The following is a 144,179-nucleotide window of genomic DNA, read 5'->3' on the forward strand; positions in this document are numbered from 1 at the left end:
CTGGGAATTTTGAGGCAATGTTACAACTGTCTCATGTACACGGACAACCCTCTCCTCTTCCAAACAGGTTCAAATATATGTGAGAGATGCAACTATTTAGCCAAACTGGAGGCTGAGCTCTCTCATCTCAAAACTGGTGTAACCAGTCAGGAGGAGAAGGTAACCTCACACAACACAATTCCAGTATCACATAGTCCCACCACATCAGCGAACCAAACACATAAATACACAAAAACATACTCGGAGGCTCTAAATAAAAATCTACCTAAGCAACAGAGACCTCCAAAGCAGACATCCAAGCAAACGCTACCTCAAAACAAAACACATACAACACATAACCCACAAAGTCAGTGTGCCAAGCAGCCACAGCCCTTAAGGCTGAATAACACACCTGATACTCTTGTTATAGATGACTCTATTGTCAGACACACTGACATCCCGCTCACCAGGCTGAATAAAGAGAAGGTCACAGTGAGCTGCCTGTCGGGCGCTAGGATCCGCCACATAACGCAAGCACTCAGGTCACTCCAAAGCAAATACAAATATGACTCAGTCATTGTACATGCTGGTGTGAATGACCTGAGACGTACCTCCCTGGACTACATGAAAAGGGACATAGAGGAGCTCTCTGATCATGTAGCCCAGGCTGGTATGACCCTGACCTTGAGCAGCATCTTACCCTCACCTAGAATGATGCCACAGTACAAAGACAAAATGATCAATTTTAACAATTGGCTAAAATTTTGGTGTCATTCAAAGGGGATCCAGTGTCTGTCAGCCTGGGATGACATGCTCGACAAGCCACGTTGTTTCGCTAGGAAGGCTTGCACCTGTCACCACTGGGCTTTTGGATATTGGCAAAGGCTCTTGCCACCCCATAGTGCCTTTTTAGGCAAGGCTCAAAAGTCAAACCCACCCCATAGAGAGCACAAGGAACAAGAAACTAAGGGTAATGCTGCTAAACGCCAGAAGTCTTAACCTCAAGATGCACACACTCAAGCTCTCCTCAGTATGGAGAACATCAATATCTGTGCAGTGACAGAAACCTGGTTCAAGGCTCCAGAGAGCACCCCAGCACTACCAGGATATACCTCATATCATGCTTTTCGCCCCAAAACCCGGACCGAACCACAAAAGGGAGGGGAGTTTCCATATTTATCAAGGATATCCACACCTCCAGGTTAGTGGCATTGCATGAAGTATCGGAGACCATCCATGTGCAACTAACAGTGGGCAAGACTGCTTTTCAGTTTATAGCATCCTACAGACCACCCTCTCAAAGTCAGGAATCCCATTCGGCTTTCCTGAAAACATTGGAGAACATGAAGATCTCTCCGAACACCATTATATTGGGTGACTTCAACTACCCAAACATTGACTGGAAGCACTACTCAAGCCCCAGCACCTTAGCCCAAAGATTCCTGGAAATTATAAACTCAAATGCTATGGAACAACTAGTCACCACTCCCACAAGAGGGGACAACATACTAGACCTGATCATTACCAACAAGGGGACTCTATGCTCCACACCAGAAGTATATCCCTCATTGGTAAGATCAGACCATAAATTAATTTCACTGGATGTCCACATCCCGACTCCACCCCCAGCCCAGAAAACCACAGTGAAAAACTTCTCAAAAGCGAACTTCTCACTTCTCAAAACCGAAGTGGAATCCTTCAAGGCCACAGGGCCAGTGGAAACTACAGCCCAAACTGCAGAATCCTATATTAATGCATTCTACAGACATCTCCAGGAATGCATGGATCATGCTATCCCAAACAAAACCAAGACCCAATCATCCAAAGGCAGGCGTCCAGTCTGGTGGACCCCAGCCATAAATAAACTGTACAACAGAAGAAGGAAGCTACTACATGATAGAGCAAAATCCCTAATAGGGAAGGCATCTCTGATCAGTACTAGCAAAAAATTACAATCCCTCATAAAATCCTCCAAGGCCAGCTTCGAGAGAAAAATTGCACAGGACACCAAAAACAATCATAAGGCCTTTTCAGTTATGTTAGAAACTTGGGATGCAACTCCCAGACTTGTTCTGAGTTGATTCTAAATGACAAAAAATACACTGAACCCACAGACATCGCCAATATCCTGGCAGACAGGTTCAGTGCGAACTTCTCCACCCCCCCCCCAAAAGAGCAAATATCTATCCCGGCAGAGGGCTGCCTCCCAAACATCTCAGATGCTCAGGTGAAAGCTGCCCTCTCCAAAGCAAAAAACACTGCTTCCATGGGACCAGATGGCGTCCCAGGTTGCGCCCTACATGAACTACAAGAGGAACTAATCCCTCAAATAAAACAGCTATACAATCTCAGCCTCACTACAGGATATGTGCCCACAGAATGGCGTACAGCAACAGTGGTCCCACTCCACAAAGGTGGAGCATCTACGGACCCTGGAAACTATCGCCCCATAAGCCTGACTAGCTTAGTCTGCAAGGCTATGGAGAGGATCATCATGGAGCTCATAAACAAAGACATTGGGGACCTACAGACACTAGATCCTACCCAGTTCGGCTTTGTCAAGGGCAGATCCTGCCTTTTGAACCTGGTTGACTTCTTTGAAACAGTCACCAAAGCCATAGATGAAGGAAAGGTAGTCCACACAGCCTATCTGGACCTTGCAAAGGCATTTGACACAATACCCCACTGGCATCATAGATAAGCTATCCAGCTTAAATATAAACCCCTATGTCACAAGATGGGTCGCAAACTGGCTCAAAGACAGAACCCACAGAGTGAGAGTTGCTGGAGCCATGTCAGACTCAAAACCGCCACAAGTGGCGTCCCACAGGGTTCTGTCCTGGGACCACTCTTGTTCGGTATATACTTTTCCGAGGTACAGGCAACGTGGGAGGACTATGGCTCACCAAGTTCGCAGACGACTGCAAACTGGGCGCCATAATCAACTCTCCAGCTGACACAAACATCCTTCAAAAAGGTCTCACAGAGACAGATAACTGGTGCCAGCGCCATGGTTTAAAGCTAAATGCCAAAAATGTATAGTCATACCCTTTGGCAAAAACAATGTGCCCACAAATTACCACATAGGCGGAAACCCATTAAGTACAGAGAAAGTTATTAGAGACCTGGGGACCCAAGTTGATAGCAATCTCTCCTTTGAAACCACATTGCCAAAGTGGTTAGAAAGACCTTCTACATAGCCCACCTCATCACGAAGAGTTTCACGCCTAGATCAAGAGAGGTAATCGTGCCCTTTATTCATCCCTCATCAGGCCCATCATAGAATACAATGCCCCTTTTGGGATGTTCCTTACCCGACACCTGCAGCAATTAGAAAGACCCCAAAAGTATCTCACCAAGAGGATCAAGGGTCTCAAACAGATGCCATACACTGCTCGGTTAAAAAAACTCCAGCTCTACTCAGTTGCATACAGCCTACTTCGAGGCGATCTATGCCTGACATACAAAGCTATGTCAAATCCAGAATTAATGGACATGCTCCACCTCAGTAAATCTAGATCCCTTAGAGCCACACGCTCGAGGGACTTGAACCTCAGCACAGAAATAAATAGAACTTGCTGGAGGGACAGGTTCATAACCCAGAGGCTCCCTTCACTCTGGAATAGAATTCCAGTTCATGTGAGGCAGAGCACCTCACTGAATCTCTTCAAGAGGAATCTCGATAAGTGGATGGGGGATCGTAGGTTTGTCCCAGGGATTACTCCTGTGTCACTATTAGACAGAGGCACAGTAAACTAAACCTTAAAAAAGGGCACAGTAAACTCAAATCAAGGGGTGGCGTAAGCCATACAGAATCGGGCTAGGCTTATAATTGCCCCAGGGCAGATAGCCTAGTATGAACCTATGAACCTATGAACCTATGAACAAATACAAAGGTTCATGCAATAAGCATGTTATTTGCTTGTACAAAGATGATGATGATAGTCATCCATACCTCACATAACTTTAAGGGTAAAATGGTATTGTTTTGATCAGTACAGATATCTGCATATAACCTGCATGTATACAATTGTCTGTTTTCCTTTTGCTTGTTTTGTTACATCAACCTTCTGAGCAGCTAAGTTAAATGTCTGGCTTTCTCTCCCCTCTTCCTTGTTTTGCAGTCTGGCAGGTATTACTGACATTAGGATTTGATTTTGCTTTAGTTCTGGCCATAGACATTGCAAAACATGCCATATGTTAGTAAATCATTTCTCCTTGGTCTCAGCTAGACTATAAAAGAGCTTTGCCCAGCTGTATTACATATTAATGTAATAGAAATTAACCAACATACAGGTTTCCGTTATACCTATCCAAAATACCAGTCTCTGTAACTGGTGCAGGGCTTTTCCTGACACCACAAATCTCTCTGCAGAGATACTTGCCTAAATGAATTTCGAAGAAACTTTAAGTTATTTGTAACAACAGATATTTTTTCTCTCAAGGGACCAACTCACCCAGCATACCTAATTCCTAAATTAGCCAACTAGTATTTAGTATTTGTTCAAGGTCTGTGTGACATTAGGGCAGTGCTGGTCAGGCTTTCCCTTATAGCATTAGGAACAGGAAAGGAGTGCTGATTTCAAAGGTTAAAAACACATTTCAGAAATGGATCTTTTCAACAGGAGGAGCAGAGATTCAGATGCTCATACAACAGAAGCAGCATGGGCAAGGATGTTGGCTTCCAACCAGTCTGGGTCTGAAGACTCCCAAAGATTGTAAGACGTCTCAATGCCAGACATTAGTTTCTGCAAATCTGAAATGTAGTATAATTGCAAACAACTACAGTAATATAAATTATGCCATTTGCTCATAGAAAACAGCATTTAAAAATTATAAGCAGACAGTGTTCATATAAAACCCACATGAAGCATAGAGCACTGAGGGTCCCAAAAATCTTATACATAAGCTCTTTACATAGCCACTGACCGCACTGTTACCAAAAATCACAGTGTGGAGCAGAAATTGAGATTTAATGCTTTGGCACCTGTCTACTGCTACACCCTACAGTGTGTCCCATGGACAGTACCCAGTCATCATACTAAAGCAGATCTGAAGGTGGCCAGGTCTGTATCTGGACAGTTCAAGCATGCCATTATGTTCCACCTGCATACATATATCAGATAATGTGGCTTAAGATGCATGTCTCAGACATGGTATTTCAGCAGGTTGTTTATGGTACCAACATCTGTGACATGATCATTCTGTCTTTGATATACTGTGCTGTGAATACATTGCCCTTCACTGTCCAGTCACTTCAATGACATATACCATGCAAGTGCTATCATAGCTTTTCCAATGGATGTGGATTTTGTGTGTGTGTGTGTGTGTGTGTGTGTGTGTGTGTGTGTGTGTGTGTGTGTGTGTGTGTGTGTGTGTGTGTGTGTGTGTGTGCATGCATTTTATAGTTAATTTGCCTTACTTTAATATTAATCATAAATTCTGAAGGCAGGCTGTGTAAGATAGCATTTTCAGTGCTCCTGTTATAAGAAGTGTCATTACACTCGCTGAGTAATGCCATATGAACAGGATGGAGCTAAGTAGTGTATCACTGGTATGAATGATGTTAAGACAGAATGTGTTTTGTGAAAATAGAGACATAATGCTAGGCCCTTCATTAAAATATATACCCTGTAGCACAAGTGACAATGACGTTTTTTGTAGGTAGCTGTGTGACTTGGCCTCTATACAACCCACAGAAAATATTTCCTCCAAATAGGGTATTCTAATGACATATTTGCCTTATTTCTATGTTTGATCAACCCAGAGCTGATTTAAAATAGTAGCAGGAGTGCAAGAGTCTCAGCTCATTGCATAGTGGGGTGGCTTTGTACGCCAACAAAAAATGCATTGCTTGAATGCAGTTTTAATAATGTTGCTGTCTATTAAAACTGCATTCATTTGGAGTGTTTTCGGTTGCTAATGTAGGACCCTTCTAGGTCAGACATTTACCTTAACTTGTCTCTTTTCAGTGAGCTGATGTAGCCCCTACTGAGTCAAACAGTTATATTCATATATGTCTCTGTACGTGCTACATTACACTGTTCACACTAAGCTTCACTCTAACCTTGCTGATTTCAACATGGTATATACTCCTATGTTGATCTTGTAGGAATGTTAATAAAGGTATAGTGTCAAAATGCTGGAAATGTGAAAACTTGCAAACTGACAATCTCAGCTTTGGAATTCTGAATGGTATTATCACAGTAAAGTGCATTAATTTTAAATTATCCCAGATTTATTTCTGTGTTAGACATCAAAAACTGATCTGATAATCAGGAAGTGGGAATGGATAGAGTATTTCACAAGCAGAAGAACAGATTCAAGAGCTCAGTACTGGAGCTTGGTGGAGCCATTGGTAATTTTCCATACTAACAGTCCTTTGCTGTCAGGAATTAAAATGTAGCCTGTAGATGGGGCCTTCATGAATTTAACTGGGTAGCTCAGTATTGTGAGCAAAGTTGTGTTGTGACCTAGTGGAGCATGTTCTCCAGTGAGCACCATATTTTCCTGTCACATACTATGTCAGTGATGGCAACTGAAGAATGAGCCCTCCTCTAATGTATTCTACTCTTATTTGAAATCAGAAGCCAGTAGTGAGTGTTACCTGCATTTTGCTGTGGCTACACTGAATAACTATAGCAAGTGACTGCATTTGTTTTAATTGCACAGAGTGTAAAAAAATATTACTGCTGCACTGATATTGTCAAGAATTCAACTGTAGTCAAAAACGTGTTACAGAAGTGAAGAGAAGAGCTTCTTCCCCACATCTGGCAAATTACCAAAGTCTGTTATGAAGCACAAGCACCTTGCAGTGAATCATAAGTTTTCATTAAACCAATAGCTATTTAAAAAGGAATTGATATGTTTGTGTGCACGTAGCTGCAGCACCCCTTGTATTTCTGAATAAATGCAGCTGTATAGTCAAGCCTTACCACAGTAGGTGTGGTAGTTTAGGCAGGCTGACTTGCAGACTAGGACAGCATTCATAGAAGAAATATAAAGCAGAGAGTGCATTTAGTGTGTTGGAACACAAACAGCACAGATAAGTATTTGATGTCAAATGTACTGGATATTTGTTCTGAATTAAATCAGATCATTAAACATATTTTTCTTTTAATCATCAGCTTGTAGGAACAGCTAAGGCAGCATCTTTTGCCCCTCGTATGCTAATCTGATAGGATTGCTTGAGATCAATTATATTTATAATTCAAACTTTTTTCAGAAATGTGGTTAAATATTATCTTTATATAGATGATATCATATTTATATGTAAAGGGGGCAAAGTGGAAGCCCCTAGTTTTATTTCTTGGTTAAATAATAATTACAACTTTAAGTTTGAAGGGCAGATACAAAATATGTGTTCATTATTCCATGTCACTAATAACCACAAAGACAAAACATTTCAAAACTTCACTCTAAAATGGTGATATAAATTGACTTGTTCAGTTAATGGAATGAACAATGCATTTTTTGTAGCTGAGAATAAGATTCATCCTAAATTATATTGCAAAGCTATAGGAGTAAATGGGCAATATTTTACTAATAGTTTCGGGATGAGCATGATTTGCTCCCATATGGGGAGATGTTAAAAGTGAGAAGAGTTTGTAGTAGAAGACAAGATATTTTTTATTGCAAGCTCAAATATTATAGGTATCCTTGTGTAATTATTATTTCTTTATTTTTATTTTGAATTTTTTAACCGGGGTAGAGTATTGATCCCATTGGACCCATAACAGTCTAATCCTAAGGAAAGCACAACAGATACATTGCATTATATACAGAGTAAATGACACACTTCAGTATATACATACATTATATACAAAGTGAATATCATAGCTGGCTTGAGGGTATGGAGGTACTTGATAAATGACATATACAGAATGACTGAAAAACAATATATATGTGCATTATATAGAGAGTGGCGTCAGAGTTGGCATGTTGAAAGAATCACAATCTGAAATAGTCAGTGCAAGGTATGTAGACAAAAGAATGCAAAGAAGAGGTTAGGTTACATGACCATAGAGAAAGTAGTTGCATTTTCCTAGAGTCTTAAAATGTGTTTGTTTGTTTGTGAATGGAAAATGGGGTAAGAAGAATGATTATGAAAAGAAGGAAGATATTTCCACAGTTTGGGATCAAGGACTAGGAAAGCATGGCCTGTGCAATGAAGCCTAGTCTGGGGGGTTTGGAGGAGGGACATGAGTGGTTGAGATATATAAGATTGTACGTTGGTGATCTCTGAATAGTCTGAAATTAGAGGAAGGAAGGTGCCATTCTTAAGATTAAATGGTTGAGGGGCAAGTAGAAAGTTTGCACTTTGTTTCACAAGTAGCCAGTTAGCTTTTTCAGTGGTTTTTCAGGAATGGTCATTTCTTGGAGAAAGAGTGATGAATTTGCAAATGGCATTTCAAATGGACTGAATGGTGGATAGATTTCTTTTAGAAGCTACAGCTAGCAGGAGACAATATTCTAGATGAGCCAGTAAGCTATCTTCACCTGTGGCATTTGTACAGGGTCTGGATGGAAAAGGGGTGATCCTTTCAGCCTAGAAGAGGAAAGAGTGATTTTTTTTATGTGTAAAGTCCATGTGGAGTTGGAAATTTAGGAAGGGGTCCAGCCCACCCCCTAAGTATTTGAATGACATGACATTTAGTCTTAAGATAATCAAGGATTTTTAGATGCCTGGAGATAGTGAGCTTTTGCCTAGTGCCAAAATGCATTTGTTTCAGATGAGTTTAGTAGTAATGGTTTATCATTGACTCATTGAATATGGGCATTAAAACCTGTAGTTCAAGTTTAAGAGAAGAGACAGCATGATTGGAGTGGAATTAGGACCATGTCATCTGTATAAAGCAGAAGAGGAAAGGTGTCAGAATAGGTCCTTTACGGACATCTCTCTGCAGATGTAGAGGCTAATGAATTCAAATTAAAGGAAAACTCCACCTTAGAACTCAACATTTTTTTTTCATTGTATGTTTGTTTTTGGAGATATCGTAATGCCTCAAAATCACTCTAAGTGCTTCTTTTACAATTTTAATGTGTTTCCCTCAAAATGGCGGATGATGAAACAACATGATATTGTTTTCTTGCTTTCATTCCTTCTTCCCAGAATACATTTCAAGTCCTCTTTATTTTACTCATGCTAGACATAGATGGTGGTTTCTCATGCAACTAAGATAGAATGGCAGGACTGTGAAGCACTGTCATCTACACACACACCTTCTCACCTTCTGAAACAGAGTTACTTCTATGTTTCCTCTGACTGAACCTCATGTATGTGTCTGTTAGAGCTTGTTTTATGCTATAAATAGCTGTTGGCTACTTCTAACAAAAGAAAGTAGATAAATAGCAGGCTTTTGTAATGGGATTTTTTTGTAATTCTAAAAGAAATGACAGACCTTTCCCCACACACTCATACTGAGGTGTGAAAACTCTCACTGCAGTAAATGATCTTTGCTGTACATTTATAAGTGACAAGTAGCAGGACACCAAACTAAGTGTGTCTGCTACTTTCCAATCCTTTCAGTGGAAAGTTTTTTCTCTCTCATGAATTATGCAGAATTAAAATGTGTTTTACTAGTTCATTAATTATTTCTGTCATGCTGACCCTCCTTTTTTTCTATTTCATACTTATTTATACTTTGGTAACCAGAAAGGTGAACTAATCCCAGGACCCTTTTCAGCCACAACTTGTGCTACACTGGCAAAGATAACAAGTATTAAATGCACTTAGCAATACAAAGAAAAAATACTGACATAAAGACATTGACCAAGATTGCATGTGCAACACATAGCCAATTTGTGACAGCGATCAAGTAAAACATTAAGCAACATTTACTAGAATGTATACATTCAAAATGCTTAAATACACTATGTTGTTTATTATAAATAACGAATTGTATGCACCCATATTGCACAAATATGTATATCTTGTGTATGTGTATGCGTTTGTATATATATGTATAAAGTACGTGTACAAAAACTTGTGTGTAACAGAGAACTAGATTATATGCCTGTGCGTGTACTTCGTGTCCTTTCAACAAAATCAAACCAAAATGGAAAGTCTGTGTAACTGTATGTCTGTGTGTACAAATAAACACAGACACTCACATATACATATATGTGTATAAAAATGTATGTAGCATGTAGAATACTATATTTGGGATGTAGTACTGTGTTTAAATGCACATCTGACTTTTTGTGTGTGTGCATTTAAACACAGTTAAGTACTTCTGATTTCCATTTTTTAATATTTTTAATGCAAAAGCACATAGTAAATATACATTAAAGTAAATTCAGCTGTATATTATGGCTGCCATCAATGGTCACATTTCCTTTGTGGACTACAAAATGCTCATGCACTCTAACAATGTAAGGACTGACTCAAAGTCAGTGAGAATCTCTTACCATGGATCTGTGTGTACCAGATATGCATCCATCTCTGGAAGAATGTCACAAAAAAGTATAAAAGCCCTTTTTATGAACACTATCAATGCACCTACTTGATAGGGTTGCCACTTGTCTCTTCATACGTTAGTACTAGGCTAACTGCCCTTGTGAGCCATTTTAAATCTAGCCAATTATCCCTTGTGAGACTTGAATGCTGCACCTTGTGCTTGCAAGGCAAACACCTTAACGATTAGGCCACCCTCCCAACCCCTTTCCTGGAGGGTTGAAAATGGTAAATGGGTTGATACTTTACAAGAAAAAATATTTTCTGACTTTTCTCTAAGTGTAACATATACTGCATTTAAGTTATCTTAATATATAAACTATTATAAATAACAAACATTTAAAGCTTGGCATTTCAATACTGTGTTGCTGTTTATGTACATTTGTCAGAGAGATGACAATTGCCTTTAAACTCCTAACTTAACTGTGTCTATGATATGTCATGCATGTGGAAATGAATTCCTCTACATAGTATATAAGCAATTAAGCTTAAAAAAAGTAGGTGGCATTTCCCTTCCTTTGATTCCAATGCAAGGTAATAAAAGTTTTAAAAAGTACAGGCAGGTTTCTGGTACCTATGCAATGCTGGAACTATACTGTCGGGAGAAAAGAAACCTAAAGACTGAGTTAAACTGCAGGAGAGGGCAGAGTTTTCCATTAACTAAGAGGTGGCGATTAGGTAGTTTTTGAACCAGGGCAGTGTGTCATCATTAATGCCTGTTTCAGTGAGATGATATAGAAGAAGTGAGTGATCAAAAAGATCAAGGGCTCTGATTATGTCAATAAAATGGCTGTAGTAATTAGGCCTCCGTCCATTCTAAGAAAATTGTTGTCACTCGGTGTCCAGATAGCTGTAGATGTACTGCAACCAGACCAAAAAACACGCTGCTTCTGAGAGAGAAGGTGGTATTGGTTTATGTATTGAGTGAATTGCAAATCAAGTAATTTTTCCAGACTCATCGCTAGGGTAGGGAGACTTGAACTGGGCTAAAAGTCTAATAGAGTGGAGGGACTGGGTTTCTTATGGAGAGGTTTTACAATGACATTCTTCCAGATAATAGGCATAATAGTAAGTGTAATACACTGATTGTATATGTGTTTCAATAGGGTTGTGATATCTCTACAGTGATAAAACATGAATGAATGTTGCTAGTACCGGGGGGGGGGGGGGGGGGCTATCAAAGTGAATCTGTTCAAGCAGAGAGTAAATGTCCTTGGATCTGAAATTGTAGTACATCTGGTATACAAGAATCATAGGAGGTTACTAGGTTATCAACCTGGTGGTCATTTCAAGCCTAGCTGTTTCATCACAATGTAATACCAATGATAGTCTAGTCAATACCCAGGATTGTATTTAGTAATGACTGCCCATGTCCAGGAGGGTTGTGGGCACTATTCCCAGTAAGAATTTACAGTGCTCCATCCACTCGTCCAGGTTCCTTTTGAACAGGGTCATAGAGATGCGCTGCTTCACATGAATTGGCAGCCTATTCCAATGATACAGCAGTCACTGGGAGACAAATCTGTCCCTCCAGCATGTCCTATTCAAGGCACAGGTCATATTTAGGTCCCTGGAATGGGAAGGTCTAGTGCCATTTAATTTACAGATGTGCAGCAAATTCATTAGGTTTGGGTCAGTGCCAGGCATAAGTCTCCCCTAACTCTATACAATACTTAGTATAGTGACAAGGACTTTAGTCAGTCTGTGTAAGGCACTTGCTGGAGTCCCTTGATCATCTTAGTTAGAAACCTCTGAGGTGTTTCCAATTGTTGCAGGTGCTTTGTATGGTACATGCTGAAAGGGGCATTATACTCCATTATGGTACTGATTAGTGAAGAGTATAGAAGGGTTATAGCCTCCTTTGTTATAGAGGCAATGCCTTTGCTAATCAAGTATGCTACACAGAAAGCCTTCCTTACTACAGTAGACAAATGGTGGTCAAAGTTAAGGTTGTAGTCTACTTGTGATCCCACATCTCTTACCACTTTATATGTACAAAGGGTATTGTTAATTTGATAGTGTGAAGGGACATTGTTTTTCCCAAAAGGTATGATGATGCATTTGTTTGCATTCAGTCTGAGACTATGGCTAAGACACCAGTCACTGGTCTGTGTAAGACCGTCCTGAAGTACAGTATACTGATATAATTTGGGGATTCAGTAATTGCATCCAGTTTGCAGTCGTCCACAAACTTGGTCAACCACAGTCCCTTCATTTTGGCCTGAACTTCTAAGAAGTATATGCCAAACAATAGGGGCCCCAGCACTGATCCTTGTGGCAACCCACTGGTGACAGATCTGCTGACTGATATAGAGTCACCCACTTTGATAGTGTGTGACCTGTTTGTGAGCCAGCTGGCAACCCATCTTACAACAAAGGGATTTACATTCCGTTTGCTAAGTTTATTGGTAATGACTGAGTGTGGGATTGTGTCAAAGGCCTTTGCCAAGTTGAGGCATGCTGTGTGCACATTTTTCCTTCAAAAAATGGCCCTGGTCACATTTTCAAAGAAATCCACCAGGTTTAACAGGCAGGAGCTGTGCCTGACGAAGCCACATTGGGTCAGTTCCGGTGTTTGGAGGTCAGCTATGTCTTTATTTATGAGGTCCATAGGTTCATAGGTAAGTACTGGGCTATCTGCCTGAGGGCATCTATAAGCCTAGCCAGAATGTGATGGCTTTCGCCACCCCCTTAGATTAGTTCCCTGTGCCTCTGTCTAGCAGAGCCATTAGTTCCCTGCACATCTGTCCAACAGTGCCACTGCAGTGATCCCCAGGCTAAATTTTCTGTTTCCCATCCACTCGTCAAGGTTTCTCTTGAAGAGTGTTAGTGAGGGGCTCTGCCTAATGTAGATTGGAATCCTGTTCCAAAGCATGGGGAGTCTATGGGACAGGAATCTATCCCTCCAGCACATCCTATCATTGTGGTGAGGTTTAGATCCCTAGAGCGTGTGGCTTTCGGGGATTTGTTTTTTTTTAGGTGGAGCATGTCCATCAATTCTGGGTTGGACATAGCCTTGTATGTCAGGCAGAGATCACCTCTGAGTAAGCTGTATGCAACCGAGTACAGCTGGAGTTTCTTTAGTCGGGTTGCATAGGGCATCTGTTTGAGGCCAGTAATCCTCTTGGTGAGGTACTTCTGTGGTCTTTCCAGCTGTTGCAGGTGTCTTGTAAGGTACATCCCAAATGGGGCCTTGTACTCTATGATGGGTCTCATGAGTGATGAGTAGAGGGGCACAATAATCTCTTTTGTTCTAGATGCGAACCCTTTTGTGATTAGGTGAGCCACATAGAAGGATTTTCTAACCACCTTGGCAATATGATTATTGAAGGAGAGATTAGTGTCTACTTGGGTCCCCAGATCCCTTATAACATTTTCTGTATTTAGGGGACTACCACTTATGTGGTAGTTCACGGGTACTTTGTTTTTTCCAAAGGGGATGACTATGCACTTTTTGGCATTTAGCTTGAGGTCATGATTTTGACACCAGGTATCCATCTCAGTGAGACCCTTCTGGAGGATGTCTGTATCAGTTGGAGAGTCAGTTATGGCCCCCAGTTTGCAGTCGTCTGTGAACTTGGTCAGCCATAGTCCTCCTGTGCTTGCCTGAACCTCTGAGAAGTATATACCGAACAGGAGGGGTCCCAGGACTGAGCCCTGGGGGATGCCACTTGTAACCGGTTTAGAGCTGGATCTCAGAGCCTGCAACTCTAACTGTGTGAGCTCTATCCATGAGCCAACTGGCAACCCATCTTGTGACATAAGGGTTTATGTTCAAGCTGGTGAGCTTGTCTATAATACCAGAATGGTGCCGAAAGCCTTTGCAAGGTCTGAGTAGGCTTTGTGGACCACCTTTCCCTCGTCTAAATCCTTGGTAACTGTCTCAAAGAAGTCCACCAGCTTTAGGAGGCATGATCTGCCCTTAGCAAAGCCAAACTGGGTAGGGTCCAATGTTTAGAGGTTCCCAATGTCTCTGTTAATTAGTTCCATGATGATGTGCTCCATAGCCTTGCAGACCAGGTAGTCAGGCTTATAGGGCGATAGTTCCCAGGGTCCGTTGTGGCTCCACCTTTGTGGAGTGGGATAACTGTTGCTGTGCACCACTCTATGGGTACGTAGCCTGTAGAGAGGCTGAGTTTCAACAGTGTGTTTAGGTGAGGGGGTTAGTTCATTTTGGAGCTCGTGTAAGACACAGCCTGGGACACCATCCAGTCCCACTGAAGCTGTATTTCTGGCTTTGGATAAGGCCGTTTTAACCTGTGTGTCAGTAATTGTTAGGGATCTACATTCTTCTGGTATGGTTATGGGCCCTTTAGGGGGTGAGGGGGGGGGTGAAGTTTGCACTAAACCTGTCTGTCAGAATGTTGGCAATATCAGTCGGTTCAGTGTAATTTGTGCCATTCTGCACTAACTCAGAGCAGATCTGAGAGCTTTCACTTAGGTTCTTGACATAGCTAAAGAATGCTTTGTGGCTATCTTTGGAGTCCTTGGCAAATTTTCTTTCGAAGCTAGCCTTGGATGATTTTATGAGGGATCATAGTTTCTTGCTGATACTGATCAGGGATGTCTTTCCTTCTTGGGATTTTACTCTTTTCTGTACTAGTGTCCTCTTTCTATTGTATAGCTTGTTTATGGCAGGGGTCCACCAGACTGGTTTCCTTTTCTTGGAGGAGTGAGTCTTGGTTTTGCTTGGGATAGCACAATCCATGCATTCTTGCAGGTGTTCATAGAGTGCCTTTGTAGGGGATTCAGCAGCTTGGACAGCATTGTCCTTTAGCATGGGGGCTGTGAACCTTTCCACCTCGGTCTTAAGTAATGTGAAGTTTGCTTTTGAAAAGTTTTTCATGGTGGTTTCCTTGATTGGGGGTGGGGTGGAATGTGGATATCCAGAGTGATTAGTCTATGGTCTGATCTAACCAGCGAGGGGTTGACGGTGTGGAACACCGGTCGCCCATGTTGGTGATGACCAAGTCCAATATGTTGTCACCTCTTGTGGGGGTGTTGACCAGTTGATCTAGGGCATTCATGTTTATAAATTCTAGTAAACGTGTGGCAAGGGAGTTAGTACCTGAGTAGTTCTCCCAGTTAATGTTTGGGTAATTGAAATCACCCAATATTACGGCGCTTGGTAGGACCTTCATATTTTCCAGTGTCTCCAGAAACACAGAATGGGGGTTCTGGGTCATGGTGGGTGATCTATAGCAAGGTACAATTTGAATTTCAGTTTTGCCCATTGTTAGTTGCACATGGATGATCTCTGAGGCATTGTGCTGTGCCACTAACTTGGAGGTGTGGGTATCCTTGATGAATATGGATACAACCCCACCTTTTGTGTTTCAGTCCAGGTTCTGTGGCCGAAAAGTATGGTATGAGTTATAGCCTGGTAGTGCTGGGGTGCTCTCTGGAGCCTTAAAACCAGATTTCTGTTACTGCACAGATATTGATGTTCTCCATACTGAGGAGTGCCTCGAGTGCATGCATTTTGAGGTTTAGACTTCTGGCATTGAGTAGCATTACCCTCAGTTTTTGGTTACTTGTGCTATTTATGGTGGTGGGTTTGTCTTTTGAGCCTTGCCTAAAAAAGGCACTATGGGGGTGGCAAAAGCCTTAGCCGGTATTCGAATGCCTAAGGGTGACAGGTGCAAGCCATCTCTTGCGAAGCAACGTGGCTTGTCGAGCATGTCATCCCAGGCTGACAGATACTGGATCCCCTTTGAATGACACCAGAAACTTAGCCAGTTGTTGAAATTGATAATTTTTTCTTTATACTGTGGCATTGTTCTTGGTGAGGGCAGGATGCTACTCAGGGTCAGGGTCATACCGACCTGGGCTACATGATCATAGAGCTCTTCCATGTCTCTTTTCATGTAGTCCAGGGAGGTACATCTCAGGTTATTCACACCAACATGGACAATAACAGAGTCATATTTGTACTTGTTCTGGAGCGGCCTGAGTGCTTGTGTTATGTGACGGATCTTGGTGCCCGACAGGCAGCTAACTCTAACCTTCTCCTTGTCCAACCTAGTTAGTGGGACATCAGTGTACCTGACTATAGAGTCACCTATTACTAGTGTGTTGGGTATGTTATTTTGCCTTAAGGGCTGTGTTTGCATGGCACACTGATCATGTGAAGTATGTGTTTCATGGTTTGTGATGGGATGTGGAGGTTGCTTGGGTGTCTGCTTTGGAGGTCTCTGTTGCTGTTACAGATTTTTGTTTAGAGCCTCCAAGTATGTTTTCATGTATTTATGTGTGTTATTTGTCGGTGTTGGTTTATTATGTCTGTGTGAGACTGGTGGTGTGTTGCAAGTATTTCCCTTCTCCTCTTGACTGTCATTTCCAGTCTTGGGTTGAGAGAGCTTTGCCTCCAGTTTGGCTGTATAATTGCATCTCTTGCATATATTTGTGTTTGGTGGTAGAAGGAGAGGGTTGTCTGTGTACAACAGGCAGTTATAACATTGCCTCAAAAAGCCCAGATTCACCAGTTGGAGTGGAGAGTACACCTGAAACTGCCCTTTGGACATGCCTGGATAGGTAAAGTGAACTGTTTTACTGATTGGCTAGTAGGGACGAATAGAGAGCCTTGTCCTTCTGGACAGTATAGGGAGGGGTCTAGTGTTAGGGTTAATTAGTGCCTGCTATGGGTTTTGAGTAAGCCATGATGATACATTTCATGGCTTTACAGAAGAGGCTGGTCAGACATATGGGTCTATAATTCCCTGGGTCTGTTGCTAAATCACCTTTGTGGAGGGGAATAACTGATGCTGTTCTCGATTCTGCAACAACAAAGCCTGTGGTTAGGCTGTGATTAAAGAGTACTTAATGGTGATACTAGTTCATGTTTTAATTTGTTTAGAAGACAGCCTGAAATGCTATCTGGTCCCACAGAGGCTGCATTTCTTGCCTTAGATAATGCTTTAATGACTTGCTCTTAGGATATGTACAGGGAGAGGGGGAGTTGGAGACAAGGTTTGTGATAAGTTTGAATGGAATAAGGGAGCGAAAATTATCACCAAATCTGTCCACTAGCAGGTTTGCTATCTCTGCAGGATTAGTGTGTGAGATACCGTTAGTCACTAGTTCGGTGCATGCTTGGGTCCTACCTTTTAGGCTACGTACATAACTGTAATAGGCCTTATCATTATCTTTGGCTGTGATTGCTAAATTTTCTCAAAGTTACCCTTGGAGGATTTGACATGTCCTATTTGCCTGCTGAGGCTGAGGAGGGCACTTTTCCATTGTTGGGGCCTTGCCTTAGTTTTCTTAGATAGCAACGTTTTGAATTTATTATAGTTTGTTGATGCTGGATTTCTACCAGGGCAGCTTGTTTTTACTTGGGGCTCTGGCTTTGATTCTCCCTGGAACAGCTGAGTCTATACACTTATACAAGTGATTGTACAGGGCTTTAGTGTAAGCTTTGGTGTAGTTACCACTTCCAGCTGGGGGAGGGGCTGGAAATGGTAACTACACCAAAGCTTATAATAGTGTTATAGCCACTGCATTGGCTCTGAGAGAAGCACTGAAAAGTGTCACATGGATTTGTCAAATAAAAAATCCTTCTTTGACCTTAGCGGGGAGAACAGAAAAGGCAGATATGTTTTGCGACCTAATGTAATATGTTGTCTAATAGTATAGTACAGTACATGTAGTGAAAAAAGCATTGCTTATTCTATCACAGAATGAACTCTTAGCACACCAAATATACAAAACACCTGCTATTTCATATAAGACAGGCAGAAATGTATCTGATATTTACATATATAATTATTTTCTATACATTCATGCAGCCACAAAGCTGAGGAATAGTCTCTGCAGATCTTTTAGGTTTTGCAAATGAACAAGAGATTTTGCACTTATTAATTGTATTCCCTTTGTTTCTTTTACATGTAATTCTACTCAGGTAATACATGCTTGGAAATACCCATGTGAGTTATTTCATACTGGGGAAACAAAAGAAATTTAGCAACAGGCTAAAGAAGCACTTGGAGAAATATAAGCTGAGCTAAATTAATGCAGTTGGTGAACATTTTTTAAAGACTTTTGACTAGCATAAACTTATAAGGAAAGTGTGTGCATTTTAAAATGTGGGAGAAATTAACTGGACATAAGTAAATGGATTTGTTTTTAATGGATTAGTTGTTTATGTAGGCAGTATACCATATAAAACCAATTAATGTGCACAATGTTGCTTCCTTTTATAGGCTTTTTAGCTAAGGCACTAGACGTGATCATTTGTATTAATAAAGAACATTTGTATTTGTATGTACTGTCTCTTTTTTTGGTATGTGGAGCTTTTCTCCCCCGGCCTCCGCTGTAAATGGACATATATCCAGTCAGACTATCCCGGTCAACAAATGTAAAATAAAATAACTAAAATAAATATTTTGTTGTAGTGTTTGATTTCTTTGTTATTAAACAAAATACATAAAACAATTAGGGGCAGCAAATATGAAGTCAGCAGAATGGTAGTGATGATGTAAAATGCAACACTGGTTCTCAAGCAGATTGGTGAGGATGGTTAAAAAATTATAGAAATATAAGGAACAAAGGGAAGTAGTATAGGAAACATTGCAAATCAAAACTGAAAAAAAATGGAAGGCAATATGAATGGCAAAGATATAAGCTAAAGAAAAATATCTGGAAGTTGGATAAAACACTGTGCTGGTACAAATGAGATTTTTTTTTTTATTTTAAATTTCATTAACCTGCGTAGTGCACTGACCACAAATGTACGTTTTCAGTGTGTAGGGGAATAGAAATGTATGTTTCAGCAAAAAAACAAAAAGATTGTAAAGAGATTACCTAGTCATTTTATAAAATAATTATTAGTAAAATAGAACTGAAGTAATATACACATTAGTATTGTACAGCATTTACAATAAGATCAAAATAAGGCGAGTAATATGACACTGGAAATATAAGAGAATTACAAGCGTATAGATTTAGCAGCATGTTTACAAGTATCACTGACTGGTAGATAAGATGAAGTGGTGTGAGAATTGCAAAGGAGATTTGAGTATAGTTTAGTGAAGATAGTTGGAAAAAGGATGAAGTTAGCTGTGGTTAGAAGAGAAGCACTGGCATTTGATGACAATAAAGCATAAATAGACAAGAATATGGAGAATAATACACCGAAAAGGCAGAGATAATTACGTCATTTCTTTTAGGAATTCACAAAAGTGGATAGAGGACTCACCCAAGATAGATAAGATTTGTACTATTGACTGGGTCATTAACAGCAATCCAGTCACCAGATAAATCTAATTTTTTGTTGTATCTTTCGGCTTTTCCCGGTTAGGGGTCGCCACAACGGAACTCCGGTCCGCTAATGACTGGCAGTAGATTTCTACGTACCAACTTGCCAGGCCTGATGCACAACCTTCAACGAAGGTACGCCCATTCACGCATGTCTCCATGCAGAAGACGCTTTAGCTGAGAATCGAACAGGGCAACATCTTACTGTGAGGCGACAACGCTACCGCAGCACCACCACCGCAGCTACACGATAATTGAATTCTTAAAATTAAAAAATGTATTAAACAGCAGACTGACCCATAAGCATACATTCTGAGACTCAGATTAAGACACAAACTTTGCATATAATGTAACAGTCATATAACATAATTGTATTTTAACAAACACTAACAAATACATAGTACATTGTTGTAGAACAATGCTCATCTCTAATAGCAATAAATGCAAATGTACATTAAATGCAAATGTAATCTATAGTGGTTTACCAAGACTACACTAGAATTCTCAAATGCAGAGCTAGTCACAATTTTTCTCTAAACATTCCCTTCAACAAATCATTATAGGATGATCTAATACCCAAGGAATAAAACAAACAGATGTGATTCAATTTACTGAGTGATTCCACATTGTTGATACAGTAATTCTAACTGTACAGTGCTATCTTCACTGGATACCAGGGAAGACAAGTTCACAATGAAAATATTCAGCAGTATCTTATCTAGGATAATACACATTGCCAGAAATTTCTACACAGTGCAGATACTGTTTCTGAAACACAGCACTGGACATAAGAGATGTATTTTGTTTTTTTGTGACAATGGTACTGTGTAATACAATTCAAAGTTCATAAAGCAGTCAAGAAAACACAGTGTACAAGCTGCATGAAATACAAAACACAGTGATAAGTTGCATGAGCACCTGGCAGCAATCCTAAGGAGTAGACAAAGGACTTAACAAAGAAGGAATTCAGAATAATGTGCTGCTTCAGTCTGATATTTCATAATACTAGAGAGATGACTAATGTTTCTGTGTCAAGGCCTTTTGTCTTTTTCAAAATCCTTTTCTAAATGTAGTGCTTGGCATTTTTATACTTATAAACATTTTTCTTCAAAGTTCGGCTAAGATGTAAATGCATCACAAACTGCAGTATTTGGAAGCTCAGAAAAGCTTGCCCCCTTGTAACTCTATTCACTTTGCTGACCTCTGGGGAAAATAGCATTTCACCTACAAACTGTTATAAGTATATTATACTTATCAATAAGTCTTTCACATTCCACCCAGCATCTCCAAAGCACTTAAACGTAATGTTATACATGTTCTGGATAACTTACCTTTTATGCTTGATATTCTAAAAATAAATCACCTGGTTTCATAACTACATACTAGGCCTTTCATCTGTGAGGATCTGTGGTAATTATTAGCCCTTATATTTTGTAGTACAAATATCCAAAGGCAGAAAAGACAAGTATGTGTTGGGAGTAATTGCATGTTTTCCCTATCCATGGGGGTCAGGGTGAATTTGTGGTTACCCATCTATTTATCCAAATTACATTTGAACAGAGAAAGATACATACTTTGCTTTTATATGAAGTGAAAGAAAGTGGCATTCTCTGCGATATATACTTATCTTTCCTGCAGGTTCTGTTAATTTTGCAAAAGAGATTGAGGTCTGTTCAGAAGCTGTTTGATACCACTGAACTTGTGAATATGAAATAGGCTTCTTAGAATAGGGTCTGCTGAGACTCTCTATACAAGACAGAGGTAATTTCTCAATAACTGATATGATACCAAGAAGAGAGAGAAGGTTGTGAGTTGCAGTTAGTGAGAAGTGTTATGGTCATTACAGTTGCAACAACTGTTTTGACAGGTATATACCAAAAGGGGCATTATACTCCAGTTTCTGGCCTAATGAGCCCGTAGTATAGTGGAACAATTAAATTCCTATTTCTGGATGCCATACCCTTATATATAATCATGTGTGATGACAAAGGATTGTGCTACAATAGTGGATAGATGTTGATCAAAGGATAGTTAATTGCCAACAAATGTTCTCCACTCTCTAATTACAGCATCAGTTTTCAGGTGGAGAGGTGCTTGCAGTGTGATAGTTACAAGGGCAGTCATGCCTGCTTAAGGATTCATTTATTCATTTCTTGTCATTTAGTTTTATTTCATGGTTTTAACATCTATTTGATTGGCACAAGACCTTTTGCAGAATCCCAGTGCCCTCTGTGGAGTTTGATGGCAATATGTTTGTAATCATCTACAAACGTAGTCACAAACCTTTAACATTAGCTTTGACCTCTGAGAAGTAAATGCCAAAGAGAGTGACCCAAGGATTAAACTCTATGGCCCTCTGCTAGTCATGGGTCTTTTGATGAGGTAGAAGCACCTACCCTTACTTCGCGGATTCTGTTTCTAGGTCAGTTTGCTATCTGGTGAGTTACATATCATTAACATTTAGCAGAGAGAGTTCTCTGTGTGTGGCTTTGTGTCATGTGCCTTTGCAAGATCCACATATGCAGTCTCAACTGTTTTGTTCTTTTCTCTTGCTTCTGACTTTTTTAAAAGTCGCCGAAGAGATTAAGTAAGCAGAACCTGCCTCTGACTAATCTGAACTGGGTTGGATCAAGAGCATATAAGTTATCTATAGGTTCATAGGTTCATAGGTTGGTACTAGGCTATCAGCCCTAGGGCCTATACAAGCCTAGCCGTAACAATTCCCTGGCTATTTCTTCCCACACTATTTACTTCCCTGTTAGTTCCAGAATGATCCTCTCAATAGCCTTACAGAAGAGACTGGTAAGGCTTATGGGTCTATAGTTACTTTAAAGAGCCTCACATTTGTAGGTATGTGCTTGGTCTGAGCTGTGTGTGATTGGTTTAGAATGGTATTCTGTGGTGCCAACTACCCACTTGTGATTTGTAATAGTTCCATGTGAGAGTTTTGCCTTGGCACTTCAAGGTTGTACAGCAACCAGAAACCTAGAACTGGATAGGTTCTGCTTCTACTCTCACTAGAGATTAAACCAAAGCAATTCTAACTCAATTTTCAATAAATGTCAAAAATAAGTCAGAGCTGTCACAGCGTCTCAGTAAGAATTTAAAACGTATTTGTCCTAGGAGTTTCCACGATGGTAGTTTGATTGTTTTACACTAGATTTGATGATCAGTAGCATGGTTATTTAGTGCTGAGCAGATCTGAGCGAATGTGCACAAGTTTGTATAAATGCAGACAACTTCTAATAGCACAGAAAAGGAAACATTATTCAAATGAACTGACTTGGCAATAACAAAATGGCACACTTCAAGGTTATATAGCAATCATCATATCTTTCCTAGAATATACCCTCCACTCACCTCCTCCTGAAACTTATATACCACCATTGTTTTACAAAAGACAAAAACAATGTTTGCAGATTTATTTACTTTTCTGACCTTTGCATCCCTTATTATTTATTCCTTTGTTCTGCTAAATCACTCCCAGTTACCAAACAGTCTCCTTTCCTCTTTGCTACCACCCTTCGCAAGTTACCACACTTAGACTTTTGCCTACTGCTTACCTGAAACATGAGTGTTATAGTCTCACTACTCATGTTGATGGGTCCTTTTTGAGTGTACGATATTACCTAGCCCTCATTTTTTTGAATAATAGCAAGAGGTCCTTTTTAAAAATGTTCCCTTTAGTCTAGAAATCTGGGGAGATTGCAAATATTCCTTAGTTATTTAAGAATCCCTGATTGTTTTAATTCTTTCTGTATGAAAAAAGCCTTTCTTTATGATTACATTTTGTATATCGCACAACTTCACTATATGACGCCATCTTTGTTTCTGTATATTATAGCTATCATATTGCCTGTTGTAGTAATGGTTAATACTGCTTTTAATTCTTGTGTACTGCTTGTAGCCTTGTTTATGGCTGAAATGGTTACAGCAAGCAGCCCACACATGCAGTTAAATTCAGAATAAACAAAGAAAAAACATACATCAGTATAGCAACGAACAACACTCAACAAAGTAAGAGCATGAAGAGAGGGAAATGGAAACATAATGTAGAAAGAGACTCCTATAGTGCTTCTAAGGGTTAGTGAAAAACTATAAAATATACACATGAAATGCGAACAAGTAGTTGTTAAAAGTACCGATTTTATAAATTGCTCTAATGTTTATTACCAAAAAGACATTTTCAGAGTCATGAACAACACAACAAAAGTTGCAGAGAATGAATCATATTCATATGGTTGTCATTTTATTTTGCCTGTTAAATAATTAACTTAATTACTGACAGGGAATAGGACTCATCCAATATAGTTCGTAAAATTAGAAGAGAGAAAGAGGGTGCTGCTGGCCCTTTCTCAACAAAAAAAAAAAAAAAAAAAAGGTAGATGAGATAATTGTCCTGATGGAACCCATTCTACAGTTCTTAAAATGTTAATGGCATGACTGACCTGTCAGTATGACAGGTGTAATCTCAGCTGTAGGTAAAATCATGGGATCATTCCTCAAGAACACATTTTTGATGTATTATATTTCTTTTAATTCATCACCCTTGAGTTGTAGCTACCATTGCATCATAGCTACTTAAGAAGAAGAGAAAATAATTAAATAAAAGCCAACTTCGCTCTCAAACTGTGACTTCTAAATGGCATAGAAATGTTTTGCTGTGACAATAACATCACAAGAATATTTGCATGACTAGTCAGAACAAGGATGCACAGTATAAAAAGCACAAGAAGCTACTGCTTTCAAGTTCTTGCCTTCACCAGTAGTAATAGGGCATTATACAGCTAGAAATGAAAGAGGGATATATTATTTCCATTTAGCATGTTCTGCAGTTCTGATTAAATAAGGGATAGTTGTTTGAGTAGCATAGTGTCTCCTGTAATAGCACTGTAAAGTGGAAGCAGTTTAATGATGATAGCTTACGATGCTGTTATCATAGATATAAAATGCTGAGCACTGCAATTTTAACAGGTAGGAGAAGGCAACTACTGGGCCCCACTTTCATTCACAACCTTGTTACAGAAATTAGACTGAAAACATTATACACAATGGTGACATGCAAGAAGTTCCAAAGAAGATTCACACATCAGTAAATCAGTAAATCTTTGCAGAACAAGTACTTGTCTTGCAGTTAGCACAGAGGAGTAAACCTGTGGTCTGTTATTAAACTGCTTCCTATGTCCAGGGTACACAATTTGATTCCTTCCACATTCATTTGTCTACTGTGCAACTCCGATCAAGTCATGTAACCAGACTGTGTTGTGGGGTTGCACCTGAAAAGGGACAGTTATGTCCAGTGAGCTTACCTGGTCAACAAATAGGTACAAACAGAAGGTATGATACTTAAGCAATAACCCATGTTTTGGTGTGGGTTATGTTGGATTTACCCATGGTTGGTCTGGTTTGGTCACAAGGGTCAAGCCTGAGTGACCAAACAAAGCCAACTGTGGGCAAATCCAGCATTGCCCACACCCAAATGTGGGTTATTGCTATTATACAATGAGTTCTGAAGAATCTGCCCTGCAAGTGGTCTGAAAAACATTTTAGGAAAATAGAAATTAATCACAGAATGAGAGTTCTTTGATAAGAAGGACGTTCAACAAGGTTAAAGAGCTTGGACAGACCAAAGAATATGGCCCTGCCAATGTCCGCTGCTCAGTAAAATGTATATATTAGATAGAGAAGAGCATTATTGATCTCATGTTCATTTTTGAATCCACATTGATGGCTTGCTAGTAGGCCATATGCTTCAATATAGGCCCATAATTAAAAAGCTTATACCTTCTGTTAAGAAGAGACAAAAGTACAGTCAACCTATAGTAGCATGGATACAGCTGTGGACATATTTTTATATTGGTATAATCAAGAAACACCTGGTTTCATTTCTTAGGTGCTACAATAGTGCTATTTGTAAATTCATATTGTCTGTAATCTGATTTTTGTTGGAGTCTATTCTTGGTAGTAGGGCCTGTTCTAGAAAAGGTTTTCCCTCTTTGCTAGTTTTGAATCAAGGTTATGCTAGGGTCAGATATAGTCTCCATGGCTTCTCCTTAAGGAGCAGATATGTTCTTTCAGAGGTAGTGTTTGCCAAAGGGTCGGCAGTAGCCTAGCATATTAATTTTAAATAGAACCTCTCTCTTCCTTAGTACCCTTCTATCTGTGATCAGTAGCCATTTTAGTTCCTTTATTATATCACAGTGGTGTGCACGCAAGTGTGATAGTAGTGCAAATCTGAATATTTAGTGTTCAGTAATCTAGAGTCTTGTAGTGGTATGACTGTATGGTTAGTCACAGTAAACAGTACCATATTTTGGAAACTGAACATTATTGGTATGGTTATTCCAGCTATGGCGACAGCAGGTGTTAAGTTTACAACATAGCTTAAAATGTTTTACATAATATTGTCTCTGGATAGAACATATTGGTATCTTGTAACGTGGAAAATTACCTTGTATACCTGCTGTTGAGAAGGTCAGAAGGAGTTGCATTGTGTCTTTGTGGATTTAGAGAAAGCATATGACAGGGTGCCTAGAGAGAAGTTGTGGTATTGTATGAGGAAGTCGGGAGTGTCAGAGAAGTATGTAAAAGTGGTACAGGATATGTACGAGGGTAGTGTGACAGCGGTGAGGTCTGCGGTGGGAGTGACAGATGCATTTAAGGTGGAGGTGGGATTACATCAAGGATAAGCTCTGAGCCCTTTCTTATTTGCAATGGTGATGGACAGGTTGACAGATGAGATCAGACAGGAGTCCCCATGGACTATGATGTTTGCAGATGACATTGTGATCTGTAGTGAGAGTAGGGAACAGGTGGAGGAGACCCTGGAGAGGTGGAGATATGCTCTAGAGTGAAGAGGAATGAAGGTCAGCAGGACTAAGACAGAATATATGTGTGTGAATGAGAGGGAGGATAGAGGAATGGTGAGGATGCAGGGAGTAGAGGTGGCGAAGGTGGATGAGTTTAAGTACTTGGGATCAACAATTCAGAGTAATGGTGAGTGTGGAAGAGAGGTGAAGAAGACAGTACAGGCAGGATGGAGTGAGTGGAGAAGAGTGTCAGGAGTGATTTGTGACAGACGAGTACCAGTAAGAGTAAAAGGGAAGGTCTACAAGAGGGCATTTAGACCAGCTATGTTATACGGGTTGGAGACAGTGGCATTGACAAAATGGCAGAAGTCAGAGCTTGACGTGGCAGAGTTGAAGATGTTATGATTTGCACTGGGTGTGACGAGGATGGACAGAGGGTCAGCCCAGGTTGGAAGGTTTGGAGACAAAGCCAGAGAGGCAAGATTATGTTGGTTTGGACATGTGCTGAGGAGGGATGCAGAGTATATTGGGAAAAAGATGCTAAGGATGAAGCTGCCAGGTAACAGGAAAAGAGGAAGGCATAAGATATGGTTTATGGATGTGGTGAGAGAGGACATGCAGGTGGTTGGTGTGACAGAGCAAGATGCAGAGGACAGGAAGAAATAGAAACAGGTGATCTGCTGTGGCAACCCCTAACGGGAGCAGCCGAAAGAAGAAGAAGAAGATACCTGCTGTTGACAGAGTAGGTGAGATGAGTATCATGATGTTAGTCTTTGTGGAGTTGATTAATAGTTTATGTGCCTACCTATGGAAAATGGGATGGAAGTGGAAAGTTCAAGCGCTTTAGAGGGATATGTGATGCTATATAAAGGTGGCTAATGTATTCTCTCAAGGGTGGCATTAAGATTGGAAGTTTTTTGATCTGGAAAGAATCTCCAACTTACTATTTGTAGTGGTGGTTTTGGTGTTTTGAAGGAACAAGTAGATATAACAAGGCAATGTTACTGGAGTATTAGGAAAATGACTACTTCAATGCATCTGTGTTTTATATTAGTAGTTATGAAGGCTAATGTACAGTCTTTGTTTCAGGGTTCCTGATGCTTGTTTAGAAAATCTATTTTTGATCTAGTAGCAGACCACCTGTATTTTTTTCCTGAGTGACAGAAAAAGTTCATAGTCCTCATGGGATCCAGAGCATTTTTTTTTTTGTTTAATGCATGCTACACTAAATTCACCTATGGCCTTCTTTAGCTCCCACCATGACAGAAAAGAGAACCAAGATAGTGTATTCCCTTATGTCTCATGGTTTTTGGAAAGGTAGTACTTGACTTTCATGCTGTTTTATTAAACTGAGACTCTAGTAGGAGAATAAGTTTTGAATCTAAAAAAAATGTTTATTTTCCCATTGACCTCTGGGTTTCCTTCTTACTATATTTAGAATTTAAATTCTAACTGATTAACAGTTACTTAGAACATGGACAAAGTTTGGCAGGTTGGAGTTAGCAGAATGGCCGAGTATAATGTCTGTAAGAAGAAAACTGCCAGGGAGTATAGGACTACATAAACTAGTGGATGAAAAGACCAAAGAAAGGTGATATAACTTCAGAATATCACGAATAATTGAGAGTTGCAGACTGGAATATTGTTCACTGTTTCATTACTTGATAACCTTGCTGCCTAAGAATGGGTCAAAGTGTCGAGTAAACCTATCTGGACACCAGATTCATCCATTTTCATTACCTGTGTTATGCGATTCAGAATTGCAGATAGCCATAGCCTGTTCTGGAAACAACAAGTATAAAGAAGGAACATGGTCCTGGATGGGTCACCAGTCCATCACGGGGCATACATACAAATACATGTTTACATACATACTGTAAGCACACCTAAAGGCAACTTTATATAATTACCAATTCATCTACCTGTATGATTTACAGTATTGGAACAAATGGGACTGATTACTATGAGGGAGTATAAACTTTGCACATAAAACAACTTTGGCAGGAAATGAACGGGATAACCAAGCAGTATGAGGCAGCCACAATAACCTGCTGTACTAAGCATAGTAAGTAACAAAGTGAATAAATAAGCTGGACTACATGACCTCCAATAGCAAAGCAGCAGCACCTGTGAATGGGTATTGTATGTATAAGTGTTAGAGTGCAATGAGACAAATCATGGGTGCAAAGCAAAGGTCAAGAAAAAGCAGAATCAAATTCTCTGTGGTTCCTGTACAAATTTTAGAGAACAAAATTGCAATAATCAAGAAATTGAGACTAACTGTAAAAAGAGGAAGTATACATGGGCCTATGTATTCACAGACATACTGCATATGGTCTTACAAGGGCTGTTGACACTTTGTGATCCAGGAGCACGATTCATAAAGTTGAGTAGCCATGTTAGTGCATGGCAGAACCAGTTGGGCAATTAGAGATAATGGTCTGCACATGCAAGTGCCTATGTTGAGCGCACACTCAGATGCACATGTACAAGCACACGTACACACACAACAGGCCCCTGGCTCCTTTGCTAGTTCTAATTTACCTAGCAGCTGCAGAGCTATGTGGCCTATGTCTGTGGACTTTCATGGTCATGGCCATGATGTATTCATAAAGGTTTAAACCCCAGTTAAAGTGACCCTAGACAAAGTGTCACTAACTTATGTTAATGTTGGAACTGACTACAGCAGTTGTTGCCCTGGGTGGGATCTAGCAACGTCATAGTGTTGGGAATGGGCCCCAATTGACTGTGGTACAGTGCTTGTCTACAATACAGATGCTCCATTACATTTCATGACATTGTTCACATCCTACTATGATTATTATTCCAAGGAGCAGTGATACTGTGTTAGGCTGAGCAATCCATTGCCATTCCTTGTTGTCAGGCACTGTGCTGTTGTGTTTGCAGTGTTAACTACCACTTACCACCTACTGCTTCACAACATCACACTAACCTGCCATTTCCTTGTTTGTGCCTCACTGACTATAATGTGCATCCCCATTTACAAACTAACTGTGTAGTTGGAGGTGTCCAGATACACAGTTAGTGATGGCCCTACCCCTCTGCATGCCAAGGAGTCTGAGGGACTGATTTCTACAGGGCATGGCACTTGCATTCCACTGCCTGTTAGCCCTGTGGAATTGCAAGCCATGGTCATGAATAGTTTACTAAATCTAAAGTAAGTGTGTGTGTGTGTGTGTGTGTGTGTGTGTGTGTGTGTGTGTGTGTATATATATATATATATATATATATATATATATATATATATATATATATATATATATATATATATATATATATATATATATTATGTGTGTGTATGTATAAAACAAATATAAGCAAACAGCACCATCCCAACATTGCAGGGTGTGAGGGTGAAACTACATATAAAAATGCTTTAATCACATTAGAGGAAGTTTCAAGACTCACAGTATTTTGTTCGTGATTGCAGTTTGTGTATTTATTTATTTATATTTTGTGGGATTCACAAGATAGGGAGCCAAATCCCTGGAGTGGATTTAAGTGTCTCAGAAGATGAGAACATCATAAAGCCTAGCCAGTGCTAGAATGGAGGAAAGTGGGCAGTTTTAGCAATACTTCATGACTGGGTATGAATAATGCCTGATTTACCCATAGTTGGCATTGTTTGATCATAAGTGTAGAAACTGAGTAGAGTTGGTACACAGTAAGCCTGTGTTTTATTTATAGTAGTATAAATGCCTGCTACGATGCTACTGGCTCCCTCTATATTTGTAAAATAGTTTTCTGGAATATCTCCATTCCTTTCATTTGAGTTGTGCACTGACATCTTCAAACATATGACATGCAGCTTACAGACATGATTAACTGCCAATAGTACTCCTTCAAAGCATAGGGATTAAAGTACCTGTCCTAGCGGTATTATACACAGTGGTATGTTTTCGATAGTTACATTAGAGATAAATTCCTGCTGATATTTTATATGAGAGCTTATTTTGCTCATTTATAGCCCACTAATCTCCAGTGTTAGCCTTCCTTACTAATATATATATTTTTTTTATAACTGACACTTGTATGTTACTTTGCTACTGTAAGACTTCTTTATAGTCTGGCAGCAGGAGTACAAGTAATTTAATAAGTACAGTGAATATTTTCTTCTTAAGGTAATAGGACACCTCACCCGGCAGGATCAACCCAATTAAGACATGGTAATAAATATGAAAGATGCTGTGTAATTTATAACATTATAAACTCCTTTCGGTGAGTACAGTACACCATTCAGGGGTACAGACTGGAATTTTACATTTGTATTGTAAACCTGTCTCCTGCTGTGCTGAAATCCCCATTAGAGGCATTAATATGGCAAGCAGTATGTATTGTGAATATTGTAAATATGAAAAAGGCATAAAGAATATAATCAATTTCTCATCCTGCAACTTATAATTAATTTAACTGTTAGGCATGTAATATAAAAATTGGGCACTAATGCCTTCTTTGCTAGGCAAGCTGAACCTTTGCCATGTCATTTATGACTTTTACTGCTGTAACTATAAATAAATGTTATTCTGTAGTTATATATCACATTACTGTGTTATGCAGTGTAAAATAAAACAACAGTCCATGTCCTGAAGCATCATTATTACACTAGAATTCTGGAAATATAGTGCCCTTGGGATATGCAAATTAATGACTTTCAAAAGCAAAAGTGCCTTGGCGTATGTGTTGTCTCAGTCAGTGTCCACAACTGCATTATACAATGATGAATACCTCTCTAACAAGTATGGTCAACATCAGCAATTTTTGATCTGCCTGCATTATAGGCATGCCTGAGAAAGTAACTAAGCTTTAAATGATAAAGTTGAGGACCTCCCATGAAGTCAGTCTCCCATGGCCAAATTCCTTCAGTTCTTCCTTCTCTGACTTGTTGTGTCTTACCCTTCTTATAGTCAGACCTGACCTGCTTACTAAATGGCATTCCCTCTGATCCACTTATCTGAGTACTGCTTTCACTGGATAAATGGCATTTTCAGATGCACACCTTCCAAAGCAAGGTTCCTTATGGAATTGTTATTATTTATTTCACTGTTTGCCACTGTTCTGTCTATCCTAACCAAGCTAATTGGTCTTCCCTTTACTCCTTGTGTCACTACAGAGGAACTCCTTATCGGAATGCTCAGGCAAAATATTTCCATGGTAATGGAAAACATTGGGTCGTTATTCTTTTCTCATATTTGTCAAACTGTCACTGTGTAATTTGCCCTGATGTCATTTTGATAGCTTCAGAGATTAAAAGTATAGCAGTGGGCAAAAAGCAACTATCAGCACACATTTTATTTGATAGGAACAGCAGCACTTTTCTTTTTTTTTTTTTAATTCCATTTGTCAGAGGGATGGCGCTGCCTTTAAACCCCCTCTGCCAGTTTTCATAACACAATTCCCCAACCCCATGTAGAAAATGGGAAAAAGGGGGCTGATGATGATGATGATGACATCGGTCTTAATAAAAAAAACAGATACAGAAGGTAAATGGGGGTGCAGCCCCTCCTTTAGAAATAAAATTAACCATCTGTTGTTTGCCTGTCTGTTTCTTGTCTCTACGTAGCAATCAGTCTATCTAGTTTTCCAGTCAAAAAATAAACCAGACTGTGTTAGAAGAAATAAGGCTGATGTCAACAAGCAGTGGACTGCACTGAATGCAAATGTAACCACATCATTTGCTATTCTAGACCTGGACTTAAGCAAGGTGAAATATTTTCCATAATCACTCACAGCTATTCTTTCTTATTCTATCCCATTACTTAAAAAAAATGCTTTTCACTAAAGGTCAAAATGTTAAGTGGGTAATCCTATATTTTTTTACCAGCCCCTTAACCTTCTCCAAGGCTTTAATATGCACATTTTGCAGCTGAACTTTTATGCAACACCACAATTTCAGAATGGGATAAAACAGCACTACTGAGTATTTCCTATCTGTTTACATTAGTGAACAAGACTCCCCCCATCTTCCTTCTATTTCTTTTTTTTTTTTTTTTTTTAAAAAGACTGACGGGGGTTTAAAGGCAGTGCCATCCCCCTTACAAATAACTGCTCTATGTTATGTGCTCCCCTGCTCCATAGTGACTACCTTCAATCCCTATGACTCTAGGGATGAGAGCCAAATGGTGCCCAGAATTCATGCCATCAAACAGCAGAGTGTTAACATATTTTATTTCTGTTTTTACCTTATAGAAATCCTTCAGCTATGCATGAAATAGGAAGGCTAACATGGACAGATGCTTCCGCAAGTATCAGTGTGAGACCCTGTGAGTAATCCCTCTCCATTCTAGGCATCAGGCCTCCCATCTGAGACTTGCTTCTGGTTTTTACCATAGAACACATTGACAATGGAATGCAGTACCACCTCTCACCTAGCTTAGAAAGTTGGTTATTGTATACTTAGTTCTGCCTGCCTTAGCCAAATCTACTCGCCTTTGGGTGGTGCTTGATTGTAGATCACTGGAGACGAAAATAAGGCCTGTTTTTCAGAGCGTTAGCTGCAGAACTAACCCCATAACTTACTCAGTATGTCCTGCTCATATGCAGTCAATGACTATAGTGTTACCTCCAATGTCACCTCAACAGAAGTCATGCCACAAATGGAATTTTTCAGGATTCTGTTCTGTTCAACTAATGTCCAGATTTAATTATTGTTATAGATTAAGAATTTAATGAATGCAGAGCTACAAAACAACATCAGTATGGCTACAGTCTATACTCTAAACTCCAGGCTATTTCTACTAGGAAAAAATAATGGTCACATTGTTATCAAGTCACCCCTATCCCCATTGAGTTGTTATGTAACACAAATGCTTAACTATAGCTGAGCAAACTGCAAAAAATCAACATGGTGTTAAAAAGGACTGCTGCCACATGCCCCATAACTTACACTGTACTACCATAAAGGATCTGTCATCTATAATTTTTAAAGAAATGATATGACATCAATAAGCTTCACTTTATGACTAGAGAATTTGCAGAAAAAGGTATAAAAGCCAGGACCCACTAGCAGTTGCTTTCAAATGGGAGACTTGCATGCAGTCTGGGAGTTGTTCTCACGATAGAAAAGCATTGTGAACTCCTGACTCATCCATAATCCAAGGAAATCATTGACTATCAGTGAATTGTAATTCAAGAATGTGAGATTAAAGGTATCAAATTATGCATATGCTGAATTCTATGGCCTTTACTCACAGACTCATTACCATTTCTGTCTTTTCTCCAGAAGTCTCTTAATGAATTTGAAAAGAATCTGTACTTTTCATTTCAAAGTGACTGGGTTTTTGAAAGGAAGCTATCCTATAAATCATTATACTAAGGGTGTCCACGTACATGAATTTTCACTCAAGTATTTTACATATGTGCCTGTGAAAGGCCATGCTCTTGTCTGTGACACCCCAATGCATGCATCATAGACTTTTATGGTATCTTCTGTCATTGTGGGGGACTTCCTTGGTTACAGAGAAGTAAAATATTTTGACTTGCATTGCACAGCAAACAGGAGATTTCTTTGAAGCAGATTTAGATTGTGCTTATGGAGTTTTCTCTGTGCTTACCCTACAGAATTTTTTATTCTTCTTGCCATATCCATCAACTTTTGAAAGAGCTACCTAAGCCATATTTTCAAGTGGCTGTCATCTATTTATTTTTGTTTCTCTGTCTCCATCTTCTACCTATTCTGTACAAGTAAACCCAGGAGAGCTACTAACTTTCTGCTCATATCCTGTCTTGCCAAAAGATATCCAGGGCCTAAATATAACAAGTGATAGTAAACTACTCTGATTACCCACAATTCATTATGCGGCACACAGCCCATCCTGTCTTGATCCACATCTCATGGTTATATGATATTATTACAAAATCCCCATCTACCTCACCAGTTGTGCGTAAGATGTACTCATTAAGGGAATGGTTTTGAAGTCTGAACTATACTTTCCCATTAAAAACCTTGGTTTCCTACACAACGTTTTATACAGTCTCTTCATTACTTTCCCATTACATTACACTTTACACTTTAACGCACCACTTACTTCTTAGTTTATCATTTGTTAACTGGGTGACTGGGCTGATCACAGGCTCTTTTCAGCCACAGCCTAGGCCGGAAACAACATGAGATTATGAGAAAATAACATAATGTTTATAGTGTAGTCATTTAAAATACATTTGGAAGCAAAATGACTGAGGTCATTTCAGCAAGCAAATAAAAAATTAAATAGTGGAGCTCATAGCAGGAAAGAGAAAATTAGTTTCCTTACTTCTGTTTTTTTAACCTTAGTGTAAAGGGAATTAGAGTTAACTGACAGAAGGTAGGGTAATTAACAGAGGTCAAGGCATTTACACTAACAACATGATCTGCTGATCTGGTAGCTTTTTTTTCAAAAGTGGTAAGATTTGATTGTAGAAGATGAGTTCTATACAGCAGGTGCACTTATGTAGAATTGTAAGTACATAAGTTTTATTTAAAAAGCTTGTTTGATGCACTTTTTATATTTAGTACATATCAACTGCAGTCTGTACAGTTTATTTATTTGCTTAACCTTTGTTGCAAGGTTTAGTCCTACCTGCTGACAGCTTTAGTCACTTTAGGCCAGAGACTTTTTTGAGGGTAGGCCCAAGATAGTATTCTTACTGACTAGGAATAAGTTGGCAAGGGCATTGAGGAAGACTCCTTGGCATTGTTGTAGAACAATGCACCCTGGGATGCACAGTAGCAAGTCCTGCCCGCCTAAACCCCACCCACCACCCAATACCTGGTGACGTGTTTGATAAGGAATGAATATTCATGGACAGGTCTTCACCGCCATTATGAATATTCATCAGGTATTCGGCGCATTAGCTCAAGGGGGGACTACCATTACCTAATGTTAAAGAAACAGGACTATAACTGAAAGTCATTTTTTTTTACATTTTGCACCCCCTACAAATTAAAAACACCAACTCCAAGATTGCAGTACATTGAGGAAAAGGGTAAATTTCCCATTCCGTGCTGTAGGAGCAGACTTTTAAATGTTGTTCTAAAACACTTAAAAAGTTGTTAGAATAATAGAATGTGTGTTGGCTTGTGTTTTTTTGTTGTCAGAAAACTGCAAATTTTATAAGGAACAAACCAAAAATATGAGGCAAAAATCTGGCCAGTTGAGAGGTATGCAGGGGCAAAATCAAGAGAACGTTAAGTTGCACGCTAAGCTCAATTGATACAGCTTAAAATAATAAGAATAAAAAGCATGTTGTACAGACAAACCATTATAACTGTAACTTTCCAATATGCAACTTTAAGTAGTGTCTGTTGGCCAGTTTTCAGTCCTGCTATTCAGTTGACTGCAACAAAAAAGTCCGATGTCTTACAATCTTTGTTAGATAGATAACAGTAAAAATGCACTACTGACATAACAGCTACAACATTGGTAGTTAAAAAATGAAACATTAATGCCCTAGTAGAGACATAGTAACACAAGACAGGACCAATGTATGCATGATGTCACTGTCAAATCTGCATGGCAGTCAGTCATGCATCATTTGCATATGACATCACGGTCATTTGACATGTCAATCACACAAGCCACACCCACTTCTGCACAATCCAACCAAGGGGGTACTGTTCTACAACAATGCCATCTCCTTAAGTTTTTGATAGGTCTGGTGGGATATACTACCATCAGTTCAGGCAGATGGTTGACTTTGGTTTAACATGTTATATGTAGGACAGCATACACCAGAAGGCAGCACATCTCTTATAATTCACTGCAGTCTCAGTACTAGGAAAAAAAATGAATCCAAGCCCCAAGTGTGGGAATAGAATTCAGTCTTTTGATATTCCATCATCAAATGTGGGTGTGCTCCCTGCTGAGCCACTGGTACTTATTAATTATATGACTGTGAAATTCAGTTACACTTTTGTATAAGCTGCTACTTTTACATTGTTGCATGATACAGCGAATAAACTTTTCAAACAACATTTTGGGTTAAAAGCCTTTCCAGTGAATCAATCTATTGTTAGTTTAAACATAAGGCTGTTGTGAGTAAGGTGTAACTCAACAGGATAAAAGCACACACAGAATCATGACAGCAACCGCCATCCATTTTTTGTAATGTATAATGTTTCATGAGCTAAATTAATACTTTACAGCTTTCATTCCCTGCAACTGCTGCTATCCCACTGTCATATCACAGAGACACTGCATGGACATTTGTCGTTATCCATTATCCTGCTGCCATATCTCATACTGTGTTCCACTTTCCAGGGACTGAGCATTAATGTTATTTTGACTATTAAACTTTTTCCCCTATCGGAGCTGTAATGATAGTTATTTTTTTCCCATGACCCTCACAAGGACAATTGGTTTAGAAAATGTTTAAATGGAAATCTCTTTACCTTTTGTCATGAAATAAGACAAAAAATAATTATAACAACTTCATGTTAATCCATAGAACCTAAATTCCTCATGCGGCTATTACTTGTACAGCAGTCAGCATCGGGCAGCTAGATGCATCAGGTGTTTGGTGCACTTTTGATAATTTTGCAGAGTTATGCATTTGAACAACCTGCCCCAGGCTCTGATGATGCTGTGAAGTCTCAGTCTCATAAAATGAGTGTGGTCGTGGAATGTAATAATAATACGAGTGTTTTCATTATAGGTGTGTCCCTGTGCCAAGCTGGAAGACAAGCGATCCTGATTTCATTTCTATGTGGTATAAGTTGAGCTGTAGTTTCAGAAACAGCTAGGAGGCAAATGGCAAGATTTAATGTTCTTGATGTCAACAGTTACTACACTGCTCTCCTCCCAAAAGCATTCCTTTCTTTTTGAGATTATTAACTTACAGACAGTGCCTGGAGCTCCAAGTGCATTAATGAACGACGTGCAAGAAAGTGCCAAGAAGATCGGGGGTGTTATTTCTAAATCTGCCAAATTATTACTAAGTATGCATACAAGGCTGACTGCCATAAAAAGTCCTGATAAAACAGCTTACTCAGGATTTATGTTTTCAGTACAATGATGATTTAGTTAAACAGCAATAGAAAATGTCTTGTGTGTATATATGTATGCTTGTGCATCTAGGCAGGTTAGAGGGATATGCTACTGGGAAGTAAAGGGAGGCTTTTTGCATTTCAAATTAACTTATCTAAGAAAACAGTAACCCCATGAGAGACATTTTTCACATGCAGAGCTGCAAAGTAAATAATGCTGTAGGTGTTAACTGCATGATCTGATTTATAACTTCTCTTCGACCATTCTGTCATCTTATTCAGGAAAATAAAACAACTAACATTCCAATATTTCCCTTTCAACAAAAACTAGCAGGCCTGATACAGGAATTACATGCTGTGCTGGTGAAGCCAGATAAAGAAAAGCAATTCAAACAAATATAAAAAAATGTTATTCTATTCACTGTTACTCCTCACTGGGAAGCTACCATCTGGTAACTACAAATATTCAAGCTTTAGTGCTAAACAGGGCAGAATAGTGTAGTTATTTTACAGAACTATATGAAATAATCACAGCAGATAATCAAAATTATTTTTTAATTTAAACCTACCAAACTATTACAAACTGTATGTAAGGCTGATTGCTATAAAGGGCTTTGATAAAGATCAGTCAGTGTTCATTTTTGAACAATGATGTTCTTGTTAGTGGCTATTTCCCAGTCTACTCTCCATCTAAACCACAGACCTTGGCTAATAATATATCAGGATGTTGCCCAGCTAAAATTTTCCAGTTACTGGGTGGGACCATTTCCATGGCTTCTGTCTGTCTCTCTCTACCTCCAAAACTTTCTAGAAGAATTGTCATCATTCCCCACTATCACAGCCCTCAGATCCAGCATCTGCCTCGCCAAACCTACTTACTCTATTGTTTTACTTAAAAATCAAATAAAAGATAACCACCCTACTACCAGAATCCCATCCAATGCAACAACAGGGGTTGGTGGCCTCCATCTCTGGTTCATCTCGGTCTGCCAATACTACCTGCATGATTCACCTGATAATATCCATCTAACTGAATGTATCACGTTAACCCAATGTTCAACTGTTTTCGAGCACATTCCAAAACCATTGATCCATCCCAGGCAAGTGGTTTCAACCCAGTTTCCATTCTTCCCATCTTTGGCATAATATTTTAAAAGCTTATCTATATCCAGTTGACAGAACACCTACAAGTATACAGTATCCTTTCCCTTCCACAAAAATGGATTCAGTTCTAGTAGAAGTACTAAGACTATTCTGTATATCTTAACAGATGACAGGTTTAATAATAAAAGTGACATACTTACAAGTATGAACAGAAGTAAATTAATGGGAACTACCTTTGTAAATCTAAAACGTCTGACACAGTGGACCACCAGCTAGTAGTAAACTCTACTCTATGCAGGAGTTAACCTCACAGTGGTGAAATGTTGTAAATTATTCCTTTCCAACAAGCTGTCTAAAGTGCAGCACCCTTTCATACTTCGCTGCATCATTAATGTCAGAAAAACAAATTCTGTATATGACATCTGATTTATGACCTAGCAAATCAACAAGAAGAAAGTGTATTGCACTCACTGCATATAAGATATTTGGTTTTCATATCTGTGGATGTATGTTCATAGGCTCCTAGGAGTATACTAGGCTAATGACCACAAGGGCCCTTAAAGGCCTAGCTGTAGAACCCAAACGTGACCCACAAATTTGATTAATATTTGATTTATAGGGGGGGTGATTTACTGACTACATCTGTCCATCAGAGAAGTAGGAGCCAAGGAGTACATTTCTGATTACTCATAGGTTCATAGGTAGGTACTAGGCTATTGGCCCTAGGACCTATATAAGCCTAGCCAAAAAGGTACCCTGGCTTTCGCCACCCAAGAAAATTATTTTCCTGTGCCCTGTCAAGCAGAGCCATAGAAGTGATCCCCGGGGTGAATTTCCTATTTCCCATCCACTCATCAAGATTTTTCTTGAAGAGTGCTAATGAGGAGCTTTGTTTGATATAGATAGGTAGTTTGTTCCAGAGTATGGGAAGTGTCTGGGACAGGAATCTATCCTTCCAGCATGTTCTGTTTATTCTGGTGACAAGGTTTAGGTACCTAGAGTGTGTAGCTTGGCTGGACTGGGATTTCTTTAAGTGGGGCATGTCCAACAGCTCTGGGTTTGACATAGCTTTGTATGTTAGGCAGAGATCGCCCCTGAGAAGGTGATATGCGATGGGGTAAAGATGGAGTTTTTTGAGACGGTCTGCGTAGGGCATCTGTTTGAGGCCAGTAATCCTCTTTGTGAGGTATTTCTGCGGCCTTTCCAGTTGTAGATGTATTGTGAGGTACATATCAAAAAAGGGCTTTGTATTCTATAATGGGTCTAATGAGTGATGCATAGACGGGAACAATGACCTCTTTTTTCCTGGATGAGAAACCTTTTGTGATGAGGTGTGCCACATAGAAGGATTTCCAGACTACTGTGGTGATGTGATTATCAAAGGAGAGACTACTGTCCACCTGTGTCCCAAGGTCTCTTATCACACTTTCAATGTTAAGTAGACTACCACCTATGTGGTAGCTCATGGGTAGAGAGTTTTTACCAAAGGGGATGACAGTGCACTTTTTGGCATTGAGCTTGAGGCCATGGCTTTGACACCAGGCATCTGTCTCAGTGAGGCCCTTTTGTAGGATGTCCCCATTGTTAGGAGTTTCGATTATGGCTCCTAGTTTGCAGTCATCTGTGAACTTCATTAACCAAAGACCTTCTGTGTTAGCCTGTACTTCAGAAAAGTAGATACCAAACAGGAGAGGACCCAGGACTGAACCTTGTGGTACTCCACTTGTCACTGGTCTGAAGTCAGATTTGGAGTCTGCTACTTTCACAGTGTGGGTTCTGTCAGTGAGCCAGTTGACAACCCATCTTGTGACATAGGGATTTATACCTAGTTTAGTGAGTTTATCTATAATTCCAGAATGGGGGATGGAGTCAAAAACCTTGGCAAGATCTAGATAGGCTGTGTGAACCACCTTACCCTCGTCTATGGCTTTGGTGACTGCTTCAAAGAAGTCAATCAGGTTTAGGAGACATGATCTACCTTTTACAAACCCGAACTGGGTGGGGTCCAGAGTTTAAAGATTACTCATATCTTTGTTTATAAGTTCCATGATGATACATTCCATGGCCTTGCAGACCAGGCTCATTAGGCTAGTGGGACAGTAGTTCCCAGGGTCCGTGGAGGCTCCTCCTTTGTGGAGTGGGATAACCGTCACTGTGCACCATTCAGTGCCCAAAAAGCCAGAGGTGAGGCTATGACTTGAACATGGTGCTTAGATGGGGTGCCAGTTCATTCTGTAGTTAATGAACTCTTGAACACAGCCTGGGAGTTTTTAGATAGATAGGTAGTTTGTTCCAGGAGTATGGGGAAGTGTCTGGACAGGAAATCTATCCTCCAGCATGTTCTGTTTATTCTGCTGTCAGGTCCCATGGATGCTGTGTTCTTGGCTTTGGAGAGTGTGGTTTTTACCTGTGCGGCCATGATTACAGGAACTTTGCATTCTTCCGGTATAGAGATGGGCCCTTTAGGGGATGAGAGGGGGGGGATAAAGTTAGCACGGAACCTATCTGCCAGGATGTTGGCAATATCAGTTGGTTCTGTATATTTAGTACCATTGTGCTGTAACTCAGAGCAGATCTGAGTGTTGCCATTGAGATTCTTGACATAGCTATAGAATGCTTTGTGGTTGTCTTTAGAATCAGTGTCGATTTTGTTTTTGTAACTAGCTTTGGAGAATTTTATGAGGGATCTCAGCTTCTTAGTGAGGCTGACCAGGGAGTTCCTCCAATCATGGGATTTTACTCTTTTTTGCAACAGTTTCTTTCTTCTGTTGTAGTGTTTGTTTATGGCAGGGGACAACCAGATCGGCTTCCTTTCTTTGGAGGATAGCATCTTGGTTCTGTTAGGGATAGCACGATCCATGCACTCATGTAAGTGCTTATAAAGTGCATTTGTGTAGGATTCAGCAGTCATACCTCTATTGTCCGTCTGCATGGGTGTCATGAAGTTTGCCACTTCTGTCTTAAGATGCGTGAAGCTGGCTTTGGAGACATTTTTTACAGTGGTTTCCCTAATGGGGGGAATGTGGATGTCTAGGCTGATTAGCTTGTGGTTGGATGTGACCAAGGAGGAATTGACCTCCGGTGTGGAACACTGGTTGCCCATGTTGGTAATGACCAGGTCTAGGATATTGCTGCCCCTGGTGGAGGTGTGGATAAGTTGTTCCAAGGCATTGGAATTTATGAATTCCAGAAAACATTGAGCAAAAAAGTTGGTACACGAGTAGTTTTCTCAGTTAATGGTGGGGTAGTTGAAATCATCCATTATTAGGGTGTTTGGTTGTACTCTAATATTTTCCAGTGTATCAAGAAATGAGGAGTGTGAATCCTAGGGCATTGTGGGGGATCTGTAGCAAGTTACAATTTGGATTCCAGTCTTGCCCAGAGTTAGTTGCACTTGGATAATCTCGGATGCATTATGCTGAGCAACTAGGCTGGAGGTGTGGATATCCTTAATGAATATGGACACACCTCTGCCTTTAGTGTTTCAGTCCAGGTTAGGTGGCTGAAAGGTGTGGTATGAATTATAGCCTGGTAATGCAGGGGTACTCTCTGGAGCCTTGAACCAGGTCTCTGTCACTGCACAGATGTCGATGTTCTCCATTTTAAGGAGTGCCTCGAGTGAATGCATTTTGAGGTTTAGACTTCTAGCATTAAGTACCATTACCCACAAATGTTGCTTGCTTGTACTTGTTAAGGTGGTAAATTTGTCATTTGAACCTTGCCTAAAAAAGGCACTATAGGGGTGGCAAGAGCCTTAGGCAGTATCCAGTATCCCAAGGGTGACAGATGCAGGCCATCTCTGGCAAAGCATCGTGGTCTGTCGATCATGTCATCCCAGGCAAACAGATACTGGATCCCCTTAGAATGACACCAGAAGCTTAGCCAATTATTGAAGTCAGTCATTTTGTCCTTGTACTGTGGTATCATTCTGGGTGATGGCAGGATGCTACTCAGGGCTAGAGTCATACCTGCCTGGGCTACAAGATCAGAGAGCTCCTCCATGTCTCTTTTCATGTAGTCCAGGGAGGTACATCTTAGGTCATTCACACCAACATGGACAATGACAGAGGCATTTGTACTTCTTGTGGAGTGACCTGAGTGTGTGTGTTATGTGGCAGATCCTGGCACCTGACAGGCAGTTGACAGTAACTTTCTCCTTGTTTGGCCTGGTGAGTGGAGCATCAGTGTGCCTGACTATAGAGTCACCTATGACTAGAGTGTTGGATACTTGTTAAGCCTTATGGGCTGTGGTTGAGTTTGTGGGCTATGTGTCATTTGGGTTGTGTTGGGGGGGGTGGAGGTTGCTTGCATTTCTGCTTTGTAGGTCTCTGTTGCTTAAGCAGATTTTTATTTAGAGCCTCTGTGAATGTAAATGTGTGTTTTGTGCTTCTATGTGTATGTTTTGGTGGTGTAGGTTTTGAGGCACTATGTGATGAGTGTTGTGTGGTGCAAGTGTTTACCTTCTCCTCTTGACTGTCTAGTCTGATCTTGAGTGAAGAGAGCTTTGCTTCCAGTTTGGCTATATAATTGCATCTCTCACAGGTTGTACTGCTGGGTGGAAGGAGGAGAGGGTTGTCTGTCTACATGAGGCAATTGCTGCATTGCCCCAAGATGCCCAGATTCATCAGGTAGACAGGTGAAACACTGGGAGCTGACCCTTAGACATGCCTGGATAGGTGCTTATTTATTAAGTACTAAAAACTGTTTTCCTCTAGACTAATGAGGAAAGTTGAGTGCTGTAATAATTTGTAGCTTATTTAGTGCTTACAATGAGTTAACAAATGCTGAGCTCAAAGAAACAGATTTGAGTGCTAAAACTAAAAAAAACTGGCTAGTTCTAAAGGAAAATTTGAAGAGCAGACTTTATAGCGCCGGGAATAGTTTAACCCTAGCTAAGTGGCGATGCATAAAGTGTATTTTTTTTATATATAACAGTAGCAAATGAGCAAACTGATTTAAACAAATTAACCAATTAACCAATAAAAAGCTAAAAACTGAGGCCCGTTCCAGCAGTCTTCGATCAGGCAAGTTCTAACTGCACACTCCTGCCACTAGGGTGCAGGGGAACCTTCTCCAAAAAAAGATGGTCTGGATTAGTGCTCAAGTTATACAAACAAAGCTAAATTTAGCATCCATTCATCCAAGTTGCACGTAAATAGGGATAGGAAGGAACTCTGCTTCTCATCGATGGGGAACCTGTCCCAGGGAATGGGAATCCTCTGAGAAACACATCTGTCTCTCTAACATGTCCTATTTATGTTGCAAGCAAAATTTGGGTCTTTTAATCTAGTAATTCTAATGGTCTTTGTTTTGTGGATGTGCAAAAGATTCATTAAAACAGGGTCCAGGGATGCCTTGTATGTGAGGCAAAGATCACCTCTCAGAAGAAAGTTTTATATGCATAATACCAAGTAAAGAGACAGGGATTTGAAGTGATCACCATAGGACAGTGTGTTTACTCCCTGTATTCTTTTTGTAAGGAACCTTTGTGGATGTTCCAGGTGCTGCATGTGTCTGCTCAGGTACCTGCCAAAGGGGTATTGTGTACTCTATGATGGGCCTAATGAAGGCCGAGTAAAGTGGTATATGATGGCCTGTCTGGACCTAGATACCATGCCCTTTCTTATAAAATGAGCAACACAGAAAGATTTTCCATCTACTTTGGAGACATTTTGGTCAAAGGCTAGGTTACTGTCTATGTAAGTTCCCAGATCCCTAACTACCGAATCAACTTTTAAGTGTGTTTCATTGATGACATAGTTACTCTGGGTGTCACACTTCCCAAAAGGTACTATAATGCACTTCTTGGTATTGAGTTTTAAGCCATGGCTATGGCACCAAGCATTTGTCTATATTTGACCCTCCTGAAGGTTGTTCTAGTCTGGGGAAATTCAATAACTGCTCCCAGTTAGTAATCATCTGCAAACTTTGCTAGCCAGAGGCCTTTTACTTTGGCTTTGGCATCTGAGAAGTAGATGCCAAGGAGGAGTGGGCCTAGCAGAGAGCCCTTGGGGATTCCACGGGTGACCAGCCTCTCTGTGGATGTTGTTAAACCTGCTTATCAACTGTTTTTCTTTTGACAACCTGTTGCTAATTTAGGCATTGGTTCAACTGGGTACTAAATGGCACCAGACCCTCCTATCTGGCACTGACCAGTACAAACAGAATTGCTGGTATGTGCCCAGTTAACTGATTCTGCCAATAGTTTTAATTCCATACTTCAGAATGTTGTGCCACTCTTTTTCATTATTTTTGTTTATATTTACTCAATATACACACTAACTTTGCTACAGAAATCAGCATGCTAAAGATTATATTTCATTTGAAAACTCTCAAAGTATCTCGGAGTTGTTTAAAGAAGAAATGATTGCTGAAATCTTGTAAGATATGTGGAGCTTTCTGTAAGAAAATGCATGTTTACAAGCTGTGAAAAAGAACAACTTTCATGGATCCAATACGCACATCTGTTGCCCATTTATCTGTTTCTATAAGCACAAAATAGTTAATGGAAGAAATACTGCATATGATATACAGCAGATAAAAAAGATAACAGGAAAAAGCATACATAGTTTTTGTTAACAGAAAAAAATTCCAGAGTGTTACTACATATTTATAATTATTGGAGGATTATTGAATTGAGACAGATGTAATTTAACTTAAGGAGCTATTAAATGCTTCCATCCATCAGTTGTCATCACCTACCACTAAGTAATGAAATACCATTCACTCAGAATAAAGTGCATGTTTTACTTAACCTGTGCTAGCAATTTTCACTTCACAGCACAGTTAGACATGTTAAATTGTTAAGAAAAGAAACTGATTTATCTTTCTTTCCTCCAGTTCCCCCTCAGGTGTGCTCTGTGCAAGAAATAATGATCTTGGTACTACAGCAAACAGCTTAGATAACAATTATCATTGAAGGAAACGATTTGTGAACAGTTTGACACCAAAACATTAATAAACAAAAATGTACGCATGGAAATGGTAGGCTGGATTTTGAAAATTGTTTTATTGCTTGATTATACTTAGTATATTTCTGAACATTTCTATGCTAGTAGGTTGTATGACAAAAACGTGTTTAAGCATATTGTGGCAGATAGTATTAAACCTATAGAGGGGGTATCTGAGTCATTATTGGAAAAGAGGGAATTAATCTGGCATTTAAATTTAAATACTTGTCATTACCCAGGTTTTAATGAAATTGCAAGTATAAAATCTGTGTTAAAATTAATATTCAAAGTCTCAGATATCTACATCCCTTACTCCCCCAGTTAACTCTAGAGATCATTTAATGAAAGTGCTAGCCAAGACCAGAAATGCTTCTTTCACTGACCTGGTTGTTTGATTAATCAAGTTAAACATGCCCTTGTAGACACACTCCTTAAACTATTTAACCTAAGTTTAGCAGCAGTTTTGACCCTGGTTAGTGGCACACTGTTGTAATTCCCCTCAACAAGGGTGGCCTTACAATGGACCTGCGTAACCACAGACATATCAGCCTTATAAGCCTCATATTCAAAGCCATGGAATGTATTATTATTTGCCTCATAAACTGTGATATCAAGAACCTTATTAGATCTGACCCCTAACATTTTCCCTTTGTGAAAAGTAGATCGTATCTGTTTAACCTAGTTCATAGGTTCATAGGTGTGTACTAGGCTAATGTCCCTGGAGCCTTTACAAGCCTAGCCCAAATAATTGCCTAGGCACCATGCCAGCCAATGTTACTTCACAGTACCCATATCCAGTAGTGCAACTGGAATGATCCCTGCAGTGAACATTCTGTTGCCCATCCACTCGTCAAGATTTCTCTTGAAGATGGCCAGTGAGGTGCTCTGCTTGACATGAATGGAAAGCTTATTCCAGAGTATGGGTAGTCTTTAGGAGATGAACCCATCCCCCCAGCATGTTCTGTTAATTGTGTAATGAGGATGTGATCTCTGGAGCATGTGCCTCAGGGGGATTGGGATTTCTTTAGGTGTAGCATTTCAGGTAGGGCTGGGTTGGACATGACTTTGTAAGTCAAGCAGAGATCACCTCTAAGTAGACAATAAGAGACTGAGAATAGCTGAATTTTCTTCAGTCTGTCTATGTAGGACATGTGTTTAAGGCCTGGAATTCTTTTTGTGAGGTACTTTTGTGGCCTCTCCAGCTGTTGTAGGTGTCTGTTCAGGTACATGCCAAATGGGGCATTATATTTGATGACTGGTCCAATGAGGGATGAGTAGAGAGGGACGATGACCTCTTTCTTCATGGATGCGAAACCTTTGGTTATAAGATGTGCCACGTAGAAGTACTTTCTGACCACAGTGACAATGTGGTGGTCAAAGGTGAGGTGGCTGTTGACCTGGGTGCCCAGTTCTCTTATGGCCCATCGGTGTTCAGTGGCTCCCATCAATGTGGTAATTCATGGGAACTGAGTTTTTTTCCAAAGGGGATGATAACGCATTTTTTGGCGTTAAGCTTCAGGCCATGTTTCCGACACCAGTTATTGGTCTCAGAGAGGCTCTTTTGTAGGATGTCTGCATCACTTGGGGAGTTGATAATGACTCTTAGCTTGCAGTCATAAGTGAACTTGGTCAGTCAGAGTCCTTCTGTGTTGGTCTAGACTTCTGAGAAGTAGATGCCAAACAGGAGAGGGCCCAGGACCAAGCCCTGCAGGACTCCACTCATGATTGATCGACAGTCTGACTTGGAATCTGCAACTTTCACTCTGTGGGTCCTGTCTGTGAGCCAATTTGCAACCCACCTAGTGATGTAAGGATTGATGCCTAGTTTGGTGAGTTTATCAATGATACCTGAGTGGGGAATGGTATCAAAGGCCTTGGCCAGGTCGAGGTAGGTTGTATACACTGCCTTACCCTCATCCACAGCCTTGGTGACTGCCTTGAAGAAGTCAACCAGGTTCAGCAGGCAGTATCTCCCTTTGACGAAGCCAAACTGTGTGGGGTCAAGAGTTTGGAGATTGCCTATATCTTTGTTAAGCAGGTCCATGATGATGAGCTCCATAGCTTTGCATACCAGGCTTGTCAGGCTAATAGGTTCATAGGTTCATAGGAAAGTACTAGGCTATCTGCCCAAGGGCATTTATAAGCCTAGCCAGAATGTGTTGGCTTTCGCCACCCCTTTAGATTAGTTCCCTGTGCCTCTGTCCAGCAGAGCCATTAGCTCCCTGCGCCACTGTCCAGCAGAGCCACTGCAGTGATCCCCGGGGTGAATTTTCCGTTTCCCATCCACCGTCAAGGTTTCTCTTGAAGAGTGTTAGTGAGGGGCTCTGTCTGATGTATATTAGAATCCTGTTCCAAAGCATGGGGAGTCTCTGGGACAAGAATCTATCCCTCCAGCATGTCCTATTTATCATTGTGGTGAGGTTTATATCTCTAGAGCATGTGGCTCTCCAGGATTTGTTTTTTTTTTTTTTTAGGTGCAGCATGTCCATCAATTCTGGGTTGGACATGGCCTTGTATGTCAGGCAGAGATCATCTCTGGGTAAGCAGTATGCAACTGAGTACAGCTGGAGTTTCTTGAGTCGGGCTGCATAGGGCATCTGTTTGAGGCCAGTAATCCTCTTGGTGAGGTACCTTTGTGGTCTTTCCAGCTGTTGCAGGTGTCTTGTAAGGTACATCCCAAATGGGGCATTGTATTCTATGATGAGTCTAATGAGTGATGAGAAGAGAGGCACAATAACCTCTTTTGTTCTAGATCTGAACCCTTTTGTGATTAGGTGGGCCACATAGAAATATTTTCTAACCACCTTGGCAATATGATTATCAAAGGAGAGATTACTATCTACTTGGGTCCCCCGATCCCTTATTACATTTTCTGTATTTAGGGGACTACCACCTATGTGGTAGTTCATGGGTACTTGATTTCTTCCAAAGGGGATGACTATGCACTTTTTGGTATTTAGCTTGAGGCCATAATTTTGACACCAGGTATCTGTCTCAGTGAGACCCTTCTGGAGGGCATCTGTATCAGCCAGAGAATCGATTATGTCCCCTAGTTTGCAGTCGTCTGTGAACTTGGTCAGCCATAGTCCTCCTATGCTTGCCTGTACCTCTGAGAAGTATATACCAAACAGGAGGTGTCCTAGGACTGACCCCTGGAGGACGGCACTTGTAACCAGTTTAGAGTCGGATGTAGAGCCTGCAACTCTCACCATGTGTCTATCCATAAGCCAGTTGGCAACCCATCTTGTGACGTAGGGGTTTATCTTCAAGCTGGTGAGCTTGTCTATAATAATAGAATGGGGAATGGTGCCTAAAGCCTTTGCAAGGTCTAGGTAGGCTGTGTGGACCTTCTTTCCCTTGTCTAGTGCCTTGGTAACTGTCTCAAAGAAGTCCACCAGGTTTAGGAGGCATGATCTGCCCTTAAAGCCAAACTGGGTAGGGTCCAAGGTTTGGAGGTTGCCAATGTCTCTGTTAATGAATTCCGTGATGATGCGCTCCATAGCCTTGCAGATCAGGCTAGTCAGGCTTATAGGGCGATAGTTCCCGGGGTCCATTGTGGCTCCACCTTTGTGGAGTGGGATAACTGTTGCTGTGCGCCACTCTGTGGGTACGTAGCCTGTAGAGAGGCTGAGTTTGAACAGTATGTTTAGGTGAGGGGTTAGTTCATTTTGGAGCTCTTGTAAGACACAGCCTGGGACACTGTCTGGTCCCATGGAAGCTGTGTTTTTGGCTTTGGATAGGGCTGTTTTAACCTGTGTGTCGGTGGCTGATGGGGCCCTACATTCTTCTGGTATGGTTATGGGCCCTTTAGGGGCTGAGAGGGGGGTGAAGTTTGCGCTAAACCTGTCTGCCAGAATATTGGCAATATCGGTCGATTCAGTGTATTTTGTGTCATTCTGCACTAACTCAGAGCAGATCTGAGAGTTTCCACTTAGGTTCTTGACATAGCTAAAGAATGCTTTGTGGTTATCTTTGGAGTCATTGGCAATTTTTCTTTCAAAACTAGCCTTGGATGATTTAATGAGGGATCGTAGTTTCTTGCTGATACTGATCAGGGATGTCTTTCCTTCTTGGGATTTTACTCTTTTTCTGTACTAGTTTCCTCCTTCTGTTGTATAGCTGGTTTATGGCAGGGGTCCACCAGACTGGTTTACTTTTCTTGGAGGAGTGAGTCTTGGTTTTACTTGGGATAGCATGATCCATGCATTCCTGCAGATGCTCATAGAGTGCCTTTGTAAAGGTTTCAGCAGCTTGGACAGCATTGTCCTTTAGCATGGGGGCTGTGAACCTTTTCACCTCTGTCTTAAGTAGCGTGAAATTTGCTTTTGAAAAGTTTTTCACAGTGGTTTCCTTGATAGGGTGGGGGCAGAATGTGGATATCCAGAGTGATTAGTCTATGGTCTGATCTAAACAGCGAGGGGTTGACATCCAGTGTGGAACACCAGTCGCCCATGTTGGTGATGATCAGGTCCAATATGTTGTTCCCTCTGGTGGGGGTGTTGACCAGTTGATCCAGGGCATTCGAGTTTATAAATTCTAGGAAGCGTTGGGCAAGGGAGTTAGTACTTGAGTAGTTCTCCCAGTTTAGGTTTGGGTAATTGAAATCACCCAGTATTAGGGTCTTTGGTAGGACCTTCATATTTCCCAGTGTCTCCAGAAATGCAGAATGGGGGTCCTGGTGGGTGATCTGTAGCAAGCTACAAATTCCCAGGGTCTGTAGTTGCTCCCCCTTTATGGAGAGGGATGACTGTAGCAGTGCGCCATTCATTAGGGACACAGCCTGAGGTAAGGCTGTGATTGAACAGGGCATACAGATGTGCTGCCAGTTCATTTTGTAGCTCATGTAGGATGCAGCCTGGGATATTTTCAGGTCCCATGGATGCTGTATTCTTGGCTTTGGACAATGCAACTTTTACCTGTGTGGGAGAAATGTTGGGTACCAGGCTTTCATCTGGTATTGTGATAGGGCCCTGTGGGGGGTGGAGAGGGGTAAAGCAAGCACTGAATCTGTCGGCCAGTATGTTGGCTATATCTGTTGGCTCAGTATAGGAGGTGCCATTGTGCAATAACTCATAGCAAATCTGGGTATTGCCTGTGAGGTATTTGATATAGCTATAGAAGACTTTATGGTTGTTTTTGGTGTCAGCCACAATTCTGCCTTCATATCTGGCTTTAGAGGATTGGATAAGTGATTGCAGCATTTTGCTGAGACTGATAAGGGAGGTTTTTCAGTCTTGTGACTTCATTTTTTTCTGCAACAGTTTCTTTCTTCTGTTGTAGAGTTTATTTATGGCTGGGGACCACCAGATTGGCTTCCTTTTTTATGGAGAGCATCTTAATTCTATTTGATATGGCAAGGTCCATGTATTTGTATACATGCTCGTACAGTGCATTGGTGTATGATTCGGCAGTCATGCAGCTATTTTCCATTGGCATAGGTGCCGAGAAGGTAGCCACCTCTGCTTTTACGAGCCCAAAGTCGGCTTTAGAGAAGTTTTTCAGGGTGGTCACCTTAGTGGGGGATGTAGTTGAGATGGAGATTTCCATGGTTATCAGCATGTGGTCAGATTTAACCAGGGAGGAACTGACTATAGGTGTGGAGCAATGGTCTCTCATGTTGGTGATAACCAGGTCGAGGATGTTGCTTCCTCTAGTGGGGGCCAGAATGAGCTGGTCCAGGGCATTGGAATTGATAAATTCCAGAAAGCACTGGGCCTGTACATTGGTACTTCAATAGTTTTCCTAGTTGATGGAAGGGTAGTTGAAGTCACCCAGTATGAGAGTATTGGGTTGGCCCTTGATACATTCCAGGGTGCTTAGGAAGTTGGCGTGTGAGTCTAGGGACATGTTTGGAGTTCTGTAGCAGGCTATGATTTGTATCGCTGTCTTATCCAGTGTTAGTTGTACCTGAAGTATCTCAGATGCATTATGCTAGGCTGCCACTCTAGAAGTATGCATATCCTTTAAGAATGTGGAGACATCACCGGCTTTGGAGCTTCCGGATGCATTTTGGGGCTGAAAGGTATGGAATGAGTTGTAACCTGGTTGTGCAGGGGTGCTTTTTGCCTCTTTAAACCAGGTCTCTGTTACAGCACAGTTGTTGACATTCTCCATTTTGAGGAGAGCTTTGAGCGAGTGCATCTTGAGATTTAGACTTCTAGCATTGATCAGTATGACCCTCGGATTGCATTTGTTTGTAGCTGTTATGGTGGAATTTTGGTCTTTGGAACACTGCCTAAAAAAGGTACTATATGGGTGGCAAAAGCCTTAGCCAGTATCCGGAATCCCAGAGGTGACAGATGCAGGCCGTCTCTGGCAAAGCATCGAGGTCTGTCGATCATGTCGTCCCAGGCAGACAGATACTGGATCCCTTTAGAATGACACCAGAAACTTGGCCAATTGTTGAAGTCAATCATTTTCTGCTCGTACTGTGGTATCATTCTGGGTGATGGTAGAATACTGCTCAGGGCTAGGTTCATAACTGCCTGGGTCACATAATCTGAGAGTTCCATCACATCTCTTTTCATGTAGTCCAGGGAGGTATGTCTCAGGTCACTCACACCCACATGGACAATGACTGAGTCATATTTGTACTTGTTGTGGGGTAACCTGAGTGCATGTGTTATGTGGTGGATCCTGGCACCTGATAGACAACTGACTGTCACCTTCTCCTTGTTCAGCCTAGTGAGTTGGACATCAGTGTGCCTTACAATTGAGTCTCCTATGATTAGTACATTGGGCAAAGTGTTTTGCCTTAAGGACTTGGGTTATGGGGCATCGTGGGGGTGAGCTATGTATTCTGGGGTTGGTGTTGTGTTGTGGTGGTCGTGTGCATTTCTGTCTCGGGGGTCTCTGTTGTTTGAGTAAATTTTTATTGAGAGCCTCCGTGAAGGTGGGTGTATGGTTTGTGTTTCTATGTGTGGGTTGTGATGGTTGGTGCTTTGGAAGGCTGTGTGTTCTATGTAGTGAGTTACAAGTGTTGACCTTCTCCTCTTGACCAGCTAGTCCGGTCTTGGTTGGAGCATGCACTGCTTCCATTTTGGTGATATAAGTGCATCTCTCACAGGTATGAGTATTGGGAGGTAAGAGGAGAGAGTCATCTGTGTACATTAGACAGTTGCCACCTGATTAGCAGGAGAAAGCACAGGAAATTGCCCTACAATCATACCAGGAGGGGTGGTCATAACTAGTAAGTACTGGTGCTGTTACTGTGTGGGAACAGCTGATGCTGATAATACCTAAGTGTGCTACAATAAATGCTACAATAGCCTGTTAAAGTGCTAGCCAATTTCGCTAACTGAAGTGTAAAAAGTTAAAGAACAAGCTTGTTCTAAGGGGAATACTGAAGAGCAAACTTTCTGGCACTGGTAATAGTTTACCTCAGATGAGTACCACTCCACGGTGCACAAACACGGACTTTTAATCCAGCAAGTTAAAAAGGATGGAAAAAATGCCCAAATGGCCAAGAAAGTACAATTTCTGGACCAGAAACCACTCCTCTTGTGGTAGATAGGCTACCTCTTGCTTACTACTCCCACTGATAAGCTACAAGGCTTCCCTCCAACACAGAAAGGTCTGGGGGGCTCAGAAACTTATGAAACAGTCCTGGATAAAGCAAATCTGTATCTGGACTAGACTAGTTACAGGAAATGTGGGAAACAAGCTTAGAACTTTTTTTTGGCAGAAAAGCAGTTAAAACAGTAGCAAAAACACTTTAAATACAGTAGAAGCTAGCACACTTGAGTGTGTAGCAATATTAAGGCAATTACAGTTTAAATAAATGCAGATAAATTAAAAAACAACAAAAAAAAAACAAGTGCAGAGAGCAGTAAATTATGAAAAAATAAAAATGGAGGCACTTAGAGTATCTCTTTTCTCCTTCTTGTTGCTCTTGTAGTCTGCAGGATGCCAAAACTGGATCAGCAGAGCTTAAACAAGTGCAAACCCACATAAATACGGGCTTTTAAACCAGAAAGTTGAAAGATATGGAAAAACTGTCCAAACAGCCAATAAACTACAATTTCTGGGCCAAAAACTACTCCTCTTGTGGAAGATAGGCTACCTAGTGCTAAACACTCCCTCTGATAAGCCTCCAACACAGAAAGGTCTGGGGGGCTCAGAAACTTACAAAACAGTCCTGGATATAGTAAACAACTTTGAAATGGCTAGTGATGGTGTGGATAGTGATCGTGCTGTATATGTGGTGTATCTTAAACTGGGCAAGACCTTTGATACCATTCCCTGTACTGGCCTTATACATAAGCTAAGCACTTTAAAAATTGACCTATATGTGGTGAGATGGATAGAAAACTGGTTAAAAGGCAGAACACACAGTAAGAGCTGCAGGTCCTTCGCCAGAAAGTATGCAAGTGACCAGTAATGTTCCTCGGGTCTCAGCGTTGAGACCTCCTCTTTTTGGTATTTGCTAGGAAGAGTTCTGTGACAGATGTGGCAATGGGGGTGGTGTACAGCAGTCGTCTACACAAGGAAAGAACTTGGGAACTGGTCTGGGATAACATTCAGCCAGATGGAAAGGCTCAAGGGTGAAAGCCAGAACTGTGGAGGTGGCTTGTAGGAAGAGTACATGATTGATAGAAAGAGGGCTCAAATGAAGCACAGGGAGGGAGGCAGACAACATAAATTTAGGATGGGTAGGGATGGTAATAAGAGGTAGAGGATACAGATAGGAATAATAGATGGCCTCCTGTCAAAATCACAAGGCTCAATGCTACAAAACCGTACAACAATCCACAACTGTTTATATATTTGTTAAGTGATTCTTCCTTCAGTACCCAGATATTCCTGCTACTTAAAAATATCGTAACTCTGAGATGGATGTACCTTTGACAAGAGGAAATTCTACAGTCTCAGAACTGTCATATATTCCCAATATTCTCAATGAATTCCTTCTTTTGAAATTCACTACAGTCCTGAGACATTCAGGAAGCACAGGGGTAGTGACTTGGAGAGAAAGTGAAAGATGAGCGCTAGGGGTGGGACAGAGACAAGAGCTTTAGTGATGGTACACTTACTAAGCTAAGTGGAAAATGAGAGACCAGGTTATATTGAGACTTTTATACATAGGAGGAGGTAGCCTTGGTGGCCACCAGGAAGGAGTGATGGGAGCATTTTGTGATGCAAGTAAAGCACCAATGACCTGTCCAGGGAAACTGTCATGATGAACAAATGGGCAAGGGAGACTAATAAGGGAGGAGCATAAGGTACTGGGAGAAAGATGAAGGGCAACCTGGTACAGGCTCTAAGTTAACCCAGAAGGGACAGTAATGGTCCAGGTAAGAAAGAAAGGTACAAAACTGGTCTTTGTTGTAAGTGTTCCTCTTGCTTTTAAATTATTGGAAAAGATAATTGTTCTCAGACAGGTCAGAAGTCCTAATCATTCCCTCCAACAAGTTGGTCACATAATCACCTTTTCTCGCCAGTTTTCTCTACACACACCATTGTCTGCTCTTTGCTAGTTAATTTAATTATTTTTACATATGTTGATTAAATAGGTAGTCTGGTCCAAAGACCCATTTCAGGTATGACCCAAGCTGATTGGTAACAGATGACAGCATTATACAATGAAGTACAAACGCAAGCAGCAATAACAGTATAAACAAGAATCATATTAAAGTCAAAGTTATAAAAATAAATAAAAATGTAGCAATAAAATCAATTAGCACACTAACAACGCACGCAATGCTGCAGGGAGGCTCATGATTAGATAATGTGGAGGCGTTACATCACGGTAATGGAGAAGGGTGTTTATAAAGGACGTGAAGGTGGGCAGAGAAGGGAGAATGTTGGCTAGTTTGAGTAAAGAGATTAGTGTGGGAGGAGGAATAAGAGAGTGACGTCAAAGGTGGTGTAGCTATTGTGTTCTGTACTAAGGTGAGATGACAGTCAGAAAGAAGTAAATAAGAGAGAGAAGTAGGGTTAAGAAAGTTGTTTTAAAAGGGAAGGGAAGAAGTACATAAGCATTATAAAAATTTTGAACAGGTTAGAGTAGAAGAGGTGAACTTGAACTACCTGCTTGAAAGCTTGCTTGTAGCCATGATCATCAAAGCAGTGACTCAAACGTGGGACTTCATGAATATATCTATCCCTTCTCACATCTTCTGTAAAGCAATCTGTGGTGAAGTTTCAGTCTTCCTTTTTGGTGTTGTCTCACTAGAATGACTGTGCAGATTACTTCTTGCAAACGATAGTTTTCTCCTGGGGGAGGGGTAATCCCCACTTCGTTCAACATGACTGTGTTCCTTTTCACTTCATTCTCCCCTCCACACTCATTTACAACCTCCCTTCCCATACCACGAAATGTATACACCAAAGACAATTCCCACTTCCTGTTGAGTGTTCCAAACCAATCCACACACTTTTTATCACTTTATGTAAACTACCTCCTCTCATCCTGTTTACACATCACTGAAACCACACCCAACTGCCTATAACCTCATATTCACACTATGACAATTTTAACCTCTCTTATACTTATTTCATCCAAGTCATATTTTTCTATCACTTTTCTTTGATTGCATACTTTCTCAAGTATTCATTTCTTAACACATTCAGTTCACATGCTACACCTTTGCCAGTCATAGCAAATGTATAGGGCCTAATCATTTCATTGTAATCTGAATCTTCTCTAGTCTTTTATCTATACTCCACTTGCTGGCACTAGGAGCTGGATTAATCTATACTGTATATTTTAATCAATCCAATTTCAAACTGCTTATGGCTGGGACTTTTCTAGCCATATAATATTTCTCCATCTCTCTAAAGCAGCAGGAGCTATCTTCTTTCCATAGCCTAGGTCTATCAACACCACCTACTATGACTTCCATCTTTACTCATGGGAACAGCTACTACCTTCCCCCTGTGCACATTGCAACTCTCATCACCAGTTCCTTTCTCAACTACATCTGTTATTTTTTTAGTAATAGCTAGCAGCTAGGACCTGCACCACCTTTACACTATAAGCCCTTCATGGCAGCGAGGACCTATAGTTTCTTTTCACTACTTTGAGTCTCACCCATTTATACACCTTTGGTGGTAGCAAGGTCTTGCACTTTCTTACTATATCCTGGAAAGAAATGAAACCAACCAGCCACCCTAAATATCTAGAAACCTTCTAACCCTTGATGGCAGCACAATGTCTCATCCTTTTATATCACTCCTATTTAAGCCCTTGGTGGAAGCAGCCGTCTTCATTTATTTATCCTTCATTACTTTAGACCTGCAATCTATTCTCTTCACATCTTCATGAATAATCTTGACTTTCAATAGTAGCTGCTATCTCACAATTTCAAAGTAATCACCTAAGTTGGGGTCTGCAGAAGCTTTTCCTTGGCATTTTGACCTTTACTCTAAACTCATCACTTGGTATTTTTGGTGATAGCAAGAACCCACAACTAATAGTTTTTCTCTCTTTCTTTGCTCATTGCTCATTTGCTCATTGCTCTTGTTGGTGGCAACAAGATCTGTCTTCTACCATTCCCTTTCTCCCTCCCTTAAACCAAGCCGCCACCCTTAATCTCTTAACAATAATCCAAGAGCTTACCTTTCTCGAACCACTTTTGGCATTAGATAACTCTACAGTTATTGATACTGTTTCTGCACAGCACACTACCTATATCTCACTCACTCCAAAAAGCCTTTGATGAACCCAAGTGTTATTTTCATTTATTATCATTAAAAACACTGTCCTCTACCTTACTGTCTCTACCTCTGCCACACCTCTTTGAGCTCCTTACCTCTGTCTTGCTAGTCTAGGTGCTGAGGCAGTAGAAACATTTCATCACTAGACCATCAAACCTCCCTTGCATTGTCCACCACTCTAACTTCTACTACTGGTACCTGATGACACTGAGCAACTTTTCCTCTTTTCTTTTCTCAAACTCATCTTTCTGGTATTTCCACATTTTCTTATTCCCTACTGCTAGCATTCTGACAGTAGTTGGTTATCACTGTAATATAACAACTACAAAATGCTGCATACCCCTAGCATTCTAACAGTAACTGATTATCTGGATAGCATAAAACTTACAACATATCAACAATTAAACATTTTTTCTCACTCTTCACTTGCAGTAACTTTCTACTCTGTGCTGCATATACTTAATCTTTGTCAGTTTATCTGTGGCAAAAAAAAAAATGAAACCAAACATTTAAACATTATAATCCTTCCAAACTGTCTAAACAGCTTAGGCAAACTTGCATAAAGTTTCCCCAATCACTAAAATGCCCGAATACTGCTCTTGAAAAATTATATAGATACCTGTATTTACCTCAAAAAATTATTTACCCAGCTTTCTTTTCTGTCAAGAAACTTGCAGGTGATATGCATTTCAATAGATGTTTTGTACTAACTTCATAAACTCGACCCTGCACGTCATGACAAAAAAAAACAGATGGCCCTAGTAATATAAATTACATCATTAACTAAACATTGTTGAACACAACTACAGTCAGAGCAGTCACATATACCTGCTCTTACTGATATGTGGTTAAAAAATAATTTCTGCCCTTCTTGCTACATTAGACATTCAGGCAATGGTCAAGGAACATGAACTAGAGGTGGTCTTGCAACTAAACAGGAATGACACCTGAATTGAAATTGTAAAAACTGAAAAAGCCAATACCCTAACTGATCGCGTCTGTAACTGGCTAACAGTACATTTTTTTTCCTCAGCAAGCAAATGCACATTAACATAAGTCACCTATACACAAACACCATGTCCTCCCTCAGGTGGACTTAAGAACATGTACCCTATTCGTACAAGCAGAAACACCACTCTACTATGTGACCATAACAATGAATGCAGTTGATCTTCAACCCATGAAATAAAATAGATATATAAATATTATAGCCTTGGAACAAACAAGTTAAGCACTAAATGAATCCAAACCCCCTCACAAGTAATGATTTATTATTAGATCTCATTACAAGCAATTTTCTTACCTCTGTCTAAAATGTATTGCCCATCCCAACTCATTTAGTGACCATTGTGGAAAAGTCTCAGTATATTCTTGAAAAACAATTAAACACTCCACCATAAGTAATAATTGGTAGACCTATAAGGGAACTGAAGGACAAAGACCCTCACACTCTGCTGCAAGATAGACTGAAATTATTTTCTAAAAAAAAAAAAATATCTTAACTAAGCCTGCTGTTTTATAAACTTAATATCCACTATAGAAGAAACATTGTTCCCACAAGTGTCTAATGGGGAAGCATTGTCCTTGGCCCAGAATAGAGGTGGCATACATATTGAAATAAATCATGCATGGCAAGAATGCAAAAAGGCCAGCAGAATAATAATTTGCACTGAGACTTTTTGAGCATAAGAAAATATGCAGAGTTGCCACAAACTCTGAAAAGCTATGTGCCTAACAAAGGAGCAGCTCAATTTAGCCAAGAAGACCCAAATGCTATTATGGAAAGCAATTAAAAAAATCTTTTATGAAGATATCACTAACAAATCAGCATCCAACTTCTTGAATATAGACTATGGGCAGGATTCACAAAGGCTTGCATGGAGCCTAAGAGTAGTGTAAGACTCCATGCAGCCCTCGCAATCCAGGAACAGCCCGAAATTCCGTGTAAGAGACCAGCTAAAAAGTCTCTTACACGGACTGGGTGTGGACATGCTAATCACCACACTTGCAGATGAAAGGCATGTAAATGAGGTAGATTAGTGATCCACGAAGCTCAAACCAGCCCGTGTAAGAGCCGTGTTAGCTGCAGAAATGTACTCAGTTGACAACTGAGTACGTTTCTGCAAATAACACAATGGAGCCATGTCAGCTCCAAATAAAGGGTGCATATGTGTCAGGCAGCATGCCAATGGCCAAATATGTGGCCATTGGCAAGGTACCCCGATGCAAATATGAGAAATAAATTTTAAACGCAGCACAGCCCCGCGCAAAAGGGCTGCGCTATATAAAACATAAAAATGAAGGTTATAAACCCACAAATGTGGGTTTTATGCAATACATGGATTTACAATGCAGGGACCAGCAGACCAAATACAACATGGCCACCGTTTAGTGGTTGCTAAGGGGGGAAGCTGAGTCTAAGACATGTAACTAAGCATTAGTAGGCAATCTGATGTAAATGAGTGTTAGGATACTGAATCCCACTGTCACATAGCAAATGAGCACATTCTGAGTAGTGTAGGAGTTACATAAGGGGGAGGAACAGAGTAGGAGATAGGTGACATCACAGGGGGGAATGGCAGAAAGAAATGCAGTTCATAGGAGGTCAGTGTTATGTGACAGATGTCAGACACATATCATGGAAAGAGGAGTGCCACAAGATAAGCATGGGAATGTCAAGAAATGGAAGGTGTACACTGTTGCCAACACCAAAGTTTCTTGCTGGGCATGCATGCGCACGTGTGCGCACCATGAGGCGCGAGTAGGGCAGTGCGCGCGCGTGTAAGGCAGACTGAGCATGTGGGAGCCTGTTGGCAGACTTGTAAGACTGTTTGCGCTGGTGTGCGCGTGTTTTAACCTGAATAAGTAGATTCTAAACTGTGTAAGCATGTGTGCGTGCGTTTAAGCCACTGTGAGCGTGTTTCCGCTGGTATGCGCGTTGCTCCCCCCCTGAGGAAACAGAAAGGAAAAAGGAAGCAACAGGATTAGTAGGAAGCTAGCAAGGAATACTGCTGGAGCTAGCAGGTGAAAACAATTAGAAGCAGGCAATTACACAGGCAGAATAGTAGCCCAGCCCAGCACTTAAAACTCTGCAAACAGCAGTGCAGGATGTTTCTCTCAAGAGACACTGCAAGACAGGAGTAAGCTATTAAAAGTGAAAACTGAAAAAGCTTAACTCAGAGCAGAAATGCTAGGGGCTGCCATAGCTGTCATAAGGAGACATAGGCAACTTGCTGAGGGTGGTGACAATGCAAATGGTGCCAGACAATCCACAGTGAGGAGACGGAGAAGAGTGTACAGGCCCAGGGTCACCTACCACGGGTTACATGAGCTGGAGATAGTGGAGCGCTATAGAGTGGACAGAGACCTCCTGCAGCAAATTGTCGAGCTGTGCAGGCCACACCTCACACACAGAACCAACAGAGGGGAACCCATCCCAGTGGAAACCAAGGTATGTGTTGGCCTAAGAATACTAGCAACAGGTACCTTCCAGAGACCAACTGGTGATATGATGGGGATATCACATGCATCAGCCTCCAGGGTACTGCACCAGTTCCTGGATGCCATGTCAGCACATGTCGGTGATCACGTATATTTCCCCAATGCCCGTGAGGTATTGGCCACCAATATGCATCCCTTCCAGCAAATAGCGGAATACCCTGAGGTAGTGGGTGCAATAGACTGCACGCACATACGCATCAAAGCACCAGCCGGTGAGCGGGGTAAGACCTACATTAACCGCAAGGGCTTCCCCTCCATCAACTGCCAGGTCGTGTGTGACGCCCAAGGCATAATAATGAATGTGTGTGCTGGCTGCCCTGGGAGCTACCATGATTCCCATATCTGGCATCTGACGCAGCTGTACCAGACATTTGCCAATGGGGACATCCCACATGGACACCTAGTGGGGGATGCAGGTTATGCACTGGAGCCGTGGCTGATGACACCCATCAGAAACACACACACACCTGAACAGGAACGCCATAATGAGGCACACGCACAAACACATAATGCAATAGAGCGTGTGTTTGGGCTGCTCAAGTCATGGTTCCGGTGTCTGGACACATCTGGTGGAGCCTTGCAGTACTCACCAACTACATGTACCCAAATTGTCATGGTATGTGCTATGCTACATAATATGATCCTGCGAAAACAGCTGCAGCAGGACCAGCATAGGGCCGGGCCAAACAGCCCCCCACCATTGCCAAGGCCATCACAGGCAGAGCGCGACTCGGAGGAGGAACAACCTGAGCCTGCCCCAGTAGGCAGAAAGAGGCATGCCCAGTATGCCCTGGCCTTAACAAAGAGGCAACGCATAGCACATACACTGGCTCAGTAGGAACCCTGGGAATGATACCCCTCTCTGACTCACTCATATAATAACAGGGATGCCTAAAATGACATAACCTGCTCTCAAACATGTACAGGGAGTGTAGTATGTGCATCCAACAGAGGCAGCCCTGCAGCACCACCTGAGGCATGATTGCCATGTGTTAAGCAGTGTAACACCATGTAGTATATACAAACTTGATGACCCTGACTAACATCCTACCCTCATCAAGCATGATGCCACAATATGAAGATGAGATGATCAATTGCAATAATTGGCTGAAGTATTGCTGTTAGTCAAAGGGGATCCAATGTGTGCCAGTCTGGGATGACATGCTGAGCATGACATGATGCTCCACCTGCTAGGGGTGGCATGCACCTATCAGTCCTGGCCATATGGATACTGGCAAAGGCTGTTGTTACCCACAGCGTGCCTTGAATAGGTAAGGCTCAAAACACAAACCCACCTCCATAGGTATCACAAGGGATTTGAACCTAGATGTAATGCTACCCAATGCCAGAAGTCTAAACAGCAAGATGCATGCAGTCTAAACTCCCCCAGTATGCAGAATGTTGATATCTGTCCTGTAACAGAAAACTGGGTCAAGGCTCACAACAGCACCCTAACACTACCAGGTTACACCTCATACTGTGCTGTACAGCCTCAAAACATGGAACAAGCTACAAAAGGAGGGTGACTAGCAATAATTGTCAAGGATAACCACACCCCCATGTTGGTACCACAACAAGAAGCAGCATGGACTAGCCATGGTCAAGTAACAGTGGCTAAAACTGCCTCCCAGTTTATAGTCTGCTACAGACTAACATCCTAACACCAGGAACTGCACTTGGCCTATGTTGGAATACATGAATATATCAAGCCCTCCAAAACACATTATATTGGGTGACTGAAAATACCCAAACATAGACTGGGAGCATTATTCTAGCTCCAACACCCTAGGACAAAGGTTCCTAGAATCCATAAACCAAAATGCTCAGGAACAACATACCACTCCCACAAGAGGGGTAAGCATACTGGATGTGATAATCAGCAACATGGGTACTGGATGGCAAGATGAGAAGTGTATCCCTCACTGGTAAGATCAGACCATAGAGTAATCACACCGGATATACACATCCTGACCACAGTCCCTGGCCAGAAAACCACAGTGAAAAACATGTGTAAAGCAAATGTTGCACTCCTCCAAACTGATGTGGAATCCATTAAAGGCCCTGTGCAGGTGCAAAATATGAGCCACACCTCAGAACCCGTTATACAGGCATTCCGTGAACACTGCCAGGAATGCATGGATTATGCAATCCCAAATAAAACCAAGACGCAATGCCATGCATGCAGGCATCTGGCATGGTGGATCCCAGCCATTACCAAACCATGCAAGAGAATGAGGAAGCTACTACATAATAGAGCAAACCTAAAAAGGGAAGTAATCTCTGATCAGTAGTATGGCAATAAAATATGTCCACTCATACAATCCACTAAGGCCAGCTAAAACAAGTTGAATTTGTGAATCTTGAGGCAATGTTACACCTGCCCCATGTACACAGACAACCCTCACCTCCCCCCAAGAAATACAAATATATGTGAGAGATGCAACCATTTATCCAAACCGGAGGCTGAGCTCTCTCAACTCAGTACTGTCAAAACTAGTCAGGAGGAGAAGGTAACCACACACACCACAAACCCAATCTCACATAGACCTATCACAACTGCAAACCAAAGACATAAACACAGAAAAACATTCCCGGAGGTTCTAATTACAAACACACCACATCAACAGAGGCCTCCAAAGCAGACACCCAAGCAACCAGTACCTCCAAACATACACATGCAACACATAGTACACAAAGCTGGTGTGCCAAAGAGTCACAGGCCAGAAGGAAAAACAACATGCCTGAATAATAGGTGACTCCATAGTCAGACGCACTGCTGTCCCACTCACCAGACTGAACAAGGGAAAGGGTACAGTAAGCTGCCTGTAGGCTGTTACAATACGCCACATCACACAAGTACGCAGGTCTCCCCAAAGCAAGTAGAAATATGATGCAGTCATTGTCCATGCTGGCGTGAATGACCTGAGATGCACCTCCCCAGACTACATGAAAAGAGACATAGATGAGCTCTCCGATTATGTAGTCCAGGCCAGTATGACACTGACCTTGTGCAGCATCCTACCCTCACCAAGAATGATGCCACAGTACAAACACAGAATGATCAGCTTTAACAAGTGGCACAATTACTGGTGTCATTCCAAGGGGAGCCAATGTCTGTCTGCTTGGGATGTCATGCTTGACAAGCCATGCTGCTGTGCCAGGGATGGCTTGCATCTGTTACCCCTGGGCGTCTGGATATTGGCTAAGGCTTTTGCCACCTCCATACAGCCTTTTGTAGGCAAGGCTGAAAAGACTAACCCACCTCCCTAGAAAACATAAGTGGAAAGAAACATAAGGGTAATGCTGCCCAATGCCAGACGTGTAAACCTCAACATGCATGCTCCCGAGGCCCTCCCCAGTATGGAGAACATCGATGTCCGTGCAGTGACAGAAACCTGCAGCAAGGCTCCTGACAGCACACCAGCACTGCCAGGTTATACCTCATATCATGTGTTATGGCCCCAAAACCTGGACCAAACCATAAAAGGAGGGGGAGTATCCATATTCAGCAAAGATACCCACATGTCCAGGTAACTGACAATGCACGAAGCATCGGAGACCACCCATGTGCAACTAACCATAGGCAAAACTGCTGTACAGTCTGTAGCATGCTACAGACCACACTCTCACACACAGGAACCCCACTCAGCCTTCCTGAAGACACTGGACAGTATGAATGTCTCACCAAATACCAAACAAGGTACTCACAAATTACCACATAGGTGGTAATCCATTATGTATGGAATGAGTAATCAGGGAGCTAGGGACACAAGTGGACAGTAACCTGTCATGTGACACTCACATTGCCAACGTGGCTAGGAAGACCATCTATATTGGCCACCTTATCATGAAAGGATTCACATCTACGTCAACAGAGGTCATTGTGCCCCTATAATGTTCTCTTATCAGGCCCATAATTTAGTACAATGCCTCATTTGGGATGTACCTTACCCGACACCTGCAGCAGTTAGAAAGACCACAAAGGTACCTCACCAAGAGGATAAAGGGTCTCAAATATATATCATATGCTGCCTGGCTGTAGACACCCCAGCTGTATGCAGTCACATACTGCCTATGCAAAGGCGTTGTATGCCTGTTGTACAAGGCCATGTCCAACACAGGATTAATGGACATGCTCCACCCCAGAAAACCCAAATCCATCGGAGCTGTGAGAGTGAGAGATGTCAACCTTAACACATAATTAAATAGGATGTGCTGGAGGGACAGATACATAACCCAGAGGCTCCCTACACCCTGGAATGGAATCCCACTCCATGTTAGGCAGAGCCCCTCACTGACTCTCTTCAACAGGTATCTTGCCAAGTGAATGGGTGATCGTAGATGTACACTGGGGGTCTTCACTGTGTCACGTCCAGACAGAGGCACAGTAAAGTAAATCCTAAATGGCCATAATATTCACATAGCAAGGGGTGGCGAAAGTCACACACACTCTGGCTAGGCTTATAAATGCCCTAGGTTGGATAGCCTAGTATGAACCTATGAACCTATGAAGATACAAATTATACAGGACACTAAGGATAATCACAAGGCTTTCTTAACTGATGGTAGGAACCTTGTTGGGAATTCACAGATATGCTCTGAATCACTCAAATATTACAAACAACATACCAAACACACACACATATTGCCAACATCCAACCTGACAGGTGCAGTGCAAACCCCCCCCCCAAAATGCCAAATATCTATCCCAGCAGAGTGCTGGCACCCTGACATTGCAGATGCTGAGGTAACAGCTAGCATCTACAAAGCAAAACACACAGCATCAATAGTAGGAGATGGTGTCCTGGGCTGAGTCCAACATGGACTCCAAGAAGAATGGAACGCCAAATAACACTACTGCTCAATGTCAGCCTTACCACAGGATATGTACCCAAAGAGCAGTGTACAACAACAGTGGTCCTTCTCCACAAAGGTGTTGCCTGAATGGATACTGCAAACTACCACCCCAGAATTCTGACAAGCTTGGTCTGCAAAGCTATGGAAAGGATCAGCATGTACCTCAGACATAAAGATATTGGGGATCTACTGACACTGGACCCTACCCAGTGTGGCTTTCTTAAGTGCAGATCCTGCCCCTTAAACATGTTTGACTCATTTGAAACAGTCATTAAGGTTATTGATGAGGGGAATGTGGTCCACACAGCCTAGCTGGACCTTGCAAAAGGCTTCCATACAATACCCCATGTGTTCATTATAGATAAGCTCACCAGCTTAAATATAAACCCCTATGTCAGTAGAGGGGTTGCAAACCAGACCAAGGACAGAACTGACATGGTCAGAAATGCTGCAGCCATGTCAGACTACAAACCAGATACAACTGGCATCCCACAAGGCTCATTCCTGGGACCTCCCTTGTTTGGTATATATATCCCATAGGTACAAACCAACATGGAAGGACTGTGTCTGAACAAGTTTGCAGAGGACTACAAACTGGCCACCATATCTGACCCTCCAGCTGACACAAGCATCCCACAAAAGGGCCACATAGAAACAGACAACTGTTGCAATAGCCATGTCAGCAAGCTAATTGCAGAAAAGTGTATAGTCAACCCCTGTGGATATACAGTAAGTGCCCACCAATTACCACATAGGTGTTAACCCATTAAGTACTTAAGATGTAATAAGAGACCTGGGGACACAAGTTGATAGATATCTTGCATTGGACAAGCATGTGGCTGTAGTGGTTACAGAAACATACCATATACCCACCTAATCATGAAGGTAGTCAGATCTACATCAGGGGAGGTCATTGTGGCTCTGCAGTCATCCTTCATCAGCATCACAATTGACTACAATGGCCCCTGTGGGATGTACCTCAGCAGACACCTCCATCAACTGGAAAGACCCCAAAAGTACCTCACCAGGAGTATCAAAGAGCTTGAACAGATGCCATGTGTTGCCTGATGAAACAAACTGCAGCTCCACACACTACTGTGCCTGATGTATAAAGCCATGTCCAAGCTGGAATCAATGAACATGCTGCACCTTGTACAATCTGAATGGCAGTGAGCTATGCACATGAGAGACCTGAACCCCAGCACTGACATACATAGGACATGCTGTACTGAATGATCCATAACACAGAAGCCACCCCCACTCTTGAGTAAACTCCCAGTACAGGTTAGCCAGAGAGTCACTCATCGACTCTCCTCAAGAGGAATCTTGATGAGTGGATGGGAGATGGTAGGTTTACCCTGGGTATCACTGTTATGTCACAGGTAGACGTAGCCACAGTATACTAACCATGACATATGTCATGGCAAACTCCAGTTACAATGTGTGTCGAAGGACAAACACACTCTCTGACTAGCATTAGAAATGGCCTAGGGCACATCGCTAGTGTTTGCCAATGTCCACCTATGTTGTGGAATACACTACCAATGTTGGACAAGCCTGGTTTAAATAGTCCATATCTGAACATAATGCAACATGATCATATGTGCACAACTGGCCCCTAACCAGTCTGTTGTGCTCACTATGAAAATTTAAAGCAGTGATAGGACTAAAGCCCAGGATACTGTCCACCACAGTGAAAGTACTGAACCAGTACACTATACGGTACTACAGTGTTAGGTCAGTAAGAAAGGATGTTGACAACTGTATGCAAAGTATCCCATGCAAACCCTGCAGGCACAATATAATCCCTGTTGTGTTCAGACACAAAGCAGTTGGCCAGTAAGTACACAACATGACACCCAACACACAACCATAAACGTGAGATATTGTTGAAGTTCACACTCATCCACAAATGTGGTGGACTGCAGAGTTCAACATATGGAAAGCTCACACTGGGCATGCTCACACACTTTGATAAATGAGACATATGTCAGACAACATGCCATGGAAAGCCTGAACTGGGCATGCTCACACACTTAGGCCATATCTCAGTTTAGCAGGTGGCCACACATATTTGGTATTTGTACGTGTTATTCCAGGAACCAACCACATTACAGCAATCTGCCCAGTGCACACAGTTAAATGACTACAGAGACATAAGTGATATAATGGATCCCTCTCATATTCAAACATTTTCCACAGATACACAAGTTGTTCATAGAAACAGGGAATGCTATGGCAATAAAGACCTGCAAACAGTCTATCAGCAACAAATATTGTGCATCTGACAATTAAACATATGGGTGTAGAGGTCACTACTAGGCTGTTTGCCCTAGGGAATAAAAGCTTAGCCAGAGTGTGCTTGGCGTCTGCCTCCCCAGTACAGTAGGCTACTGTGCCACTGTAAAGTAGGCCACATAAGGCACTGTTTGTGGCTAGTGTGCTGTGCCTCCGTCAAGCAGGGACACAGTGGAGATCCCAGGGGTTGAATTTGCTATGCCACATCCATGTGGCTGGTGTGTGCTGGAAGAGGGTTTTTGAGGACCTCTAACAGTAAGTGGGTGTCAATAACAGACTGAGGGGAGCCTTATCTGCAGTGTCTGGACCCCAACACTTTGTCGTGATGATTATGAGGGATTGAAGTGTCGTGCCAGTACTGTTCAGAGATGTCCTCCCTCTGTGGGCTACTGCTCTGCAATGTATTAGCTCACTCCGTCTGTTGGACAGCTCATATATGGCTGGTGTGCACCTGACAGGTATCCTGTTGTGGAGGAGTCATGGGTATATTTGGGATAGCATGATCAATGCAAACCTTCCACATGCTCATAGAATGCAATTGTCAAGGATTATGCAGAGTGGCCTGTATACTCCCCCAGCATGGGTCCTTTGAAGTCTTCCACCCCAGTCTTCACAAGTGCAAAGTCTGCTTTTGATAAATACACTTTGTTTGCAGTGACAACCTTGCCTGGGGGTGGGGATGGGATATGGATGTCCAGGGAAAGGTGGGTATGGTCAGATATCAACAATGGTGGTCTACCTCTGGTGTGGAACAGTGAGTATCCATGTTGCAGATGGTCAGGTGCAATATGTATTCCCCCTTGTGGCTGTGGTGAGTGGTCCTGCCATAGCACGTGGACTCACAAATTGTAGTGGCTGTAGGGTAATGTTGAAGAGGCCTGAGTAGTTCCCACACACAATATACTTGTACCTGACGTTAACAACTGGAATGGTGTATGTGAACACCTTCATATCTTGGCACTGTTCCCAGGGAAGCAAAGTGTGTGTCCTGGATGTGGGAGGGGTGGCCTGAACTGGTTGTGTTGTGTTTTACAGGTCCTGTGATCACAAAGCATGGTATAAAACATAACCTGCCAGTGCTGATCTGCATATCTGACCCTGAAGTAGGTGGCTGCAAATGCATATATATGCTATCCCCCACCTGACAGGTAGTAATAGATGTACATACCTCTGTATAAATAATGATGTCAGCACCCTATAAATACTGCAGGTGCAGGACAGATGCCTAGCAATTCGGATAGTGCGCTCTGCTAATGCGTCTCCCTCAAGTGTCATAACATAGTTAGGTAGGGGTTTGAATCCTGCAAATGCTCAGTGTGAGTGGGGTTGGTGTGTGTGCAATTCTGTGTGAGAGAAATGTCCCTTTTGGCAACTAGGAGAAAACACTACAGGATGCACATTCCCCTTTCTAAACACTGATGATGTCAGCACCCTATAAGTAGAGCAGGAGAAAAGAAACCTCCCATTAATGCGAACAGCGCGCTCTGCTAATGTGTCCATCTCAAGTGTCATAACATAATTACATAGGGGTTTGAATCCAGCAAATGCTTAGTGCGTGTGTTTGGGTGAGGGGGGGGTTAGTGTATGTGCAATTCTGTGAGAGACAAATGTCCCTTTTGGCAACTAGGAGAACACACTACAGGATGCACATTCCCCTTTCTAAACACTGATGATGTCAGCACCCTATAAGTATAGCTGGAGAAAAGAAACCTTCCAGTAATGCAAATAGTTCACTCTGCTAAAGCACCCATTTTGAGTGTAATAACATAGTTAGGTAGGGGTTTGAATCTTGCAAATGCTCAGTGCATGTGTTTGGGTGAGGGGGGTTAGTGTGTGCATAATTCTGTGCGAAAGAAATGTCCCTTTTGGCAACTAGGAGAACACACTACATGATGCACATTCCCCTTTCTAAACACTGATGATGTCAGCACCCTATAAGTACAGCTGGATAAGAAAAACCTCTCAGTAATGCAAATAGCACACTTGGCTACTGTGTCTCGTACTAGTGTCATAACATAGTTAGGTAGGGGTTTGAATCCTGCAAGTGTGGGGGGGGGGTGGAAGTAGGGTGTGTGAAAGAACTGACCCTTTTGGCAACCAGTACAACACACCAGCTGCTGCATATTCCAATCTCAGCACCCTACAAGTACAGCAGAGAGGGCAAATCTCCCAGTAATGCAAATAGCACTCTCTGCTACTGCATCTCTCACTACTGTCATAGCACAGTTAGTTATGGCTTTGAATTCCACAAATGCCACGTGTGTTTTTGTCACACAGAATGCCCATGTGTGTGGGTTGTTGTTCACAGTAATGCATAACATCGATTAAACCAGTAATGGCAATGCACACATATGATGTATGTGTGTGCCAAATACACATATATACCTGTGACCTTCAATAGTTCCCATGTCTGACGCCTGCCACATGTGAATACATGGTATTTGCACTGGATAACATTATGACTGTGGTTTTCTGTGCGGGTGCTGCATGTGGCATGTGTATATACAGTGTGAGTTGTATATGGTAGCATCCTAGCAGCGAGGGATACACATCTGGTCTGGAGCATATAGTCTACATGTTGTTGATGAACAGGTGCTGCATGTTTTCACCTGTTGTGGGAGTGGTAACAAGTTGTTCCATAGCAATGCAGTGACTACATGCTAGGAACCTTTCAGCTAGGGTGTTGTAGCTACAGTAATTCATCAGCATTCAGTAATACTTCAGCATTCTTGGTGAGGGTATGATGCCAACCAAGGTCAGGGTCATACCAGCCTGTGCCACATGCTCAAAGAGCCCTTCTATGTTCCCTATCATGTAGTCCAGGGAGGTACATCACAGGTCAGCCATAGTGGCATGGACAATGACTGAGTCATATGTGTCCATGCCTCTGACTGACCTGTATGCTTGTGTTATGTGGTGGACCATAGTGCCCCACGGGCATATCACTGTGACCTTCACCTTGTCCAGCCTGGTGAGCGGGACCTCACTGTACCAGTCAATAAAGGTACCTAACACAACTGTAGCAGGTGTGTTGTCTAGCCGTACAGGCTGTGACTGTTTGGTACACAGGATTTGTGTGCTATGTGTTGCATGTGCTGTGTTCCGGCTTAACGTATGCCTGTGTGCCAGCTGCAGAGGTGTCTGCTGCTCAGGCAGGATGCTATTGTGATGCTCCAAGAATGCCCCAGTGTGTTCATGTGTTTGGATTGCTGTCAGTGTAGGTCTACATCAGACTGGTATTGTAGTCACTGTAGTATTTCATGCCACCTGACAGGTTATGCCAGTACTGTGTTCAGAGTGCTTAGTCCCTAGTTTGGCTATGTGGTTGCATCTCACACATGTGTTGTACGTCCATGGGTAGGGGAGGGGGTTGTCTGTGTACATGTGGCAGCTGTGACATTGCCACATGACTCACATATTCCACAACTGTACCATAGAGATCACTGACAAGTGACCTTTGCACATGCTACCATAGTATTGTGATTGCATTGGTGATTAACAGCACATAGGGCCAATGGGGAACAAGGTACAGAAGGTGAGTATGTGAGGGTGTAGTGCCTGTGTTTAGTTACCGCTGGCATATATGACTGCTCACGTGGTCAAATGGCAGGTAAGTCATATGCAATGTGTCACAGGCAATGTACATGCGAACAGGACAAACAGTGACGTTCTGTCAAGTGAGACATGGACATACATATAGTAAGCTATGCAGATGTCACTAGGAATCCACAGAAGCTCTGTAAATCTGCATTGCAGGTGGAATCAGTGTTCCAGGGTAACTGCAAGCAAACATGCATGCAAACAAAGCTACAGTAAGCAGGGCTGCATGTAGTCCATTGTACAACAAACAAGCTGTACCACTTCCAGTAGGTAACAGTGCAAATATGCAGACAATATACACATGTACATGGAAATATACAGGTCGGATGGCCAGGGTCCAGTCTCAGTGCACACACGTGTACAGACCATGTACCGTCAGGATGTACAATAACCAGATGGAAACCCAGGTGCTCCTACCTGCACTAATACACATGTCAAATAACAGACACTGAGCCTTCACTCAGTGGTTCCATACTTAGTAGGATGTATGCTACCTGTCCTGCCACCACAGTATCCCTGACATTTATGGGGACTCTCCCTCCTGTGAAAGTTAGTTTTGTGTGTTGGGGCTGTCTAGCATGGTATGAGATGTGAGCTTGCAGTGCTAGGGTGCTCCTGTGTGTCCTGTACCAGTCATGTAGTACTGCACACATATCAACATCCTCAAACATCCGCATTGCAGAGTGCAGTGTGGACAGCATGCCACTTTCAGTTTACATGTCCATCATTGCGTATCAATACTTTCATTACCTTATCCCCTGTACTACCTATGTATGTGGCCTTCTGTTGACATCCTTACCACCAGTATGCAAACATGTGCAGATGATACACTATGGTACTTACCATGGGTGTAGAAAACAGTACAAGACAATCATACCCTTACTGCATCAGGCATGCTGGGATATACCCACAATTATATCAGCACACTGTACTGTTAACAACATGATACTATTACTACACATCTATGTAGTCACCCTGTGCATCAGCAACATGTTAACCTGTACCTGCGCTGATGTTACAGATTGCAGGAGGTGGCACAGTTTCATCATATGCACAGGGTGTGAACTTGGTATGCCTGAGTCTGCCACTGATACCACCAATTGACATGTATGTGTATGTGTGTTGGTGAGGGACATCAGTACAAGATGGGGCAATGTTGATGCAGTGTGTGTGTGTATGCGGTAGCCCTAGGTGTTGCCAATTCGCATGTGTGTATGGATGCACACAGTTCCACCTCATGGCTGCCATATACCAGTGTTTGTGGACAGCCACAGACTGTACCTGCAAGGTCATACAGATCAGTGTCTCTGGCCACGGACACGGTACCTGTGCCTTGCAGGGGTGCTACAGACCGTATCCGGTACTAATCCAGACTGGGTACTGTCATCAGAAGCAGGTGTTCATTGACTGGACACAGATCCCTGTTGGGCCTGTCCAGAGCCACGTGCACGTGGTCTCCTGGGGTGGTCTGATGACAGCACAGACCCAGCATTGCTGGGGCTGCTGCTGGCACGATGGGGCCGGCCGCGGCCCTGTTGTCATCCGCGATGACTGCCAGCTGCTGCTGTTGCTGGCATACGCCCACGTCAACACCTCAACTGTCCACCATTGCCCTAGCTCATGGACATGTAGTTGTGGAACTGATCTAATATGTCCCCACAACGTCTGTCTATGACATCGGTGAAATTACGGATGGCAGCCGCAATGTCACGCATACTGTCACTCATGGCTGTGCGACATGCTGTCAGCTCCCTCAGACCCTGTCTGGTGTACCGTTCCATACGTGACTGTGCCTGCATGACAGCCCGAAACATAGCTGAGGTTGTAAGACCTCTGTGGGCATGTCTGACAGGGGCAGTATGCCCACGGATGCTCCCACAAGAACCCCTGGACATCTGTCTGTGCGGTACCATCTCAGGGCCATGCCCATGGCTACTGTGTGGGGAAGCATGTGCCACAGATACCACATTACCCTGGTCAATGCCCACTGTATCCTGTTCATCACCTAGGGACATTGGTGACAAAGGATGTATTGGCAGGATGACTGTGCACATTGATGGGGTTGACAGCTGTGTACTGTCAATTGGCTGACCAATGATGGACCCTGGCACACCTTCCTGTGCCATTACACAGATGTCATCATTATCAGTACCTGTGGCACCTGATTCAGGTTCCCTGCTGCATGACACCAGAGCAGCACCAGAACCTGTGGGAGGGAAACAGGAAACACAGTTTACAATGTCTACACAATGTTACCAGTGATGCACACATGCACACATGCACAGGTGCACACGTGCACACATGCACACATGCCCACGTGCACACATGCACATGTGCACACGTGCACACATGCACACATGCACACATGCACACATGCACAGGTGCACACATGCACACAGTTGCACACTTGCACACAGTTGCACACTTGCACACAGTTGCACACTTGCACACTACTCAGTATGTGAGATATCAACACACAGACACACCTGCATGCATACACAGAGCACTACTGATTGAGCCTAATATTACTATTACTATCAATACTATTAAAGGTATTGTTAATACACACTCACCAGCATGGATAGGTTGCATTGCTGTTACACTGGAGGGACCTGCAGAAGTGAGGAAATGAATGTCAGTGGGCATAACTGTGCCATTGTTACTGAGTATGATACAGGTCAGTAGTACAACAGTTGCCTTTCACAGGTCAGCTGCTGATATTGAGAATATCACACTTGCACATTAAATACTATGATGACAGCTACAAACCAAGGACACACCTCACACATGCATTAACTACCAGTGTACACAACAGTCAACTATACATATGGCATATTACCTGCACGCTCGTAGTCATGGTGCTGTGTGGCTCCAGCCTCCATCATAATGCAGGTCTACTGCTGTTGTTGTTGTTGGTGGGCTGGAGCCGCAACACTTAGGAGTAGTCCCTCCAGTCTGGTGAGTGGGGGATGTGTAGCCACCCCACCACCTGTGGCAACCTGTTGCCTGTAGATATCTGACACACGCTGACGGACATTTCTGATTAAATCACTGCAGTGATGTCGTACCTGCTCATATGTCCTATTATGCGTGCCTATGTCATTTACCCGACGGACCAGGTCTTGCCACAGTGCAGCCCTCTCCTGCTGATTCTGGCTGGTGCGGGAAAAGAGTATTGCAAAATCCTGCACCAGGCTCTGGTGTATTTCCTCATCCTCGGCTGCAGAGTATGCCGGATTGCGCTGGTGAACCATGGTCCTGAAAAAGGGAATAAAATGATATCAACAAAATATGTCAGCAGAATTTGGCACACATACTACACATGCTACTCGACTGTTGTGATACAACATATCTCCCATATATAGCATCTGTCTGTCTATTGGTGGATACACATGTAAATGGCCAGGTATCAGTGCTCAGCCAACAACTGTGCAACAGTACCTGGCACACTCCATACGACATACTACCAAACCCCAGCAGTCAGCACACTGATTCAGGTCCAGAGCACCTCCTCACTCTGGGGGTTTGTATCGAGGTACTGTATGGGGTACATCATCAACTACTGTGATCTGACCACAAACTAATCGCCCTGGATATACATATCCCACCTCCACCACCAGCACAAATGACTACAGTGAATAACATTTCAAACGCAAACTTTACACTTCTTAAGACTGAGATGGTATCCTTTAAGCCCACTGGGCCAGTGGAAGCCACAACCCACAATGCTGACTCCTTCACAAATGATTTCTACGGACATCTCCGAGAATGCATGGATCATGCAATCCCATATAAGACCAAGACACTCTCCACAAAGGGAAAGCATCCTGTCTAGTGGACCCCAGCTATAAACAGATTATATAACAAAAGATGGAAGCTACTGCAAGACAGAGCATAATTCCATAAAGGGAAGACATGTCTGATCAGCACTAGTAAAGAGCTATGTTCTCTCATACAAACATCCATGGGCAACTTTGAGAGGGAAATCACCGGGGACACTACAGATAACCACAAGGCCTTCTTCGGTTATGTTAGAAACCTGGTCAGAAACCCTCCAATATGCTCATAGTTAGTACACAACAACAAATAATTCACTGAACCCGCAGATATTGGCAACATTGTGGCAGACAGGTTCAGTGCAATTTTCCCCCCTCCCTCTCCTCCAAACGATGACATACTTATCCCAGCTGAATGTAACCTCCCTGTCATCACAGATGTCAAGGTGAGAGCCGCCCTCAGAAAAGCAAAAAAACACAGCATCAATGGGACCTGATGGTATCCCCGGTTGCATGCTACATGAACTCCAAGAGGAGCTAAACCCGCATATAGAAGTGCTATGTAACACTAGCCTGACTACAGGATATGTACCTGCACACTGGCATACAGCAGCAGTGGTTCCACTCCACAAAGGAGGCACCTCTACATACCAATACAATACAACACAATACAATGCAATACAATACAATACAATATGTTATTGCCCCTGGGACTACAGCAGCATACTGTTCTGCTACCCTGACCATTGTGACACATGTGATGTGATGGTACCTGCTCCTGTCACACAGTTACACAGGGTGACTCATATGGCATATTACCTATCTGACTAACATTCAGCAGGGGTATGTGTGACATGTACTCATGGGGAGTCTTGCTTCTTAACGCTGTGTGGTTTATTGCAGGGTATGTCTTATCTGTGGGTAGGAACCTGTACCTCGCCATGTGCTCTCTACTGTGGTGTCAAAGACGATGCACAGCGGTCATTTAGGTTGTGGATGGTGTGAGGTGTTACTATGGTTGTTGGACATCTGTCATGGGTGTGACTTAAGTATGTAAATCCAGGAGTGGTAACCTCTATGTGGGTAGTATGCCTGCACTCTGTGGTGTTGTCAGTCACTGTGCATTGGTAATGTGTTTGAGTGCATTGTCACAGTGTCGTACATGTCACTGTGTCCTTCTCCATGTCTGTAGCTGTCATGTGAGGTACATACCATGGCAGCCATTGTGTGGTGTGGAGGGGTACACTGACCTACATGTCCATAGCTGACACACCATGTCTGCTGAAACATACCATGTACAGGTATTCCAGGAATAGTGTGCCACTGTGACTATCATTGGGGGGACTATTGTACACATTTATGACCCTGTTCACCCCTGACACATGCAGTGGTGGGCATCCAATCACATATCTGGTGGTTACTGGTGTAGGTGATTTGAAATGGGGTATGGTACTCCAGTTTTGACACTGGTGTTCACTCCATGCCTTTGTCACCAGGCACCTGTTGCAATACATCTGTGCACATGTGCCTCACTCAGAATATATATATATATATATATATATATATATATATATATATATATATATCTATATATATATATATATATATATATATATATATATATATATATATATATATATATATATATATATATATATATATATATATATATATATATATATATATATATATATATATATATATATATATATATATATATATATATATATATATATATATATATATATATATATATATATATATATATGTCTGTATACATATACACATATATATATCGATGTACATATATTGCTATAGATATGGAGAGAGGGGGGTGAGAGTGACAGAGGGGGTGGGACAGGGGGAGTGTGAGATAGTCATATACAGTCATATCTGTAGATAGTCAGATCTGTCTGTCTATGTATATGTATCTACATATATCTATATCTGTATGTGTGTATTACATATATATGTTTGTACATATTCTATCTACATCTGTCTATGTATTCCTACATCCCTCTCTATCTATGTATACATATATGCATATTATATATATATATATATATATATATATATATATATATATATATATATACATACATACATACATACATATATTGACATACATACGTATCCATATGATAGATAGGTATATCAACATGTTTGTTTACAAACTGTATACACACACTAACATACTGCTAAACATACATAACTGTGAAACCTACTTTGTACATTGCACTACAACCTACATTCAACCTACACTGATATGTGCACATAGATGCCCTCACATACATATGTATGTACAGCCTTCACTGATAGTTGCTGTATGTCCCCTGCCCTATGCACATCTTCATATACATATAGATACAGACCAATGACACATATGGAGGGTTCACAGTATGTAGAATTTTAAAGTATTACTTTAAATTACCTGTGTTTGTCACAGCTGCTTGCATTGCCTTTTGGATCGGTGTCCTGCTGCTGTTCCAGCTGACAGATGTCAGCTTTCTAGTAGGTTTTGTTAAGTGTATTCGTTTGTGTATTTTTTCTCTCTCTCTCTCTCTCGCTCTCTCTCTCCCTACCTCCAGAGGGTGCAATGAAAGTATTGCATGTGTGGACTGGGAGTACAGCATGCTTTTGTAGGTATCTGCATATGTCCATGTGATGGCCTCTGCACCAATTGTTAGTCAGCATTTGCTAATTGCATGCAGCCAGTTGTGTACTGATTGCAGTTCTCACTGTGATTTCAGGACAGTGCTATAAAAAGGTATGTGAGATAGGCGTAGCCATTTCAGAGTTTAAGGGCAAGGACCATGCTGGTATGCTGTGGACACTGTTCTGTGAGTGTAAAGGTTAGTATCTGTTTTGTAGATTAACATTTCTCCATTCATTTCTCCAGCTTCTTGTACTAAGTGTGTATGTACACTGACACCTAAGACTACTACTACTGTTAATGTGGGTGTGTGTGCTTTCCTGTGGGACATGTGGTGTAACTGGTATATAGCAGTGGCTCTTGCACTTTGTTGCTATGGCTTCAATATTTGCCCTTTACATTCACTACTTGTATGCCTGCTAGGTGTCTTGACTGTAGTGTGTTGCTGTGGCTTTCCTATTTTCCATGTACATTCACACCTTGGAATGCTTGCTATATCTGCTAGGGTGTTACTGCATGCAGTGTGGTCTGGCCATGGTGTGGGCCTTGACATCTATTAGGGTATTTGAGTATGCTGCTGAGCAGGCCCCAGAGACTCTCAGGTGCTTCTTTTATCTGCCTCATGGAATGGTACATATCAGTGGGGTACACCCATTAAATTGTCTGGCATTCTGCAGTTGTGACTGTGGGTTAGCATGAGCATATGTATTACTACACTATTTTTGCCGTGCAAGTGGTGCATACTTTCAGTACTTCATAGTTACCATTGCATGTGTTGTAACACCTTTCTGCCTACTGTTTGTACATTTCACAGGGAGTCTGTGGGGCATCCCTGTAACTCAGTCACTGTTGCTATGTCTAGGCTCTTAACTATTCAAATATGGCAGTGTCAGACCTCTCAAGTGTACATATATTTGCAGGATGTCCACATTTTTGTCTCATATTTTGGTCCATATCCCATAAACAACTTTTTCTGGCAAATCACTCAGGGCTCAAGTCACAAACATTTCAGTTTCAGTTTTGTACCCTTCCAAACATCCAACATAATGCAAAATCTGTTACTCTCTCAACTGTCTAAGTTTGTCGGAGCAATATTTGAAATGCGTCCCTGTTTTTGGGCCTTTTCTCCACATTTTTTATTACTTAGTCCGGATGTGTTGCTGTAAGAGGTTGTGGGGTATGGGCAGTGATTATCCTGCTGTGAGTATGTGTGTGGCTTGCAAGGCGCTACAGTGACATTATTACCAACTAGCTACCAACTAGCATGGCTGTTTCTGTTCACACACTACTATTATAGAAATCCACTACATTTGACAGTAAATATACATGACATGCTTTGTGTACTACACATCCTATATTCCCTTTACATTCATTCCTACTATTGCATGATATATTTATTGTAGCACAATGTTCTTATATAGCAGTCATGGCTTAGTGCTAAGTCATACAGACTACTGTTTCCAAGGTCCTGGATTCGGGACTGACAGTGGGATTTTATTTTGCTTTTGAGCAGACTACAGGCCTTGTCATTCAGAGTGACTAAGGCACTTTTAAGCATTTGTAAGCGGTTTAGCGCTGGTTTGCGCAGAGCTCATGCTGGCGCACTGGTGTTCAGCTCCGCGCATACCCGCTTACAACTGCTTAAAAGTGCTTACTCTTGCGCACACCCGCGCTAATTTCTTTGAAAGAAATGAAAATGGGGAGACAGGAAAGTGGTGAAAAAGGGGTCACAAAGAGGGTAGGATGGTAGGGAAACAAGCTTGGGTTTTGCAGGAGGGATGTAGGTAAGGCCCATAGCTGTCCATTTCTTCATCAGCAACATATGTTTGTAATTTGGTGTGACATTTGAAACCTTCCACCCCTCAGAGAGGTGTAAGGACAACAATAATACTTGTTGTACAGCCAATTGTAATTGACAGTTTACATGTCCAGCAGACATGTCTGCAAAATGGGCAGCTATGTATGGGGCGTAATTTTTTTGTGGGTACAGAGTGCCCTTTTTTTTTTTTTTTTTTTTTTCAGGTGAGAGTGGTATGTCAGGTACAGGAAGTCGGTATAGCTGGGAGGTAGGTTGGGTAGGTTAACAGACAAGGCAAACAAGATGCATACAGGGGCAGTGTATGACACATGTGGGGGGGGTTACACAATTGACGGGGATGGATGTTTGGATATCTCGAGCCCATGAGCCCACAGATGGCAACAGTGGAACTGAGATCCCCACCCATGAGCAGTTGCCACTGTGCCTTCACTGCCCAGGACGGGGCTGTGCTGGGGGCTGGTAGGCTGGGCAGCAGGCACGCCCGTGAGTTGTGCCACCCATGTCTCAAGCTGGCATAGGGGCCCAAGAACAGCGTCCTGGATCTCCCTACGCACCACAGTCCGGACATTATGGAGGGTGAGTGGATGTTCTCCTCCGGCCACACTTGCAGAGGGGGGATGAGCCCCATCCCCTGCAGTGCTTCCACCCGCAGGTGGCACAGGGCCACCGGAGTAGGGTCCAGCCTGGGCACTACTGCCAGGTGCACTCGCCAGCTGAGGAGGGAGAGGTGGGTTCGCTGGAACCCGCCTTCCCTGTCGTCCTATGTTTTGCATTATGTTATGACAGTTTGGGTTAGTAACGTACAATACCATTCACAATTAGTTGTAACAGCATGCATTAGTATTCCCATTAACCAAACACCCATATATTCAAACCATTGAACAGCAAGCATGACACATGCATAATTTGAACAGCAATACACAATCCAACAACATGCAGGGTTGATTGATGGCAACAGGCCATCAGGTTTGGATGTATGAACAGGGCAGATGCATCAACGTACATGCAAATATGTATGAACCAACAGGACAAATGTCCAGGGGTGTTAATTGTGATTGCACATACCAATTTCACGTGGAATGGATTATATGTGGTTATAGGGTAGGGTGAAGAAAATTTAATTAACAACTTCAAATACCAATACATATGCTGTACATTTCTAATAGCTACAGATATATACACACTACAGTTCTGCCTACAGTTTCCTATGTGATAACTACTTCAGGTTGGTGATAGGAATGTTACTGCTACATCAATATACATTTTCATTTTAGTCATACACATTCATATCTGGCTCTGTTCAGCTACATCATCCTGCTACATTTGCTTTATATAGCTATAGACAACTGTGGATGTTTGGTATTTCAGACAACCATACTATCTGCATATTGCAGACTGAGAGCAACATATCCAGATTTTGGGACACACATTCCAGCTGCGGTACCGTTTTCAACACGTTACTGTTTGGTTCTGCCTGTCACATTCATTTCATTCTGTACTGACTGCAGTATACTTTATTCAGGAGTTATTACTACTTTATTGGTGCTGTGTATTCCCACCTATGGGGCTTATATATAACGTTTTTCCTGCACTTATCTGTGATTAGCCATTTTGGAATTGTATCAGCTTCACAAAACCTGCTTTATCATGCTCCTCTTTCTATTCATTCCTATATATATGCTATTACTGCATTTCTAAGTGCAACTGTCATGGCTTAGTGGTTCAGTACTTTGACTATGATGCATCGTATCCTGGGTTCGAACTTGGCCATTGCTTTTTATATTTTATGTCTGTCTACACAGGCTAGGAGGTGTGTCTGTGTAAACGCAGTTTTGATACAGCTTGCTCAACATTGCCCGTAGGTTAGCTTGTTGGCACGGTGAGCAGCTCCGCGCAAACCGGTCACGCTGGCTTAAGCGCCGTTTGGCTGTCAGCAAGCATATTACGCTCAGCTCAGCTACGGGCACACAGTTTCAGCATCTTAAAACGCTGCTCAACCTCGGCCACTCATTTTACACCTGTTGAAACACTGCTCACCTACAGGCAGATGTACTCAACTTGTTAGACTGTAGCTCAGCTATAGGCACATCTGACATTTTTTTTTTTTTTATTATCTCACATTTCTTCAAAATACATGGCCCATTTCATTACATTTTGCATAAAATATAATTTTATATATGTACATATATGTCAGGGACTTGTTTCGTGCTTATTTCACTAAAAATAAAAATTGATGTTGTGGGGCTCGAACCATGACTGCCTCCTCTTCAGCTGATGTCTCTACCGCTATGCTATTGCTTCTTGGCTTACTTTGCATATTTAGTTCTTATATGCTTTTCCACTGACTGCTAACTGTGGCTGAGCGACAGGCACGCCCGCGCAAACGAGTGCACTCACGGGCAAACATCTTTACAACTTATAAAAAAAAAAAACATGTTCATTTATACATTTTATGTTCATAGTCTGTGGGGGTATGTGTTGTGTTGTGTTTATTCACATTTACATGGAGTCTGTCGTGGGCATTTACTTTAGGGACTTTTACTCTTCTGGGGGCGTGTCCATTTGCAGGGCTCGCCCTACAGACACGCCCCCTACTGTCTTCCACGGACCGTGTTAGCCTTAGGTGTGATTCAGCATGCCCTCGTGCATATGCATGACATGCTGACATTACACAGTTTAACTGCAGCCTCCGTGTAACCTTGTAACTCTTACACGGAGGCTTCATGAATCCTGCCCATTGTTCCATTTTTTTTTTAAATGAATTTATTCAACAGACTCATTCTCACACAACTAGCCGCTGCTTAGTGCAACATTAAACTTGTCCCCTGATGTTGCATAAATTTAATTATTTGCTACACCCTCTGGATGATATGAGCCCTAACTCCCACTGTTTGGAAGACAGCCTGAAATGCTAATTTTGTCTGGTCTGTTTGACAATGTACAATTGAGTATTGATTCCCTCTTTGTTGTTTTATCGACTCTAGCTGAGGCTTGTATAAGTTGCGAATACCCGTGGAGGCTCATGAAGTTTGTAAGTCTGGAGGAGTTGCATGTTAGCCAATCAGTATTGAAATCTCTTAGTATTATAATTTCTTGAGGTAGTGAGTTAGAGGCCCAGTGAAGTAGATTTTGCATCTTTGTTCTACATGTATTGTAAGCAGTTGTGCTTACCAATTTTTTATTCAATATGTTCCATTTCAGTTCTGTGTACCATTATATTTTATATACATGGATGAAAAGGGTCAACTGTCTATCCCATTTGCAAGGCAAGCAGACATAAATAACTGTAATTAAGATCAGAATACAGTCCATTGCTATTTAATTAAACTTAAAAATGCCTTAGTCAGTGACATTTAGAAAACAAAAACATTGGCATCCTTTAAGACAGGGTATATTTTTGATCATTTTATAAGCAGACAACATATCTTAATCCATTCAGGTACCACACACTGACACCTAGACTCAAATGCTCCATATTTTTTCCTTAAATTAAATTAATGAAATTAATCAAATACTGCATATGCTAAGTTCTTGCTTACTTTAAATAGTCACTATAAAACTTTAGAGAGTAAAGATAAATGCCAGGCCTAGATTACTTAGAAAAGATGTAAAGGTTAGTAAGTTTATAAATCTTTCACTGTATAATGAACTATTCTGCAAGAAACATGAATCTGAATTGTGTACCAGGGGATGTAAACAGCTGTAATTCAGTGAACTAAACAGACAGACATTTAATATATATACATAACTATAGTTAAATAGGTATTACAATAGCATTTCAAACATATTTGTAAATATTAAGCACCATTTCTAAATCGAGAATAAAATTTGAAAATCCGCAGATAAGATTCTTTAGGAAGTAGTCTGCAGTGCATCAAACAATGGTGAGCTAAGACTGGATATTGGTAAATAGTATTTCTAAGGTATTATGAGCCATGATGTATCCTGAAGTTACAGTCTATACTAAGGGTTCCCCCAAGTTGAAAATATTGAGACTAAGGACTAACAACTACAAAATGTCACATTAAAGGGATGAGCTTGTGTCTTGGCCCACGTAATGGTAACAGTGTTATGGTTAGGGCTAACTTAGAAGTCATGTGATTGAGACCTGGGACTTACTCAAAATTCGTCTAGTTGAGACTAGACATTTGAAGAGGGACACACAAGTTTTCCTTTGAGAGTAGCGATGATGATAAAGTTAAAGGAATAAAGTTTCAGTGCCATAAGAAATGGGCAGGGAACATGAAATTTAGGTAGCATCAAAGCTGGAGGATAACAGACAAAGGCTACTTGATCGGGAGGAATATATTATGCAAGTTAGGGTTGCTACCTTTTCAAATGCCCAGAGTAGGACATTTTTTGTAGAAATATCAGATTTTACAGGACAAAACATATTCACAGCCAATGCAAACGACAGAGCTTCACCTTTTGTGCCAAAATAAAATTGTATTTTTGTAGCACTTGAGTTGCTTATGTTATTTCAAATAATATTTAGTGTTTCAGATACAAAATAACAGTTTTATGCAACTGTTAAAAAATATGAAATATTTTTTTATCTTAAAATCTCAGGACATTTGCCATTTTTTATTTTTTTCCACAGGACACTAGTGCCCAAAGAGGGACTGTCCCTTGCAAAGAGTGACAGGTGGTAACCCTAATGCAAGTAATACTCTCACTGAGTAAATTAGTCATTACTTTCCTACGCTTGCAACACAGCTAATTTCAAAGACTTCTGTGAATATAAAAACTCTGTTTCAAAATTTGAAAGTTAGTTATTACAAAGTGAAGGTGTAGATGGAGTAAATGGTGGGATAAGGAGATCGCCTAGCATGGGGTTTTACACTTGTTGCACAAGGTAAAGTGTTGTGATCAGAAGCGTTAGGCAGGTAATAGTAAGTAGCAAACTTGTTTATTTAGAATACACAAAGCTTTCGGGCCAATGCCCTTCCTCAGTGTGTTACATAACAAACTACTATTCACATATATTTAAACTAAAACCTTCATGACACAGCCCAATCAGAAGAAGAAAACAATTAACTGCATATTCATATTTAAAGACACAGACACATTTTAAAACATGAAACTTAAGAAAAAAGTCTTTGTTATAAAGGTATGAAACAACAAAATGTTAAACTAACACATAAAGTAGGTACTTTTCCTTGGTATAACTGCATCTGTTGTAAAGACATCTTAAATAGTTTTGAGTTTATACATCCATTAACAAATGTAAAATGTACATGTAAATGTTATGCAATCTGCTCTACTTCTAATGTGGTCTATCTTGCTACTTGTACAAAATGCACTTCCTTCTATATAGGTAAGTGCACAGGAAGACTTAAGGATCATATAACAAAACATAAATATGAAATATGCTAAAATGTTAAAACCAATGCACTTGCAAAACACATGGATGAAAAGGGAAGAGACCATGAATTTAAGTTTAGCGTTATAAGCATTGTGCAGAAGAGTATAAGAGGAGGTGATTTGAATAACAAACTAGAGACTTTAGGGTATGAATGGATTGTGAGACTGCAAGCAGAATCTGTACCTGGTATTAATGCAGAAGTGAGTTTGAAACCTATACTAGAGAAAAGACAAATGTGTTGAACTATTGTAAATGCTTGACATATACACTTTAATATCCAAATATGTATATTTTTTATACTTTTTATAATTTTAGAGTGTAAGACTTAGTTTAAACAGGAAATATTTTGTGTTTTAAAATGTGTTTTATGTCTTTAAATATGAATATGCAGTTAATTGTCTTCTTCTGATTGTGTCATGTCATGAAGGTTTTAGTTTAAATGTCAGTGAATAAGTAGTTTGTTATGAAACACACTGAGGAAGGGCATTGGCCTGAAAGCTTTGTGCATTGTAATAAGTAAGTTTTCTACTTACTATTACCTGCCTAGAGTTTCTGATCACTGGACTTTACCTTGCTCTTTGTGAATATTGTGTGTCTGGAGTGACAGTTAACCTCAGAACTAGTCCTAGCTGTTTTTCCTTGTTTTACACTTGATAGCAGTAAGAGCATGAGGGTTGCCAGTAAGCTATATAACAGGTTAAACACGATGAAGAGAACCATCGATGGACTGAGCTGAAGTTCATTGTAGTGCCTTTTTGTGAGCAGCTTTACATAGTAAATCTGTATCTTTAAATGTCTATAGTATTACAATGGCTGCTGCTTGTGTGACACTGCTTTAAAACTATAAATGCATGTCTTCACTTTTATTAATTGTGTAATGCTGAATGAGGTGGTATGGGTGTCCAGGTACATGTGTTTGTGTATGTTATGAATACAATACAAGCACATTTCATTGTATATTAAGACAAGTAGCTTACCTTTATTTATGGTCAGTTTTACGGTGTTTGTGTAGTAACCATATAATGCTTGCTCTCCTCTTCTTCCTACTAGAGGTGATATGAGATAAGAGAAACATCAACTATTGCCTTTACTTATGAAAAAGAATGGAGAATTGGTTAACATTTGAAATATCCAAGTTCTTGCAAGGTGATATTGAGTAGACATGTATGTGTTATATAAATTTGATCTTTCTGAAAGGTTAGGTGTGACAGCCCTCATATTTCACAGAGGGAGAATGATTTTATCCTTATTTTATCATGAATTTCATTTAAGCAAGAATCAAAAACTAATTGCATGTCATATGGGAATATACTAGTGACAAAAATATGAAAGGATGTTAAAGATGAGATCTGAGTTGTGTTTTTTGTTTTCTTATTAAATGCATAATGGAGTGATTACCCTGTCAGTACATGCTGCAGTTTGTAATGGGATACAGTGCAGAACAAAGACGAATTGGGTTTTGTCAGTGTTGAAAGTTTGTCATTTGTGTATTTTTATGACAGAGCATTATTCCTAACTGCATTTTTTTGACAAATGAGTTTTCGGAACAAACAAATTTGTCACGGGAGGACTACGGTGGTGAGGGTAGGTGAGCAAGTGGGGGGGGGTTGGCTGAGGTTGGGGAAGAGATTAGGCAGGGTTTTTAAGTTGGGGATGGTTAAGTCTGGGTAGTGAAGGGTTAATTCTTTGTAGCATGGAGGGAGGATGTGAGGTAGGTGTAGGGTGGAACTTAGGGCAATTTTAGGTATTGGTAGTGGGTGAGTAAGCACATTTTGGAATGATATTGTTACCTACCCGGCCCTCCTATTTTTTCTGGAGTTATGATTGTTTTCTCAGGTGAAGGAGCTTGAGTGGAGAATAGGGGCAGGCTTGTCCCTTTTCTGTTCCCCCTCTGGTGTTTGTTTTGGTTATTGGAAGCTTGAGGTGAAAGTGAGTGGTTGGACACTGCTTTTCCTCGTGTTTTGGATGGCTGTAAGGATTTTGAGCTAAAGGTGAGTGGTAGTATGCTGCCTTGATGTTTAAGAATAAGTGAGTGGAAGGGAGGACATTATTTATTTGGGTAGGGTGAGCTGAGATGCACTGCCCTGATGGATGGTAAAAGGATGTTTTTCATGGTTAACAATTGAAATTAAGTAATAAACAAAGTTATGATGCAATAAGGTACGTTTATGAAATCAACAAAGGCCACCAAAGGTCTATTTGGTGTGCTGTCTCTTTACTGAAGTGGAGCGTGGCAATGTATAATTTACAAGCTATGTGTTCACTCGGATTGCATGTATACATGATTTGATATGTTTTCATAACACACATTAAAATGCTGGTCAAGAGTAGGCTGTTGGGAAGAATTTCCTGCTAAAGTCAATAAGTCTGATTTAATAATAATGAAAATAAGTGATTTTTTTCTCGTAGGTGAAGTTGTAGGACAATCCCAAGTTCCTTTCCAACCCTTCTCAAGCTTCCTCCTCTCTCTGTCTTCCTCCTCCAATTGCAGAGTTTCTGACTTGCAGTCATTCAGCAGTACGAAAAGGCTACTTGATTCACTAGGACCACTACTATCCTTTGAATACATGATCACTCTGAACTTTCACTATACAGCCCCACAGTTTGTTTTATTTTCATGTGAGTGGGCTGGATTTGATTGGGGCAGCAACGACTGGAAATTTTACCTGATTGGAATAGGTTTATTATTTTATGGCATTGAATTTTTTTCTTTTTTTTTTTAAACATGAAACATCTTTATTAAATTATTACATATTACAGAGTCAATCATACATTTATATAAACAAAAACAAACCATATTGACATAATTTTAGTTGCAAACATTATACATCACTTATCTAGCCAGTCAGTCAAACATTACATAGCTCATTCAAATCCTACCTTCTTTTAAACCTCATTCCTCCTCTGCATGTATTGTTCCCACAATTCCTATTTTTCTATGTGATTTACTCCTACCCTTTTCTAAAGATCACAATTCCAGTTGCTTTATCTGTTACTACATTCACTACTTCTAGTACAGTTGATTTCCATTTTCTAGTAATTGCCTTTTTGGCAGTCACCACAAGTAGACTCGCCACCAACAACTGCAGTATTTTCTCACACACTGCTTCCCTCTGGATCATCAGTGTTCTGTTAGTGTTAACCACAGAAACTACTGAAACTCGCAACTCAGTTCAGTGATTACAATTTACTTTAATGTAAAAAATAGTACAAGAACCTGCTGATTAAGTGCTTTCATTCCAATTACATGTAGGACTTCATCAAACTGCAAAGGCTACACTTGATTTAAATATCATTCTGTCCACAGTTCAAACAATGCAATCAAATTACCTTAAAGCAATACATTCAATAAAATGCTTAAAAAATCCATCATATTATTCAAAACTGCACACATTGAAGACATGTAAAACATTACGTGTTTTGTCTAGTGGACTTTGCATCCATCTTTTTAATTCACTAGAAATAAACACTGTCATTATTAACAGGGGAATCAGTTGACTCCACTCTTAACTGCCATATAATTTTTTTATTAACCAGTCACCCTCATAAACCATAGACTCTACCTTCTATAAAATTAAAAACGTAACTCGTAAATTTTTCACATTCTAATGAATGTCTTGCCAATGCACTTTCATCATCCTTCCTAATGATACTATAAATATGTTGACAAATTCTTTTATTTAAAGAGTTTTCTGTCTTACCTATATAAAAAGCTGCACATGAACAACAAATCGCAATATAAAAAATCTTGCCTTGCAATTAAATCTAGCTGATTTTCTCCATTTATTTAATCTGTCCAAAATGTCACTGCCTTTCTTTGTGCCTATGTATCTACACTAATTATAACACCCACATCTATTTGTATTCCTTGTCTTTACATCGTACCGTTCTATGGGCCTTTCCAACATGTTTTTTAAATTTCTCCTTCAATTCTTTATAAAACTCTGAGGTTCCTCTAACCTCACATAGGGAACATTTAAACTTCCCAAAGTATCCCAGTTTCTGTAAAGGATTTTTTAACGTCTTCTATGTCTATAAAGTAGAGCAAAACCATATAATTAAAAAAAAAACACACACACACTACTTCTCTTGTTACATGTCCTTGTGTTCTTGTTGTACTGTGTTTCCTTAATGTGTTCTGATCTTACACAAATTATGTGACCATACCTTTCACTTCTTTGACTGACTATATTCTCAATGTGTTCATTAACCATCCTATCCAAATAGCCCCCTTCAGAAAACATAACCACTAATTTATTTGACTCATCCATGCACCATTCATATCTTAATGCAAGTCTGGAAATTCTTATATGTTGACTTTTTACCAACCCACTTTTTGATGCAATTGATGGCCACTGTAATAATGGAGAAAAGAGTTACTAAATGTTGATTTTCTGTGTACTGTAGTCTCTAACTTATTATTGTCCACTTTTAATAGATTTGTATCTAAGTAGTGAAGCTGATTTCAATTAATAGTCAAAGTAAATTTTAAAAAGTGTTTTTTCAATCTCCAAAATACTCATCAAATTGTTAAATCACTGTTCTGTTACTGTAAAAATATTGTCCAAATAATGAAAATATACTTCACAATAGCTAAATTGTTCCAATTTAAAAATATAGTACTGCATTAGCAAAAGCAGGGGCACTCTCTGCCCCCAGAGCAATGCCCTGCAATTGTTTAAAATATTCACCCTCAAAGAAAACAAAATTGTTGATGAGAATTATATCCATAAATTCATATAACAATCTGTCTCTATCAGTCAAAACATCATACTGTGTAATAATTTCATTAAACCAATTTCCTGAGGTATGACAGAAAATAAGTTCTTAATATTTAATGAAAATAGAAAATATTCATCATGTACTTCTTTTCCAATTAACTGGTTAATGAAGTCCCAAGCAATGTCTTTCCACTTCTCCTGTTAGGTATCACCACACCAGATCACCGGTCCACAGATTGATTGGCAGCGGTGTTTTTATGGTGTTGAGTTGCCAGCCCGGCACCCAACCTTCACAGAAGGCACATGTACATGCACTTACCTGTATGTCTTTAAAACTCACTTACCACAGGGAGGACACGCAGACTCCACAGAGAAGGTAGTCTAGCCAAGAATCGAACCAGAGAAATTCTTGTGAGGTTAAAATTTCTGTCATCACAAAAACATTTTTCAGTTTAGTTAATGGTTCTGTAATGGAACCCTTGGCTGACACAATCAGTCATGGTGGGGGGGGGGGGGTTGTTCAAATCAGAGTGGATCTTTGGAATCCAAAATATCTTGGGTATAACCAAGCACTCAGTCTTCAAGAAGTATATAACATTCAAAGACAATATTTTGTACCATGACAGCTCAAACAAATACAAATTAATTTTGCTGTATGCTGTTGATATTTTATTGACTCACACTACTTGATGCATATTAGTATCTGCCAATATTGATTTCATTCTACCACATAGTCCATTTTATTCATTAACACTATGCCACCTCCTTTATCCAGTTTCAGGCACCTAATGACCTTGTTGGATCCACCTCTCTGTAGTAGAAAGATTGTAAAATGTTTCCTATTCCCTTATTGCAGTAAAGATCTAGTATCTTTCCCTCACATCTTGTCAAAGGCATTTAGAACCAGATGGTTTGAGGGATTAAAATTACTTTTGTGTTTAAATGTTTGCCCATTGGGATCACCATCTTTGCCATCCACAAACAACACTTGCAAATTCAATTTTCTAATATTTTCAAGTCTATTAATGTGTTGGCAATATCAGCTCTGCATTAAGGAATAAATGTTGGAAAAGTTGAGCTTCCTGTGTAAAGTAGATTCAGAAGTTTCTTTTATTAATTAAATTTTAGTATCCAAGTAGTACATTCACTACTGTATTGAAAAGTGACTTTAAAACAATTTGGACTATTGTTCAAATATTCCACAAAACTATCTATCACCCTTGTTCTCCTTCTCACAAGATAAAATATCATCTAAAAATTTAACCTATAATTTGCAGTGGGGAAAGAAATGAAAGTTGAAAACATATTTTCTTTTCCAAGAGTACATTACTAAGTTTGCATAGATGGGTGCACATGCTGTACCCATTGCCACACCCTTAACCTGTTTATAAATGTCCCCTTCAAAATATAATCAGTTGTTATTAAGGATGAACTCCATACAATCTAGTAATAATTTAAGATCAATGGATGGCAAATAATCATGGTCTAAAAGGGCATTTTCAAATAACCCCATACCTTCTGTTTGGGGAATGCTAGCAAATAAGTCCACTGCACCAATGGTAAGAAAAACTAAGTGAAGGTTAATTAATTCCTTTTTAAATGTCCCTATGAAGTCCCAAGAATCCTTAAGTATGTGTTTGATGGTACCTATATAGGACTTTAATGTTTTGTCCACATATGAGCTTTGTGCTCTCTCAGTCTGTCTAAAGGGAGGCATCAACATTTCTGTGGACCTTGGGAATTCCAAAAATAGTTGGAATAATAGGATGGGAATTTCTGAAAAAATTGAAAAAGAATAGAAGTAATGGCACTTTGCATTAAACTGTGATCCAAAAAAATCATGATATTTCTACGTGCTAAAACTCATTTCTCGAAGAAAAGGAGTAAACATCAGTGTTTTGTAGAATATTAAACTTTTCAGAAGTAAAATCAATATTGTCAGATAACACTGCCCCACCTCCTTTGTCTGGCTTCATAATTCTGCTATTTTTATTGCCCATCGGATTATTAAGTATTTTATGTTCATCATATTGATTGTGTCTTAACTTCTTAGTTCATCTAGAAGTCAGACTTTAGAATTCATTTCACATAGCTTTTCAAAGGTAGATATGGTAGGTTGAACTGTGGGATGAGAGGTACTATTAACATTAAGGGTACTGTTTTTCTTCAAAACTAACCCCCTTATTCTGAACAAAAATACACTAAATTAAGCTTCCAAGTAAAAAGCTTTAATTCCAAAATGGAGTCAACCACATCTAAATATTTGCTCCGAATAAAAGAAAAACCCTTAGAAATAAAAGAAGAATAATCCTTTGTAACCATCTGGCTACTATAATTAAAGATGTTATAACCCTGACATTTTATCAGACGTGATATCATCATCCATGTTGGAAACTTCTGAACTAGTTTGTAGCAATTGGAATGGTTGTGGGAGGATTTTTTTCTTCTTTTCATTTTCCTTGATTGCTCTCTTTGTTCATATTGCAGTGGTTCCAACATGGGGATGTTTGGTAACCTTGATTTACCTCAGCCATCATCACCTGCCCTCCCTTGCTCACCAACCATTCAGAACAGCAAAGTGGGGGAAATTCTAAAGGGTCCGAGAGTTTTAGATGTACTGCCTTATATGAAACCATCAGTTGTCTTGTTCATTGATATTTAATTGCTCAACAGGTATATTTAAACCAATTGCCCTAAGATCAATGATATTAACAATGCTGCCCAAAGCACAGAAATGCTGGTTCAAACTCTTAGGCAATTTGTAAGCTGCTTTGTCCTTGTACTGTTTAGCATCTCATACCATTTTTTTGCTTTGCACCTCTTAAATATGCTAACTTGGCGGTCTGCCTTGTTAGAAACAGATTGATATTTAGAGACATAACTGTCAAATAAAAATTAGTTTCAATAATGTTATTCAGTTCACTGATTTCTTGAATTAATTGATTTACCAGTATATGATGACGTTTAATAATTGTCTTCATCAATTCTAGTCCCTGTTTGTTGATCAGTTCAATAACATCTCCAAACATTTCTGCATTGGTATGAATACCATTAGGGTATTTATTATAACAAAGAACTACAGGGACTGTCTCACGTTTAAGGCTTTCCTCCAAAAAGCCACTGTCTAACTGCAGGCCCTATAGCTTCAGTAGTTTTTTTTTTCAAACTAAACAGCAGTTCATTTATACTGCCAGAAGGTAAAGCATTTGATGGTAAAATAGTAACAAAACTAAAATCTTGATGTACCCAATCCATAAAATATACTATATGAATGGAAGGAACTTCCATATTCTCTGCTCGCACAGTCCCATGGTTCAGTATAAGAAAATCAGTACCTTTAGAATGCAAATATTGGCCATCTCCAGGAGCCTCACATCCTCTGTCTGTGTAATCTGAGATGAATGAACATTTCTCTCGCATGAGGGCTATATAAATGCTCATTGTGTATTTCTTCCATATTTTCTGTATTTATCGATGATGTTTGTTATGCATTGCACTTTGAGTAAAAAGTTCAATGAGACAGCTTAGTTGCCCAGAGCCATATCTGCTACACTGAATAGAGGTGGAGTGTGGTTAGTACATTCCTTCACTGAAGTGACCATCATGAAGTAACTTAACACCAAATCGAACTGTGATCGTGGTAAATGAATATACTACAGTCATATGATTTGATCATCTTTTATAAATGTACTGCTGTGATTGGATTAATTTTATAAGGTTTTGATGAAGTCAAAACCATTTTGGTTTATTTTATTAAGAAATTTAGTGGTGTTAAACCTATTGTAATAAAAATATGTTTGGTTATTTCATCGTGGGTTTGACTAGTTTTGGACAGTGTATACCACACAGTTGCTTCCTTGACCAATATCTTTATCAGTAAAGTTAAAAATATTATAGTTATAATATGAGGTAACATTAACAGTACCTAATGTTAACTATGAAAAGAGAACTTAATTGTTCCATTTCTGTGGTGAATTCCATGTTTGCTGATCATGGTCTTTCCGCCATTTTTTCTACCCGCCATTACTCATCTTGTTGTTCCGGTACTGCTGTGTATAAACCTGTTGTCTTGTCATGTTCTTGATGGGTATTCTCTGTGAACACTGCAGTAATGGTTGTCCAAAGGGTCTGATTCCACTTCTTCAGATGAGTCAGTGGATACTACTTATTAAGTTTTCTCTCATGCATTCAATCATTTTTCTAAGTGTTTTTAGATGATACCCTGATCTGTGGATATATCATGCTGTTCTTGTACTCATAATCATCGCGAGATGATGATTTTTTTATCCTTTCTTGACTTAAGTGTTATCATTTTAGAGTAAGTTCTATAAAAACCATTACTAAATTTGCTTTTGACTTGGAAAAAAACATTAAATCCTCAGTAATGGTGGTAACCAAGGATGTAATGTCTTGTCTTAACCTATTCATAATTCTTTAGTTTTCTTTTATAACCAATTTTGTTAGTTCTAGCCCATTTCTGTCAAATGCCTTTAACAAGTCCATGTGTAACATTGTGTTCTCAACCCCAATGGGATATTTCCAGCCCCCAGGCCTTTCAGTACTTGCTGATGTTGTACAATCTCGCTTAAAAATAATTGTTCATCTGTGATACCTTGTATTTCAATTCTTTGCTGTCCAACAATTTGTTGTTTTACACCAAGATGCTCCTTGCAGAATTCTCTTCAACCCCATTTCTGTTGACATTGTCCAACCATTTGTTGACCATAGGTATATCCCACCAGTCACACCAGGATTTGATCATAGTGGCCGTGTTGGTGGAACTCGCTGTCACAGTGGACTGCCCCAAACAGTGATCATTGATATTGTTGATACTGAGTTAGCACTGTTACTTCTAATGTACTTTCCACCACTCATTGGCTATATGGTGCAGTAATTAATGCAGGCTTTACTAAAAGAGTTAAAGTTCCTACTAATGTCGATAGAATAAGGATGTATGTCTCCCTCATCACTACATCATCTGAGTTGACCTGGGATACCTCCATATCTGCTCATGAAACAACACAAAAATTTTAACATTGAGCTGTTAGTGTTTTTTTTTTTTTTTTTTAAGTCTCAACAAGAAGTAAATTCTTAAAAGTTAACCCCAGAAATGACTGAAACTCACAACTCAGTTCAATGACTAGAACTGACTTTAATGAGAAAAATAGTACAGGATCCTGCTGGTTAAGCTCTTTCATCTCAGTCACATCTGGAACTTCATCAGAACCTCAAAAGTCAAAGGATACACTTGATTAAAATATCATTCTATCCACACTTTCAAACAATTCATAATAGTCACTAGATAAAACACATAATATTTTACATGACTTCATTATGTATGGTTTCAAAAAATACAATGAATTTTCTTTAAAAACAATGTGTTTTATTGAACAGATTACTTTAAGGTAATTTGCTTTACATTTTTGAAAGAACACCTGCCTCTCATTTGCTGGGATAAATTTGGTTCTCTTCTGCTTTGCTAGCATGGCTGAATTCTCTCTTAAGATAGACAGTAGTGACCAACTGACCACCTATAAAATCATGGCACATTTTTCCTTTTGTAATAGAGTTTATTTTTTACAAGTATCCCACCATAAAAGTTTGCTTAAGTAGGTTCCACTTTCTGCATGCAGCTATTTAAGTTAGAGTAGAATTTGGAGGTAATAGCCTTTGTTTTTTTAATGGGTCAATGTGCTCAGGGATCCAGTTGAAATTATACATTTTACTACATATCTGCAGGAGGTTTGCTTTTGCAAAGTCACTGAATGCTAATGTATTTCTTTAAGGGGCACATACAGGCCTATGTCAAGATCAGTGACTTGTGGTCAAATTTTAATAATGCAGAATGGTACATGTGGAGTTGTCCAAGAGGGGGCAATATTATGAGAAGTAGATTCAGGATATTGTGTCTCCTAGCCTGGATGTTAACCATATCTTCTAGATAGTTTGCCTTTAAGTAATCAAGGAAGGATTGGGCATGCTTTCTGTTTGTAGTGTATGTATGTCAATGTATTGCACGGTAATTAAAGTTATAAAGAATAAATGTATTAAGGTTTGTAAGGATATCAGTTATGGCATTAAAATAGCTGTCATGATCAGTGGGAGACATGGAGGAGAGCAAAACTTGGATATGAAGTGGTAATTGGTTTGATTATGATGACATGAATTTCCAAAATGTCAGAATTAGAGCCTCAATGAATCTCTTAGCAGGAGAGGTCATTTGACAAAGATGCTGCCCTCCACCCCCACCCCCCAGTTGTTGTCCTTGGGTCTGAATACCTTAGGAATAGAGAAGGTACTTTTACAGCATTAAAATCAAGTCTCTGTCAGACATATATGAATGTGTTTGAGATACAAGAGGAACTCTAGCTGAAGCATCTTTTTGTTAAAACTCCTGGCATGAAGTAGAGTGGAATCACCTTAATATGTTCTGAGTTAAAATTTGCTAAATGAGAATGTCAGGTAGGCTGACTCTGCTAATAAGATGCACCACATGGACAGCAAATGCTTAGCCAGAATATGAAACCTCTGCTAAGAGAGGTGCAGGCCATACTTTGCAAAGCAAGAAGGGTCCATCATACATCTTGTTTCAGTCAGACACGTAGTTGTTCCTTTAAAATAACACTCACTACTAGCTCAGTTATTAAAATCACTTATCTAATCCTTGGATTTGGGCATTCTCCCCAAAATCTATACATATTCACTTCATGGCTGTACAAGAGAGTTAAAAATCTACAGAAATAAGGCACTATAATATCACCACTGTACATAATAGACAATGCTGAACATAAAATAGAATGCAAATATAAGTAGTTGTATTAAAGACCTAAATGGCATGTAGGCCAACCATTTGTGCTTTGTCTTTATTGTTGTCATTTAGTCAAGTCTGACTTTTCATGACCTGAAGAACTTTAGCAAAACAGGTCTGTCTGTCCACAACTGGTTCTTTAGGTACTAAATTTGTATTGATTATTTTAGTAATGATTTCTGTACATTTTAACCTTTCCTGCTTTCTTCAATTTTGCCTTCAATCTTTCGTAGCATCAGTACTTTCTGCAGTGAATTCTGTCTTGTCATTGTTGCCAGGGTAGGTATTTTGAGTCTGTTTTAATGGTCCTGCAGATCTACAGCCTAGTATTCACAAAGGAACCTTTCAGTGTGCTCTATATATTATTTCCTTAAGCTTTGGCTGATTTGATCTAGTTGCAATCCATGGAAGTCTCCAAAGCTTTTCCAACCTGAGGCTCAACAGCATCAAATTTTCCAGAGTACACTATTACTTACCATCCTGTCTAATGGTGAAAAACATTGTCCTGACTTTATAGATCTTTGCTGAGAATCTGATGTCATTGCTCTATATTATCTTATACAATTTTGCCATAGCTTTGCTCATAAGAAGTATTCATCTTTCAGTTTCATGGTGCAGTCAAAATTTGCAAAGATCTCTGAGCACAGGAAGATAAAATCAGTCACTACCTCCACTTCCCCTTCTAGTTGCAAAGAACTGACGGGGTTAGTTGATATCTTTACAGCAAAACAGCACTTTCTTTCAAAATGTGACCACAACCTTTTGCATTAGACTTTTGACAGACTCTTGCATCTCATGTTACAAGTGTTTTGTATAATGAAGCATTTTGTTGCCTTTCAGTTTTGAAGTACACATTGTCTGTGTCTGCCTGCATGCACATTTGTCCTACATAAAAAAAAAAAAAATCAGAAAGTAACTCAACTAGGAATTATGTAGTGCAGGTAAAAAGGTCCAAATCAAAGGAAGACGCTGAAAAAAAAAAACACATCAGTGAGTATAACCATTCAGATACCCAGTCATATGAGCAATTTATATTGTCTGCATTAGTGAATAACTTTAAAGTAATCACTTTCAATTCCTGCTGCCTGTAATTTTAATACATTGTAAGCAATAAACACATTTCATCAGCAATTTGGTTCCTTCACATTAGACACCAGACAGCTTTCCATTCTTTGCACCTCTGCTCAAGAACAGTGAAGGTTGGGACATTGAAAACAGTTGATTCAGGAAATTGCTGAAGCAATTCTCATTCTTAAAGAATCCAGCTGAGGAAAGAGAAGTAATAAACAACATACAGACAGCTTGGTAAAACTATGCACTGCATTTAATAGCAAATGCAGCCCTTACTATTAAAAACATAGAAATGCATTACATAATGCTTCAGATAGCTGATAAGTGCACTATAAATTCTATAACATAAACCATGTTTATTGATCAGTGTTGTGATTGCACTGCAAACCATGTATTCATTGGTTTTCAGATAATTTATTATCCTAAAATGCATAAAATTCTATCTGACTAATGTACTACTACTTAATGGCACCCGTTGCTGACCATTTTGCTACAAAATACATTTGTTTATTTCATAATTATCTTCTTTCTTTGTAAGGTAGCTAATTATGTCACCTGAGCATTCTGTATATTGCATGATAGTACAGTAAACTATCTCATGGAGCTTTGTATGCAATGCTGCTAGTGTTACCTGAATATGCTGTATGTTGTACAGGTACAGCTGTTATTTCCTATGGAGCTTTACTCCCTGGGCCGCCTCTGAAAAGGGGCTTTTTGCCCAGGTGGAAATTCCTATTAAACACACGTTAATAAAATAAATAAAAATACCCTAACTAAAATTGTTTACATTGATCTCTCCAATATGCCAAAGCCTGCATCCATTCTGTAGTGTGTGCTTCAGAGTTGATATCTGTTTTAAATAATTGCTTATGTTGTGAACCTTGCATTCCCTTGATTACTTTATGATGGGACTGGGACATATTTTGGCAATCCTACAAAAGGTTAAGATTTTTGTATGAAAACACAGTAATACTTTCCTAGATTTATTGCCAGTTAAGTGTCACTTTGTTCCTGGTCAATAACCAATATTTTTCTAGCTTGAAAAGCAGAAAATGTAATAAGTTTCAAACTGACAATATTGGAAATATGGGGGGGGGGGGGTTGATCAGATGTCACAACAGGTAAATCTGTACCTGCAGTACTAGTCACGAAGTTTAGTGAATGGACCTAGTTAGTTGGAAAAGGTTGTGCATCAGAGCTGGCAATTCGGGAAGTAAAAATCTACTGCCAATCATTAGCGGACTGGAGTTCCGCTGTGGCGACCCCTAACCGGGAAAAGCCGAAAGACGCAACAACACAGGTGGCTAAATTCACACTCCTGTGCCATATGTCTCAATTCAGTAACATCAAAACTCTCTTGGGTAGACACCTTGACTTCCAATTAACAAAATCATTTTGCATGGAGTAGATCCTCCTTTGGCTGTTTCTTACCCCGCTACAGTGAAAAAAGGACTGAGCACGTTCATAAATTCCTCATCTGCATTATGAAGAAACTTGATACAATGGACATTTTCTAGCTTGTCCCTGAAAACCATGTACATCAAGACAGAGATCAGACCTTTGGATCCAGGACTTCCAGTTTTGTGACAGGCTTTCATCAGCTTCAGAGTCACTGCTGGTTGAATGGACTTCATATCAAGCCAAAAACTGAAAAAATGTCATCCTGAAAATTAGCATTTGACTGGTTTGCACATACATCAGTGGCAATATTTTCTAGTGAGTTGCAGGTAGTTTATTTGTCTGTGTAACAAAAAAAAAATTACTGAGTGAAAACAGAAGATAGAAATAATTTTGCACGCCTGTCACCTGCAATAAGTGAAAGCTATCCATACACCAACAATATGCAGGGGCAGAAAATGAATTTTGTATGAAGACTGTACTGATTTCACCATAGAATTCTACTATATTTCTCGCCTGACATCCTGTTCTGACACTGATTGTATGTGTAAAAATAAGGTTATTAATAGTTAATTAGGTTGAGGCACAGAGGCCTAAGGAAACACAAGAAATAAAAATGAAGGTGCTGCTTCATTGAACCTTTACTCATAAATGCAGAAATCTTGCTTATCTCCCATCTCCTATCCTATATTAGTCCAACTCTTAACAGTACATCATATACCAAGAATTTGACAGTGATATAGGAAGTGATCATCTAAGCTCTACGATAGTAATGAGTGCAGCCATTTTGTACACAGTACATCATATACCAAGAATTTGACAGTGATATAGGAAGTGATCATCTAAGCTCTACGATAGTAACGAGTGCAGCCATTTTGTACAGTGCAGTCTTTCATGTTAAGTTTAGTAGCTTGTTGGCTGTAATTCATCTTTAGAAATAGAAGAATGTTAAACTTGTGAAGCCCATCAAGAGTCATCATGAAATGTAACAAATTTGTGAGATAAGTTCTCATTCCCTTCTCCCAAAGACCACAGTGCACATTTATAAGCATTTCCTTTGTGAATTCCAGATAAAGCTGCTTCACTGACTATTAGTGTTAGAGTCCTCAGAAGTGCTTTAGCGCAGCTCAGACCACAGTAGACACTGCCATTTATAGTTAATGCAATTCATTTATACAGATTACAGAATATCACTGAACTGCCACTAACAAAGCTATTGGAGTACTGTTTATGGGAGGTTGGCAGTAAATTATCATACATTTGTGTGTCCTAGTAACATTAGAAAAAGCTATAATGACTATCCAGCCAGCCCATGCAAGGTCTAAAAGTAGGTTTGGTGCTTCAGTCTTGGTAACTGATCTGCATATAATAAAACATGCAGAATTTTAAGTTGTTTAAGGGGCCACTAAAACTTAACAGAACTCTGATTGCTAAGGGAATTGGGCAGCACTGTCAAAAACTTGCTTTTGTCTTGCATGTTGGAGATCATAAATGTCAAAGGTAATACTTACCAGATGGCAAGTTAGCATGGCTGAATAGTCTGACCACTTGTGGACGTGAAAATTTAAGCAGACATATTAAGTCTATGGACATTGATAGAGTTATTTTAAGCTGAGTACACCCAGTAAAATTAATTGCTTAACAATGGTATCCCAGAGTTTAATTAAAAAGTAAAATACTTTCAATTTTTTTAATCCTTAGAGTGATGGGACAAAAGTGCTTAACTTGTTGATTAAACTCTGTGATACCAGCCTGGACAAGCTTTCTTTTGTTGCTTTGGATTTCTTTTTCATTCCAAAATTAATTTGCCTTACTGTACTTGAATTTGCATCAATTGTTTTTTATCTGCTTGAACTGGTTTGATCAAGTCTGTTGGCTCATTTTTGTCTGAGTGGTGCACAGCACAATTACACAGTGACTGATGGTATAAAAATAATACACAGAGTGATTTAGTGAATAAAAGTAAACATATAATAAAACGGATAGCATAAATAACTTTTTCATATTCTAAGGCCAGAGATCAAATAATAGATGGATAAAGCCCTAACTAGGACCCAATGCTATATGAGTGTGAGATGCATGTTAGAACAGGCATGCAGAAGAAGAGAAAGGATGAGTCTTAGCCTGCTTGCCCCTCCCTGAAGGCAGGACCTGGGAGTATATGGTCCTGCACACCCAGTCGCATTGGATACTAGATATCACATGGTAGTACTGCCTGCAAAGGAAAGGACAGTTCCTCTGACTGCATCACACCAAGTATGGGCATCATTGGCAAGGCCCGTTACCCACCAACAGCTTTGCGGATGACACGGCATGTGCAAAGGGGGGCTAGGGTTTATAGCAAAAATCAGCTCCCGTGAAGCACTTAAGAGAATGACACTTTGTCTTGGATAGCTTGACTCTTGCCCTGCAGAAACAATTAGCTGTATATTTCTTGCCCTCAGGGGAATGAAATGATCCAGAAAGCAGACAAGACTTGATGGTCAACATAGAAGAATGGAGGAGGGAGAATTATGCTTATCTTGAGTTAAATAATGAATGCAGTACAAGGTCTGTGAAAGTTAAATCAGATACAAAATGGCAGGACATGTAGTAGAAACATGAGAGCTTCTGATGCTGTTGTAGAAAACTGAACGGCATATACTGAAAGAGTGAAACTGTACTGTGAAGTGAATAGTATGAAGAGGAAAAGTAGGTCTCAGTACTGATTTGTGAAATAGTTTTCAAAATGTCTGGGTTATAGTGCAACTTACTAGTATCAAAAACGTGCTTTAAAAACATTTAAGGATGTTTTGGACACACTACAAAACTGCTCAAGCAGCAAGTTTAACTAATTAAAGCTGCATAACAACAGGTGGGCTACCTCTATGGTATATGTAGTTTAGCCTTGACTATAGTCCACATGACTTGGGTTCAACTTGTGACCCAACTGCTGCCGGAGTTCTCCAGGGAGGGGTGGGAGTGAGTAGTCATGGGCAGCACACCTGTCTAGGCTGGAGGGACTCATGTTGCATCAGAAGTGCCATCTGGCAAGAATGCTCAGTATTGTATTTCCTCACAAGTAACTTAGCTATGTAAACTGTTCAAAGAGTGGGTGCTTTGCTTACTAGTCAGATATAAAGGGACTATGGCAGTGAGTAATTGTAGCGGGATGGCATAGCTGGGCATCACACTGCACTTGCCAGCAGTGAAGAGACGGGTTGTTATGAGCTTTAAAAAGTCTTCTGTCCTTCTACTAGAGGACAGCTTCAGTTCTAATATGCCTCATGTAGCATCTTTTGATGCCAGAGATGGGAAGGAACAAATGTGACAACTGGGGGCAAAGCTTGATGGTTGTGCTGGTGAGGTAGGAGATAGGGACCAAAAATTACAAAGACAAGATCAGACCAGTAATTAATAATTACATAATGATGACAAATAGTATCTACTTGAAATATTTTTACTGTACCTAGACACAAAGTTCAGTAGATTACTGCTGAAACTGCACCCCATCCAAAGAATGGGGTCTTGCACATTTGAGTTACTTTATTTCTGCAACATATGGAGCCGTGGTTCACTGGTCAACCAGCAAAATCCAATTAGCTATTTGTAATTGGCTGCTTGATTTTTTTTTTATTCTTCTTTGATTATACTTAATATGTAGCTTTTCCACTTTATCCTTGACTACAGTGGTTCTAATGAGATCATTGGCCTAGTGGGACTATCCTAGTCAAAAGGCATAAGTAAAAATAATGCATCAGGGCCAGCCTTCCGAAATTCTACAGTTAGGGGTCGTACACTTAATAAACTATTGTCGATGTTTTTTTTTAAATATCTACCTTCTCTCATACTGATGAGTGTAGCCTTAAGTGGGTAGTTATTGAATTCAGAATTTAAGACATTAGCAAATATTTTCTGTTGTCTTCCTCAGCTGCCTCTGTTGACTTTAAACAATTTCCTTATTAACTCTTCTCATACTGCACACAAGAAGGCTAAGCTTGTTTGGAATTTTACTGGAAATCTTCTCTGATCCATCTAGACTAGATATTTGTTTCCTTGTGGACCTTGATCTTAGCCAGGATGTTCAATAGCCCACCAGCCCCAATTTTCTCTCAAATAACTCTAATAGGTGTGGTTTTCATTACATTGATTCAAGAGTTCTTAATATTATTGTAGTACATGGAGGGGAATGATAACACTAAAAATCCAGAAAAAGACAAATCAGTTAAGCTCTTCTAAAGGCTGAAACCCAATCTTAACAGTTGCTAAGCACCCCCTGCTTCAATTATTTAGATTAAGTATCATACTAGGCAGTTAAATCTGACAGTACTGGCCCACAAACAACAGTGCCAAATTGAAAAGAGTTGTTTCTGCCTCCTTTCTGTCTATGCTAGTAATATGTCCCTGACATTCTGTAACATAAAAAAGCACGTTACTGCCTTTTTGACAATGCTCTCCAAGTGCTTTATGGCTTTCAAAGCGAACAAAACACTTGGCATTTTTTTTCCCCTTTAACTAGTAGTACACGAAGCAGATAAAGCTCCATGGACTTCAAAGAATTATGATCTATTTTCCAATCATAACCATTATTAAGAGTTGAAGGCAGAAGAACAGATGTCCGCTGCAATTGTGTAAATATCCGTTGGTGAAGGTCTCCTTTCTATGAATTCGACTGTGAAATTTTTGATCTTCAAAAACATCACCTAATGTAAACTTAAGATAACTAGAAGACTGCCCTCAATGATAAAAAAACAAATCATCAATAAATCTACAAAAAAAATAATGTTAAATTTCTCTTTTAAAATGGGAATAAACTCAAGCTCCCACCATGCCATGACAAGATTGGCAGCCTGTAGTATGTGTTGTTAAATAAGAAACAATTGTTTTCTAAAATTATATCTAAAAACCTACAAACTACAGAAATAATAAAATTATTGAAAAGGTTCTTTCTGACTAAATAACTACGAACTGAGTCGACACCCTCTTCATGGGGAATGCACATGTATAATGAAATAACGTCCATAGTAAAAATAATATGCTTAGTAGGATCAAACTGTAGTTTTTCAGAAAAGGCTTTCATTTTTTCTAAAAAGTGCCAAGAATCCCTGATGAAGGACAAATTGTCGTTTAATAATGGCCCTAATGTAGCATCAATAATGAGAGAAATACCCTCAGTGACAGAATGTGGGGAGGACACAATTTTAACAAATCCTTGAAATATAACTCCAATTTTAGGTTGTTCCACAAGACAAAAATTATATAAACTCAAACTAATTTCACCAGACATGAGAGCGTCATATAAATATGAATGTACTAACCGAAAACATTTTAAAATATCAAAATAGGCAATAGGTTCATATTCACAGAGGTTTTCTAACATTTTTTGCATATTAAGATTATAACGTTCGTGATCCATAATAACAATGTTAGAACCCTTGTCGCTTTTCATAAATCTAAATTGCCCTGTAAGGGCTTTTAAATTTCTTAAAGCCTTCCTTTCTTGGAAAGACAAATTGTCACAAACATAATTGTTAGCTTTAAATAAATGATCAATTTCTTTAATGCATAAATCCTCATAGGTTTTAATAGTGTGATGAAGGTGGGGAACATAGCAAGAAGGCCTACTAATGAGATCACTGACAACAGGTAAATCATGCATTAAAAAAGACAAGTTTAATCTTCTAGTGAACTTCTTTATATCAATGATGGTTTTGCTGTAATTTGCCCTATGACTGGGAATAAAATTAAGACCATATTTTAAAACGGCCAATTCAGAACTTGTAAACAGATGTTCAGACAAATTGATAATGCCAAAACTGTCTAAATGACCAGTTTCTAGTTAAAACAGAGCTCTTTGTGTTATTGATAATTTGATCTTTCTTGTTAACACAAGGCTCAGTAGAAGAAGGTAAAAGTTTTCTTTTTTTACCTTTATTGGTGCCCAAACTGTCAATGAGATTGTCTACTCTTGAAACATCCTCTTCACTGACAGCAGTTGGTTTATCTGACGGTCTGTCATGTAAAATATCAGCAAATGAAGAAAGACACATTGGTAACAGTAACAGTACTAGAACAACAAAATTAGCACCTTGTCCCTGGATGTCATAATTACGCTGATTTGGAGCGTAATGATTATAAGCAGTCTTGTTGTGATAAGATGCAATATCTCTTTCTAATTTAGACTGCTTCCTGCTCGTAACATCTTTGGAATGTTGAGACAGTTCTTTAGTTAAAAAAGAAAATAATGCATTAAAGGCATCCCCAGACATTTGCCGTCTAATGAAAGACTCTATTTCTTTAATATCCTTCATAATCAAACTCATTTTGTCAGTGTTATTATCAATCAACAGCTGTAAAAAACGAAGTGCTGCTTCATTAAAAAAGACAACCAGTGAATCAACCATAGGATGTCCCACATTAACGCCATTAGGGCACTTAAAAAAGCGTAAGCCCTTAGGAACAACGCCAAGCTCAATACACTTGGCAAAATAGCAATTCTCTAAGTCTAAAGACTTGCACCTTTTGAGTAACTTTAATAGAAGTTCACCATTGATTTTATCAAATTTTTGATCTTCAAAATCCCACCAAATGTGTGTGTCCAAAAACATCCTAAATAAAAATTGACCTGTGGTTTTGTGAACCGTTTACCAGTGTTCTTCTGCCTTTCCAGTTTTCTTCAGTTTTTGGTTTGTTTGGCGTCTTCATTTGGTTTTTTAGTCTTTTGCCTTGCCATGGCAGAAGTTGCTGATGATACTTTATTGAATTTGTTGGTACATTCGACACCGACATCAGGAACTGATAAAATCAATGGTTTACTTATATCTACATTGCTCGACATTCAAAGTTCATTGAAATTTTTGGTGGTGAAGGCCAGCAGTTCCACTAATTCTATTGAAGCATCTAGCCCAGTCGGGGCTTGTGATGAATTACCGACTGTTATCAACCTGGGAAGTCCTTCACATTCTGACACCGGACGTGCAACTAGGAAAGGTGTTTCCATCCACCCCCGTGGTTTAGACAATGCTAGTTGTGCCTTTTTACTCAGTCGGGAGAATAATCCCTTTAACATGGTTAATCGGAGCCCTTTGGAGAACAACATAGGTTCATAGGTTCATAGGTTCATAGGTTAGTACTAAGCTAACTGCCCTTTCAAGCCATTTTAAGCTTAGCCAATTATCCCTTGTGAGACACAAACCCTGCACCTTGTGTTTGTAAGGCAAACACCTTAACCATTAGGCCACCCTCCCCATTAGGCCACCCTCCCAACAGCAGCCAATTGAACAGTCAACGTGAACTTCTATAAACGTTACTCAAAAGGTACAAGTCTTTAGACTTAGAGAATTGCTATTTTGCCAAGTGTATTGAGCTTGGCATTGTTCCTAAGGGCTTATGCTTTTTTAAGTGCCCTAATGGCGTTAATGTGGGACATCCTATGTTTGATTCACTGGTTGTCTTTTTTAATGAAGCAGGACTTCATTTTTTACAGCTGTTGATTGATAATAACACTGACAAAATGAGTTTGATTATGAAGGATATTAAAGAAATAGAGTCTTTCATTAGACGGCAAATGTCTGGGGATGCTTTTAATGCATTATTTTCTTTTTTAACTAAAGAACTGTCTCAACATTCCAAAGATGTTACGAGCAGGAAGCAGTCTAAATTAGAAAGAGATATTGCATATTATCACAACAAGACTAATTATGACATCCAGGGACAAGGTGCTAATTTTGTTAAAAAACGTAGCTATTTTGGTGCTGCTTCCTATGCTCAGCATGGCAGTTCTAGTACTGTTACTGTTACCAATGTGTCTAATAATGATCTCCTTTTCTTCATTTGCTGATATTTTACATGACAGACCGAGCCTTGTGTTAACAAGAAAGATCAAATTATCAATAACATTTAGACAGTTTGGCATTATCAATTTGTCTGAACATCTGTTTTTTAAAATATGGTCTTAATTTTATTATTGATATAAAGAAGTTCACTAGAAGATTAAACTTGTCTTTTTAATGCATGATTTACCTGTTGTCAGTGATCTCATAAGAAGGAAGGCTTTATAATCTTAATATGCAAAAATGTTAGAAAACCTCTCTATTTTGATATTGTCTGGTGAAATTAGTTTGAGTTTATATAATTTTGTCTTGTGGAACTTACTCATTATTGATGAACTACAGTTTGAAGTTATTTAGTCAGATTTTATTATTTCTGTAGTTTGTAGGTTTTAGATATAATTTTAGAAAACAATTTTGATTTATTGATGATTTGTTTTTATCATTGAGGTAATTCTTTTCTAGTTATCTTAAGTTTACATTAGGTGATGTTGGGTTAACTGCTAATTTTTGAAGATCATAAAAATTGACCTGTGGTTTTGTGAACCATTTACCAGTGTTCTTCTGCCTTTCCAGTTTTCTTCAGTTTTTGGTTTGTTTGGCGTCTTCATTTGGTTTTTTCATTATTAAGAGTTCTTGACATAGTTGCCAAGATTCACCTTGAGAGTGAATTTCTTTGCATCTATGTCTTGAAAATGTAATAAGCTGGTTATGCTCGGTGACTTAAACTCAATGAACTGGTTATGATTAATCCTCTATATCCTTCCTCCTCCTCTGTGACCATATTTCAGTTATGTTGTAACATTCCTCTAAGTGGCCACTTGTTATTGTTTTCTTCAATCTAAGTTGAAAATGCAACTGCCCTTTCATACTTTCCAAATGGATTGTTTTTATTCAGACTACATTCATCCTTCTCATTACCAAGAGAATCAAAAACATTTCACAGGTCACCTATAGCGGAGCAAATGCCAGTGCTGCTTATCCAAATCTGTTAAGGATCGAGAATCCCTGCCCAGGACTACCTGAAGAAAAACAAAACAGGATAAGCAGTGACTGGCATAAATGTAATCCTGTGTAAGAGATATGAAGTCTGTTACTTGAAGAAAGCACTCATACTAGTAAACATGGATTAAGCAAGTCTTTTAATGGCTGATCATTTGGCATTTACATATAATCTTTTTTTATTGCCTGGTGTTTGGACTTCATACTGTTATCTCTTACACCAGATAATTCTTGTGCCACTCAACTTTTCCCATTTTGGTTTTCTCATTAGTAAGAGATGATGTACAGGCAGGAATTACAAAGAATTTCACCATTACCTAAGACTTGAGGCCTGCTGTTTGTTGCCCTGGAAGAATTACAGTCCCCATACACAATAGCACACTTTTTCTCAAAACGCTATGAAGAGAAGCATAGCTACTTTAGCGATGAGGAGACGTAAAGCTACTTTAACATTGAGGAGAAGTCAAACTACTTTAACATTGAGGAGAAGTCAAACTACTTTACCAATGAGGAGAAGTAAAGCTACTTTACCAATGAGGAGAAGTAAAGCTACTTTAGCGATGAGGAGAAGTCAAGCTACTTTAGCAATGAGGAGAAGTAAAGGTACTTTAGCGATGAGGAGAAGTAAAGCTATTTTAGCGATGAGGAGAAGTCACACTACTTTACCAATGAAGAGAAGTAAATCTACTTTACCAATGAGGAGAAGTAAAGCTACTTTACCAATGAGGAGAAGTCAAGCTACTTTAGCGATGAGGAGAAGTCAAGCTACTTTAGTGATGAGGTGATGTCAAGCTACTTTAGCAATGAGGAGAAGTAAAGGTACTTTAGCAATGAGGAGAAGTAAAGTTACTTGAGCTATGAGGAGAAGTAAAGCTACTTTACCAATGAGGAGAAGTAAAGGTACTTTAGCGATGAGGAGAAGTCAAGCTACTTTAGCAATGAGGAGAAGTCAAGCTACTTTAGCAATGAGGAGAAGTCAAGCTACTTTAGCAATGAGGAGGAGTAAAGCTACTTTACCAATGAGGAGACGTCAAGATACTTGAGCTATGAGGAGAAGTAAAGCTACTTTACCAATGAGGAGAAGTAAAGCTACTTTACCAATGAGGAGAAGTCAAGCTACTTTAGCGATGAGGAGAAGTCAAGCTACTTTAGCAATGAGGAGAAGTAAAGGTACTTTAGCGATGAGGAGAAGTAAAGCTACTTTAGCAATGAGGAGAAGTCAAACTACTTTACCAATGAGGAGAAGTAAATCTACTTTACCAATGAGGAGAAGTAAAGCTACTTTACCAATGAGGAGAAGTCAAGCTACTTTAGCGATGAGGAGAAGTCAAGCTCCTTTAGTGATGAGGAGAAGTCAAGCTACTTTAGCAATGAGGAGAAGTAAAGGTACTTTAGCAATGAGGAGAAGTAAAGGTACTTGAGCTATGAGGAGAAGTAAAGCTACTTTACCAATGAGGAGAAGTAAAGGTACTTTAGCGATGAGGAGAAGTCAAGCTACTTTAGCAATGAGGAGAAGTCAAGCTACTTTAGCAATGAGGAGAAGTAAAGCTACTTTACCAATGAGGAGAAGTAAAGGTAATTTAGCAATGAGGAGAAGTCAAGATACTTTAGCGATGAGGAGAAGTAAAGGTACTTTAGCAATGAGGAGGAGTAAAGCTACTTTAGTGATGAGAAGTAAAGGTACTTTAGCAATGAGGAGGAGTAAAGCTACTTTAGCGATGAGGAGAAGTAAAGGTACTTTAGCAATGATGAGGAGTAAAGCTACTTTAGCGATGAGGAGAAGTAAAGGTACTTTAGAAATGAGGAGTAGTAAGGCTACTTTACCAATAAGGAGACGTCAAGCTACTTTAGCAATGAGGAGAAGTAAAGGTACTTTAGCAATGAGGAGAAGTAACGCTACTTTACCAATGAGGAGGAGTAAAGCTACTTTAGCAATGAGGAGAAGTCAAGATACTTTAGCGATGAGGAGAAGTAAAGGTACTTTAGCAATGAGGAGAAGTCAAGATACTTTAGCGATGAGGAGAAGTAAAGGTACTTTAGCAATGAGGAGAAGTAAAGCTACTTTAGCGATGAGGAGAAGTAAAGGTACTTTAGCAATGAGGAGAAGTAATGCTACTTTACCAATGAGGAGACGTCAAGCTACTTTAGCAATGAGGAGAAGTAAAGGTACTTTAGCAATGAGGAGAAGTAGCGCTACTTTACCAATGAGGAGGAGTAAGGCTACTTTAGCGATGAGGAGAAGTCAAGATACTTTAGCGATGATGAGAAGTAAAGGTACTTTAGCAATGAGGAGAAGTCAAGATACTTTAGCAATGAGGAGAAGTCAAGCTACTTTACCAATGAGGAGAAGTAAAGGTACTTTAGCAATGAGGAGAAGTAAAGCTGCATTACCAATGAGGAGAAGTAAAGCTACTTTAGCGATGAGGAGAAGTCAAGCTACTTTAGCGATGAGGAGAAGTAACGCTACTTTACCAATGAGGAGAAGTAAAGCTACTTTAGCAATGAGGAGAAGTAAAGCTGCATTACCAATGAGGAGAAGTAAAGCTACTTTAGCGATGAGGAGAAGTCAAGCTACTTTAGCAATGAGGAGGAGTAAAGCTACTTTAGCAATGAGGAGAAGTAAAGCTGCATTACCAATGAGGAGAAATAAAGCTACTTTAGCGATGAGGAGAAGTAATGCTACTTTACCAATGAGGAGACATCAAGCTACTTTAGCAATGAGGAGAAGTAAATCAGCATTAACAATGAGGAGAAGTAAAGCTACTTTAGTGATGAGGAGAAGTAAAGCTTCTTTAGCAATGAGGAGGAGTAAAGCTACTTTAGCAATGAGGAGAAGTCAGGCTACTTTACCAATGAGGAGAAGTCAAGCTGCATTACCAATGAGGAGAAGTAAAGGTACTTTAGCAATGATGAGGAGTAAAGCTACTTTAGCGATGAGGAGAAGTAAAGGTACTTTAGCAATGAGGAGTAGTAATGCTACTTTACCAATGAGGAGACATCAAGCTACTTTAGCAATGAGGAGAAGTAAAGGTACTTTAGCAATGAGGAGAAGTAACGCTACTTTACCAATAAGGAGGAGTAAAGCTACTTTAGCGATGAGAAGTCAAGATACATTAGTGATGAGGAGAAGTAAAGGTACTTTAGCAATGAGGAGAAGTCAAGATACTTTAGCGATGAGGAGAAGTAAAGGTACTTTAGCAATGAGGAGAAGTCAAGATACTTTAACAATGAGGAGAAGTAAAGCTACTTTAGCGATGAGGAGAAGTAAAGGTACTTTAGCAATGAGGAGAAGTAATGCTACTTTACCAGTGAGGAGACGTCAAGCTACTTTAGCAATGAGGAGAAGTAAAGGTACTTTAGCAATGAGGAGAAGTAATGCTACTTTACCAATGAGGAGGAGTAAAGCTACTTTAGCGATGAGGAGAAGTCAAGATACTTTAGCGATGAGGAGAAGTAAAGGTACTTTAGCAATGAGGAGAAGTCAAGATACTTTAGCAATGAGGAGAAGTCAAGCTACTTTACCAATGAGGAGAAGTAAAGGTACTTTAGCAATGAGGAGAAGTAAAGCTGCATTACCAATGAGGAGAAGTAAAGCTACTTTAGTGATGAGGATAGGTCAAGCTACTTTAGCGATGAGGAGAAGTAATGCTACTTTACCAATGAGGAGACGTAAAGCTACTTTAGCGATGAGGAGAAGTCAAGCTACTTTAGCAATGAGGAGGAGTAAAGCTACTTTACCAATGAGGAGACGTCAAGCTACTTTAGCAATGAGGAGAAGTAAAGCTGCATTACCAATGAGGAGAAGTAAAGCTACTTTAGCGATGAGGAGAAGTAAAGCTACTTTAGCAATGAGGAGGAGTAAAGCTACCTTAGCAATGAGGAGGAGTAAAGCTACTTTAGCAATGAGGAGAAGTCAGGCTACTTTACCAATGAGGAGAAGTCAAGCTGCATTACCAATGAGGAGAAGTAAAGGTACTTTAGCAATGAGGAGAAGTAAAGCTACTTTAGCGATGAGGAGGAGTCAAGCTACTTTAGCAATGAGGAGGAGTAAAGCTACTTGAGCAATAAGGAGAAGTAAAGCTACTTTAGCGATGAGGAGAAGTAACGCTACTTTACCAATGAGGAGACGTCAAGCTACTTTAGCAATGAGGAGAAGTAAAGCTACTTGAGCAATGAGGAGAAGTAAAGCTACTTTAGCAATGAGGAGAAGTAAAGCTACTTGAGCAATGAGGAGAAGTAAAGCTACTTTACCAATGAGGAGAAGTATAGGTACTTTAGCAATGAGGAGAAGTCAAGATAATTTAGCGATGAGGAGAAGTAAAAGTACTTTAGCAATGAGGAGAAGTCAAGATACTTTAGCAATGAGGAGGAGTAAAGCTACTTTAGCAATGAGGAGAAGTCAAGATACTTTAGCGATGAGGAGAAGTAAAGCTACTTTAGTGATGAGGAGAAGTAAAGCTACTTTAGCGATGAGGAGAAGTAAAGGTACTTTAGCGATGAGGAGAAGTCAAGATACTTTAGCAATGAGGAGAAGTCAAGCTACTTTACCAATGAGGAGAAGTAAAACTGCATTACCAATGAGGAGAAGTAAAGCTACTTTAGTGATGAGGAGAAGTCAAGCTACTTTAGCGATGAGGAGAAGTAACGCTACTTTACCAATGAGGAGACGCCAAGCTACTTTAGCAATGAGGAGAAGTAAAGCTACTTTAGCAATGAGGAGAAGTAAAGCTGCATTACCAATGAGGAGAAGTAAAGCTACTTTAGCGATGAGGAGAAGTCAAGCTACTTTAGCAATGAGGAGGAGTAAAGCTACTTTAGCAATGAGGAGAAGTAAAGCTGCATTACCAATGAGGAGAAGTAAAGCTACTTTAGTGATGAGGAGAATTAACTCTACTTTACCAATGAGGAGACGCCAAGCTACTTTAGCAATGAGGAGAAGTAAAGCTACTTTAGCAATGAGGAGAAGTAACGCTACTTTACCAATGAGGAGACGTCAAGCTACTTTAGCAATGAGGAGAAGTAAAGCTGCATTACCAATGAGGAGAAGTAAAGCTACTTTAGCGATGAGGAGAAGTAAAGCTACTTTAGCAATGAGGAGGAGTAAAGCTACTTTAGCAATGAGGAGAAGTCAGGCTACCTTACCAATGAGGAGAAGTCAAGCTGCATTACCAATGAGGAGAAGAAAAGGTACTTTAGCAATGAGGAGAAGTAAAGCTACTTTAGCAATGAGGAGGAGTCAAGCTACTTTAGCAATGAGGAGGAGTCAAGCTGCATTAGCAATGAGGAGAAGAAAAGGTACTTTAGCAATGAGGAGAAGTAAAGCTACTTTAGCAATGAGGAGGAGTCAAGCTACTTTAGCAATGAGGAGGAGTAAAGCTACTTGAGCAATGAGGAGAAGTAAAGCTACTTTAGCAATGAGGAGGAGTAAAGCTACTTTAGCAATGAGGAGAAGTAAAGCTATTTTACCAATGAGGAGAAGTCATGCTAGTTTAGCGATGAGTAGAAGTCAAGCTACTTTAGCGATGAGGAGAAGTAAAGCTACTTTAGCGATGAGGAGAAGTAAAGGTACTTTAGCAATGAGGAGAAGTAAAGCTGCATTACCAATGAGGAGAAGTCATGCTAGTTTAGTGATGAGGAGAAGTCAAGCTACTTGAGCAATGAGGAGAAGTAAAGCTACTTTAGCAATGAGGGGAAATCAAGCTACTTTAGCAATGAGGAGGAGTAAAGCTACTTTAGCAATGAGGAGGAGTAAAGCTACTTTAGCAATGAGGAGGAGTAAAGCTATTTTAGCAATGAGGAGAAGTCAAGATACTTTAGCAATGAGGAGAAGTAAAGCTACTTTAGCGATGAGGAGAAGTAATGCTACTTTAGCAATGAGGGGAAATCAAGCTACTTTAGCAATGAGGAGGAGTAAAGCTACTTTAGCAATGAGGAGAAGTAAAGCTACTTTAGCAATGAGGAGAAGTAAAGCTACTTTAGCGATGAGGAGAAGTAAAGCTACTTTACGAATGAGGGGAAATCAAGCTACTTTAGCAATGAGGAGAAGTAAAGGTACTTTAGCAATGAGGAGACATCAAGCTACTTTAGCAATGAGGAGGAGTAAAGCTACTTTTGCAATGAGGAGAAGTCGGGCTACTTTAGCAATGAGGAGAAGTAAAGCTACTTTAGCGATGAGGAGAAGTAAAGCTGCATTACCAATGAGGAGAAGTCAAGCTACTTTAGCAATGAGGAGGAGTAAACCTACTTTAGCGATGAGGAGGAGTAAAGGTACTTTAGCGATGAGGAGAAGTAATGCTTCTTTAGCAATGAGGAGAAGTAAAGCTACTTTAGTGATGAGGAGAAGTAACGCTACTTTACCAATGAGGAGACGTCAAGCTACTTTAGCAATGAGGAGAAGTAAAGCTGCATTACCAATGAGGAGAAGTCAAGCTACTTTAGCAATGAGGAGGAGTAAAGCTACTTTAGCGATGAGGAGAAGTAAAGGTACTTTAGCGATGAGGAGAAGTAAAGCTACTTTAGCAATGAGGAGACGTCAAGCTACTTTAGCAATAAAACTGTTTCCAATTTTTTTGAACATTTGGAGATTCTGGTAGGAAGTAAATTGATTTGCTGGGAGGTCTGAATCTCCTGTTTTCTGTAATCATAGTTCTGCATATTGTAATGAACCTCTGTTTTATAAGGCTTTCAAAAATGACTTAATAAACTTTTCTCAGACTGTTTCTCTAGTAGCATGAGAGCCCTGCAGTTCTGCTGCAGGCTTCTGTGCTTTTTACTTTGTGAAGATAATGCTGAAACAGATTCTTAATATTGTGGTTGTTATCTGTCTGACCAAGGCAGAGCAGGTAGTAATGACTTTATTTACTGGTTTGTGACAACGTGCAAAGATTCTGTGACAGACTCTTAGTTCTCATTTTTATTCCCATTATGATGCAGCCACCTGACTGGTTAATTATCTCACCATCATTCACTTTTCTGCAGTGATTAGTAGAAGATAAAGGCCAGGGAACAGGCTGTTAACCTTGAGAATTTTTCCCAACATTTTCAATGCCCCCTCAGGATTTCCAGCATCCCAACAAATGGAGCCTACAATGCTGATTCCATAATGCTTGTTTGCTTACACATATATAGGTCCACACACACACACACACACACACACACACACACACACACACACACACACACACACGCACACACATGCATACCACTTCCCAGCTACAGCACTGAAACCCTATTTGGCAGGCCAGGTGTTGGGCTCCCTTTATTCCCTGTCTTGCTGTGGTACCAACAGCATTCCAATAAGTTTTACTGTAGTGTGACCAAACAGCCTCCCATGCTTCCACTCTCATGGCTAACTTCAACAGTCCCAGGGTCTTTTGTCCATCTCTGGCATCTGATGCCACAGTCAGGGCTTCATTATTGCAATTATTTTTTATTTATACATTTGTTAACTTGGTAGGTGTGTAGGCCCATAAGGTAATAAAAACATTATTTTGACGTAACTTAAGTAATTCAGAAATAAGTTAACAAATTAATTTTACATTACAGTACATTAATACAGGCATAAAATTATAATACATTCATGACACAACAAGAATATAAACATAATATTGTAAAAACTTTATCAACATCAACGTAATGATGGAAGGTTAAGGATAATGAGGGAATATGGATAAATAATAGATCAGAGTCATTATTCAATATAGTATATAGAAACTCAGAATAAACAGTAGAAGTAAGAATAAACATACCATAAAGGAGTTAATGGAGAGAGTAAGAATATAAAAACATACTATAATAAGAGGTTAGTATATGAAATCGAGAGACATCAGTGTTGAAAATAGTAGAGTAAGATATAATAATGTAAATAAAAGAAAAAATATATAAGTCGATGATGGATAGAGCTTTAAATGTAAAAGCTTGTAATCTGCACCTCTGCCAAAATACTGCTGTCATTTGGAAAACTCTAATCTTTCTTATCATTACCCTCTTTGACCAGGTTATGTAAAAAGACATGTTACAAATTATAGTGTATATCATCAAGTAAAGTATGTTGCCAAAGTATTAGCATGGCTTTACTGCTGGAAAATAATCATACATTCATAAGGTTTTCTGAAGCAACCCCTGCTTCCATAGTGATTTTAGTCCTTATATGTTGACCTTATTAAAGTCTTTCTTTTGGAATATCATAAATTGTATGACACTGGAGTTAACATATACATTTCGCCAGCTGGTTCACAAATGATCTTGCTGCATATTGCTAATTAAACTGGAGTCCATTTTATCCCTTCCAGATGATGAATGCTTAGAGAATTCTGAAGACTTAGTCTCTTATTTTCTCATTTTTTACCATTTCGATCCTCTCCAAGGATCTTACCTCTCTGAACTAGTTCTTGTTCTTGTAAAACAGTCCTATATAACTCTTAATTGTCTAGGGGTTACTACCTTCATCTCAAAACAAAATGTAACAAACCCATTTCTGGTGTTAGAAAGTCACTAGATGTCTTACTCCCAAAAACTCTAGGATAAAAACATTTTGCAATATCCCGGTTAGAATATTGTACCAGGGGTGCCTAATGCCTCCGGGAATCTAAATGACAGTCTCATTCTAACACAATCTAGAAGTTAACCATACCTCCTTTCAAAAAGGGAATACAGTTGTTTCTTCCACATAGCCAAATGGCTTCCTGTAACGGAATGGCTGGATTTACTTCTCTGTGTGTGCGTATAACCTGCTAAAGCTGAGTCTTTTCCTCATCTAACCTATACCTTAAGGTCAAAACAACCTTCCTACTCTCAAGGATCTGATTCTAATGCAGCTCTTTTGCCTTGCAGCCAATAATATGAGAGCTAGTGAGCATGACCTTCCAGTTTTAGGTCCAAAGACCAAGGACAGTACTGATAACATTAACTATATTACCTGCAAAAGAGTATATTGCAAATAATTTCCTTAAGCCATCATCTGATTCTCTCTGTAAATATAGCAATGCTGTATTACTTGTCTTGTTGTATGTTAGACATTTCAATTTCGAAGTTTACCTGTTCTCCCTTTCTCTTTTTTTCTTTCAAAAATCTTAAATGTTTGGAATTCCTCCCACTCTGTTTTATTTGTTGGCCTCTGACCTTGTGTGTATTTAGTTTTTCTCATGTCATGTATTTGAAACTGTTAAGGATCCACACTTGCAACAATCCTTTATATTGTTGCTTGCCATGACGTGTTTTAACGTACTGTAACACTCATGTCTTTCTCAGACTATAGCGAAAATCATTCCACATGATCAGGGAATTATCCTACGTAATAAATAAACAGATTAACTGATAACTAAATAATTACTAGGGCAGTATTGTCCATAACTTATTGATTACAAGTATCTATTCTAAAAGATTTTACTGAAGTAATGAGCAATGCGGTTAAAATGCAGATGTGAGAAACCATCCTATGAAGGAACGATGTGTGTCACTGACTTACCTGTCTGGAATCCATATTTATAAGTGTATGTGCTCAGCATAAGACAGACAGCACTGCTTAACTGAGAAAGGATAGAAAATTGAATCCAATTGATACTCCAAAACAGTACACATTATCATGGAATGATACCAGCAGCAGCTCAGCTGAAAATCTAATAAGAAATGAGCGTAAAGGTTAAGACTGAGCTAAAAGAGAATATAAACCTAAAACTCCATAAAACCTGTCCAGTGCTGTATACACTTAGGCCTAAGCTGATGTAAAGCTGCAAAGCCTGTAAAGTACAAGAATATTATTAAAGGTGGAATAAAGCGAGTGAACTGTGTTTGAAACACCTGTAATATAGAGAAGGAACACAGGAGATACATTTTGTTATGGACAGTATACCTGTAATATTGAGAGGGAACACAGGAGATATATTTTGTTATGGACAGTATACCTGTAATATCGAGAGGGAACACAGGAGATATATTTTGTTATGGACAGTATACCTGTAATATCGAGAGGGAACACAGGAGATATATTTCCTTATGGAGATTTTAAAGTTGCCATCAAAATGGTGATCTGTACTGCTCAGTATCTGCTGCCATAGATAGAAGACATTTCTTACATCTCTAATGTGGGAAGTTGTTTTAAAAAATACTGGTCGTGCACATGCTTAGTCATACATGGAAATGGAAGAATATCCCCAGCAGTTCTTGAGTTGTGGAAATGGCAACTGGCAGCAAAGAAAAAACTTTTGATATCAGGACATCTAATATGCAGAGCTAATGATGATAGTATGTAGAACGGGCATTGAAACCAAGTTCAATGTAACCAGTTACCTGAAGGCCTAACTCCTTCTGCCAGGCAGTTAGATTTTGAAAAAACGTTGATCAGTACTATATCCTAAGACAGTGGTGGCAAACCTTTTGTGCTTGGTGTGTCAAAAATTCAGAAAATGCCTATCTTGACACTGCTGTCGTGTCATTCCCCCCCACCCCAGAAAAAAAGTGAAACAATTTATTTATTTAAAAAATGTAGTCCAGTCATGTGTGCTGCTATGCATTATAAAAGTAAAAGAAAAATCAGTGACTTGCAACAGAGAAAACAATATGCGCACTGATATTGGGCTTAAAATAGCGCACCAAAAAATTACCCTACTTTTAACAGTAATTTTGAATTGAACTGAAAAAAATATGGAACACATTGCATTTGATTTGATTAACATCAGTTAATGACTTTTTTTGTTTGTTTGTTTGGTAACTCGGGTGAATGCTGGTGTCACCCAAAACGTCATGGAGTGTCACCAGTGTCATAGGTTCGCCATCACTGTCCTAAGATGATAGCTGTCCAGTAAAGTGCACAATAAGGATGGTTATCCGTTGCCTTACCATAACCATGATGGATGACTACAGTGATACTACAAAAAGATGAATGACCAACTGCATATCCCAAGAAGGATGTATAGCTAGTACCGACCACAGGAAAGCTAGATTACTCATTATTCTTCCAAACTGTAACAGGAGACCAAGGCCATACCCGAAGAAGGGTGGATTGTCAATAGTGTATCTAAACAGGGAAGAATGACTGAGGATTTATGCTAAAAATGGTGAATGACAGATGCCTTACCCAAGCAGAATGGTCAACCAAGGCCATATTCTAACCATCTGCCTCTTGTGATTTCTTATTGTAAAAAATTTAAAAAAGGCAAGGAATACTACCCCCATTAAAAATTACTCTGAGATCCCCTTGATGAAATGTACATATGCCTTCCTTCCATGATGATGGATAGTTGTACAATTACATGCACAGCTCAAATCATTTCCCTGTGTATGTCTGTGGAATTTGCGTAAGTTTCCCTTTGGGGTTAATTCCATTCTCTGTCATTCAGCTTGAATTGTTTGATACATAACAATGTAATATCTTGCTATAAGACTTTAAATATTAGTAATTTATATAATTCCTTACTTCTATATGTTTACTTTCAGTAATCTGGTTAAACTATTATCTGTAATGCAGAATGTGTTTTTGCCTCGTAATCTGGACTGTGGCTAAAAAGGGTCTTAGGACCAGTTCACTTACATGGTTAATAAAAGTAACAAAAAGAAAGGCAGATGACAACAGCTATTCCCTTAAGTGTGGACGGCCAGGAAACTTGAACATGCTCCTTTGATTAATAGGGCTTCTACAGTAAGTTACTTAAAAGGGGGTTAAAGTACTTGAGAATATTGTCTTTAGAGCTAGCATGATATTTAGATAGGAAGTGTTGTAACTGGGAAATGAAAAAAAGATTATGGAAAAAAATTGACAGGGCACTGTGTGGTTGCTAGCATGTAGGAGATTACTGATATTTGTAATAATTCTGAGGCTGAGAAATGTCTGGAGAGCATCTGATGAATGTTTATTTAAGAATACAGTATAACTATCAGACTTGAAAAAACAAAACTGGATGGTAATATTCAAGACTGAAAGAACCAATGACATTTCTATGAAAAGTGAGACACTTGCAGATAGAAGGAAAGGAAATCAATGTCACTCAAAGTGGAAAGGCATATGGTTAAAGATAAATTGGTTCAGCTGGAAGATAAGATTTCAAGAAAATGAAATTTACGGGTAGAGCAGAAAGAGGATCAAGAGAAGGTGTGGGAATGTGTCTGAACTTTTAAATATTTGACCAACTGAGTGAACCAGAAGTAGTCTTAATAAATAAACCAGATTCAGATGAGCAAATGGGAGAACATATTAAATATAAGGTGAAGGGCTAGATTATAATTTCAGTGTTTTTGAGAAACTTATTAGTGACTGCTTAAGGTTGCATTAAATGAGAAAAGTGGTGTCACTACCTGATTAGTGAGGGAACTGGTGTACCCTTACATTTTTTTAGGACTTGATATCCAGTTTTCAGAATGGTCACTGCTACTTTAAATGAAATGTGAAGTTTTACTAAGTGACTGACATTAAAATATATGGAGTAAAAGGAAAAGAATCTTCATATACAAAGCTTGTAATTGAAGTTTAAGTGCATTCAATTGGCAGCCAGCTGTACTTTTGATGGTCGTGCTTTTTGTATAACAAAATGAAGATTTGTCCTTGTGTACAGTATCAATTGCACAACTGATACATGTATATTATGACTGACACAAAAAAACTAGGTATTTAGATCAATGAGAGGCCAAATGCCAGAAATAAACAAGCCCCAGTGGTGTAGAGGGATAAGGCCCTTACTATGCCCCAGACAATCTTAATCTAATTAGCAGTTCAGGCACTTGATGGCATTGGCAGGGGAGGATGGACATGCCCATCCTCAGGGAGGGCAGGGTACAGAAGAGACAAAAGATGCCATAATCCCATAGAAGAGGGAGAGTTAGATAGAATATCCTGGGGGCTGGTTTTCAGCTTGCCAAGTAATTGCAAGTGGTGGCCATCACTACTGAAGGATTTGGAAGTATGCAGTCACATAAGGGAAGATATCGCAAGTCCCCAGGGTAATGCAGGTGGCTCATCTTGAAGTTTAGAGGGTGGAACTAGAACTATGGTGTTAAGATGCCAATGAGGGCACAGACAATCATCATGGCTGCCTGTAATATGGTCTCCCCTCCAGCACACAGAGACACACACACACACACACACACACACACACACACACACACACACACACACACACACACACACACATGCATGGTAGTTGGTATGTCCCTTACAAGTGGAAATTACTGAGCTGAGTCTAATAGGAGACAGCTTGATGCTTAGCAGGCATGAGGGCAAAAAGTACCAATAAAGTAATGATGATTTGGCCCTTTACAAGATGGCAATTAAATAATTAAGGTTTATTGTAGTTTTGTGCTAAATGACTCAAAGAAAATCAGAAATTAGGTCTTGTTAATTATTATACATAGGCGAGTACCATGGCATACAGAGATCAAAACACAGGGTAGGCAACCTGGGCTTGATTAGCAGTTTGAGGGCTGGAGGCTCTGCAGGGAGGGATGAGATTGCCCATTGGGGGAGTCATGTAGGTATTCCTTACAGGGAAGTGTGGTCCATAGAGAGAAGTAGCCCTCAGATGTACAGGCAAATGTAGGGGGGGGTGGAATCAAAGGTTTGGTCATAAATTTAAAAATTCTCTGGTGGAAACGGTCAACAGCATGAACTCCCCAGGGTGTTCTTAGGTTCCACTCTAGACCCATCCTTAGAACGGAGATAGTCTGTGGGGGGAGGCTATAGGAGAGGCTGGTAGACCTGTTGATGGATGGGAGCACTGGGATAAGCTGGACAGAATGAACCAGTAGGGGGAAAAGCATTACATAGGATGGGATCTTCTTAACTGACTGGCAGGAGAATACGTATCTAATTAAAATGTAGGACTTGTTAGCTATTTGCCATGTTAGTTACAGTTGCACTAAATGCAATGGGGAGTTTACCTAATTGATTGGCAAGCAAAAACCTTAACTTGTATTAGATGTGTAATTTATGAGCTTATTAAAGGTGTTTTTTAGAGATATATTCAAATTGCTGAATTTAGTGCAAACAGTGGGACAATAACAATGTCACTTATAGCTACAAATTCTGCCCCATGTCCTAACTAGACAGCCTCTTTTAGCTACATTAGGATGATTGGGAAGATTATGTTTAGTCTAATTTTGATATACTAATTTTAATCTGCTAGTATAAGTTCTAACTTGTAACTGGGCGGTAATGGTAGTTATGTTTTATAAAACTAAATACTAATTGGATAATCGAGTGGTCCTGAGAAGACGATACAAGATCTTCTGTAGCTTATTGATTTACATAGGTTTCAGACTCTCTTGATATTTTTTTTTTATTTATTAAAGCTTTTGCAGTTGACTATTTCCAAAAATGTGTACAGTACTGTATGGAACTTGGGGATAGGTGTTAGACCTCTGACATTGCAAGTTTATTGGCTTTTATTTTGTCAAGGACACCCACCTCTCTGATTTGGATTAGTGTGAGCTATCTCCTGCCGAAAGGCTCTTTGACAGCTGCTGTTCCTGGGAATCTGTATGGATATATGCAACAAACAACTCAGCTTTGGTGTTTTGTAAAGTGTGTAACTAGTTTTCAAATATGGATGTTTGGTACCCCAAAAATTGGTTTTAAAATGTAAGAGTTGAGTGCATTTGCGATGCTACCAGTGTGTGTGATATCTGCAAGTGAGGGTAGCAATATCTGGCAATAGTAGGCAACTGTCATTTTCACTTTTGTTTTCTGGCAGAATATGGTAAATTGTGGCATTAAGATTTTGAATTAAAAAGATTTTCAATAGATTATTAAGAAAAATTTTCCACCTCTTAGCATTGAATTAGTTGCAAGACTATAAAGTGGCAGAATATATTTTTGTACTTATTTACGATGCTTGCAGAATTGAAACTGAAGCTTGATATTCTTTTCTGTAAGCTGGGGTATGAAGGCATTTATGTGTGATGGTGGCACTGTAACAGACATACAGTAAAAAATAGGGACAGATTTTAAATATTACTCTTATAAACTTAGAAGGCTGCTAGAATAACCGGATTTCAGTTAACATGCATTTTCTAAAGAAAAAGAAGTCTGAAACTTAAATCTATGTCATTATTTAATGACTTCTGTCCTCAGTGATTTGACAGAAAATGTTATGAGGAGCAGAACAAAAATATGAGGCTAAAATCTGGAGAGTTGAGAGGTATGTATAGTATATATCCTAAATTTCAACATTACAAAATTTTTTCTCATAAGTTTGGAACTGGCTGAGGTTAAACTAACCATTAGTACTATGAAATTCACAGTCGTATTATTCAGCATATCATAAAGACTACCCAGATCTCCATTACTACCTATTGTAGGTCAATTTGGTATTCCTCTTTAACTACACAACACAAATCTCTAGGACAACTGCTAGACAAGATGCTCGCCTTTCAGGAACATATATGTAACACTTCCTTACAAGTCCTCCAATAACTTGAACAGGCCTACAAGATCTCTAATCTGCTTGCTTCTGATGCTTTTTTTGCTGTGATTGTCTTTATCCCAAGATTTTAATATTTTTTTCAACTATTTCTCCTTATGTCAAAATACTGCAGTACTATAGTACTGTATTTTCAGAAGCTTGGAGTTTATCCATTAAACTAGCTATTGTAAACAATATTGCATCTCATTCAACAAGGTCAGCTGCCTCCACATTTCAGCTTGGTTCACCAAATCATACCTCTCAACTGTACAGATTTTTGCAGAATGTCCAGATTTTTGCCTCATATTTTTGGTCCTTTTTTTATAAAATTGTGTTTTTCTGGCAAATTAGTGGCAAATCCCTGCCCCCTAATCTCACCCGCCCTCACTACATCCATATTTATCATAACCTTCAACAACTCCCACCATCTGTGAGCAATCAGTCTAACTCCTCCCTGTACTACACCCCCCTTTGACTTATCACTTATACAGTTTAACACAGTCATGCTGTTAACTAAGGTGATCCCATTTCTTACCCTCACTTTTCTTGCTCACTTAACTTCATACCAGGGCCATATCATAGACTCACCCCTACAGTCTCACTGCACGCTTGCTGCATCCATACACCAACTCCCTCTCTACAACTACATTTCCTCAGCCACCAAAAACTACATCCCTATACACCCTCTCAAATACCAAAAATCCACAACATTTAAACAGAAAATATCCCCACAATACAACAGGCTCCTTAAAATAGATGCTAAACATATTTTGGCTTCCCTCACTAAAATAATGCTTAGTGGAGACATCCACCCTAACCCAGGACCCTCCATCTCAAATTCTGCCTCAACCTCTCCGCAAATCACCTCCCCCTGTTCCCTAATCACTGCCAACAAAAAAAAATCTGATCTCCTCATCTTCTGGCTAAATATTAGAAGCATATGCAACAAAACCCAAGCTCTACATGCCATCATAAATCTTTACTCCCTTGATATTCTCATCCTAACAGAAACTTGGCTTAAACCTCAAATCAAAAGTGAGGAAACACTCCCCTCCAGTTACAGCATTCTCCGTGCAGATAGACTAGCCAAGAAAGGGGGGTATAGCAATTATGTTTAAATCTCACCTCAACATCCAAACTCTCAACAAAACACTTCCCCCAATTGGAAATGAAGAAATCTTATATACCAACCTCAAACTCATTCCAAATAAAACTATAAACATCATTGGCTGCTACTTCCCTCCAGGTCAAAATTTACCACCCATAGAAAAACCTTCTTAACTGGGCCAGTCTTTCTGTACCCCAAGAAACCCTCATCCTTGGCAACTTTAATATCAACTGGCTATCCTGTACTAAGGACCACCCAGACATACACATTAACCTACATGGTTTCTCTCAACTAATACAGTAACCCACTCATATAAATAAAACCCCCCAATAAACATACCATCCTTGGCATCTAACCAAACCCCCCTCTGCCAGGCAAACATTTCTTGAATTATGCAATAAAGTTAAACTTCAAATAAAACAGACAAAGCTCATTACTGTCTAACTGCCATAAACTCCTCCCACAGCAACCCTAAGTAATTCTGGTCCACTATAAACTCGGCACTCTACCCAGGTAAAGCAGACATCCCCACACCCAACCTCTACCTCCACCAGTATTGCTGACTCCTTCAATAAACATTTCACTGAAACAATTCTATCCCTAGCCAAACAACTACAACCATCATCCACCCCCTCATTCCCAACCCTGATTCTCTACCCCCCTCCTTTTCTTTTTCTGTACCAACCAGCTATATAAGAAAACTTCTAACAAAACTTAAGCCCGCAAAACCTGCAGCTGACAACCTTCCCTCAGAATATCTAAAAATTGCAGCAGACACCTTAGCCTATCCTATCTCCATACTAATTAACTGATCCATATCAGAAAGTTATGTACCCTCTCTGGAAAATCTCAAACATCATTCCCCTTCACAAGGGAGGTTCCTCCACTGCTCTTTCCAATTACTGCCCTATCACCATGCTCTCCCCACTCTCCGAGATCCTGGAGAAATCCATAAACTCTCAGGTACTTCACCACCTGCTCACTAACAATCTCCTCTCCAAAACCCAACATGGCTTCAGGCCACATCACAGTATGATTACTGCCTTAATCTCTTTCACCAACACTATCCTCCATCATAAAAACAATGGATTATTCTCCACAGCTATATTTCTTGATTCTTGATCTATCTAAGGCTTTTGACATGGCAACACATAAAATGCTACTATCCATTCTCAATAATCTCTCCTTCTCCCACTCTGTCACCAACTGGCTCCAAAGCTATCTGACCGGCTGACAACAATCAATCAATCATCTGGTTAGACACCCTATCACCTCGTCTCCCTGTTTGTCTTGGTGTCCTCCAAGGCTCCACCCTTGGCTCCCTACTGTTTTCCCTGTTCACCAACAATCTCCATACCTCCACAAAGAATGCTTCCCTCATACAATATGCAGATGACTCCACCCTCATCTGCTATGCCCCCGCACTACTGAAATTCATAACATCACATAAGAATCATTTACATCAGTAAAAATATGACTAGACAATGCCCATCTTCTACTAAACCCTAATAAGACCAAACTCCTTATCTTCCAACCCTCAAAATCCAACCAAACACTCACCCACTTCAAGATCCTTGCCAAAGACAATACCATCATTTCCCCTTCAGACCACACCAGACTTCTTGATGTGGAGATTGTCAACAAACTCAGATTTGATGTCCATATATCTCTTACCATGAAAAATATTCACAAAAACCTTGGTGCACTTCATAGAAACAAATTTTACCTAACCAAGGCAGCCAAAACCTCTACTGCCTACTCCCAACTAATATCCACCTTACTGTATACATTGTTGGTTTTTACCAACCTTAGACAGTCCGACTCAAACAGGCTTGAAACCTGCTATAATAAGATAGCAAAATTTGCAACAGGTGCATCCTACTGTAGCCATCACTGTCACTCATTAAGAGAACTAGACTAGCTTGAACTCCCACAACTTCTTCTCCTAAACCAACTCTCTTTTGTCCACAAACTAATAAACCATCCTTATAAAATCCCATCACTTCAGAACCTTCTCCAAACCTACTGCTTCTCTAGATCCCTATGCTCTAACAGCAAAAATCTTCTGGTCACCAAACCCAACAATTCCTCCGGTGAAACCTTATTCTCTTATGCAATATCCAAACTGTAGAATAACCTCCCCTCCTCTATAACCTCCTTATCATCTAGCAGGCAGTTCAAGACTGCACTCAAGCCTCATCTAAAACTACACTGGCTCTGCCCATGCCCCTTTGCTGACTAAATCACTCCTGCACTAATTAATATTAACTCACTTAACTGTATGCTACTGAGCATGTTAGACGTAAGTACTACTATATCTCCAGTATTAAATAACAAAAATGTTGTTGCATCCATAGTATCTATTACATGTAATATAATTTATACAGATTATACAGTAGATTCCAAGTTACATAACTCTTTTGTTAAGTTGAAATAAGTACATTTTAGCTGTGTGTTTTGATGTATTAATAACTGTATTTCATTGCAGTAGCCAAGGCTTTCTATCCTAGAAAAACCCTTATAGGGTTTATTGTTCCTATTTTCTCTCTTTTTCCCTTAAATGATAACATGTTGCTATCATTATTGCATCAACTCCCTTTATAATTAAAATTCTTTATTAGCATTCAAAATTTTAACAATTAACATGGGGGACTTTTAATTACTATTGTGTTTATATTTTACTTTTGTAATGAAAAATACTGCTATAAACATAGCAGAGAGGATTTTTTTTTGACAGGTGGGAATGTTTGGATAGTTCTACTATTCAAACAGGGAGTGTTAGACTCCATTTGGGTTTTGAAGGATTTTATAAATGTCTGTTTACAATCTGTGAAAGTAATTTGTTACTTGTGGGTGCCTACTATTGTTTTATTGTATTTATAATTAGCACCCTGTCTATTAATGGACATATTATTTCACAGAAGTTATTCCTGGCTTTGAGAAGTGATTCAAAGATATAACCATTATTTGGAATTTATGAGAACTCTTTATGCAAAAATATTACATTAAGCACGTCTCACTTTAAATGTATATCTTTAAACATTAATAATTTAAATAATGGTTGCAAAACAGGGAATCTAAATAGATTTTTTAAATTTTTTTTACAAGAGATTTATTTATTACAAGCTGATTATTGATGACTTAATACTAAATCATATTCTGTATTTCATATTCTGTATTATCTAGTTCTCACTATAATCAGAAAAAAGAGGGAGGGTTATTTTGTGGAGAAAGTCTATACACTAAATCTAATATAGGTCATTTTTGTAAGGATGATAAATGTTTATTATGTTCAGTAACACTGGAAATTAACAGAAAAATGTATACATTTGTTAATCTATAGTGGTTTCCTGGAATAGGAGTTAGGAATGTTAAACAGAACCTTGATTAAACTGTTCATAACAGAAGAGTGCACATTGTAATAACAGGAGACTTTTACTATATTCTAAAAAATGAGGATACTAGAAATAGATGCATTTTGGCACCTGCTAAGGAATTAATAAAATTTATAGATTTACTACATGTCAAATATACACATGAATTTTCAAACCAGATTCTCTTTTTTTACCCATTCACATAGGTGTGGAACTCAATCCAGAATTGATAGAGTTTATATATCAAATGATCTAATAAATAGGTTGGATAAGGTTAAGGTTATATCCTGTCCACTTTCAGATCATAATGCTATAACTTTTGATTTAATCCTAAAACATACTAACAGTATTCCTATTATACTTGCCTATATAACTAACTTATATGGTAGAATTATATCATGGTATACATTAAAGAGAAAGTAATAGGATAAGGAACTGATTGACTTATAAGAAAAAAAGATAAATTAAAATTAGTCAACAAATGAACACAAATATGGTAAAAGAAATAAACAAACTAATTACTAAATATTTAGAAATCCTAAATCACAAGACCATGATTATTTTGGAAAAGATTAAAACAGCTAATTATTCAGTTAATCCTAAATATATGCATAAATTAGCTATCAAAACAAAATATTTAGCAAATCCAACCACATTAAGGAACTATATTCCCCCCAAAAAAGAAAGTTACTGAATTAGTGGACATTTTGAAAGAATTTAGCAATCAATGTTATAAATAGTTATATGGTCTCCCAAGAGAAAATTAAAAAATATATATAAAAATACCTTGAAAAACTTAAAATAAGTTCAAATGAAGCTCATCAGGCCTAACTCAAATTCTGAATTAAAAGCACAAATTAATAAATTAAAAATCAACAAGGCCACTGGGAATGACAGCATTATTCCTGAACTATATAAGCTAACACCAAAAGAAGCTTTGGATATACTACTTAGTTTTTAAGGTAGTTAAGAAGTTAGAAAATGCTCCTCCCTCCTGGAAATGCACACCTATTTCCCCAATTAAGTCAGATAAAGACCCTGTAAAATGTTTTGCTTATAGGCCAATGCCTCTATTAAACATAGACTACAAATTGTTTGTCTATTCATGCCAGTAGATTAAAACAATTTCTCCCATTTCTGATTGATGACAATCAAACTGGTTTTATTTTAAACAGACATACTTACAACAGTATCAAAAGAATTTTAACATTGATTATACAAATAGAACAAATGAGAACTTAACTATAGTAAGTCTAGATTTAAATAGTGCCTTTGACTCTGCCAATTGGATCTCTCTCTCACTGGTATTAAAAGAAAGTAACGTTTGAAATAATTTTATGCAACTTCCTAATCTTCTCTGTTAATTCCTGTATGTATGTAAAATAGGCTCATATACTTCAGAACCAAGTAAGATTTCTACAGGAATTAAACAAGGGTATCCACTTTCATCTTTACTTTTTACTTTAGCTATAGAAACATTTGATAATTTCATAAGATCATACTCAAACATTAAGGGCATTCAGATAGGTAAGAATATAGTTTCTAAATATTTTTTTGACATTAAATGAATGTAATAATTCACTTTCAACTCTTTTTATCCTAATGGAAATCTTTCAGGAAAAAAATATGGGCTTACGTTTAATGAAAATAAAACAAAAATGTTACCTACAAATTATAATATTAATGCTACAGAAACAATATTTAATAAATGCACAGTCTAGGAAAAAATTGTTTTGCAATAACTATTGCTGAAAACATCAATAAAACAATAGTCATCAATTATAAAAGTAGTCTAACCTCTATAGAGAATCTTAAGTGGAATAAATATTTCTTTGCTATGAATGAGAGACTTTTCATAATTAAAATGATTGTCTTACCAAAAATCCTGTGTATTGTACAATCATTATTTCCCTCCTCCTAAAAGCTTTATAAAATAGTCTAATTCTTTAATATTAAAGTTCTTATGTATCCTAACAAGGCCAGAATAGCATTAAGCCATCATATTAGAAACTGGTCCTTTTGTGGAATTGGTTTATCAGATTTACAACTATATTCTTTATTGTCTATTATCAAAACAATAGCTCTTTGGTCAAATAGTTATTATACTTATAAATGGAAGGACATTTGTGGATATAATCTAACTCTCTTAAACAATGTAATTATTATTTAATTTCAAATTACTCCTTGCTCTGGCTATTAAAAATACTTCATATATAATTATAATCAAACAATCAACTCTAATTACATCACTAACATATTGAATATACATAAGAATCCAATGTATAAAGCATGTTTTTTCTTATTTTTCCAATTGCTTATATTCAAAACAATATTTCCACTCTTAATTTATCCACAATGTCCACTTTCAAGGAAAATAATCTGATACATTGGTTTCAGTTAATGAATAAAAAAAATTGTATTCTGCACAATACATAATTAATAAATTTGATTTGGGTGAAGACTTGTGGATGCATATACAAATTTGTATACAATTTGTTGAACACAAAATTAAAGTCATGCAACCATCGCTAAGAGATTCTATCCTAACTTGAAGTTTTATCTCTTATGGTACAGCAGAAAATATCTGGAAAATGTATTTTACCCAACATTTATAAAGTAATCAAAATGAATTGGAATACAACAAAGAAAGCTATTGGAATTACTTTAAACTCATAAATGATAAATTCTCCAATGATGAGTATGAAAAATTAATTTTATCCTCATCTAAACAAATTACTTGTTCACTTAAATGGAAATTATTTTCATGGAAGTTTTTACATGGGTCCTTTTTGACTCCACTCAGATTGGAATTAATATCCAGAAATAAGACTGTTTGTTGGAGATGTAAGAGACCTTAAAGCTGACTGGCAGCATATGTTTTTTGATTGTGTTATACTTAAGCCATATCAGAAGGAGATAAATGCCTTCCTACAGGCTTTATTTTCTGACAAATTTTCTTTAACTAAATCCTTAGTTCTTTTTAATACTCCAATCCCAGAGTGTGTTACAAGACTGAAATATCTGATTCTATGGAGCATATTAACAATTGCAAGGAAAGCGATAACAAGAAACTGGAAGAATTAATCTACTCCCTCCTTCAATGAACTTTCAAACATTGCAACTGTAGTTTGCCAAGTGGAACTCATTAGCATTAAGTCAAGATCTGCAAGAATCACTTATTCATATAATGCTTCAAAAAGTTTAAAACTATTAAATAAACAATTATTGATATTTTCATGATAATTGATAGAAGCTATACTCCTTAGAATATTTTTATTTAGTAGACACCCTTGTAAATAGCTGTTTTATGTGCTTTTTTCCCTAATTGGAATATTACTTGTTTTTGTTTCTGTTTTTTTTTTTCTTTCCTTCTTTCTTATGTCAAATATTTCCTTTTAATTCAAATGTTACTATTTGTTTTCATGTTTAAAATCTAATAAAAAAATGAATTGCGAAAAAGAGTTTGGGCGGTGAAAATGTTAGGGGGAAAATTGATATGAAGGATAAATTGAAAAGTTTGACATTTTGTGTTTAATGGGATATATCTCATTATGGTCTTCCTAAGAATGTGATGAAAAGAAAGGGATCATATGAGTGTGATATAAACAATTAGTGTTAGAGTGGGTAGGTGTTGAAAATAATTACCTATGTCATGTTTTAGAATGTTCTTGTGTGCTGAGCAGGATCATTGTCAAATGGAGCCCTAGGCAGTGTAATGGATCAGGTCCAGGCTCAGCCCACACCCCTGCACCTATTTCAGTTTCCCATTACTTGGCTATTTCTTCCCACTTACCATAGACACTGTTCAAACTGTGCATACTATTTTCTTTACTTCTGCAATGATTACAGATATTTGGATTTAATTTAAGACTTTTATTTCAAATTGTACAGCACAAACATTGATAGCCATTTGCTAAACCAACAATACTATCTCACAATGAAAACAGACTTATCACGAACAATAAACGTGTCTGCCCCTGAAACTTAACTTCATCGAAAATGGCATTGAAACCCACATTCATAGAAAATGCCTCTGGCCAGTGGCAGATTACATTTACCTTTGGGCTCTTTTCAAACCGCAGGCTCCTTGCACACATGTTTAGGACCATGCATGCATGCATGTCTTCTTTGATTCACCATCTTGATTGTGTAAATTATATTCCTTATATTGGTGTGTTTTTAACTTGTATTTTGAAAATTTTTCCATTCAACAATGAAACAAAAAGTATGAACAACTAATGACAAAGCTACCCATTTCAGAACATTTCAACCATAAATGGCCACTCAAACTTTTGTCATTACAATCTGCCAAGATCAGTTAATATGCACAATCTCTGCAGAAGAAACCCATCTGAATAATTCCACATTAAAGAGATCTGTAACTAATTAAGCATTTGCTACTAGAAAACAACTTTACATTTCAGTGTTTCATCTACAAATTCAGTGCCTGCTGCCCTTGAAGAATTAATTGCTTATGTTACATTTAAAAAAATTGGTAAACTGGTAATATTGCAATAGGGAATTGCTGGCAAACTGACAAGTTCAGAGTTACTAGACATTTCATCCAAAGGAGGACACTTTCAGGAGTGCAGCACCCCCGTTCCCCCTTAAAGAGCACTGCAGTATCAGCACTCCATTTACATGATGTGGGAGTAGAACCCACAGCCTTCTACACCAAAGGTAAATATGCTACATGTTGTGCTACTAACACTGCTTTTAAATTCTATAACACAAACAATGACTTCCATTTGTTAAACAAAACATTTGCACATTAAAAACAGTCTTGAAATGAGCAATAGTAAGCCTAGCTTCCCTTGGAAATACACAGAAACTCACAGTTTCTTGAGCAGTCTAGTAGTTCGTATTGAAGATTCACGCTCTTGTTTCCTATAACTAAGGTACATGTTTTGAGCTTGAGTAAGTTAATTGACTAACCTGTCATCTTTAAGTAGGGCATTTCACACATGCACACAAATGTGCATTGTAATAAAGATACACACATGTACACAGAGTACATTGCCATGTTAAAGAAATGCTTTAATTGTCTAAGTCGCCTAGTGCTTGATCCAGCTCTGTATTTTATGGACAAACTTAATGCACCAGTTGCTTTGCATCTGTCTGTTCTTTGTAAATGGATGTGACTTTATATATGACTGCAAATGTTTTTATTTCACTTTATATCAGTAATGATGATTTTATTAAAAAGGGATGACCACAATCATGCCTCAGCCATACCAGATGACTCCTGTACTCCAAGATAGTTGTCTCTTGTGCCATGCTAAGTCCACTGGAATCACTGAATGGTTGAAAAGTCTATTCCCTGTATGCAGAAAAAACAAGATTTTAGAAGTGTTTTATCCGGTTCAGTTTATCCAAACAGTTTGATTATCTGAACTACCCTAGGTCCCAATTAGTTTGGATAATCAACTCTCTACTGTACACTGTATTTTTAGCATTTGCTTTTCAAATGATACTGCTGTTGCATTATTATAATTCATAATAAGATCAAATATATGGTTCTGTATAAATGCTTTTGTTACAACCAAATGTTAATAGTTACATATGCAAATTAGTACTACTCATGTGTGCCTTTAGTCCGTCTGTCATTTACTGATAAAAGCTAAAGTATCAGTAATTTATACCAAAATACCCGAAAATGTAACACACTACCTGCAACTTACCTCTTTTGCCTCATGTTTAAAGTTTGTATAGATCTGTATAAGTGTATTAAATCATATACAACTGTATCTCTGTCATTTGCACATTTTGAAATATTAATTTTGGCTGTGCCTGAAAAATGCTCCACTGAGATCAGTGCAGTTTCATAGTAAATATAAAGTAGAATAAAAAAGGCAGACTAAACTAATGAGTCATTATTAAAAAAAGAAAGAAGGTAGGAAAAAACACAGTGGTTGTCCCAGACTTTCCTCAGAGCTAAGCTCTGTTCCTTTTTAAACATCTGCATCCTGTTTCTTAATCTTTAGCAGGCCTTGTTCCTTTTCCTTTAAAAGCAACTGGAAATAATGCACATTCACACAATTGACCTGTCCTAGAGGTGAACTTAATCTCATTCTGGACGTGTGTATTTTTTCCACTTACTTCAGCTGTTTTTATGATAAAAACTGATAAAATTAGGGACAGTGTGGCATCCAATGAATTTATTATCTGTCATGGGTTATCAAGTCCTTACAGTGGCCTTGTAAACTGGTTGCAAGACTTCCAAGTGTATATCCATTGTTCTTTCTAATTTGCTGCATCTGCTTAGGGTTTTGGAATGGGTGACAACCAACACGCAGCCCGGACCCCAATTTAACAAGCTGGGTAAAGGTAATATGCACTCCTGAATTTGATTCCTGCTGTTTATGCTTGCATATCGTACCACACTAAGCAAGCTGCTTGGCTTTTATTGTACTCCTAGGTTACACCTGAAGTCACGTATACCTATATATTGTGAAATGGTTTATTATAAAACATAAAACATGCCAAATATCTACTTCACAGATTAACTGCATATTGCATTACCACTAAGGGTAAAAAATATACTTAAGTAGCTCGCTGACCTATGAACATAAAGGATGTCCTATAGCTTTGCACTTGTCTTCTGACTATCTAAAATGACTAAATTGGCAGTACATTACTGCTCAACATGAAGCCATTGGTCATGTCCAGCAATATGTTCCAGAAGTTTAAACATGCAGACTGGTTGTTGTCAAGTATGAAAAATGATGTTCGATAAGAGGACGTGATGTGTCAAAAAAATTCATTTGATTTCTGATCATCTACACTGTCAAAGCTGGGGCAAAATACAATGAGTTTTTACTAAAAAAAAAAGAAAAAACAATTAAGGTAGCATGCTTTCTGCAAAACAAGGAGTACAACATGTCTGTGCACAGCTATAAAAAATGAGATGTCTCAAATTTACAATGGGGTGGCAAAAGCTAACCCTATTTGTAAACAGCAGTCTGTTCCGTGAGCCAACACAGAAACTTGCCTGAAAACAATGCAGCAAAGTTTAATCCCACCAAACGTCCACTCCATGATCACATTGTGTTACTTGGCTCAGTTTAAGTAGCTCCACGTTAGCATTAATGCCCACAAGTATACCAAACAACACCTAAACTATTAATTTGTACATTTTGTACACTGTTTATATTTGCTCCTTGAGCACTACTTACTTTGTTAAGTAAACGGGGTTTGCTTTGTGCATGTGGAATCTTTGTTAATAAAAACAGTTATGTGCTTCTAGTGTGGACTCAAACTGAGTTCATTATATAAAAAATAAGGAAAAAAAGTTTGGCCTGATACTACAGGGTGATGAAATCCCATGTCATTACTGACTACTGCTAGTAACAGTCCACGCAGTGACAAATCCATTTAGGCAATGAAATGTTGTAGCCTGTTCACCCCCCTCAGTTGGGACGTGAGAAGGAGCTATGTTCCTTGTCCTTGTGACTCCTAAGGATCTTGGAGGTACTGAAGGATGTAATTATATGCTAATAAAAATGTATCCACATACACAATGAATCTTGCGTGCGCAAAAGTGTGGATAGAACTGTTATTTTTTTAGTCATCTCTCCTTGAGTCACAGTAAAAAGAAATAATGCTTAATCCCATCCCCAGCTGCCACATAAATGTGAATTCTCCTGCTCCAGTTGCCCTTACTCTAACCCTGACGGAGGTATGAATCGTGAAGTATAATATGTCAGGACAGACAGCTGGATAGTTGATGAAAACGGTAAGCAAAACTGGGAAGAAATCTAATGGGAAGTCAGAAAAGCAGAGACTATTTTCTTCAGAATTAGTTAATTTAGCATCTACTGAAAGACAAAGTGGGATATTCATAGTGTGAATAAAAATTAAACTTAAATTTTATGCCCATAGTACCATCTTGTACAGTGTTTCTTGCATAGCAAAGGGAATTGACCTTCATTGAAATGGTAGTCCTACTTAGAGTAAGCAAGCAAGCCAGCTTTGCTGTGCATGGAGATAAAAGTATGAAGTAGGAGCTTGCTGGGCACTTCAAATTAGCAGTGACAAAAGACTTGACTTTTCTTCTGGTAATCTGCACACGTAATTTGCCATATTTTGCACTGGTTCACTTGTAAAGTCATTCCATTGCCACCCAAGTTACTTTGTTTGTAACTTCTCTTCATCTCTGCCTTGTAAATTGTGTTCATCTGTGGCCAGAGTGACATATCATTTCAGTGCACCTTGAGTAGCATGAATTTTGCATATCTCATACTGTAGCATATATGTGCACTATATGATGTATTAGAGTATATGTGTAACATGTTTCACCATGACTAGATACTAGTTGTCTATAATCTGGTTAACACAATAGTTAGAATGTGTTTCACTACTTGTAGTATTATACTTCCTGTTTTTGTAAATAAGTGCTTATTTTTTTCATAAGACATGAAACCTAACTTTCTGTCAGTCCATAATAAGATTTATCTCTGAGTAAAAAACTCCAACGCTGCATCTAAAATATCTCTGTAGACTTTATATGTATACCCTGAGTTACCTACACTACCCCTGACACTCTGTGCCAGTTGGCTATAGCCCCTGTGATTCTAGCTTTGACCTCCTCATTCAGATTTCCCCTTCTCCACAACCACCCCTCCCAGATACTGAACCTGTTAACCTGTTCCACTATTTTTCTTCTATATCAGTTCTCAGCTTATTCTGATTCCCCCCATTTTCTGCCTTTACAACGGTCTTATCTGTACTCAGTTGCATCCCATGTGCTTTCACTTTTGCATTTCATCCCCCTATCTTTTGCCAAAGTTCTTGCTGTGAGACTGCCAGTAATGCCACATCACCAGGCTCAAACCTGAAACCTGAGGCACACTCAGTCCCAGTTGGAATACATCCCTCTATGAGACCAAACATTGTTCGTACTTGAGTCATTGGGTCCTTGTACTTACCTTACACTAATTCAACCTATGTTTCTGGGACTTCGAACAACCACATGACTGCCCAAATCAGCTTTCTTGGGACCTTGTCATATGCTTTCACCAAGTTTAGGAATACCCAGTTGGACTCTTTACTCATCTGTAGTTTTGCAGTTTTAGAACTAGCTGTCTCAATGCAAACATCAGGTTGGTTGTGCTGCATCCTGATCTGAATCAGAACTGCTCATCTCACATCTTACTTTCTACTACTCTGTGTACTTATCAGTTGCCTTCTCCAGAACATTCATGTTGTGTAACAGGAGTAGATACTGTGTACTATCCACAGTTGTGGATTTCCCCTTTGTTTTTGTACACTGGCACTAGTATGTTTACTCTACATTCATCTGGGATACACCTTTCTCTCCATACTGCTATGAGTGCACTCAGGAGCCATTTCTTCCTCATCTCACCCAGCATCTTAATCATGCCTGCTGTTATCTCATTTGAGCCTGCTGCTCTCCCTGACTTCATTTTCCTTACGAGCCGCTGCAAGGGAGATTGGCATAATGATTAAGGTGTTTACCTTACAGACATGAGATGCAGGGTTTGATTCTTACACTGGAAAAATTGGCTAGGCTTAAAATGGTCCACAATGGCAGTCAGCCTAGTACTAATCTATGAACCTATGAACTTCTAGGGTGGGCCCCTCCTCCTGTTTCATTGTAGGCTGTGCCTGTGTCTTGGGCAGTACAGCTTCTTTGGGTTTTCTTTATTCAGAAGGTGCTGGAAGTGCTCCTCCTATCTCGTTGATATCCCGTGGACTAGTGGGCAGGTATTTGTTGGCATCCTAAATATACAGGATGTCTGATTCTCTTCTTTATCTTTCTCTTTTTGCCTTGCAACTTGATAGTTTTTGTGCCCTATATTGAGTCACTTTCCAGAATCTGGTATAATGCCTCTAATGACTTGTTGTTTACATACTGCACATAAATTGCTGTAACCTACAAATCCAGGGTAACAGAATACTAAGCTTTGTTCCCTCAAATGTTTTGTAAACTACCACATAAATATGCTAGGGATGAAACAGACTGTTCTAAAAGAAGTATTCAGAATGGGGGGGGGGGGCTGCCTCATGTTGTTGCTATGATTTCTTTTCTGGAGTAATGGCATACAGATAAACTAGGAAGGTCTTAATTTAAAGAATAAATACAATGGTTTGAAAAAGAGGTTTCTGTTTTAAAGACACAGTGGGATGAGATTAAAATAATGCTTATTGAAGTGATTATATGTATATGTCCTGCTCTGATTGGTTACCCTAAAATTCAGTAGATGGGTCGGCAAACCTAAACATGGAACGAGGTGGGGAGGTAAGATTTATTTATGCCTGGAGAGCTGGATAGGACAATGTCAAAATCTTTAAAGTCAAAGCAGCAGTTGCGCACAGTGGGAAGCTTAAAAATCAGTATCCATGTATGGACCAGTCACCTGGCTAGGACCGGGATCACAGCAATACAGGACCAGTTTAAGGAACTGAGGAGGACGGGTCTTAGATCAGGGATAGGGCAGTAACATTTTCAGAGGTACTCTCCGTTTATAGCATGGAGAATGGGATGGTACTTCCATTTATTGAATTCAAACAATAGCTAAACAGCTAGTGCACAGCTCAAGACACTGAGTATGTTAGGGATAGGGGATTCATTGTACAGACTCAGGCCTGTATTGGTAAAACTATATGGAGCTGCCTGATAGGGGAAATATGATCTTAGGTGACAGGATTAATGGTTTTATTTGCAGGCATTAAAATTAACTAAGTCATTAGGGACCGGGGTAAAATGTTCCTTCATATTTCAAAGCTTCATGCAAGTTGGGATGGCAAGCTCCAACAGTAGTAGGAAGAAGTATAGGATAAGACCAATAGAAAACATGGAAAATAAGATGATGTGAAAAAAAAAAAGATAAGGAAAAGGTGTCACATCCTTATAAAAACTGGAAAGCAGTAAGTATCAGTGTTCAGAGTTTGAACAAAGAAATTACATGAAATATTGAGGTTTGAGGCAAAATAATGCTTCTGTGGTAGTAATAAAGATGCAGTACAGGGAGAATCACAACTGGAGGGCAAATAAACTGGGGAACATTACTTCTGGAAAACCCAGGATGGAAAAATATGATGAAGTAAATATCTCCATGTAAGGGAAAGGATCAGAGCAAAATGACATCATATTATATAACTTTAATAATTCCAGCATGAAAGTGAGAGTGCATTTATTTAGTCAGTCAGTGATTGCAGTTAGTGTACAGTGGTCCTCAGCTGTCTCCTGCATCCAAAGCTATACTTGCTTCATATGGACTTAAATGTTTCTAGGGATTTATGTCATCACAGCAAATTCTGATAATCTTTGCAATCAACTAGTAGTAAATCTGTGAAAAAAATACTTTCCATTGTCCAAGTCAAATTGTCAAATTTGAATTCAAGTTTTTATAACAGATGCCCCATAATCAACTTATTTACTCCTTAATATTCTCACTTCACATTCCCTCTTTGATATAGAATGCACCCAGATCACATCCTTCCAAACATTTTTATTTTAATCTCAAAAATTCCCAACTGTCTAAGCCTGTAATCATTAGCATTTCCTTCCATTCCCTTAACCACCAAACTTAACATCCTTTGCACACCCCCTCAAACTTCCTGTAGGCGGCACTGGCCACAGTACTCTGAGTGGGTCATGTCTAGTGCTCTGCATGAGGCAAGATGGTCTTTCTCTAGAGTTAGTAATTTCTGGAATATAATTAACCTTGGCCTCAACTTCACTGAACTGTGATTTCTAGTCTCTCTTATAATACAGATTTTCAGAAATTTCTGCTTCCATCTCCTTTTCCCAAATAACGATTTTGAATTCCTCCTCTCACAATCAAAACTTCATGGAATATTATACATCCGGCATTACCTTGATAGTTTTATTCAGATTAAAACTCACCATATTTTTGAATTTGCAAATTATCTTTCTGAACCTGTATCACTCCACAGTTTTCCCCATCCCTCAGACATTCTCTACTCTTAGTATTGTCTGCAGGCATATTCATCATATTCTGTGCCCTTTCTGGTATACAGAATAGACACATTAAATGGTACTATCCCAACCCCAGCATAGACTGCATCAGACAAATCCTGTTCATCTCCTGATAGACTTCAGTGTACTGCTGTAATAAGTTTCCATCCTTCAGATCACCTGTCCTGTCCCTAATCCATTAAATTTTGCTCTCAAACCTAATTTGTGAAAACTTGTCAAATGCCTTACTGAAATTTATGAATGCCACACACAAACACACCACTGCACCTTGATTCGTCTCATCTGTCACCCTGTCAAAGTAGTACATGTCAGACTGAAAAAAACTTCTCTATAGATGTATACTGTAACAAGTTCTGTAGATTATTAATGTTTTGGAAATCCCACAAGTCACCCTGGATATTTTCCATTACTTCACCAGTTGCTGAAGTCCAATTCTAAGACATGAAGTTCCCAGGATTATTACTTCTCCTTTCTTTCCCCAGCCACTGTATACAGTGGTACCCAAGTACCTAACTGTCAAGCATCCATAACTTCCCAGTTCTTTAATGTCCTTTATATAGAGAAAAATAAATTTGAACAGTGGTTCCCAGAAGGTTAACATATTCTTTTGGTGATTAGCATGACTACTCTAGATTGCTTTTACACGAATCCTTTACAGTAGCCTAAAACCCAAACCTCGTACAGGTCAGTGTTCATTCCAGTTACCTCACTGAAAAAAGATTCCTGTTTGCAGTCATACTGACATTTATAGAGTTCTGATGACCATTTTAAGGCTAGATGCAAGCCATGAAAGCTCAAAAACAAAACAGTAAATACAGCATATATGTACAACTCCATAATAATACAATGATATATACAGAAAAGATTGTAACATAGTAATGTAATTTGATTTTGAGATAATTTCCATGTTTGTAATATAATTCCGTTATTCAGAAGTTCTCTTTTGTTATGTAGAAAGTTTGAACATGCTTGTTCATTTGATTTATACTGCGACTGACGGAGGTAGTTGTTTAGTTCATGTACTTATGGTGAAATGCAACAAGCTGCTGAGATTTTCTGGTGGAGTCTCTCAAATCACTGTATCTGAACAACTCTGCTGTTAATACATAACTACAATTCCTACTCTTAAAATACTGTTAAGTTAGATGTTCTTCCATATCATTGTTGGAGTATTCCTGACATAAGAGATCTCCTGCCAAGGATAGCCCAATATTCGGCCAGTATACCAAAGCCTTTAAAATTGATAGACATACATCACATGTCTGCTTCTCACACAAGATGTACAGCATAAAGGTGACATACAGACTTGCCTACCATAGTACTTTGCAGCCAGTTTGAACGTCATCATTGAACATTGGTCTGAATGCTCTTCTGTGCTGGTTAACGAGCTGTGTTTCAGATAAGTGCCATGTTGGCATTTCTTATCTTCTGTTTTTGTTTTTTGAGTTTAAACATCAGCTAGAAAGGGAAAATGTTGGTGTGAAATGCAGATTCCCCATAAAGACCATCACTAAGTCTCTCTTCTGTTTGGGTGCTTCTCGTGACCATACATAGTGTTCTATCAGCCAAGTGTTTGTCCCTAAGATCTTGTGCAGTTGTCTCTCCTCCTTTTTGGGTTAACTACAAAACCAAGTCTATAGTTGTTGGTGCAAGGTACTATGCCAGAGTCTTCTCATTCTGAGGGTCAGTTGACTGCCAAGAAAAATGCCAAAAATCTCAGGTATAATTTGGCTGTGTCCAGCCACTCCTGGATGTGTCTCTTGAGGCTGGTGAAAGCCCAGAGGATTGTCCAGTTGTTGCTTCAGATTCCTCTGCCACAACCCTGTTGGACCAACTTCTCACATGTCCTTGAAAGCTTTACAAACATCTGCTCCAGAAATTGAGGGGGAACCTCAGCTGATTATATCTGAGGGATTGAGAGGGATTCCACAGATTCTAGTTTTGGAGGAGATTCCTACTATATTGATAATGTCAGCAGGGGTCCAAACCTCATAGGGTTTTTCATGCAGACATCCTTCAAAAGAAAAAAAAGAAAAAAAATGCATATTTCCCCTGCTCTTAAAAATCCCCAATGTGAATGGCAGGGTTTTACTCAGGGGTTGTTTAATGCTTTGATGGCCTTAAAGCCTCCTCAAGGAGCCTCTGTGCTTGCTCCTCCCTGGTCATCTATTCCTCTTTAGAGGCCTAGAGAACAAGAGTCTTTGCATGAGGATTTTGATTCTGGGGAAGCATTTTTGGCATGCTCTTCACAGATCTCTTCTCCTTTGGATTACTGGTCTAATGAAAAGCATTCTATTAATCCAGATTCTCCCTTAGAAGAACTCTCTTTGGGGACCCTATTTCTCATATGATGAAATATTTCAATTGGGATTGTTCTCAGGTTTCTGATATTCAGAAAAGGTATTATGAACTCCTCCACATGGAGTGTCCCAAACCCTCTGCTGTTCCTCCAGTCCTGGCTGCCCTTTTAGATATGTTTTTAGCAGCCTCTGTTACCTCTGATTCTCAGCCTCCATTTCCCAAGAAACCTGACAGATTTTACAAGGTGCCAAATGATTGTAACTTTCTGTATAAATGTCCTTCTGATGCCCCTTCTTTAGTGTCTGTCTCTTCAGAGAAACCTTCTTAGCTTTTGCTTTCTACTAAACTATGACCTTCAGACAAAGACAGCAGAGCCATGGAACATGTAAGCAACAAGGTTTAAGCTGCTGCCACCTGGCTTTTAGGGCTATCAGTTATGAGACTCATATAATTAGGTATGTTTTAGCCCTTCTTTCTCAAGCTTCGCAGGCAATTTCTGACCTTCCTGATTTTAAAGGGAACATCTCAGCCCTTTCCTTGCTGGGCGCTATCTCTCAAGTGGCTCTACACTCTAAGTGTAGTTATAATGCAGCTGATGCTTTTTCTAGGACTGCTGCATTTGATTTTGTCCTTGCGACATTACATTTGGCTTCATCTTCAACCTTTACCTAATGACATTAAAGCTAAATTGTTGGATGCTCCTCTTGATGATAAAAAACATTTTGTTTCTGCTGCTGAAGGACTTTTTAATTTTTTGCAGGAATTGAAACATAGTTTTGTTTCTTCCATCCCTAATTCCACAGGAATTATCCCTCCAAATCTTTTTTTTCAGACATTCTTGCCCTCCAGCCAAAGGTAAAAAGGGTTCTAGGTGTGTACCTCCAGCTAAGTCTACTCAGACTCCTTCTAAGAACCCTCCTTTTCAGGACAAACCAGGTTCCATCTGACAGTTTGCTTCCTCTTTTTTCCTGGCCAGGTTCCCTTGTCCCTTTATCTTTCCCTGTCCCTTCCCAGTTGGTTAAGAGTTACTCAAAAGTCTTAGGTTTTGTCCATCATCTGCCAGGGATATTTCATAGCATGGAAATCTTTTCCCCACCTTTTGAAGTATTCCACAACCTCCACAGGAACAGGTGCCTTTTTTTTCCAGCGGTGTTCCAGGTTCTTCTGGCCCAGGGCACCATTCATGTTGTGCCCCCTACCAGGAAGGGAAGGATCCATTGTGAACCTTTCACACCTCAATACCTTTCTAAAGCTCCCCCTGTCAGATGTTATCCCTCCAAATCTTGTTCCCTCTTTTGCCCCAGGCCTTCCTGGTATCTCTGGAACTCGGAGATGCCTGCCTCCCATCCCCCTTTTAGGAAGATTTTGCATTTTTCTGTTTCTTCCTCATATTTTCAGTTCTCTGCTGGCCCAAGGGTATTCACTAAATGCCTTACTCCTGTCATTGCTTTTTGCAGAATGAAAGGAGTTCAGCTCTTTCCTTATCTATATGACCTGCTCAACCCGGCTTCATCCCCTGAGGTTCTGCTTCAGGGCATTCAGTTTCATGTTTGCCTGCTACAAAGCCTAGAGTTTACCATAAGCTTTCAAAACTCTGCCTTAGTTCCCTCGCAGGATCTCGTTTTTCCTCATTTGCAGGATCTAGACCATTTCCATGCTGGTGTCCCTGCCTCCACCCAAGGTCCTGTCTCTGATTGTCTTTGACAACCCCTTCTTCCTCTGGCACAGTCATAGCCAGGGATTTTCTCAGGGTTCTTGGGTTCCTGGCTGCCAACATTCCTATGCTGCCTCTAGCCTAGCTCCATATGAGAACTCCAGTGGTACCACAAGTCAGTGTGGCATCAACACAGTCATCCACTGGATGTCCTGGTTCCATTCCTTTCCTCTCTAAAACTCAGACTTCAGTGCTGGATTCATTCTCAATCCAGTGTTTCCTTTTCAACTTCCAGTCCCATCACAAGAGCTCTTTTCAGATGCCTTGGAAAATGGAGTGGGAGCTTCCTTCAGTTCTCTCAGGGTCCAGGGTCTCTGGCCTCCCCCTTATAGATCAGATCACATCAACATAAATGAGATGAGAGTTCTCCTTTTAGCTCTTCAGGCTTTTCTTTCTCTGTTTCTTCCAGAATGTTTTCACAGACAATACCACAGTGAGGTGGTATGTGAACAAGCAAGG

This window comes from Protopterus annectens, chromosome 7.part0 (assembly GCF_019279795.1).
Source record: "Protopterus annectens isolate FY-2018-M chromosome 7.part0, PAN1.0, whole genome shotgun sequence".
Lineage (NCBI taxonomy): Eukaryota > Metazoa > Chordata > Ceratodontiformes > Protopteridae > Protopterus > Protopterus annectens.